We start from the raw sequence: 114,618 nt of genomic DNA on the forward strand, positions 1-114,618 counted from the left end.
AGGCCCAGGTGGGTAGGGCGGCGTGCCCCCAGCCTCTGCCGTGGGCTGCGGGTTCCTGAGCTGGGGGAGCCGGCGGCTGCAGGCAGCCAGCCAGTGGCACCCCCTAGTCTCTCTTTTCAGTGGGGCTGAGAGGCCATTTTAAAACAGAGCTGTCCCTGCTCACAGGTTTGTGTCTTCAACTCACTCCCCGGATGCCCGGGGCGGCATTTGAAGGGTGCTTACAGCACGTGGGTCTCCAGAGTGTGGTTGACTGTGTTGAGGTGCATGAAGAGCATGCCTCTCATCAGTTGAAGTTCGTGTGAAAAGTCCTAGAGCAGAAGGTGAAAGGTTGATGCCCTCGCAAACCAGAGCCATCACCACAGCCTTACATGTAGGCAGCATGGCTGATTGCTCATCTGGAAACCTGCTTTGCTCCACCAAAGGCAACCCTTTGTATACTGATACAAATTCCTGTACCTAATTCCTGAGCTAGGACTCCTATCCAAAAGTAACAGGTGAGGAAAAGATGTGTTAAGGATTGTTTGAAGCCCACTTGGCTTTCCCAGTGATTACTTGGTACTGTGAGGTAGCCTTGTAATGCTTTTGTTCCTCAAATCAGTTATGCCTAAGAAGTTCTGACTTTGTTAAACATGTACTAAACCTCTGGCTGGAGATGGGAGCTTTTCCCAGTGCTTTGGGGTGAACATGGTTGAGTTTGATTTGTGACATTATCACTGCTAGCCTAACTTACTGGGCAGTCAAAGGATCAAGTCATGGGGGCCTCTTCAGTCAGTGGAACTGACTCAGTAGCCACTCGGCCAAAGTCAGTAACTCCCCAAAGGTACTTAATATTTTATGTATTTTCCTAATTTTAATTATTGGAACCTGATTGGAAAGCCAGTATTATTCATCTATCTAATCTCTCCTTCAGCTCAAATTGAAGAGGGTATTTTCTACTTCTGAATGTGTGTGGAGTATTTTGTTAACTGCTGTGAGATACATTGCCGCACTTGAGACGTATCTGCATTTGCAGTTACATAATCAATAAACATGGGGGTTTGTCCCATGAATCCAGAATCAAAATCTGAGCTGTGTTAAATCGGTATGCCTCCACAAATTTAATGCCTGCCAGAAGATGTATACCAGCTAAAATTTTAGACTCTGCATTTAAAAAGCTGCTTTGGATTCATATGATGAAAAGCGTCATAGTAACTTCATTTATTTCAATCTTACGTTCCCGAAAACTCAGTGCACAATAAAACACCATCAGATACTTTGCTGTAGAATAACAAATGTAAGATTATAAGTTAGATGGGTCAGTGTAATCCTTTATGTATTCGTTTTATGAGGTTCTTGTGTTTGTGCTGATAGTTCAGCATGACTCACCTACAGTACATATCACTGCCACAGCTGTTGTAAACCTTCTTCTGAGTCAGAGAATGACTTTATGACCCAGAATTCTGGCAGTGAGTACTATCCTAGTGATTTTCCCAATTAAGAGAGAATTGCAAGTTGGTATCAGTGCAGGGTGAGTCAGAGTTTGATGTAAGAGGCAAAACTGGACTTGTCAGTTACTACTGGACTAGCTCAGTATTACCATCCCTTCAGAAGTCAGTGGCATGAAAACCTGGAATGAGTCTGTGACAGGAACTCCTCATAGAGTTCAGAAGGTCTGCTGTGGACCAGGGATTGTGTTTCCTCAGTCCTAAATGTTGCTTGCTGCTACTGTACCAGCTATCTGCTGCTTGTTGCTGTGGGGTGCACAGTGGCAGGGGGATAGGGCAGCAGCTAAATCACTGCGAGGCAGCAGAGCTTCTTGACTTTGTTTTGAGAAACCATTTCCCTGGTGAAGGGTACTGAGGGGAAATCACTGGGGAACACAGAAATCACTCGCCTGCAAAAGTGAAGATGACTTGAAGTGCGAGACTGGGGTGAAGTTAACATCAGACATGAGGATGAGGGTGAAGATGAGAGATTCAGTGACCACTCAGCTGGGAGTTGCCAGGGAGTTCTGTGTTGAACAGGATAAGAGAAGGCAAAGGGAGAATCATAGTGCTGTCTTCACCTGCTGAATATTGAGTAATAAAGATAGGCTCAGACTCTGCATAGCAAAAGAAGTTGTAGGAAAAAGGTGGTGTAGCAAGAGCTACATTCTGACCAGATGTAGGGAAATGGTGACTGCTCTCACTTTCACAGTAAGCATGTTTAAAAACTGGCACAGGCTGCCCACAGAGAGTACATTCATACTTGGCTGTATTCAGAACTCAGCTGGACAACAGCCTGAGCAACCTCATTTAACTTCCAAGATGGTCCTACTATTAGCATGAACTGGACCAGATGCCTGTTCAACCTGAATTATTCTATGGTTTTAGAGAGAGCCTTTGCAGTTAGTCTTTCACAGTGACTCTATCCTGCTTTCCAAAGAGTAAGCAGGAAGAACTGTATGAAACAGTGGGGTAGAAAAAGGCAGGTAGTAGGTACTAAAAAGGGGCTACGATAGAAACTTTATGGCCAGAAGCTTTAGGAAGAGCCTATGCAGTGGATTCTGGTTAGAGGAGGAAGGAAATGTGTGTGAACCATCTGCAATCAGGTTGGTGTGGAAACATTTTGTTAAGCAGGCACAATGCAGGGAGCTTTGTATGAAATGCCTGCTTAGGTGTGGCCCCTTTGCTTTGTAGTACCCTCCATGTCTTCCCATCTGACCACTTATATCTGTATGCACAATATAAACCAACATAGCTTCATTAAAGTGAACAGAGCCACACCATGTTTGTTTTGGTTAAATATGAAATTAAAATTAGAGGGTTGTTTTCATGCAGTAAACTTGGTAGGAGCATAAGGGAGAAATGTGACTTAAAATAGCATTTGGGAAATATATATAGCAAAATGAACAAACAATATGCAGTGAGTCATGTCCAGCGGTTCTTGCAATAACAGAAAGAGGAGCTGCTCTGAGGAAACTAACTGGTGAGAGCTTTTGCTTATGTGAAGCTGGGGCTATCCTCTGGGTAGAGCATTTTGGCCGTGCCTGTTTGCCCTGTGGCAATGGGGTGGTTAGCCCAGGGGCAAGTGGCACTTAGTGTTCACAGCAATTGGTCTGGTGGTAACAGAATCTGAACTAATTTCTGAATTGGGAGCACTCATGAAGGTGAATCGTGCCGGTTGGGTCACAGTATTGTCTGGAGTCATGGTGTCTGCTTCAGCCCTCCTGTCCTGCAACAGGTTGAGTATGAACCATCCCTGCACTTAACTGCCCCCTGGAGGCAGTGGATCTCTGTGCGGGTATAAAGCACTGAGCTCTGCTGAGTGCAGGACTGGGCCGGAGACAGTTGTGCATTGGGGGACCCTGTAGCACAGTTCAGGAAACTTGATTTAAAATCGGCTTTGTCTAGCAAGCAAAGACCAAGATCTGCCATTTTACACATGGCCAAAGGATATAGTGGAGTATATCCTAGGGACATGACAAATACCAGTGTCTTAGGGGAATCTGCTGCAGCACAGTTATCCTCTTACCTGGCTGCTGTGCAGACTTGTCTCATAAGGCAGTGGCACTGCTGCCCTGAAGCAAAACTAACTGTGCTAAGGTGGAAGGGAGCTGCACGGGGCAGCTTTGCTTTTACAGGTTTTGAAACCTGAGTGAAGCAGGGTAGAATTGGCCAGGCTGGGTGGCAGCAGTTTGGCCATTTCTATTAAATATAAAACTCAACACACAGCAGAGAGAAGGGACTCTGATGACACTATTTCAGCTTTGTTCTCATGGTAACCATTATGTCATCAGGATACCATGGTTACTATAATACTCCTTACATTTCAAATGTTAAAAAAGGCAGAAGAAGAAAAAACTTTTTGCAAAGTTGAGAAAGAGATGTGTTGATTCAGAATTAAGCAATCATAAGGAAGGATTAACAGCAGTTGCTAATAATTCATGGAAAAGCCATTTTGAAACCATGAAGAACTGTTTTAATTAGTAATTGCCGCTTCTGCTGCTGTCCCTGTCACCATATGGTGCATGTCCTGGGGTTTCCCCTCTCTCAGCAGCTATTTTGATACACACACACTGCAGAGGGCTAACATGGTCTTGTGCAAAGCTTGGGAATGGTAATTTGTGCTTGAGGTAAAACCTTCAATTTGCACAAAAGTAAAAAAGAAAAATAAAAATCCAGATGTTTGAGGTTGGGACCCTGAGGTTATACCACTTTAAAAGTTCAGGAAAAGCAAAAGAGAAGGTTTGGCTTGGATGCTTTAAAGATGCCAAAGCATATGGCTCAGAGGAAGTCGGAGAGGCAGCTTGCTATTTCGTATTTGAGGACAAAAAAAGTACGTTGAAGGCAGTGTGTTTTCAGGGGATCATGTCTGCAGACCTCTCTACAGCTGCAGCATGAAAGTTACCTTTGCTGAAGGAGAGAACTTGAGCTCTGATACAGTGAGAGTGTGCAGTTTGGAAAGTGGTCTGATGATGGCTGTTTTCATTTGGTCATTACATGGTCTGATAATTACCATTTTTTGAAGTGGAAGAGCTTTAGACCATATTGTGACTGTTTCTGGAGTATGAGAAGGAACAAAAATAAACCAGGCAATACATATATTTTCAAAAGCATCTGGTGGTGTTCCTGGCACCTTCGGTATTAGCAACTGCTCAAACTGGTGGGCATTGTCAGTATCAGGTCCTGGAACATAGTCCACAAATACAGCACATTTCAGCTTCACTTTTGGAACTCTGGTGAGTTCAGGGTTGCTCAGTTAGTGCAGGGCTCAATTGGAAAACAAAAAGATTAATGAAATATTAGTTACTAAGATTTGAAGGGGAAATTCTAAAATCAAAATAACTGTAAGCTTCTGTATATGCTTCACCTTATCAACTGTATGTTCTTCCTCATTTTTCCCCTGATATTTGTTACCACTGATTAAAGTATCTTCTTCCAAATTGGATAGTAAATTCCTGAGGCCAGGAGTGTAGTTTTCTACACCAGCTCCACAGGTCTTCCTCATAAGAAAGCAGGTGAGATTCTTACAAGTAAAAGCGTGAAACTACGTGGGCTGGATTTTAGGTGCTAAAAGACATCTTCCTCTGCAAACAGAAATGCAGTTGAGTGAGAAGTACAGTGTGGCACACACACACACATATATACTCACAGCCCATGCAAGTGTGTTGTACTAGCCAACAAGAAAAAGGACTAGTGCCTGCTAACCTTAAAGAAAGAAGTGAGATGTATACAGTAGATCTAAATGTTGCCTTTTAATCCATGTCAAGCTTCCCAAAGCATTAAAATACTCCCAGACTTCCTAGATTCATTTGACTTCTGCAGGATCCCTTCTGCACGTATCCAGCATTCAAAATACTGTCTCCACATGCTTTCAGCATTCTTGCTGTTGCACGTTTTACATATAAATAGCCAAATCCCAAAAGTTTTGGCAAAATCAACAGCAATCACCAGCCAGACCTCCCTGTATGTAAAAGGTCATAGTCTAGTTTCAGCTGCTATGATTTTAGGGGGAACAAAGTGGGGCAAAAGCACAAATCTGAAAGGAAAGCTGTTTCTACCGTGAATATTGCCTCTGACTACCCAAATATCCATGCCAGGGAACAGCTAGTGGTGTTTTTAATTCCCTCTCTCTAAATTAAAATGTCAGCTGCCCTTTCTTAACGTTCTCTGTAGCCTAGCTGATTTTGTACATCTGTTGTAGTCTTGCAAATATTAGTAAACAAGCATCTCGCAGCAAGCTTTGCTGCTAAGCAGAGTTGATAGATGCTTGAGATGGCTGAAGTTTGTAGGGCTGGGCATGGCTGTAGATCTTTACCTGTTTATCCCTCTGATTTAATAGTCCTCTTGCTCCAGACTGAAAAAAAAATTGATGTAAAAAAATCATCCTTGGGAGCAAAAATGCAAGCTCTGGTAGCAAGAGACCAAATATACATTTAGTCTAAGAGTTCCATTAGAAAATGTTTCCTAGAAAGTACCTTCTTCGGACATGGAATAGTCCTACCAAGGTCAGAAATACTTGAGACCATGAGATTTCAGGTAACTCATTCAGAAAAGAATAATTTCAGTTCCTAAACTATCCATGTGTCTGGAATACATAAATAATTAAATGCCATTTGCAAGTGACGTTCGTTAGTTGTCAGCATACACCAGCAGTGGCTGTACGGAGACATGAATATTTGCATGACTTGTATTTGTAAGGGTGGCAAGCCAAAATAATACAGGGGGAGTCAAACTGTGGATATCTGCTGTTCTACCCCATTTTGGGGCTGTTGGGTGATGAATGGAGGCATTGCTGTATAGCCCATTGCTGTATAGCAACGAGATTCCAGAAATGCAGAGAGCAGAGAATCTCAGAAGTCCTTCATGGCTGTGTTGTAGAATCACTAGCATTAGAGTCTCAGAGTCCCACTTACAGAAGTCTTAGAAGCCCTTAACAGATGAAGCAGCTAACAGAAGTCCCAAGCATATCCCTAGCAGCATCCCTACACCCAAGCCCTAGCCAGAAGAAGCAGCTAACAGAAGCGGAAGTCCCTAGCAGCCCTAAACCCCGCAGCCACTCCTAAGTCCCTACCCAAGGTAACTATTGCTCAGAGTGGCTGTTTGTATATTCTTTGTTATCAGTCACTTAACCAGTAAAATCCAACCACATATATAAGCTAAAATATTTTCCCAATCAGAGGTGCCAGCATGTCAAGGAGGTGGCTTCTTCAGCATGTTCCAATCAAAGGGTGCCAAAGTGAGGATGTTGTTCTTGGCACACATGGAATGTTACTGTTTTGTTCTATGCATTGTGGTAAGGAATTGGTCAGCTAAGGAATTACGCACTCTGGATGCGTCCAGCAGCTGCCCTCAGAACAGTAGTTGCAACAGATATCTTTGGTTTTAATAGTACCTTGATGTCTTTAAAAATGCCTTCACTGTACTGGAAAAAGTAAAGATTTGTCTCTGGTTTAATGAGATTTCAGGGCATATAATCAGCTAAGAATGTTATGTTCTCTGTCATGGCAGGTAACAAAAAGACAAGATACATCTCCCTTTGCTGAAAATAACTTGATTAAGAAACCAAGGACCTGCATATTGTATGTAGTCATCAGAAGTTGGCATATGCTTTGCAAGACTGCTTTGTCTGGCACCTGAAGCTGTTTTCAAGCTTTTTCTTTGAATTCTTCTAGTTGGTATTCGTTCCCAGTCTCGTTGTCACTTCGCGTTACTGAACCGCCAGCAGCGGCGGCGCCCTTTCTTTCTGCCTGTTGTGACAAAGCCTGGTTCATCAGGCAGTGCTCAGAAGTTACTCCAGATTCTGATGTGTGGGAGCTTATGAATTAAGATCTACCCATTTGAAAAATATTAATAATGGAGAATGGCAATAAAAAGAACTGAATAGCAGTAGCCTATGTGAGGTGGAAGTTTTCTGGTGCAACTTTCTTGCAGAGAGAGTCCTTTTGCAGGGGATGCAACTGACTGTTTTTCTAGGATGCTCTTTGCAGAATATGGGAGGAACCCGTTGTTAATGACATCAGGCTTCTTAATGCATACATGCATCTTTAATTCTTAGCCTGTCTTTGTCATTACATAAACTGTTTCTGCACAAATAACCATAATATAGTCTGATTTACTTTTGGCTGGGGAAAAAAATATTAGTGTGTAACTACCCAATTTCAAAAATACTTGATTTGTGTCTCCTTTACTAAAACTAACCAGTTTGGAGTAACTCTTTGAAAAGCCTTATTGCTATTTTTTAACAGTACTGTCTGCCATGTAATTTAGTACCTCTCTGCATGCTGAATATGCATGCTGTTGAAGTTTATATACTGCAAGAAAAACAGGATTTTAATTTTCTGTAATAACCATTTGAGAAAGCAATAAGCAATTGCCATTATTTAGTGCCTGGGTAATGCACACCAGTTGATGTGTACAATGTTCACAGTAGGAGCAACTGACATAGAATCCATATGGCACTCGAGCACAGAATTCAGCAAGAGGATCTGAAAGGTCATCCAGACTTAAAACTGGAGAGATTCATCTTAAGAAAAAGCTCTACTTATCTGTGGCCAGCTGGTCTACCACTATATTGCTATACATACACACTGATATAACATCTATATTGCTACCTTGCATCTATTTCTCTGCACTGTTGTTCTGTCGTCTTAAAAGGAAGCAGAGGGTGGTCTGTCACAGGCCTTCAGAGGAGTTAGGAAAAGGGTAAGAAGGTGGATTTCCCCCCTTCCTCCTTTCTTTCATGTCCTTTACTTCAGCATTCAGTTTGAGCCAGATACAGAGCAAACTGGACTATTGCTCTGTTCCTGAATGGCAAAAGTTGCATTTCATCTTTCCATCTGTTTCCTATATAAAATACTGACATGAGAACAATGCAATAAACAAGCTTGAGAACTGTGACTAGTGCTCATTAACGCCTATTGCAAAGGGCTACTTTGTCAGTTAGGTGGAGCCTGGTTGATTGAAAACGGGCTGTTGAAAACTCTTCTGGTTTTAGCTGGCTTGTTAAGTCCCAACAGACAGCTTGGTACTGCAGGAGGAAAGGGAAGGATTCATCTCAGCATTGTACATCTTAGTTGTAACTTGTGGAGAAAAGTCTTCCTCTGGCTAGAGGTGTTGAAGGGGCAAGCTGCAGATCTAGCAGACTGCCTCTGGAGTTGTAGCTTGACTTCTCCATACTGCTACCAAATCCCTATGAAGGCTTAGACAAATAGCAAAAGGTGCTTAGTGACTCAGTGTGCTCTCTGACTGGGAGCCCTTCTGTCATTCCTCAGGATTGACTACCTGTTTTTTTCCCCTCCACATAAATCAGGTTGTCAGGTAAAGAAGATAGTAGAAAAATATCACCAGTCCAGATAACAACTTTGCTTGGAGCTGGGAGATTGCCCAAGTTTGTATCTGGAGCATGGAGAGGAGGAATGATCTTGAATCTTAATCTCTCATCATATCATTCTTTCATCTATCGAATACTGATGAAGCCTTACCCCAGAAAAGTGCTGCATTGATTAGCTGTTGATGTGAGAGGAATCTTTATGCAGACGTTGTTGCCCTTCAGGAACTGACTGGGAAAGAGGCATTTCCATGGGTCAACACTCATGCTATGACAGAGTTCAAAGGCAGTGTCAAGAAATGTCAGTGTTTTACTGCAGATCTGATGGCATTTGATCCTGTTATGGCTAAACCATAGCCACATTATAAGATTCCTAACTTTTAAAGTAAAAAATAACTTTTTCTTCTGGTCTCAGTCTTAAGGGACTGAAACCTAGGAAGAACAAAAAAGAATTACAGTTCATGATTTAAAATATTTCCTGGTCTGTTTTGGGTTTGTTTGTTTTTCCTGCCATTGTCATGAGTTTGGATTGCATGACTGCAGTGCAATAAGAGACCACAGCAGGTCAGAAAAATAAAATCTCATATGTATCTCTCATCGTATTAGCATACATTGGTCTAACTCTTCTTTAATTGAATGTTTTCAGTCCTGCTAACTTCAGTAGGGTTCCACAGCTATTAAAACCAGCAGCATTTACCTATGGATTCTCTAGTCTGGGTAAGGTATAGTAGCAGAAGCAAGAGGAGGTGTCCTGAGTCTAAATGTATGTGATTTAAAACAGTACCAAAAAGGACAAGGTGACAGCACTTCTTAGGTATTGCTGTATGTTTGTATTGGGTTCTGCAAGACCCAGGTTGATCCTACTCTGACTGAATCTTCACAGATTCTCTTGCCTTTACCTCCTCACAATTTCTTTCCTCCAGAGCTTAGGTTAATGCTTTGGACCATCCAAGAAAGCATTGTGGTCTCACAGCTCCAGCAGCAAGGTGGTAAAGGAATGTGCCTCTGTCCCCTCAGTGAAGTTGCAGAGCTTCTACATGTATTAGGGCAGTGGCTACCTGTGGATGTCAGGGTGTCACAGATGAAAGAAGGCTGGAGGCCTGTGGTGAAACACAGTGTCTAAGGAAGCAGGAGTTCCACTCTAGTGATTGTGCTGAAGTGCTGGATGAGATTTCAGCTTCTAGCAAGGTCAGTTCTCTGTGGAATGGACAGTTTAGGAGGGAAGAAGTTGGCCTCGCAGCCTCAAGAGTGACTTATTCTTGGTTTGGAAGGTCAAGATGGGGTCTTGTGTGATCAGATTTCAGAACTATTTTGTGTATTAGTGTCATTAAAGAATCAAATATATCAGCCATCCTAGCTAAGTAATAGGAAAACCCCTTCTAAATCCAAATGATGGGCCAAAACTATTAAGTACTGGAATTTCTTTCTTGAATTCTACAGAGCTTACTTTACTTTCAACTTTTGTAATTTATTAAGATGATACGGCTGTGGATAAAGCCTGCCTCACAGCCTCTTTAACCTCTTGTCCCCAGGCCTTAACTTCAAAGGTGCTTTCTGAGCTCACACCTACATGTATTTGACTTAATATCTAGAACAAATATGCCCTAAGTTCATGCTCATCCATGGCATAAGCCAAGGCAATTCTTCCAGAAGCTGATACAAGTTCTGTCTGCTTATATCCAGAGTGGACCAAGCCTTACAAGGCCTAAGGCTTGATTTGAGTCTTTCCATGTTCTTCATAGGACTGACTAGAGCTGTTTGAATTCAAGTAGCTGTTGGAACAATTCAACAACTGGAAAACAGAAGAATTAAGAATAAATGTTTATTTGCTGAACTAGCAACTGAAACCTCCCTTCCCAGTTTTCATTGTAATGTGATGCTGAGAAATATGCCTGAAGCAGTACTGAGGCATGACTAGATCCATATTTCAAAGTAAATTCTGAGATCCATTCTGCTTGTTAAATTTGTGGCATTTTAATCCTTTAATTTTAATGTGATTTCTCTGGACGTTAACCCTTTTTTAACCAGGAAAGCAACCAAAGGGTGACCTTCAGTTTCAAGTTAATGCCACCCAGGAATCAAACAATCTAGCATCTCTCTTACTGATTCACTAATCACAGAATCACCAAGGTTGGAAGAGACCTCAAAGATCATCGAGTCCAGCCTGTCACCACAGCCCTCATGACTAAACCGTGGCACCAAGTGCCACGTCCAATCCCCTCCTGAGCACCTCCAGGGACGGTGACTCCACCACCTCCCTGGGCAGCCCATTCCAATGGCGAACAACTCTCTCAGTGAAGAACTTTCTCCTCACCTCGAGCCTAAACTTCCCCTGGCACAGCTTGAGACTGTATCCTCTTGTTCTGGTGCTGGTTGCTTGAGATAAGAGACCAAATAAATTGCATGCACACACAGAAGTAACACAAGAGATGCTCTCGCTTGTGTTATTACTCACTTCCTATTTCTAACTTAAGAATGTGTTAGCAAGAGTGTTACACAAACTGTAGATACAGTTTTAACAAAAAGAAGTCTAGTGCAATGCATCACAGGAGTAGGGAGTGATACAGTGTTCCTGTGTGGGTTGGAGAAAGTATTTTTTCAGTATTTGAATTACACAAACTATATATGATTAGCCTAGCTGTCACCAATTACAGGTGTTCCAACGCCTACCTTCCCCTGTTATATGGTTTTATCATGACTGGCATCACCATTTAATCATTACAGCAGTGGACAAAGGGTGAGAATTCCTGGCTCCTGAGAGTAATTTAGGTGATTTACTGTTGTGGGTTTTTTTTCTGTCCTTGAATCAGTCAGAGTTCAGTCTATTTATGCTTCCATCTTTCCATCTGAAAGCAGAAATAATCTGGAGGTTGATATATTTATGCTTAGCATTCTGTTCCACTCTCTGCAGTAAAAGAGCAAGGAAATGTAAGCATTTTGTCCCACGTGAATTTCTGGTATTTCAGAATTTGTGTTTATCAGGAATTGGGCCAAAGATAACAATATTGATGGATTTTCCTTTTTGTGGGTTGAAAAGTTCCAGACACAACTGGTCAGCCAGTGCAGGCCTCAAATATTTCCGTAATCCCAAAGTGAATTAGTTGTATTATGTTTTCTGAACAGAATAGGGGCATTTTAATTGGAATTTAGTTTGATTTGTCTCTGTGTCACTTAAATAATTTGGGATAATTATGCCAACCAGCTGGGTTTCTCTAAATTGCCTAGAGTCAGGTAAGTCCCAGGGCGCACTGTGTGCTCTGTGAGCCCTACCTTGTGCTCATTCAACATCAACAGGAGAGCTCAGATAGCTAGGACTCAAGGGGAAAGACTCACAAAGCAGCTGAACTGCAGCCCACATGAGGCACCACAGCAGTGGACACAATGCAAATTAACATTGATACATCTTGGAACCATTTCAGTTTGACTCAGCAACCCGGAGTTTACTGACGAGAAGGAACAAAAGCCAGGACATCAGAAGACTGAACAATCCTTTTGGCTAACGTGTCCAGGTAAATGTTAGCAGTGTCAGGATAGAATCCAACATAACACCTGGCAGAACAAATGTTTAAAAATAGGAAAGAACAGTGCTAATACGAGTTTGGAAACCTGGATAGGATGAAACTGTGGTGCCTTGTGAGGGAAAGAATGGTTAACACTAAACTCCAGAAACCTATGATTCTGTTACAGGCTCTGTGGTTCATGAGCCAGGAGAAAGCCATTCAAAACCTAAGCCTTAAAGTACACAGAACCTACAGAAACCAATCTGGACCTCCTAGAAAATGAACACCTAAGGAGTATACAAATGAGGACATGATTTAGAGACTGGATGGGGTGCTTGGTGCCATGGTTTAGTTGATTAGATAGTGTTGGATGATAGGTTTGACTCAATGATCTCAAAGGTCTTTTCCAACCTGGTTAATTTTATTCTATTCTTGAAGAAAATAATAGCATCTTTTCCTGCAGTACAAGGTTCAGTCTTTGGCTGTCAACTCAGCTGCAGGGATAAAAAAAAGAATTACAAGTGGAGTAGCTGGGATTTCACTGGATGTGTTTGAAAATTTGTTCTCAGCTCCTGCCTCCTATCCACGGAGGGTTGTGATTCTGTGTCCTGAGGCACTCTGTGCATGCCCAGCTCTCAGCTACCCTGCTGATTGGGTGTTCCAAACCTGGTTTATTCTGCCTGCATCTAAATGTCACAGCTTCCTCTGAAAAGCCACTTTAGGTACTTCAGGAATACTCTATCAAGGCTGCTGTCACCTCCTGGGAGAAAGCAGCCTCTGGTGAATGGCACAGGAAGATTAGAAAAGCCTCAGAAGCAGAGGGAGGAGGGGAAGAGATGCATCAATGGGGTTTCTTTTGTGACTGTGTGTTGGTGGGTTTTTTTCCCCCCCAGACTGACATTGAAATAAATGGTTGCATCCTGTGTTTGAAAGCTGTTGTACTGGATCAGAACAGAGACTGTGAAGTGGCTTTATTTTAGCTCCGGTACCTTCAGGAGCGTGAGCAAGAGAGAGGAGGCAGAGAGGGTTTTATATACACAGTTGTCAATACTCGTGACCAACCTTGTGCAAATTGCTTGGGCTTTCCAAATTAGAATTTCTGAGAAGCTCTTCAGTGGTCAGGAAAAATGACTGTTTGGTTTTGGGGTTTTTAAACCACATTCTGTACGTTCCAGGGCCACGCTCTGTGATGGTCCTGCTGCGTGACCTGGGTGCTTACACCCTGTCTCTGTGCAGAATTCACCAGTCTGTTGTGATTCAGTCCCAAATTAGAAGTAGGCAAAATCTAGGGCTTTTGGAAACACCACTGTTTCTTAGTGTGTGGTGGTTTTCACCCTGGAGGTCTGAATATTCTTCCTCTTTCATATTGCTCTCAGTTTTGATGTAGGCTTTATGCAAAGGTTGCTGCTGTGCCTGTGGACTGGCTTTGTCTTTCTGTTATGCTGTGCTTTTAAATAATCATCAAGAGTGCCTAGCACACAGGATGGGCACCTTTCCCATCTGGTTTTATGAGCATAAATAAATACTGATAGAAAAGACAGCTGTGGCACTTGCCCCTCTTCTCTGATAGATCTCTCTTCAAAGCTGTGGATCAAAAGAGCACTGCAAATATTCAGCAGCAGGGACCATGACTCTGAGGACTAGCACAGAAGAGTCACACGCAAACTTCTATGTCTGTATAAGTAACCTTCCAAAATGCAGGTTGAGAAAATAATAAACACACTTATCTTGCCAGTAGGGAAAGAAAGTGCCTCCTGTCACTCAGAGCAGCTCTCTGAGGCATTGCAGTCATGTATGGAAGCTGAAGGAAGCCTGTCTGAGGCCCGTTGCCTTCAGAAATGTGACAGAAGTTCAAGTCTGCTTTCACTGAGACATTAGAAATGGCACTGCAGACACTCCAGAGATCTAAATTAAAATTCCAGCTCTGACACAGGCTTTTGGAGTGTATGAGCAAATTGCTGTGTGCCTCAGTTCCTACTGGTTAAAAAAAAGGAAAAAAAGGATGATAATATTTCTTCTCTCTGACTTGTATCAGTGCTATCAGAGCATCAGACTGAGGCCATTGCTCTCTGCATTTGAACCCTGGCCCTCCTGGGGCAGCTAAGCAATAAAAATAGGAGTAAAAATAGTAGCACGTAGGTAAATTAAGTGTTTTCTAACACCCTGGAATTAGTGTGGGGAAGTCCTGGTATTGATTTTTATACACAAAATAAGTAAGATTCATCTGGTTTTGAAGACAGATGAGCTTTTATTGAATGCTATAAAACTTACCTGAGAGACAAGAAGTAAACAGATTTGATTGTAGGCAACTATTTTCTTCATATAAAACCAATGAGGCAAGAGACAATTTTATTACTTCATATGCTCTCAAAAGCAACTCATCCTCTATCCTATCTTTAAGCACACTGGAAAATCAGTAAGGGGAATGATCACAAACTCCCAGATTTCACTGTTGTCCTCCAAATTGTGTTCTTTTTCTTTCCACAGCTCCTTCCAGCGTGACTTTGGATGTCAAAGGTTGATGGGAAGGAGACTTCTGCTGCTGTCCTGAAACTATGTCTCTGGTTGGTAATATTAACTTGGTTTCTTTAAACTTGCTTGCTAAAACTGGTATTTTAGAGTAGAGAGTGTATCCTTGTCCCAGTCAATACTCATTGCACATTTGGACTGAAGATTTAGCCTGGTTCTTCACTGTCTGGATGCCCTTCTACAAAGAGAATGTATTTAAAAACCAGCGATCTGGTTAGGCAGGAGGGTGCAGTTATGTAAAGAATTGTGTGAGGCAGTGCAGGACAACAAATAACCAGACTGATGCTTGACGAGTGGAATCCCACCCAGAGCAAGGGGTGGTTGTTTCTCAGCCTGTATGCCTGAGGAAAGTGAATTGTGAAGCAAGCTGCAGTAACTCCACAGCTCTGTAGATGTCACCAGCCTTTCACTCCAGCCCTTTTTGCCTGGTACCTCTCTCTAGCCCCACGGGGTCTGTTGTTTGGATGATGAAATACTGCGTAGTACAAATAGAGAGCTGCCAGCATTGAGCTGTGCCTGGGCTAGGAGATACAAACTGGAAAATGGTAATACAGTTGTTTCTCAATTACATCTTAAGCAAACATACTTACCAGGAGTTGGAGAACAGCGTGAACTTCTTTTTAGATATTGCTGGCTAAGTTCTGATGGCATTTCCCGAGCTTTGTTTCAAATGATTTATGGAGGTTATTTGCAACATTTTGCCTTCTCCTGGAATTCTCACATAAAAATCCAAACCACATCATTTCCGTTCTCACAACACCCACAGCAGGCATGCACTGTTCTCTCTGAGCTGGGAACTTGTCTGCAAAATGGCAAGGGCAGTTCCAAAAAGAAGAAGAAGAAGAAGAAAACGTGGTCCAGAAGGAAACTGAACCTCTTACATCCTTATAGAGGATGACTTAGGTGCTGACTTCACACAGTGAGACGAAGGCGTGAAGACAGGGCAAGGTGGGGAAGGAACAGAGAACAGCTAGATGGGTTTGCTTGTTGAGGTGAGGTTTTTGGAGCATAACACAGCCTCTGTTAATTACCAACTCAATTTGGATATTCTACAGCAACACCTCAGAGATTCTGAGTTTTTGTCCCAAGTGGAACAGCTGCAGCTGCACTGGGGAGTGTGGCTGTGCATTGGTCATGCCACTGTCTCACCACACATACCTGTAGTTGGTGGTACTGGGGGCCTGTTGCCTCCTGTAATCAGACCCCTGCTCAGACTCTGAGCACAACTGATCACTCTTACATCAGTCAGGAAGAGCTGTAAGTGATTGCTCTTGTGGTCATGGGAAGAAGCAGACAGATTGGGGTCAGGTTTGTACTACAGTATTTGGCCAGAGCAGTTGCTGCCTGGAAGCGTGGGGAGGAGGGGAGGAAGGCACCCCAATGTAGTAATGATTTCAGAGAAACTCTTTTAGTCATTTTATGACAAGTATCTGCAAGGGGCTCTGCCAGCAGAGCTAGAGCTTGGCCATGGCTCCTGGAGGCAAGCCCTGGCTGAAGAGGCTGTGCTCAGAAAACTTACACTCATCAGTCCCAGGAAAGGGTTTCAACACAGGCTTCATTTGGTCCCTACTTGAGGCTTATTTTTGACACTGCCCCAAACAGTGCTGCTTTCCCAGCCTGAAGTTAATGTAAGGGAGTTGGATGGAGAGATCAGAGAAGTTAGGAGGAGGGGCAGGTCATGGCAAGCAGGGCAGTATGGTCTGGTTGCTGGGATCCTCATGATTTGTCCGTGAGATCACACAGTTGATTCTGGAGGAATACAGAGCAGGGCAGTACTTTCCTCTTAGATTTTGAACAATTTTCTCTGTGTAGTGGAGAGGAACACTAAGAAACAATGCATGCTTTCTTCAGGATTTCCATTTTATAAACTCCCATCTTACATATATTTGAAAGCTTTCTTAGTAAATGATCCTCAACGTTTTGAAAATACATATTAGCTCAGTGGTAATGCAGGCACTCTGCTGTCAATCATGGGCACTTTCCATACCGTGCCTTTCACTATTGGATGGAGGGCAGTACCCTTATTTGATACACAAGGGCATATTTCAGTGCAAGACCACCAACTTCAGTGCTGTTGCTGTGAATTTACATTGGTGTGATAGGAAGTAAAATTTGTCCCTAAAAGAGAGGCAGTGAAAAATCAGCATTCCTTGAGTGGTCGATTTTCATGTGGTAGATTTATGCATGTTCATTCAGGATTTGAATCTTAGAGACTGAATCAATTTTAGATCTCCTACCACCTGACCCAAAACAAAGACCAGACAGCTGTGTTTGTTACTTCTTGGTAATATATTTTTCCAGGCAAACACAGCTTAAGCTTGACTCTCCTGAAATAGCTGGCTGTTCTCTGTGCCTTGCAAAGTGCACCATCAATGCAAACAAGTGCCTGCCCACCCCAGGAAAAGTACTGTTGTACTTTGGTGCAGTGCAAGAGTGTGTCAAAGGTGGGTTTGAAACAATGCTTTAAAATCCTGTTCAGTGCAAAGGAGATGCAAAAGTAGGAGAGTACTGTGAGGAAGTGCTTAGCTGAGTTTGATGCAGAACAAAACCCATAATTCAACAAAGGGGGCGACAGCCCAAGAGTCTGTGAAGATGCAGGCAGGATTAGAACAGAAGAGTACATTTTCTGCAGCACTATGTAAAATAGGGACCCAAAAAAAGGCTCATTCACCATACTGACCATGATATGGGACTTAATCCTTGAAAGACACCTGTTATGTAGATTTATGCCTGATCTCAAAATTTGGAAAAGCACCAATACCTTGGCACCCAAAAGTGAGGTTTTTGAAGGACTCAGCTTTACCTGAGCGCCAGGATCGACAGGCTGGGTCCTGTGGTGCCAGGGTTCCATTCCACTGCAGTGAGTCTTTTGGGGATTCAGGCTTTCCTTCCTAGAAGCATCAAAGAAGTTGTCTTTTATGTTGAACTCTGAAGGTAGAAGGCAGCAGAGATCCCAAATATTTTCACTGGCTTTAATAGAGGGCAGAATGGCACAGTGACTGAAAATGGAACTTGTTGATGGACAGCCACAGCTAATTCACTGTGAGGTGTCTTGGGACTTTTCTGGACCACTGGTTTCTGAACAGCATAGTTCCTTTTCTATGTGCAGTGATGCTTGGATATGGAGATGGGGAAGTGTGTGTAGGAAATTCACAAGTTATTCATAGCTATCTACATATTTAAACAGCAGAAGAAAATAACTTTTCATTTCATTTCTCTCAAGAAATAGAGTTCTGGTCTATTCTTTTTATGCAATTTACCAATGAATAAGCGAAAAGACTGAAATACTTTTGTACCTTGTAGGCTGTGATTAAAAAAAAGGGAAGCATTACTTCAATTAGTTACACCAATTGTGAACTATAGCAGAGGTTTAATAGAAGTCAAGGGGAGATCCACGGGAGTATCCACTGCATTAATCAAGATGAGATGGAGTGCAATGAATACTGAATGAATAAAAATGAAACACCAAGAATAAAATGTCACCATTTAGAAATATTACATCTTAACTCTTCCATCTCCTTGACTATCAGATACAATTGATCTGGTGCCAAACTTTAGGGCTGGCGGCACGTTCACTGTTGCTTAAAAGGAATGAAAGCGTGGGCACAATCGAGCCCATTTAGCAAAAGCTGGTTCATCTAGGGCTTGTTACAAAACTCAGCTGTTTATCTGAGTTACAGAGTTTTGCCAGTCACCAGTCAGAGTAGCACAGATCCATCTTTGGATCATGAACACTGTTGTACCACAGTTCATTAGAGGTAAATGTCTGTGTCTGAGGGCACAGAGAGAAACATTTGCGAAGCATATTAATTGTTTGGGGAGAAATAGATGTCTTTCTGATGGAAGAGATTGTGTGCCAATGATTCTTACCTATGACTTACTTATTTTGGAATGCTGAGGTCCCACTTCATTGCTGAGAGAGGCAGATTCTACCTGGATGATTTGTGTCCATATCTTTCAATTTGTCTGCAATCTTAAGTGGGATTAACCAACAGAAATGTTACAGTAAAACCAAAGTGTTGGGCTCACAGATTTTCCCCTGTGAATTGGATATTGGTTCTCCAAAAATCACAGTGCAGAGCAAAGGTAGTCATTCCAAAAAGGAAATTAATTCGTTTGTATTATAAACAGTTGAAATGAGCCAGTGTGAATTTCAAATGATGTGATTACACCAGCAGATGAGTTATAAAAAAACCCCAAATTTTGAAACCTGCACTGAGAGTACTTACACCAGAAGCTTGGTTCATGCCTGCACTTGAGAAACAATGCAAGGCCCAATTCTGGCTTCATTTGTTCTGGCTGTTACAGATTAATGAAATTAAGAGCCAGATTGCATAGTACATTCTCTAATCACAGACTGCTGTCCTCACAGTGATCTCTGTGTGTCTCACTAAAACACAGCCTGCACAAAGCATGCTTCCAGTTTGGGCTCAAAACCCAGAGAATCTGCTGCTTCCCCTGCTAGTCTGTTCCAATGGTTAGTCACTCTCACTCCTAAAAATGTGTTACTTATTTCCCATCTGGCACCCAGATATGGGAATCTATGTCAGAATAGCTCTACTGGCTTTAATGTGCCTCTCCTGATGAGAGGAGAAACAGGCCTGAGGTCTGTCTGCTCCTGATCCTGACTTTGCAGAGCCTGTTAGTGCTACAGGTCAGAGCACTTGGTGCCAACTCTTCCCCTCAGCAAGCTGGGATGTTCATTACTGTCTTATTATTTTCTTCTGTTTGTGCCACTAAGTGAACATTTGTTCACTGAGTCAGCCCTTACATGGCTGTTCTACCCACTCCTTTTTCTCCCTTTTTCCCAGAGGAGAATCATTGCACAGTGTCTGCCATTTCCATGGCCAGGGCAGGAGTTCATTCTGCCCGTTGACAAGTTGTTCCTACTCCTTGAAGCACACTCAAAACCATGAGCAAACCCACTCAGAATCTGTCTTAAATACTCCTGCTGAAAGCTGTCAATTATCCCACACCGAGGTAGCCTTCCTTTTAGTCTTTTAACAGTCATGTCTGTCCTGATCAGCAAGCAAGTGCATGTCAGATCAGGCAGTTGCTAGCAAGTGGTAAAATTGTCGGGTTTGGATCAATAATGATATATGAAAGCGTCTAGATAATGTTTTAAGACTCGTACTACAACTTGACTTTGTGATTTCACTGCTGCTCTCGTAATTACATCGCCACCTGGTGCCTGCCAGCATCATAGACCGCCCTGCACAACAGGCCGGGTTACTATGACAATAGCTGCAGCCGCTGCGCTGGGTTTGATGTGAAATACTGCGCTTGCAAGGTTTCTTGTGAGAGGGGCAAGATGGGCATGGCTGATATCGAAATGCTGGAGCCTGAGGATCAGATGATTTTGGAATGTGCTGGTTGCCACTGTCCTCACTGCTGTTTGTAGAACCAGTATAACCCTCTAGTTTACTGCAGTGATAGGGCTCCTGGGGGACACAGAGGTGGTGCATCCTTTTAGCAGTACAACGTCTGCTGTAGATCTGCACTGGCAGTGCCTCTTCATCCACTTCAGCCAAGTGCCCAAGAAAACTGATTTTTGAATACTCTTTAAATGCAGAAGAGTTTTTGCTTATTTTCCCTTGGTGTTGGAGGGAAATTGAATCACTAATTGAGCTAGTTTCTGTTTCCCTTAAAGCCAATCCGTTCTTGATTGTGGAAGAAGTCCCACAAAGTTTCAGAGCTGGGATTTACCCTTTGCTGCACTCCAAAAATAATGAAGGAAGAAGAGATGAGCCTTCAGGACAGCCAGTAGTAGAGCAGTAGACATGCTAGACAGCCCACACCTACAGATCTGATTTTATTTCATGGTTTAGGATCACCTCCTTGTTGGCTTAATATAGAAGACTCCATTTCCATGCTCTAGTATGCTGTGAAGCCTGCATCCACACCAACCTGATTGAAGGTGTCTGTGCTGCTGTGACAAGCAGCTCTGTTCTCTCTGAGTCAAGAAAGTCCTGGAACAGCCTCTTCCTCACATCCTTTCTGCATATTGAAGGGAATACTTTTGGACAACACCCAGACACAATCCCATGCTGTGCTGTGCTACAGGGTTTCCCTTTCAGTTGACAGCCTGCTGCAGTGTTAAAAAAAGGTAATACTTTTGAAATTAATAAATAATAATCAGTATTATTAATACTATTTCATATATAATAATTCATTATTAATAAGCATGGCAACTGCAGGCTTTGAAAAGCACTGCAGCAGGCTTTTAAAAGGGACATGTTTGGGCAATATTTGGGGCATAATTCTGGGCATATGTGCCCATCAGCAGTGCAGTGCTTTTAAAAGCCTGCTGCAGTGCTTTTAAAAGGGAACTGGGAGCATGGCCATAACCATTTCCTAAACTTCTTACACCGCACTGTGGTTTTCAAGAGTTTTTGTGTCCGAGGCCAAATGGAGGTGCCAGCTCACCCTTCTACCCCAAAATGCATATTTCAGGCAAGAGAAATGTTCCACTGTGTCCTGCTTCCTGCTGTCACCACCAAAAGCATGGGTGGCATGAGGCCATATGATGCTGTGAGAGGGATAAGCAGGGCAATGGACTGGGTTGGTTGCTAGCAGCCAGGAAAAGTGAGGCAGTTAGGAAGCCTGGAAGGGCAAGTCCTCCTCAAGGCCTATGACTCTTTGTCCTGCCAGAAAAGAATGAGTCAAATCAAAATGTCAAAGGAAGAAGGCTGATCAGAGTGGTGGGTGTTGCAGCAGAGGGATTAAGTCGGGGCACATGGCAAGTTCAGTGCTCATTTCAGATTATTTCTTTATGCTTTATCTTGCACAGAGGTCAGTGCTCAGCACTTCCTCATTTCCCGTAGCTTTCATTCCTCAGCACTCTGCAAGCAGCTCTGTCCCCCCTCACAGGGCCTGTGTTTAACCTGAAGTACCTTTCTAGACAGTTAGGGCACCAAGTAAGAATCAGTGGCACTATCTGGGATATTTTAGGGGTACTAAGTACTTGCAGATTTGATTGGCTTTGCTTGGAGCTGCTTCAGCTCAGGAGTTTGGCCACTGGTCTTCTGATGAATTAGGGAATACATCCAGCCAAACCTGAGCCTGCTTTCTTCAGCCAAGTGAAGAGAGTTTGGCACGTTGACACCAGATGAGAATCTGGCCCGAAAATATCTGCTAGGCAAAGAATGGAAAACATGGAAAGCTCTATATATAGTCCAGTTAATGTTTTATAAAGTTTCCTGCTATGTTGCTAGGGGAATTTTAACACATCAATGCATTTAGAATAGATCTCAGTGAGATGTTTGAAACCGGAGCCAATTCTACCACCACCCTGAACTTCCTTATTGTTCCTCTCACTATTTCAGCTCTCTCCTGTTTGGAAAAGACCCTCTTGCTGACCCACTTCCTGCCCCTGTAGCAGCAGTAGGAACTGCACAAGGAATCCTTGTTTCACTGCACTTCAGACGCTGACATTGCATTTTGCAGCCAGCCAGGCTTCATCTGGAGAGTATAGTTCTTGTGTTTCCTGACGTGAGTCAGTTGTGAGGAAAGTGTTTAACCTTTCTGTCAAAGGTTAAACATATAAAAGGGGAATGTGAAGCTCTTGTATTCCTGTTGTTGCTACATTAAAGTGAGCAGCCTTCACGGCTGAGCTACATCTAACTTTGGGGGGGGATAGTTCTTTCCATATCCAATTCAAAGCTGCAGTTTACTGTGCTTGTTAAGGAAAGTGTATGTTGGAACAGAGCTGTATGACAAGGGTCATTCATTGACCCTTCCACTGGGTTTTTTTTCTTTTTCTTAATAGTCCTCTCTACCTCCCAGAATGGATTTGAAGAGGCTGGGACAGGCATTTGTCTTAAATGAGCCAAGCAGAATCTTTCAGAATGAAAAAAATCTTTCTGTAAAATACAAGAACTTCAGAAGAAAATAAATAGCAAGCATTCTTCTGCTTGAGAGCAAAAGATCTTGTCCCCACCTGTTCTTACTGACACCGTATCATTTTAATCCATCTTTCTCCACTGCTTGGCTGAGTACACTATTATCTGTAATTACCAAGACTGATGAGTTAGCTGTGTTACCTACAATGACATGCCTCTTGCCACTGACTAAATCCTTACTGGCATACTCTTGTCATGATCCAAATGTTTCTGCCGGAGAGTTTGTTCCAGTTTTACTGTGTGTGTTGCCTGCTGTCCTTTGTGAGGCATAGGAACAAATCTCTTTCTGTTTGGAGGCAATGGCACAGGTAACCTGCTGGTTGTTCTGAACCAACTGCACCACTGATCATTTTTTGATGTTTTATCTTCATGGCTGAGCCTGAAATACCTGATCATAAGCAGTGGGCAATGGTTATCCAATGGGTCTGTGAACAGTGTCTACAGTGACCACTAACTCTGGATTTGCTCTTGAATCTCTGTCAACAGAGTCTACACTGACCACTAACTCTGGATTTGCTCTTGAATCTCTTACTCAAGGCTTCCATCCCAGCAGGTAATTAGATTGTTCTTCTCTGGTCTGGGTTCTTTTGCATCTCTCTAGGATTGTGTCATAGACAGCTCCATGCAGCAGTTTTTCTGGGCTGGAGAGATATAGTCTTGAAGGGGAAAAAGAGGATAAACAAAAGATAAAGAGTAAAGAAAAATTAGAAATGTCATTCCCAAGGGAGTGTTCCTGACAATCTGTGAACTTTTCATTGGTGTGTTTGTAACCACTTCCAAAGAAATCTCCCAAACCCTTAGCAGAGCAGCATGAACCTCTGCTGATGAATTGAAGGAAATTTGTTCTAAAGAAAACACATCACATGAAGTTAACCCACAGTGCTGGATCAGCCAAGAACAACACCACGGAATGGGAATTCCTTCAATATAACAATACCATAATCTCACTGCAGGCTGAGCAGTAACATTAGAAACTGCACATGTGAAAAACCTCTTCTCCTAGTTAAAATTTGGCAGTGACAAATAACTGTTTGTTTAATTCCTAAACCCACCCTTAACTTCAGCCTGGATGCATTTATTTGACGAAGAGAATTTGTGGAGTAACCACTCATAAAGTCAAATCAATGTGGTGTTAAAATTCCTATGTTTTATTCCAGGCATTTAAGTAACATTTTATTCAAAATACACTGCAGAACAGTTCAGAGCTGACACTGTGAGTACTTCTTTGCATGAGCTGGAGAGGAGTGCTGATCTTCCATGGTTCTGAGATGCGTTTCAGTCACTGGAGTTCTGTCTTCTTCTGCAAGGCAAATTCAGTCTGACTGTGCTTGAAAGGACAAAAGCAACCACTGTGAATCATGCTGCCAAAAACCTAGGCACCACCTTCCCTAGCTCTTTTTTTACATTATGATTGAGTACTTTTTGGTCCAAAACCTAATTTCTTGCAAAACTAGGGTAAAAGAGCTCTGTGTTAGGACCTTCTGGGCTCAGGAACTGGTGGGGATTCAATGTTATTGCAGACATACTACAGAGCAGCTGCATGATCTTCACTGAAGCTCCTGGCCTGCATTTTGTAGCTTTGACCTCCTCTGTGTTCCTGCTTGGAGGAACTTTGAGAAACAAACCTGACTGCAGGTCAGTAAGACAAACACAGACCTGTCTCCCTGGGCACGTGACAGCTCTGGCCATTTGTCTGCTACAGAAGAAATCATCGCACCAATACAGGCAATTCCTGCATATCACTTCTCTGCACCTCCTTTGCTCTGAGGCTTCAATCCAGACATTTACTTGCACTGGGATTTGTTCCATCTAACTGAATGCCTGAGTCAGGAGTGCAGTAACACCAGGCACTGTAGGTTAATGGTTCCAGATGTCACAAAAATCTTCTGCAACATAGATTTTGTGATATTAGCAGATCTTCTGGGCAAGGGATCAATGAAGAACAGGAGCAGGCTGTTTCTCTGAGCAGGAATCTTTTCTGTCTTTGTCCCTCCCTGCTCAAATCTTCTTACTGCCCAAAGAGGTCCTGAAATATTGCCCTCCACCAAAAGTCAGAGTCAATTAAAAAAGGTTCCAAAGGTGTTTTTCTTTGGTAAATCTTAGATTTGTAGAAACCTAGTTTGGGCATTTTGAAGATAGAGGGTTGCTAGAATGACAGTAAGTTGGGATTTATGTTAGAGAAGGGAGGAAAATGATGGCAAACCCAAATCATTATTTCTTCTGGGACAGGAGGCTTTACAGGGAGAGAAATCTGTGTGGAACAAAGTGATTACTTTTGCTGCTATTACTCTGAACAGTGCAGGCTGTAGCAGAGCCTCCACCTTATTTCAGCTCAGATAATATTAGTCTTTCCATTCACAGCATCTGTACATCCTCCTGTGTTTAGCCATAGACCACTAAAACCCTGTGCATGTTAGTCACCAGTATGGACCCTACAGACCTACAGACCCAGGACAGTTTCAGTGCATTTCAGAAGAAAATATGAATTGGAATTGAATTCTAAATGAGAGAATTCAAGCTCATTTTCCAGCTCTGCCATGTACATCTTGCAGTCTTGGGCAAGGCTTAGCTCTCTCTGAACAATTTGGGGAACACTGCTCATCTGCTATGCAGACATGCAGAACTTACACAAGGGGACTCCAGCCACTCAGGAGAAAGCAGTGAGCAGATGGTAAGTTGTCAGTGTGACTAGGTATTCCCACTCTGACAATTTTTGTAGCAAATCTCATCTTTGAAAAACTTCTGCCAACAGGCTAAACCTGGAGGTATCTAAAGGAAAAATTAAATTAAGAAGTCTGTTTTCCTGCCAACAGGCTGAAACTTTAGGTATCTGAAAGAAAAATTAAATGAAGGAGTCCATTTTAAAAGTATCTTTTTTCCCAGCTCTAAAATATGGAAAGCAGGAGATGCTTCCTTACTTTGAGGGTGAGAGACCACTGGAAGCGGCTGCCCAGGGAGGTTGTGGAGCCTCCTTCTCTGGAGACTTTCAAAGCCCACCTGGAAGCGTTCCTGTGTGACCTGCCCTAGGTGTTCCTGCTTTGTTAGGGGATTTGAACAACTAAAATAGGGAAAGCAGGAGATGCTTCTTTACTTTGAGGGTGAGGGACCACTGGAAGCGGCTGCCCAGGGAGGTTGTGGAGCCTCCTTCTCTGGAGACTTTCAAAGCCCACCTGGAAGCGTTCCTGTGCGACCTGCCCTAGGTGATCCTGCTTTGTTAGGGGGTTTGAACAAGATGATCTCCAGAGGTCCTTTCCAACCCCTAACATTCTATGATTCTGTGACTCTATGACTTTCTGCTGAGGAAGCCTAGACACATCGTTTGCTATACTGGCGAAGTCCTGCTAAAGCCACATGCCAGTAAGTGCTATGCTTAGGTGAATCCATGGCAGGCTTGTGCTTTTGACTTCCAGAAATGGAGTAAAGGACTCTTTTGGGCTAGATATTTCCTTCATCTCTCACTTGCATTCACTCAGATGAGCTTTGTCCAGGAGGAGTTCCCCCGTTTGGCAATCCTTCTGCATTGTCACAGGCAGAGATGACAGAGTGGACTGCTCTTACACATAGTCTTTAGCTCATCTGGGTAAAAATAGCGACCCTCAGCTTTAATCTTCAGAACTTGCGTCGCAGTGCAGCTATTCTGATGACAAGGGTGAGCAGTTCTGGCTAAGGCAGGAAGCAGATGTATCCTCTTATTCTTAACATAAATTTTGGGGGTGTATTTTTTGGTTAGCTGTAGTCCTAATCTCACTTCTCATCGAGTGCAGAGGAAAAGGGTAATTAGTGGAGTATTAGTGTTATTATTGTTTCCTGACATTAACTCTCCTGCTACTTGTCCATTCTTTTCTCAGGCCCAGCAAAATGGTGCATGTGCTTACCAGCAGAAGAGTGTTTATTGCTGGTCCCTCTCTTTGCTCTGAAGTCATACTGCAAGCACTCTACTGGGCTAGTGAGAGAAGAAGAAACAACTCCCACTGTGTGTGGCCACAGTTTGGTGGGTGGTAAGTTGCCTTGTAACAGCAGCCTGTGCAGGAAGGGGAATACCTTTTAGTAGCTGAGTTTTTTGTAGTTAAAGAACTGCTTTCCAAACGCACAGTTTTATCTGCAAAGCAGATACAACTATAGTTTATAACAGCTATATTATTGCACAGCAGTAACACATATATAAACAACTAATGTCTGTTAGTGTGACTCTTTGATTTTAAAATTCATTCTTGTCCTTTTTACCATGACTCTGAACGATGCAAACCTGCTGTTTGGCTTAAGCCATCATACAGGTGGTCGAGGCACTGAAAGAGATGAACTGATTTACCAAACATCACAGGCCCTTGTCTGCTGAAGGTGAGACCTACAGCCAAGCACATGAGGTTCTTCCTTCCCATTGCTTTCCAGGAGCAGCATTCCTGACACCTTTTTACTTACCCTATTGCAAGAAGCAAAGGCCTTGTGTCATTAGTTGTGCAGCAGGCTGTACAAGCACATCCTTCCCTCCTAACATCTGGTCTGGACAGATACCCCAGGGACTGTAGGATGCAGAGTGGTGGTTTGTTGTTGTTGTTGGAGTTTTTTTTATCCCTTTCCCTCTTTCCCTTTTTTTTTTTACTATTACATAATAGTTGATTTTTTGGCTGCTGTAGTTATCCCTGATGAAATGTGTTAGTTCCCTAAGCATTTGGACCATATTGCAAACACTTTTGTCATTCTCTTTTTGACAAACCTGCTGTAAGTATATCTCTTTAGTTTCTGTGGCAGTTGTTCATAGAGTCATAGAATCAGTAAGGTTGGAAAAGATCTCAGAGATCATCTAGTCCTACCCATCACCCAACACTTCATGACTAACTAAACCATGGCTCCAAGGGCCACATCCAATCCCCTCTTGAACACCTCCAGGGACAGTGACTGCACCACCTCCCTGGGCAGCACATTCCAATAGCCAGTAACTCTTTCTGTGAAGAACTTTCTCCTAACCTCAAGCCTAAACTTCCCTTGGCACAGCTTGAGACTGTGTCCTCTTCTTCTGGTGCTGGCTGCCTGGGAGAAGAGACCAACCCCCACCTGTCTATAACCTCCCTTCAGGTAGTTGTAGAGAGCAATAAAGTCTCCTCTGAGCCTCCTCTTCACCAGGCTAAAGAACCCCAGCTCCCTTCTTAGTATATTGTAGCTCTACAGCATAAGGTAGTTACAAAACATTACCTCTCCTTTGTACTTCATTCTCTTAAGAAAGAACCAGAAATCCCAGGATATATTTTGAAGGCAAGATTTTTCTGAGACAAACAGACTTATTTAAAGTATCTTTTTACACAAGCAAAGAAGATAATTCAAGAGGCAATCTAGTCCACTTTTGGTCTTTCTTCATCAAATTCAAATTTGTTTTCATTGTGGTCAGCTGCTTTGAATATATTTTGGCACTTAATTTAAAACCTACAATTGCAGGTTAGAATCATTATGGCCACTTGAAGCAAATTCAGTTCTAAGGCAAGTGGGTGAAAATCAGTGCTGTGCCTGCAGCATTTGTGAGTTGTTGCCTCCCAGCATCAGGGCCAGGCACAAGTACCTGCTCTGCTGACAGGCCAGGGGCTCCAGCCTGCATGTGGCAAAGCACAGTGCCCAGCTGTGCAGCTCTCTGTGTGCAGTGCAGCAACAGCCTTCCTCCAGAGGCACTGTAAGTACCAGGGTGTCTTCCACAGGGTAAGTCGGTATTCGTTTCTTTCAGGCATCTGGATGAGGTGTGATGAAAAGTGGAAGCTGAGGAGAGGTAAAAAGTGGAAGCTGAGGAGTAGCTGCAATAGCTACACTCTACAGGATCACTGTCATTCCTTAGGCTCTTGAACAGGAAGGGAAAACGCCCTCTTCCACACTTGCACACAGTTTATGTTCACTGCTCAGAGATGCATTGCAACTCATAATTAATCTTTTCAGGCTCTTCTGTCCCCATGGAAACTTTGGATAGCAGAAAATAACAGCACAATATGCTACAAGTTGCTATATTTGCTAGTGCTGGCCAGCAGGTTAGTTCTATGTATCCTCCCCATTTATCTTCTTCCTCTCCCTTCTTTTCAACAGCAGTATTGAATATGGCAAACAAGGCTGGTTTCAAACAGAAGCATTTAAAGGAAGCTTCTATGCAGGTTGGTGTGTTTAAAAAACAGGTCTAAAATAGTTCTCCACAAAACCTGGTCAATTAATCCAAGCATTTTAGTTTACATTGCTAAACTCAATCCATCTAAACTGATTCAGGGCACCCATCCAGAGGACCACCCTATGGCTGCAGCCACAGTTTTGCAGAGGAACTCTGATCTTTCAGATGAGATACCTCTAAGAGAGGCAGAATTTCTGGGAGCAGACTGTGCTGTTGTGTATTTTATAAGGCTGGAACATTCACAACATGCACAGTATTTTGGGGGTGTGATAACAGGGTGATGCACATTGGAAAGGCCTCATCTTACATCATCTTTAGTGACTGAAAGTAACAATTCTTGAAATGGGTGGAGAAAGAATTGTTACATCTCCCTGCTATCCTGAAATGATAAATTCTTATAAAACTCCCAGAATATTCTTGAAGTGCCTAAAAAGTACATGTTTGTTTTGCACACAAACCTTTTAGATCTGTAAGTAGCTGAATTTGATTATTCTTGTGTTGGTTGCTGTTATCTGACTGGGTATTTCTAGACAGATGGCCTCTTGTAGTGTTAATAAAAACAACTTATGCAGAATGATTGGGCTGTGTAGTAATTGGGGAAATACTGAGGGATTAGGAAAGAGCATAGCCTGCCAAAACCTAGTTTCTGTTTATACACATTTAATTCCTCCTTGTAGCAAATTAGGCTTTTGTCTTCAGGCAAGTTCAGTTACTCAGATCAAGGCTAGAGTTTAGGATACTGAGAATTTGAGGTTTGTAGGTCAGACTCCTCTTCCTGTGACATTTCACTGGTATAAGAAAGAGGAGTGTCATTTTGGGTTGCTTTTAATAGCCAACCCCCCTATACTTCTGAACCTGTGCCAGCAAATCTCTGAACTGCTGCAGACTGCAGATGATGCAGGAAAAGCTGGGAAAGGACTGAGCTGTGAAGAGGGGTGACCAAAAGACAATTGCATTTATGACCTTTGACAGGCTTTTTCCCCACTGTGTATTGTTCCCCCAATCTACCTCTTGCTTTGTGCTGCATCATCTGTAGAACTTGTTTTTTCTTTAAGATCTTCTTAATCACAAGTGTCACCTACTTCCATTTAGTGAAAAATGTAAATAAGGAAAGCTTTAAAACTGTGTTTACAAAATCAGCACAAGTATTTGGCAAACCTTATCAAGATGCAGTGTTTTGAATTGTTGAGAATGTATAGCATGGAAAAAACCCTCTGCTTTGTCAGTAATGCCATCAGATGCTCCTCCTTTTCCTTCTCTTCCCTTAAAAGAAAAATATGACCAGCTTTCTCTGCTTTATGTTTTCAGGCAGCTCTTGAGCAGAGATGCAAAATTTAGCCTCTAAGTATGAGGCATTTTGAAACACACTCCTAGACAAATGAGAGTCAGAAGGGAATAGAGAAGCATCCCCAAACCTCCTGTGGCAAAGACTTCTAGTAGCCTAAAACTCAGATAACTGAAAGTCAGATTCTTCCCTCCTGACCACAGAGATTTGCAAAGTGGGTGTCTACACCTGAGCTATCCTCTACACAGCCTTAAAAATCAACAGTGAGGAAGAGGCACTTTTAGCATGCTGTCTGCCCAGCTGCACTGTGCCAACCAAGGAGCCTTTTATCTCTGTGGGTAGTTAAAGGAGCCTTCAGTGACTAGTTCAGACATAGTTGCCCCCACTGCAGGTACCTCTGCTTGGTTATCCGAATCCCACCCCAGCTTCCTGCTGTTTGATGGCAGTTCTGAATCCCACAGCTCACTTCCCACAGTATACTGATACTTGTGCTGAAGGAGTCACAGCCCCTGGCCTGACTTGTGTTTCTCCTCTTGGCTGTTGATGCCAAGACAGAATGCATCCTGTGATGAAAGGGAAGCATGTACAATGCAGTTCAAAGTAACAAAACTGTTTGCTGAGCTGGCAGGAAATTTAATTTAGCACGTGGGACTTAATGCTGCAAAGATTAAATATTGGTATTCAGATGACAATGAAAGCCTTGTGATTGCCTTATCAACTGAAACATGTGTAGAACTTCCAGTCAGCAGGCCATAAAAGCACTGATAGACTTGGGCACATTACAAAGGTCTTCCTAGCCCTTCCTCTTGCTCCTCTGAAAATGGTTTAGCTAAAACAGGATGACTGACTGCACCACTGGCATAATCCCACCTAGTTTATCAGTTTACCACTGATAGCAATTTATCTCAACAGAGTCAGATGGGTGGGGTGCAAAGGGAATATGAGACCAAGGCAGGCTGGGAAAGTTCTTTCTTTCTTTTTAGTTTATTTTTCCATAAAATTCTGCAGGCTTTCATCAAAGAGGCTGCTATTTATAAGTCTTAAAGAACAAAATATCTGTATTTTGATTCTTCATGGATGGTGTTCTTGCCCATAAAAAGCATCAATGTCAGGACCTAACCATGTAGATGTGCTACAGATTCCTGTAGTGTTACATTCCAGAGCTGCAGGTTGTTGGATGCTGGAGAAAACCTGCTGGAGAGACCCTGAGAAAACACTACTATATGCTGAGCATGCTGTGACTCACTTCTCTCACTCCTTGAGCTCCTGCTGTTGGCTGCTGTCATTTGCAGGACTGTGGGCTAATGGAAGGTTTGATATCATCTGTCAGGTTTCACTTCCTGCATAACATGAGCACCTGCCATGGTAGCAGAGCTGTCACTATTCACCTGGTTGAGTTCCAGTGTGGCCAGTCCTACCAAACTGCTCAAATCCCAAGCAACATGACACCGAGGTGGCACAACGTGGCTTAGCTGCCTTGAGGCTTACATGCACAGAGTCAGCTGGTGGACAGTTTACTCAAGCAAGGTCAGCATGAGGAATGCTCATGAGGCTGAAAAGCAGAAGAGTTGTGCCTTGAACAGAAACAGACCTCCCCCTCGCTGAGTTCCTCTTGGGGTCCTGGGAGAAGTGGTGGTGGTGTCTGTGCTCAGGTGCTCAAAATTCTCTTCCTGACGCTACCAAAGGGTGCTTCTGTAGAAAGGATCTGTGTAATGCTACTTCAATAAAAGCTCTTAGGGGAAGATCATACAGAATGTTCTTAACAGAATATTAATCAGGTAATATTGACAAGAATAGCCATGGAATTTTAAGTTTTTGTAAGAGCTCAAACCTTTCTCAGAGTGCTTTGTGAAGTCAGCCTGGCATCACTTTCCTGGTAGGAAGTTACAGCAGCTTTTGTAGGCAAAATATAGAAAGCTGAGTGCTGTGCATTATAGTTTATAAGATCAGTAGATCCCTTTGTTTTAGGATCCTGATGTTAAAAGAAGAAACTTCTTGTTTGTGTGCTGCCTTGGCCTATTAGCCTTGGGATTTACTTATAAAAGTTCTTTTAGAGGACTCTGAATGATGAGACTCTTGAGCAACTTTCCACAACTAGCAACGAAGTTGGTGAGGGGTTTGGAACACAAGCCCTACGAGGAGAGGCTGAGGGAGCTGGGGTTGCTTAGCCTGGAGAAGAGGAGGCTCAGGGGTGACCTTATTGCTCTCTATAACTGCCTGAAGGGAGGTTGTAGACAGGCAGATGTTGGTCTCATCTCCCAGGCAGCCAGTACCAGAACAAGAGGACACAGTCTCAGGCTGCACCAGGGGAGGTTTAGGCTGGATGTCAGGAAGAAGTTCTATACAGAGAGAGTGATTGCCCATTGGAATGGGCTGCCTGGGGAGGTGGTGGGGTCACCATCATTGGAGGTGTTCAGGAGGAGACTTGATGGGGTACTTGGTGCCATGGGTTAGTTGTTTAGGTGGTGTTGGATTGGTTGATGGGGTTGGTCGCGATGATCTTGAAGGTCTCTTCTAACCTGGTTTATTCTATTCTATTCCATAAAAGCATTGGACTGAAAAAGAATAGGCAAGAAAAAAGCCTCCTGAAGTCTGCCTTTCTGCAAGCAGAGTGTCTCTGAGTATGAATTTCAGAGCGGGTAGCAAACACATTTCTGCTTGGCATGGAAATAGATACAAAATAGCAATTAAAAAGGAAGAAAAAAAAAAGATTCAGGAAATATTCTTAGCTTATCAGTTCCATGGGTGTATTAGCAACTGAGATGAGAATGATTTTTGTGATGAAAAGTTAACTGTGCATGCTTCTGGACTGTTATTGCAAAAGAAGAGGAAGGGGGAAGTTTAATAACTGCTGTTTTGGGCTGGGCTTTTTACTGTGTTTTTACATATCTTTTAACAGCTGTGGGCAGGGGAGCATGGAGAGGACATGTTTCTGTTCTCAGATGGAAAAAGGAAAAAAAGCTGCAGAAATGTTCACTGGACAGCATTCAAAAACTAGGAGCATTTAATTTTTTTCCCCAGGCAAAAGAGGCCGTTTTATGAAAAGGCAAATTGCAGGACCCACCCAAACAGCCCCAAGCTTTCAATGTTGCTTTTCCTAGGTTTATTTGAACATAGTCTTCATTTTCACACCTAACCTGTTGGTGTAGAGAGAAAACACTGCATGTACAACTTTTGGATCATGAGAGAAATCTGTAGTTGGTAAGCCAATATTTTAGAGGAAGGTCTATGTTTTACAGATGTCCACGTCTAGAGTTCTGCTAATGACTGTTGAGGTTTAGCCTCCCCCCCCCAGAGGAATATAGGGCTTTTTCATAGCTTCTGGACATGTGCAGATCCCATTGGAGATGAGAACAGGTGCTCATTTGAAAGTCAAATTACTGTTATAGAAACGTCTGTGCGAATTCTGAGGTACAATTCCCTTCCTACAATGTGCAAAGTCAGTGCTAGCAGAACTCCTGATGCATCCAGGCCTCCTCAAAAGCCTCCCTTGTGGACTCAAACCTTGAACAGTCAAGTTTAGTCTGGTTTACTCCTCCATTGCTTCTGTCTCCCCATCAGTGCTGATACGGACTGGTGGGAAATGTATGGACAAATCTAGCCCAGGCAATGCCAGGGCAGCTCATTCTTGCACTTTTGGGAAGTCCTTTGAGATAGTGCTGTAGCAGAGCATTTAGCTTGTGTGCTACACCTCAAGCCCCGATGCAGCCACATGGCTGTTTAAATGACCGTGTTCAGCCAGATCAGAGGCTGGCTGGCAGAGCAAACAGTCAGCCACCTGCCAACTAAGAGCTTCTCCCTACACAGCAGGACCCTCTGCCCCTGCTTTGTTTCTTTCTTTACCATCCTGTGTCACCCCACCTCTTCAATTTCCAGAGCTCCCCAGGAAAGTATCAAATCTCTTTATTGACTGAGGAGCTGTTTGTTTGCCTTGTGGGCAGAGGTGAAGGACTTTGCAACAAGACAGTGCTGATGTTTCCACAGCCCTCCTGGGAAGTTCTCCTTTCCATTATTTTGGTGCATATAAGGATCCTACATTTTCTAATGGTTACTGTTGGACACTGGATTTCTTGCTAAGTCTTGCTAATTTCAGCTGGTCGAGGCTGACGCCAGCTGTCTGCCTTGCCTGACCTCCTGTAAAGAGGAAGCTAGATGATCTTTAATTTTTTTCCACAACTTTTCTCCAGAGGAGAAATTCCTGATTCCTGCAGTGCTCTGCAATGCAATTCCCTCCTGACACCCCGTTCCCTCCTCTCTTTGCTGTAAATTGCAAGGACTTCACCATTTAGCCTTGAGCCTCCCTTGGCAACTACCTGTACCTCTAGCAGATAGGCAATATTCTCACATAGCTCCTCCAGACCTCTGAGTTTGGCTTTGGAAACTTTGAATGAGCTGAATAGCTGTGGAGGATGGGTAGAGTTGTAAAAACTGCCCAAAGCAAGGAAGTCAGATGTGAGAGAGAGGAGCAGCAGCAGTGCCACAGTGTCAGCACTGGTGAGTCATCTCCCTGTTGGAACTGAGCGTGGCGGTGGCTCTGCCCAGCAGTGACCCAGATGATGAGGCCACTGCCTTTCTTGCAAAGAAGTAGTTTCTTTTCCAACCTCTGTAAGATACAGATAGGTTTTTTTTCTTTAGCTAATGAAAGTGCTCTCTGTTTACTGAGTTCAGTTACATTACAGCAACTGACCTGCATTATATCACAGTTGAGCTCCTTGGTGTTTATACAGTGGGAGAAAATTCAGATGAGTAACCTCATGTTTTATGACTCAGCAGATGTGGCCTCTGTTTCTTGCTGTCACACAATCTCTTTTTGCTACATTGGGCAAAGTACTTAACTGCTTACTGTGCCATCTGTAAAAACCCTCCCCTGTCTCTATCTCCTGTTTTATCCATCACCTTCTTACTGCAAATGTTACCCTACATATTTGTACAGCACTTGTCAGCAAAGGGACTTTACTCCTGGAAATCCTTAGGCATTTAAATAGCAATATCTGAGCAGTCAAACCATGCCAAACCTATAGTTGAATGAGGAAACATGTCTTTAACATGCCTTTAACATGCCTTTAACATGTCTTCTGGATGTCTGCTAAAAATTGCCCAACTAGAAACATAAAGCCCTAATAAGAATGTATCTCCTATCATGTAGTTTGGCTGCAGGTTCCAGAAACAGGGAACTGTCAGTGCTGAAAGACTGAGCACAGATGCCATGCCAGTGGGAAGCAAGGCTGCAAAGGGAGAATTGGAGCCATGAGCTGCCTGGCAGTTATGACAAAGACTGAAATTCTGTTTATTCACCATTACATTCTTTGTCTCATTTTCTTCCTGCCAGAGTACTGTGCATAGGTGGCAGAACCCAGAAAACATGCTTTCTTGCTTCCCTATGTGTGGCATGCTTAGAGTTATTAGGGAATGTCTTTCTCATTTCCTATTGGATTTGCACCTGAGGTTTATTTCCTGTAAGACATCCATCCCCAAGTACAGATCAAGGAAGGGGAAGGTGAAATACTTCCTAGAGAGTTGTCTTTGGAACCTGAGAGGGGTTACAACGTGTGAGGTATCTATAACTATGTCATCAGTAAGCACCCTGCCATGTAATTAAAGTTCAGGGAAATCTGACAAAAGCCATAGTAGTAGGGTCTGAGAAGAAGTAAATGCTGAAGAAGGAACAGAAGAAAGTAAAGGCATACCCACCAACCTTCCTTCTCAGTCAGTTTCAGGTGGGCTCAGTTTTTCCACTTGTAAGCAACTGCGTGGCACTGGTCCCTTTTGGCAGTACCCCAGGGCTTCATGAGTGCTTGTGTGGGAGCAGCTCCCCATTTCTTTGCTCTCACAAACTCACGAAGAATACATTTCTGTATTAAGATTCAGGAGATTCTTCAGCACTGCAGTGTGAAGTAGCTCTCAGCATCACCTTGTATCAGTCTTCTGAGGTATGTGGGATAATTCTGCTTGTGAGCTAGCCCAGGGATTTGTAAAAGAGACAAGAGGATAGCGCAGACTGTCCAGAGTCCAGCTCCAGTTGGAGAGAGCCTTCTGTGGTCTGTTATGAAGTGTGGGATGTTTACATTTCGCTTTTCCTGTAGGAAGAAATAGATCTGGCAAGCAGCCAGCAAGCTATTTCTGGAAAAGTACTTTCCCAGTGACTAAAAGCACCTGGGCAGACTTTCCTTGTCCAAACAGCACTGGCTGGCCAGGCCCTTAGGGTCAGAGATTCTGACTTTATCAGTGGCACCAATGTAGGGATTCAAGGTGCTCTGTCTTACCTTACACATCTTGAATATCCATTTGCAATCAAAGGTAAAGGTGACAAAGGGCTGAATAAAAGTGTGTGAAAAGTTCCTCAAAAGCTGGATTTTCAATCTGGCTCTGCCAGGTGTTCAGGGATTGTGAGATGAATTTGAAAATCATGTGCTCTTGCCCCCTCCGATCCCCCAGCTCCCCAACATGCCTTCTGGATTGTGATTCTTTGGGGAGCTCTTGAATCATGTTTCCAGGCTTACTCCTGCAGTCAGGAGGGATGCAATCATATTTAATCTTAAGGAAAAGCTGGGAGTCCTTCCTGCTTGTGATGCAAATGGAGGTCCTTCTGCAAGGAAAAATTCCACTGTCCTGAGGCTCGCAGTCAAACTGTTAAAGGTGGTGGTGCTGCAGTTAAAGTGAAATTAAAATGGAGAAATTGAGGTGACTGTATTTATACTTGGGTGGAAGCAAGATCAAGCTTTGCATTGCATTTGGGCAGCTCCTACTTTCTTACTAGCTTTGCTAGTCAATTGGTGTCTCTTACAAAATACGCTGTGTCTACCTGATATTGTCTGGGGAGGGAATGGGGACTGGCAGGCCACCCTGAGAGAAAGATTATCTGTTGGATAACAGCTGTCTTCTAGCTTATTCTGCCAAGGCCTTGATGAGGCAGTAAAGATTGTATGGCTAAAGAATGTTCTGTAGCTAGTGGGATACCAGAAGGGAATACAGCCCACATTTGTGGAGGTAAAGGATGATTAGACTGTGAACAGCAGTCTCCTGTGTCCAGAAAGGGAGAGCTGAGAGGAGAGAGTCTGGGGAATCTACCTGGCAACTCCCCTCTAGAAAGAAATAGCAACACCATTGACTGCTAAACAGATGTCCCACCTCTCCTGTTCTTTTCCTATAGCTATTGCTTGTCTTTGGCCTAGGCATGCCTTAACCTCTTCCTCAGCCCATTCTTGTGTACAGTGTTCCAAACTCCAGTAAGGCACACCAGAAAGCTCAGCTCCTGCAAGAAAGGGAGAAAGTACTGCAGCAAACTAAGTAGATTATTCACCTTCCTATCTTAAAGCCTGCAAATAAAAACCTAAATTATCTCTCTTACATATAAGGCTTGTTTAGGAAATCAAAACTTTTAACAAGCATGTAGACAGCAATCAGGATTAATCCTTGTGTCTCTAAAGACCTGAACAAGCTAAAGCCTGAGGACCTCTTCAGAGGGAGAGCAGCCAGTAAAAATGTTGATTGTTAATCAGAATCTCAGTATGTTTATGGCTTTAATTTCGAATCTTGTACCTTTAAACAAAGAATTGTTTGCATCCTGGAGATGCATACTTCCTGCACTATCAGAACTGGCTAACAGACTAGGTAAGATTGATGCTGTGGCAAATCATTAAAAAAAAATTAATTGGGTGTTATTTATCTCACCAAACCATTTATTAATAGTATAGGCAGGATTGAGTTCTGTTGCAGAAAGAATATGCTTTCTAGAAAAGAAATATAATCAGTTTTATTCCCTAGATTAATTAAGTATGCTGGATATAGGAAATGAATTAATTGTGCAAATGCTCCATTATGATTCCCTCTGATAATCACTAAGCACATCCTCCATTATCTCCTGCTTTCCTGAGCTGCAGGGATTAGAAAGCTCTCCAAAGGACATACCACCTTCAAGCTACAAAACCCCCACCTGGATGGGACCCAGGCAAGGCTGGTGAAATCATTTTGATAGATAGCCATGGCAAGTACACCCACGACAATAATTTCCCTCCTGTATCTGTTGTTAAGTCTCCCTCTTAGGAGTGCATTAGAGCAAAGAGGCCAGCAACTGAGAGTGAAGCGCTTAGTCCTAACAGAAGGCCTCAGCACTGTCTGGTTTGTGGAAGATGACAGCACAGTCTGACAGAAACCTCATGCAATGTGTTTATGGCCCCTCTGCAGTGCTTGCAGCCACAGGTTGAGTCCTGCCTCCTGCCTCTGCTTAGGCTGATAGCACAGCAGCAGCAATGCTCTTTCAGCAGGGCAAAAAACCAGTCTGTGTTCCCCTGCTTTTGACTTGCTGTGTTCTTGTTGAGGTTCTGGACCGTTTGATTTGTTCCTGGTCAGCTGCTTCAAATATGTATTTTATTTCTTTGCTTTGGTATCCCCTGGAGGTATGATGATTTTTTTTTTTTGAGAAATAAGGCAGTAATTTTTCTGCCATACCCTTCATATCTGTTTCCCCCTCGCCCTTTTCTCTTCCTGTTTCCTGTCTCCCTGGCCACTGTTAAGTTATTTCTTGCCAAAAAGGAGTGTTTTCACAGTGACACAGTTAATTTGAGTAATGTGCTGCTGTAGAACCATGTATAGCACATACTTGAAAGGAGTTATGTGCTTAATCTCTCTAGCAACAGAGGTGACAGGTACAGCTCCTTAGCCAGACACTCATGGGGGCTAAAAGAGAGAATAAACCCAGGTAACATCGAGTCTGTAGAGCCATTGTCTTCCTGTACTAGCTCACTGTGGAGTTACCCTGTCTGCAGCAATTAGGAAGGAGGACAAGTATAAAAACAACAAATGCTTAGTTGTTTTCATGTCCTGCAAAGCTGCTGCAACATCTGTGTAGATGCACTTTGGGAAGCTGAGGATCTTTAAGAAACTGGAAGTTTTTAATTTGAAAAGCACAGAGACTACTCACACAACATTTGTAAGCTGTAAGCTGTACAGTTAACTTGGCCTGTTGCTGGCGAGTACCTGCTGAAGTGGACTGAATCTAATCCATCAGAAATTAGCTGTCATTTATGTGGTGTCCTTGCCTTTTGGACCCTTGAACAGCATGGTGTTGAACTGAGGAACTGCAGGTGGAAGCATCACACATGGAAATTATTAATCCAAAGAGCAATCTGCTGGTGTATAATTTTTGTTCTCATGCAAGGGCACAGGATTGGAGCACGGGGAACATCAACAGCAATACTTTGCTATTTGATTTGTAGCTTATTATTTCATTTACAAGAGTTTAGTGAGTGTAAGAGCTTTTCCCAGTAGCATCAGGAAGCTGTATAGCACTGACTGTTCAAGTGGTGGATAGCAGGGAGTTTTCTAAAAACAGAAATGAACAACAAAATGTTATCAAAACCCAGAATGTGGCATTTTTGAAAGGGATCTAAGCAAGCTGGGCACTTGGATCTCACCGAGAGTTGAAAGGCCAGCAGAAGGATTTGGCCAGCTAAGCCTCAGCATGTCTTTGAAGGGTGTTGAAAGCTGTGGTGCCACAGTAAATAGCAGGTTGTTGCCAAAACATCATTTCCAGTCAGACAGGACAAGTAAATGAACAAAGATCAGAGTGCTTCATCAGGCATTAGAATTGCAAGTGCAGGGATGCAAATTGGAACCAGGGAGTTCAGCCCTTCTAGCTGGGATGTAAACTAATAATTTTTTGATGTCAGCTTTTGTTTTCTTCCCAGGCAGATGTCTTCCTTTTTGCCATCTTGCTTTTCAAGCTCAATTGGTAGGTGTTACTGCCAAGATGCTTGAAAACATCCCAATTCAACCACAGTGGTTTGAGCACAGTAAATAGGACCTGAGAGCTATCAGGGGGATATACAAAGAGGAATCTGAGGTTATCTGATCTCAGTGTACTGGATACAAAAACTCCAGGGACTTTGTCTCACCTCTTCCTTTTTTTTTCTGCCTGACATTTTTTGCATACCTTTCTAAAAAGCAAAAGATGTTTAGCTAAAAGCAAAAGATGTTTAGCTTAAAGCAGATATTTGTACAGGAGAATATTGGTTCGATGTAAAACAGGCCAGTTGTGCTCCAGCCAGTAATTTTATTGATCACATAACTGCTTCTCTCGCTGTACAGTACTGCCAGATGTAGATTGCTATGAAAATAGTCCATGCTTCAGTACCATGTGTGAAATGAGTCCAGGAAGATGTGTCTACTTCACTTTTAGGGGTAATTTCTGCAGTGGAGCAAGTGTTAAATGGCCCTGAAAACTACTCTCCTAGGATGTCCATAAAAGGCTCTCTCCTGATATCATTGATAAGCATCATGCTTGGAAGACACCTTCAATTTTGCATTATACTTCATTATTTAGATTTCTCAGACAAACAAAAGACATCAAAGTCTAGTGTTCAACGTGTGCCCACCCCTCCATTTACAATGTCAAAAGAAAGGAAAAAGGAGGCTCAGTCCTTTTGTCAAAGGTTTAAACACATTTCTTTTTGAAACCTTTTTAGCTTGTTCCTTATTTAATGGATATCTGCTACTCTGGGATTTGAGCAGTCATCTACATCTCTGGAGATGACAATCCTGTGATGTGAAAATCTTGGTGCTGTTAAAGTATCAGTAGTTTTGCAAGTGGCATCACAGAACCTTGGTTTTGGTGACAGGCTCCTTACGGTTTCAGTTCTTAGAGTTTGTTGTATATTGGACTTTGTGCAGCATAATCTGTCCAGCCACTCCCTTTTATACTGCCCTTGACAGAGGTCCCCAGTCATACACACACCTGCCAGTTTATACTGGACAGGTGGTTTCATCCATTCCCTACTCAGCTATTGTATGTTCTCCAGTACAAATTTAGAAATCAGCTTGGTATTTTTCCACTTGGATTATCTGGTGTCACTCTGGGGTCTTAAATAGTAAATGGAAGTGGTTCCACTGGAGTTTTATATGCTAAAAAGCATCTATGCATGTCTTCAGTCAGCTGGGAGACAAGAACAAAAAAAACCTGGCAGGTGGAGAAAGGGAAAAATCTTTCTGCCAGCTACACAGGCTGCCAGCTTCTGGTATTTCCTAGAATCCTGCCAGTTTCTGCTTCCTCTTGCTCAGTATGCTACCTCAGACCTCTCTCCTGTGTGGGGCAGCTGAGCTATGACTATGCCCTTCACTAATCCCTGCAGAGACTGCCTGTCATGAAGATTGCTTTCCTCCTGCCCTTTCTACAGGTAGAGTAAAACTCTGATGTGTATCTGGTGTGCTAGAGCCCTTTGCAGTCCATGACATCACTGCTGGCTGAAGCCTAGCGATTACATGGGGCCTCATGTTTGTGAGACAAGCTATGGGACCATGACCTCTTCTCAACTCCCATTTGTTGCTGTCTAGAAGGTGACCTGTTTTAAAGGCTGGTGTCTGCCTGAACTTGAGTCACTTAAAAAAAAATGTTCTCTTAAGTTGGAATTAGTTCAGGTGCCACAGATGCTTTGGAGTGTGCTAGTCTGTGGAGTGTTAATGGTTGTTTTTCCTTCAGTTATTATGTAAAAGACATCCTCCTACCCACCTCCCTTCCCACACAGAGGAAACCGGCCACTGAATGAGTGTAATAGATTGAAGGTGTTACCCACCTCCAAAAGTTGCTTTCAGTAGTAACTGAAAGCAGCACCTTAAAGTCTTCGGCCCACAAAGGCTCATTTTCAATTTGTTCTCTTTGCTAGCACCCACCACAACAGCAAAGACTGACTTTGTCCTCCCCTTCAGTCAAAATAAAACCATCCCAACATGGCCTAATCAGAACCAACCAGTTAACATCCCTCTTGTTGTAAAAAGTGACATGTTGTCTCTGAATGTCCAGTCTGCTCATGTTTTACCTCCATCTGACATGGCTCTGCCAGCAGCTCAATACATCTTTAATTCCTTGTGAAGAATGTGAGGGAAAAAAAATGAAGCACTGTTTAAGAGTTACACAGGAGTCCCCAGCCAGTACCTGCTGCAGCTACAGGCTATGGAGAGCTTGTACCAGAAGAAAAGAGCTTAGGGCCACATCCAACCTCTGACACCTTTCTGCATCACTTCTAATGGTAGGACCATCTCTAGATGCAGCATTTAGTTACTTTCTGGTTTTTCACTGAAGTTGCTGCTGAGGCTAGTGCAGTGTTTGCTGTGGATGCTTCAGTTGCTGCCTCCATCTTTCCTAAGGACTGCCCTGCTCCCAAGGAGGATTTCTGATTTAATATCCAGTCTTCATCCTGTCCCTCGTGAGCTCAGGCAAAGAGACCTTTCAACTAAGAACATATGAATCAAAATATACTGGTACCAATTTATTATTCTCTCTTATTGCTACTAGATATGTGAAAAAAAGAATTAAAATCCCTTCTAATATCAAGACTTTTGGTCAGTCTTTTAAAATTCAAGGTTATTTTAAAAGCCACAGAACTGCATTTGCTCCTGGGACAACACTGCACATTATGTTCATGTACAGTTTTGTTTATGCTCTCCTTATTCCTCTGTTATAATGTAAAAGGGACTTGTGGTGCTGCTTTATGAGTTGTTCCCAAGAGACTCATCTTTGAGTTCAGTGGTAAGTAGAAGCCTGAAGGACCTTTTGGCGTCAGGAGTGGTGTAAATAAGAGCCAGAGCAATGTCAATCAGAAAGAGCACTTCGGGCTGTCATAGCTTCAGGGCACTGAGCAAAGATGGACAGGACAGAAGTCCATTTGTTGTGCTGTGTGAGTCACATAGGTTCCATCTTGTCTGAATCTGAGGGCTTGCAATGCCAAGCAAAAACACACAGCACATTTTGTGCCTCAGTGTCAAATTGCATCATAGGGTGCTCCTCTCTCATGAATGACAACAGAAGCATATCCTTTCCTTGCCACTTTACCTGTCTTGCTTACTGAAATGACAGGCTGATGCCAGCAGACTTGTTACTTGGTGTATGCTTATGCAGGACTTTGTACAGGCTCTGGTTTGGATACTGCCTCTGTATGCAGGTAGGAAACTCTGCTGGGTCAGACCACTGATGAATCCATCCAACCTAGTATCCCATCGCCAGCAGTGGCATTAGGAGATTGTTTAGGAAGAGCAAACAAGCTGCTGTCTGAGGTCCATTCCCAGTATCCACAGTCATTGATTAGGGATGTTATGGACTCATCTCTGCCTTTTCTCTATTTGTGAACATGCTGTCCATGAATTTGTCTACCCTCTTTTTTGGAACTGCTCACACTGTTTTCCTTTAAAATCCACTGTGACTATGTATTTCTCAGGTTGATTGCCTGCTGTGGAAGAAAGCACTTTATCTGTTAAATAAATATCTTAGTAGTGTTAGTGATCCTTAGTTCTAGGTAGGATCTAATGAGCATTTTTTCCCATTCATCTTATTTCCAGGTAGCCTTTTCTTCTCTTTTAATTGAAAAGCCTCACTTTTAAAATTTTCCTGGGTAAAACAGCTGGACCACCATCCACAGGGTTTTAACTGCCCTTCTCGGTACCTTCCCCCTGTTCATTGTGTCCCTCTTGCAGTGCTGAGAGCAGTGGCATGTGTCACTCAGGATGTGGAGTGCACCTGGCTTTCACGCCTTGGTAAACGATTCTCACTGCATTGTTCTCAACACCCTTCCTGATGGCGCTCAACGGTTTGATGCCTCTTTTGGCTGACACTGCACACTGAGCTGATGAATGGAGCTGTGAATAACTAATGAGAAGATACTGTTGTGATGAAGGCTGGCTGCAGTGTGCAGTTAAATAGAGCCATACTGATTTGAATTTTTTCTCTCTTTTTAATATATTTAATTGCTGATCTCAGTGAAAGAGAAACATTATCAATTAGGGCAACTGCTCCAATTTGGGCAGCTTTGAGCCACTGTATTTTTGCTGTTTCCTCTCTCTCTCTCTGCCCAGAGCATCAGCAGTATACCTTGCTGTGTGAACTAGAGCACTGTCCATAAAATGCCTGCACATTCTTCCTGGATTTGTGTGCAAGAGCTCAAGGCAGCTTTTAAACATAGGTCTCTTGTTCAAAAACCTGATTAGAAGGATGTGGGAACACATCCTTCTTTCTGACACTTCCTTTCGAAGAGGTTTCATGACTCAGGCGCACAAATTAACTTCTAGATGAAAGTATAGTAGAAGCTTTAGCCCAGGAGCAACACCTACCTGCTTTTATAATCCTGTCACACATAAAGCTTTAATGAAAGCCTGTAGAATAAACAAAACTTACCTATAGAAACAATTAGGCAACAGCACTTGTAATTCAGGGAATTTCCAGCAGATGAGTGACAAGCTCTGAAGAGCCTGTGGCCTGAAATGCAACCTTGAGCCTCTAATACCTAGGAAATTAGTTGTGTTTTGATGGTTATTGCTGCTGAACAATTAACACTTAGAAGAGTTTTTAAAATATAGCTTTTAATTTCTCTTTTCCTTCATCAGCATGTGAAGTCTGCAGTTCTGGCATGACCTCTTCTCTGAGGTCCACATGGCTAGCAGTCAACCAGAGCATGCTATAAAGAGCAGAGGCATGGGTCCAAGGGAGCAATCAGGTGCATGTGTAATTCTTTCTGCACAGAACTCTCCAAATCTAATCAGAAAAGCTTTTTTGGAACATTTCTCACAGAATTTTAAACAATCTGCAGGAGATGAACATTTCATCAGAGTGTGCAGGCAGAGCTACTGCATACTTCTCACACCCAGTAAATGTCTCTGGAAAGGAGTTGGTCCTTTCCTTGAGCTCTGCTAACAGCCAGTCAGAGATGTATCAGTAACAAACCTCCTATGTCCTCTTTGTGCCAGTTTAACCTACTGTGTATAAATCCTGCTGATGACCAGCACTAGTTATGGTTAAAGACAGGCATTAAGGTAATTTTATACTACAGGCCTAGAAATACTCTGCTTAGATACCTCTACTAGCAGATTTAATGCAGTCCTCTACTATTCTGGGTGCTCTGGAAATGAGACTGTCTCCCAGAACTTCGCAGGTCTCCTGATTCAGGTACTTGGCATACGAGTAGTTGTGAGGGCTCAGCCACAAGGGTTATATGAGAAAGTAATTAATCACAGAGGCCATGGAGCTCGTGTGTGAAAAGCCCTACCAGTTATACTGGATCCAGACAGACCTGGTGTGGTGACAGAAGTGCAGCTTCCCGCAGCAGAGATGTAACTGCCCAGTCGCTCTTTGGAGCAAGGAGTTAACACAGCCTAAGAAATACAATGGCCCTTACTTCTGAGCTGGGTTATGTGGCCTGCTAAGGAAAGAAAGAATGAGCTTTCCAGGGACACAGGGAGTCTGAGGATGGCAACATCAGCTTGAAGATACTGACACTTTTGAACCGGTCAGGATCTCACTTCTTGCCTTCTCAGTGCATTTTCTATTTAACTTCCCCCCTCGGGGCTGGCTGCCATTACTGCTTAAATCAGCGGTGAGATTCCCTCTGAATTTCAGGGGTAACTGGATTAGTTATTAGGCTGTTGTACTGGAAAGGCATGCAATTAAAAAAGCCACTCTCTTCTCACCAAGCTGGAGCCAAGGATCACCAAGTATGATTGCTCAAGGGCAGCTGTGCAGCGTAACCCTGCTCTGTCACCATAAAGGTAGCTGCTTGCATTTTTACATACACATGAAACCTGGGCTGGCCAGAAGCTGCACTTTGGGAGCCTACACCCACAGGAGCTCTGCTCAGGCACAGGGAGTTGCAGCAAGGAGTTTCTTTTAAGAGTCAGAGCTGTAATTTCTCAGTGGTTTGGTCTGAGCTGCAGAAATTCTCTCAGAATGACAACTTCACTGCAGCTCATAAGACTTCTGGCAGGTGCATGCTTTAGCAGGAGTCTTCAGCTGGAAAACGATTCTCAGGTGCTTTGCTGTGAATGGAAATGTAGGGAAAGTACTTGTAACAATGGTGTGTGTTTGTGGTTGGTTGTTTTTTTTTAATGGTGTTTGTTTCCTTATTTGAATAGTCCTTGACATTTGTAAGGTACTTTTCTGATGTAATTACCTATTTCCTACAAATTTTATTGACATGAAGGGATGCCCCCACATTTTACCTGACTCTGTCTCAGCTTCCTGAACAGTAAGGTATGCACATGCCCTGATAATGATCACAGATTGGGTTAGAAGAGATCTTTGAAGGTCGTCTAGTCCAACCCTCTTGCAGTGAGCAGGGACATCTTCAACTTGAGCAGTGCCTGATTCAGCTGACCTGAAATTTTTCCAGGGATGGGGCATCTACTGCCTGTTTGGGCAACCTGGGAGAGGGTCTTACTGCCAGTATTGTTGAAAAATTTCTTCCTTCTAGCTGATCTGAATCTTTCTCTTTTAGTTTAAAGGCATCGCTCCTTGTCCTGTCAACAGGCCCTGCTGAAATGTTTGTTCCCATCTTTCTTGTATGCCCCTTTGACTACTGCAAGTCTGCAATAAGGTTTCCCAGGAGCCTTCTCCGAGATGAACAACCCTTATTCTGGTGAGTCTTCCCATGAACTCCTGTGGAAATGGTTGCTTCCATAATGTTATGCATATGTTTCGAGGGCTCGGGAAAGATGGGGAAATTACAAACATGTGAGCTCCAAGCTGTAAAGAGAATGGAGACTGCCAGTGTTTCCAGAGCTAAAGATAGGATCTGAGCTGACCCTGTCTCTCCTTTTCTCTCATCCACACGACTGAAATGGGAAGCAGTACATGAAGCCTGGGAAGTAAGTTAAGGCTATAAAAGCGATTGCGTTTGGTAATGTCATGTCCTTTTTGATGACATGGATAAAACACATCCAAAACAGTGCCTGGGGTGGGACAGGACTTCTGGGGGGTCTGCCCGCCGGTGATGAATGGTGCAATAAGCAGAATCGCTCACTGCGGACAAACCTTTCCGCAGCCCCTTACACCCACCCGGGAGCCATGCGGGACCGCAGCACTCCTCTCCTCTCCCACTGGGTTAACGTCATTTCGCCACCGACCCTCCCGCATACCGCCCGCCCCCGAGCACCGTCCCGGGTCGGGGCACACCCGCGGCGCTGCTTCCTCCGGGGGTGTGCACCGAGACCGGGAAACTTTCTGAGGGAGCCACTTCCTAGCCCGGCGCGGCGGGGGGAGATGTCAGATGCCGGGAGGGAGGAGGAAAGGCGGGGAAGCGCCAGCCGCAGTTCCCCCCCGCCCGCTGCAAGACGGCCATTTAAGCCCTGGGCGAGGGGCTGGCGGGAGCAGAGGCCGACGGACGTAACCGGCCCTCCCCCCTGGCGGCTGGCTGTCCCGCTCGCCCCCTCACTCCGCCCCGCGCAAGGGCTTTCCCCGGCGCGGCGGCCCCCGCCGCCGCCTTTCCAGGCGGGGAGCGCTAGAGGGAGCGGCGGAGGGGTGGGACGCCGGGCGGTGCGGGGCGCGCAGCCCGGCCATGTCTCCGGGGGAGGCGGCGTCGGGCTGAGCGGCCAAGCGCGCAGCGGGGAGCGCTCTCCGCCACCATGAGGCAGCTGCTGCTGCTGCCCCTGCCCTGCCTCCTGCTACTGCCGCCGCTGCTGTTGTTGCCGGCCGAGGTGAGACCGCGGCGGGGGGCACGGGAAGCAAGGGATCTGCCGCTGCCCGCCGCACCTGCCCCCGCCGGGAGCTGCCCGCGATCCACTCCGCGCTGCGGGGAGCCGTATGGTCGGCGGGGCAGGTGTGCGGCCGGGGCTCGGGCTTTGTCCCTCAGCGGTGCCGCCCAGAGAGGGAAGGGGAGGCTGGGGGGAAGGGGCTGCGGCGTGGCCCGGCGGAGGCGGCGCGCACCTGGGGCGGGCAGCTGGCGGGATCCTCAGGGCCGCGGCCTCCCCCGGTGTGCTCCGCCTGCCCTCCGGGGGTCTGAGCCCCGCCCGGCCGGTGGTGCACCAGCGTGGCTTCTCTCCTCATGGGGCTGCCCCGGTTGTTTACCTCGCTGAGGGCTGCCTTAGGTGGAGTAGGGACGGCTTCTGGCTCCCCACCGATACTGCAGCCTGCCCTCCTCGTGTCGCTGCCGGTTAATTAGTAATACGTTATTTGCACATCGCCCGTGCAGGTGGTGTACATCTCCCACGGGGTTACAGCCTGTAGGAGCCGTGCGGAGTTTTAACGTAAAACCCTGCCGCGGTGCGGAGAAAGCAGACCTGGCCGGGTAGGGCCACGGGGGAGCAGGAGGCCTCTGCCTCTGTTCAAACCTGCTTCTTTGCCCGAGTATGTTACAGGATGTCTTTACTAGAACACCTTCCACTGATGTAAATCAAAGTCTTTTGCCAGGTGACCCACTTATCTCATGCTGGCATAGACTTTCACCTTTGCTTCTCTCAGCTAATAGCTTCCTAGCGTTTCAGCAGGAGCGCTGTGTGACTGCTGTGAACTCAAATGCTCAGCTCTTTGCTGAACTTTTGCTCCCGGGTGTACCTGCTTGGCTTCTGCCGTAATGGTTTCTGCTTCAGAAGCATGAAGGTGCCTTGTTGTGGGCCACGGTGCTCAGCTATCTGTTGTGACAGTTCTGCCTGGCCTGTGTGTCAGTCCCACCCCGAGAGCTGCAGAGCAGGACTATGCGACTGCTTTAAACTGTTTTTTCTGTATCTTGCATTGGCACCAGCTTATGATAACAGCCAGAGGCTGTTATAAACCTTTGCTTTCTCCTCTTTTTGTGTCTCATTCAGTTTGGGGTACTTTAGTGTGGTTTTGGTTTTCCATCTCTGTTTGCTGTTGTACCAAGCCTAGGTTTTAAAATTTCTTCTGAATAAGGCTGACCACATACTCCAGCATTTTGGAAGAGCTCAGGGCAGGCCTGGATTGCCCTTGGGTGCAGTCTTTCAGGCTCACCCAGGCAACAGGAACCTTGTGCAGGCATGTGGCTTGTACTGACTTCTGTTCCTTGAAGCAGAGGAGCCTTTATGTAAGAATCTACCAGCCATGACCCTCTACGGTTTGTAGATTTTCTTAAGCAGGGTATGAAATCTTGTGACAGCAGCAGAGCTCCTGTCAGTGTGCTTTAGAGCAGAGGTAAGAGCTACAGGTTTTGGTGTGGCTCTTAAGTTTAGGTGGGAGCTGCCCAGTTCATGGTGTCATCATCTGAAAATTCCAAAGACTGCAGTTTTTGACCATCCTGGTTGTGACTTTAGGTGTCGGTGTGCGTGTGGGGGCTGGTGGAAATCTGCATTCACCAGATCTCTTCACTGGTGCCCGTTAGCACCTTCTGGGATGTTGAACATTAGGAGAGCTTGCTTGGTATACAAAGAGAGGTGGGGGAAAGGCCTCTTGAGAGTATTTTCCTTGCAGGAATGGGATGTAAATTGAGTCCTCACTGATGGTGTGATTTTGCAAATCATTCACTCACTTGAAGTAATTTTATTTCAGTGAGGCATCTTCAGGCAGGTAGGGAGGACAGCTCATGTGAGAGAAGTGTGTAATGTTTATGTAGTCTCTTAATGCCAGCAGTAAGGATGCAGAACAAAGCCTTTCTTGGAGGGAACACACACTCCAAGCACAGTACTTGTTGCCTGTTCCAAGGAAGGTTGAGACAGTATTGCGTTCTAAAAATCAGGATGATCTCTAATAGGGAAAAGTTTTGCTCTTTATGGTGGATTCTTTGCACAGGTTAAGTCAGGTGTTAGAGCTAGCACATGGGGGCATGGCTTGGGACTACTTAGTGAGGTGTTTAGCTGGTACAGGAAGGTGACAGCAGCTGGCAGTGCTGTCAGGCATGTGGCATAAGCTGGACTTTGTGTTGCCAGTAAGAACTGTTGCCCGTTGTCTCCAGGCCAGCTCATGAGAGCAGAGGCAGCGAGTTGTGTGGAAGTGGCTCTCGGCTGGGTCTGGTCTCTGTGCTGCCTTTCAGATGACTCTGGGGTCGGTAAGGGGACAGTGCTCCTAACACAGACAGCATTGTCGGCCCAAACATGCCAGGGCTGGGGAGCATCCCGAGCTGTGGAACAGCTGTGTCATGGCAGCTCCTGGGTGGTGTGACAGGCATATGATCTTTTTATGGCTTCTTTTACTCGGGGATAAGCATCTTCCTTATTTTTAATGAATTTCAACATATTGGGCAAGGTTGGAGTGGATAAAAGACAAACTTTGTTGCATGGTTTTTTTAATGGGAGCCAGTGACTTGAGAATGTCATATCACTAATATGATCAATGTAGCATCTACTACTCAAGATCAGTGAACTTTTAAGCTCCAGTTTTTGTGCTTTTGGTGCCTAGAGTTATAAATGCCTTTTATGTGCACCTAATAATTTATTCTTACAGATAATTCCATGCACAGACTCCTACTGATATTGTACAATTATGACTTAATTACTGATCTGAATTTCCAACTGAGGCATTCAAATGAAGCACCATCATATCTAAAATGTGGGCTTGCCATGTGTGTATCTCACATGTCAGTTCATTTCTGCTATATATTGGTGGTTGTTAATTCTTCTCCTGTACAGCACTCTCAATTTTAATGAATGAAATTATTCTGGGTACCTTTCAGTACGTAAAGTTAATACATTTTGCAAATACTTTCTGACACAGGTCTACATAAACTAATTTAGAGCTTTTAAAAGGAATTAAGCTTGAGAAATATGAAGCTCCCTCGTGACCATTGTAAATACCCTTCTGGAGGAAACCCTTTAATGACCACTATTAAGAGCACAGGTATGGGCATCGCTGATTTGGAGACCTGAGCACGCCTGGACTTAGGCAGCACAGACCAGAAGGGAAAGCCGTGGCTGTGAACTGAGTTGGCTTGTGTCAGAGGAGCTTAGAAATACACCTCTCTTCTGTCAGGACAAGTTACTTTGCTGTGATGATTAACAGTTGATGCTGAAGTGCAAAGGCTTTCATTTTTGTCTAGAGCTGTGACACAGCTTGCTAATGTTCATTTAGGAGGACCCACACAACACCGGCACCTTCTGCAGTCCTCAGTAGATGCTTTGTTTTCAGCGTGGCATGGATGTACGTAGCACTTCCCTAGCTGCATGGGCTGGCTTGCACATCACAGTGCACTCAGATGGTTTCCAGTCCTTGGATTTTAGTCTCCAGTCAGCAACACACAACAAAATATCTTCTTCTGCATGTTTGAGATCAGAATTCAGGCCCACAGTGGAAATGTTGTCTGTGCAAACAGCCACGCTATTATTAGTACTTCCTCAATTATATGAGCTACATGCAAGTCTTTGTTGAGGAATTTCATGGCATCTAAATCTCGTTGGTTGGAGTTTCTAAATACAGGAGAGTGAAATTGCTGCTGTTTTAAAGTCTTTGGGTGTTTATTGTGTAGGGCATAATCTGTATCATTTTAATGTATGCGTTTCCTTCTTCCTACTACAAGTACAGTGGATCAGAGAGTGAGCATTTCGACATGAGGGACTAGGATTTTGATGTTTGTAGATAGGAAGCCTGTCTCAGGTCCTTTGTTTGAGTTTTGGTTGTTGGGGGTTTTTTTGCATGCTGGAGAGATGATAGGAGCAGGGGAGAGAAAAGCTATTAAAACTGTCAGTGGCTGCACATCTGGTTGCTAGCCTGATGTGAATGCTTTTAGACTCCAAAATCTGAATGTAAATAGTACCTTGAACCTCGTGAAAGGTCGCTGGAAGTGTAGGAGGAGCTAGTTGAATTTTCTCTAGCAGAGAGGGCTATGTAGGAAGGGGAGAGTGAAAGAGAACCTTGTCTTAAATGGAGCCATCGGTAGGAAATTGACTTTCAGCAGGAGATGACTGTGCAGCGGAGGATTATAATTGTGGGGGGGAAAAGGACAAGTAAGTGTAGGTGAGCATGTGTTGATAGGAAATGTTGGAAAGCACCGTGTAGGGGGGGAAGGAGTAATCAGGCATGTGCAGGAAGAGCAAAACAGATTCATTGCTCTGGAAGGCTGTACCAAGGCTTCTCTCTTAAGTGCCTTCCAGCTGTTCCCAAATGTATCTGCACATAAACAGGCCTCCTGGGGCTATTAATCTAAAATTCCAGGATGAAATCCAAGATTAAATGGGAAAGGTATTTCTGTGATTCAGCAAAGAATGGACACGTTCATGGGGTCCAACAGAGCTGGATCGATGAACTCGTGGCTTCATTTAGTTACCTTTTGTGCCACTGCTGGGCACTCATTGAAAAAGGCAGGGCAGCACAGAGTAGTGCCCATACACCTCAGTAATGGTGGTGGTATTTGGCACATCACTGAATGTAATTAAGGTTATTTTCATACCATCTCCAGGAAACTGGAAGAATCCCTTGGTATTAGAAACCACATAGTCCATTAGTTGCTTGTTTTCCTCAGAGTCACCTAGGGCTACATAGGAAAGCCTCTTTCTCTACCTGTAGAAACTTAATAGAGTAAAGGAAACTGGTATAACTGCTTCTCAGAATAGAGGAAACTGCACCTACAGCCACAAATGAAGGAAGGAATGATATTGGTGTCTGATGTTGATGTTCCAGACCTGTGGGGTCTGTGACTAATCTTGGCTTTGTGGTGCTTCAGACCTGGTTGGTATGTGTGGGGAAGAGGGCTCGGGCCTGTGTTTGATGCAAGTCCTACTTTGGGAGGAGAAAGGATCACCCTTAAGCTCTCCTAGCCAGTGCCTACAAATCCCTTTCTCTCCAGTGCTGCTCATCTGCTTGGTTTCCTTTTCCTATTCTTCTTGTATGTCCTCTTTGTTTGGTACACTTGGGACTTTTCCCATTGTTTTGTTCAGTTTTAGCCAAACTATATATACAAAAGACACATTTGGTGTGTCATTGATTGGTGCCTAATGCATCCAAAGTTTTTGTTGTGTACTGCATCTGTCTCTAGGATTTATTTTTAAATGTTAGGTTGGGTGTTTTGTTTATTGGGAAGACTTCATGGTCTTTTGGTTAAATGGTCTGGCTGTGTAGTGTGCAGGAGAAGGCCATTTACATAACAGTGCTGTTGTCTGTTCACTGTGTACCATATGGGCCAGGGGGTGACTGTAAGGAATCATTTATGTGAGTTTCACCCCTATTTCCCCTGTTGATGGCAAGAAAGTTCTGCTTCCGAGACTAAAAAATCATCAAGTGAAGACTTGAATATGGATTCACTATAAATTGGAGTCTGTCTGTTGTTGCCTGGCAAGCAGATGCAGTCTCTTAACATATCCGTGTTGGAGGCTGTGGGTGTTAGAGAAAAGGGTGAGGGTGACATCTGGTCCTGGCTCTGTGAGTGGGTTTCTTCTGAGCCTGAGGGTGCTGGAGCCCTCTTTCTCATCACAGCCTAGGTGAAAGGACAGACTTCAGTGCCTGGGAGCTTTTCCTGGTTGGGATTTTATAGTTTGTATGTAAAACACAGCTGGCTCTGTGATTAGGTGCATTCTCAGATTAATTCCTTACTTCCTTTTGGCAATATTTTCTTAGGCTTTGGTGTAGGTTTTTGTTCTTGGTTTTTGTTTGGGGTTTTTTTTTTTGGTGGTTGGTTGGTTGTTGGTTTGGTTTGTTTGTCTGCCTGTGATGCTGTGATTCTTTGGCCCTGCTCTGGCAGGGGGGTTGGACTAGATGATCTCTGGAGGTCCCATCCAACCCCTAGCATCTCTGATCCTGTGAGCTGAATCTAGTCTGAAGGGGAGTGCTCCCCAAAGAGGGGTTACTTGTGCAAACCAGCTTTGTAGAAACCCAGCTTGTCCCTGGGCATTGGGGGGCTGCAGTGTGGCATGTTCTGACAGGTTTCAATGGATATCTAAAACCTCTGCTTCTGCTAGTTCAGTGGATTTACTATTTATTTTTAAATTGTATGAAGATGAATCAGAGGACTTTGCATACCTCCATGAAGACTCCAAGCCACAGTCACGACATTAGGTGTCTTGTTCTGTTTGCTGATGGCTTGTCTCTGGAAGGCTCTGGAGGGTGTTTCTCACAGAAATGCTGGTGACATTTGTTTCTGCATTCCCTGTCATGGTGGGGCTTAGTCTGAGCTTTCTCTCTTCATTTCCTCTTGGACACTTGGGTTCTGTTAAGTTAGAACATTTGTAATAAGCTTCCTTGTTAATTATTCTCTTATATACGCTCATAAACAGGGCACTCTGGCAAGGCTGTTTATAGATCTGCTTTGGAGTCTTCCTGTTCAAATGACAATTTCTACCCAGTCAGTGTCTGGAAATGAGGAGAATGGGCAGAGGTCAGCTGATGATTGGGAGTGCTGCATTGCCTCAGGAGATGGGAGGATGCTGCAAAGGATGGGGCAGCAGGCCTGGGCTAGAGAAAGGTGCAGCTTCATTTTGGGGCAGGCCAGCCTTGCACGCAGCAGCACCAAGGCATGGGACCATCTGTGAAAGCTTCCTGTTGCCTCCCTCTGGGACTTGTGCCTGCCATGGCAATAGTCCCTGCAGAGACATGGGGGTCACTTCTTTTCGCTACATGTTCTTCCTGGGGTTCACTGAGTTAGGTTCTTCTGGCCACTGCCTGTATCAGCTGAAGGACAGATGATGTGTTAGTTACTGTCTGAATTGATAGTAAGAGGGATTGCGTCTTTGTCTTTCTTTGTCTAAACTTGCTCCACTGCTTGTCTTTATGCCAGGTGGCCTATGCATTTTGAAGTGGAAATGGTAGGGAGGATGCTAGAGAGGTCAGTAGTGTCCAGCTGAACACAGAAGAGGCTTCTGCCCCTAGCAACATTTCCATAGGAAGATCAGCCCTGATTGAAAGGGGGCCTGGTTTTCTGTGCTGGCAGGGATTTAGGGCCAATCACCTCTCTAAGACCAAGATGTAGCTTTGGCTGAGAAAGAGAAGGACTTCTGTTGATACCTGCTGGGATGCAGGTGAAAGAAATGTGTGTTAATAGCAGAAAGTACCAATGTGGAACCATCAAAAGAGATTTGACTCAGCCTTGCCAGTGGTTTTGTTGCAGTATTAGACATGCTGAGGTTTCAGTGTACTTTTTCAACATTACAATGTGACTTGTTACAAAAACCGTCGTGAAGGGGAAGAAGTGGGTGTCTGTGGCTGCCAGCAAATTTACATATGCAAGATTAGACAGGACAAATAAGGGATTTTAGGGGTTTCCTCCTTTTGTGCTCATGCTCAGTTGTTTTCCCTGAGTCTGCAGCAACTTTGCGTCCTTACAAATGTCTCAAACCAAGAAGGAAATAAAGCGAACAGTGATAAATTGGTAGGGTTCCTTTTAGGTCATCACACCTAATTCTTTTTCTCCAGTGAAGGCAGATAACAGAAATTCTAGTGTCATCTTGGTGCTGCACATGTTAGAACCACCGATTTATAACTCAAATTGGATTTGGAGAACGGACAGCTCATGGCTCTCCTATGTAAATTATGCTTCTTTCAGTCTCTTTGCAGGATCAGCCACAGTTTCTAACGCTAGGCTCAGAGTTTAATACCACTAAACCCATGATTGTTCTGGTCAGATCCAGTGCCATTTTTTTGCTAGGTAGACTGTGCCTGGTTGACTGAGTTCTTTGATGGTTTCATCTTCTATGGATTTTTACCTTTTCTTTTTTTTTTTTTAACTGTAAAAGAGAAGATACAAGAAGTGTAGCCACAGTTTCCTTCCCACAGCCCTGGTAAATGCATAACTGTAACAAAACTGGGGAGAAAAAAACAAAGGCCAAAAATGTTCTTTCTTTGGGGAAGTTCATTATCTTTGATTCAGTTTGCATAAGGCTTTGAGGGGAATCCACGTCTAGGGTGGCACCAGATGGGCACCAGGAAGAAATAAGCATTCCAGCTTTGAGGTGGGGATCTGGCTTTTTTTAACTGGCTCACAGTGGACACCACAGACACAGGCCTGGGTTTTTAAATTCAGGGTTGCCAACACAACTTGTATCTGACAGCTGAAGGAGACTGAGGTACTCTCACATGAGATAAAAGGGCAGCGTTAACGTCTGCAGAATGAAAATACTTCTCTTTTCAGTACCTCACTGCAGTTTGAAACCTTATTTCTGGATATATTCCTGGTATTTAAAAACTGAGTACAGTTTGGAGAAAGTTGTTTTGCCTATTTTTCAATAGGTGACTAGTAGACTGGCCAGTTATTCTTTCTAATAAGCCATGTACTAATTCTGAAGGCTCTCCTTACAACCAACTGAAAAAGCCACACTCTATCAGCACCATTAAATTGAATGTGCTCACCTGAACGATCAGGGATAAATTAAATGTATTGCTGCATCCACATTAAAATAATTGGAACTCTCTCTAACCCCCTGCAAAGCATGGGTAGATATTGGTATTGTGAATGTGTTAACTGAAATCCAATTTTAAGACATAATTATGGGAAAGGGCAAGGCTGTAAGATCTGGAATTAGATCTGTTGCCCCTTTGTCCTTTAATCTCCATCATAATGTAGGTAATTGTATGTATATAATAAATCTCAACAATGCCCTCCTTTGTCCTTGTTGAAGGAAAGAAAACTTGCCTTTTTCTGTAACTTATCAAGGACTTGCATTTGGAGATGTTAAAAGTTCTGGGAGATAGGGCTTTTTATTTATTGTATTTTACTTCCATTAGCTGGCTAGATGTTTTTATTTGTAACTAGGTGCTGACTCCATTTGGCAACAGGCATCTTTTCCAGCTTTATAGTTACAGATGAAGTAACTGTTGTGAAGTGTTTGTAAGATAAAGCTGTGATGGCCAGCATCCTCCAGCAACATGTCAGTGCATTTTTATCTTCTCATTGTCTCTTCCTCCAGCTGTAAAGATGTTTCATTGCTGCTGAAAGGTAGCTGATCCAGAATATAAATGTCTCAACACAGTGTATTTTTTAATGTGGATTTGAGGTGATGTAATGAAAGTGTAATTGCTTTGGTGCTTTTATTGTGTGTGCCTGATTCCTCTGTGACATTGTAATTTCTGATCTCTACACTTCCAGTAAAAGATAAACATTGAGGAAGCTAATAATTGGCTCTTTATATTCATCAAATTGAAAGCTTAAAATGCTTGGGAAAAAGGAGGCATATCCTTAACTAACTTTATAATTGTAGGACCTGTTTAAAAAAACCAACCAGGCATTATCTGCTTTTCATGATTGAAGCATCTAATTAGTTTATTTTGCTCTGTGTAAAGCTGAATTTCTTTTTCTTTCTTGCCTGGACTATTTAGCAAAGCACTGACACTGCCAGTGAGAGTGCATGTGCTGAGCTCTAGCCAGCAGCAAATATTTGCAGGTGGATGCAATATCTGGAACAGCCTTAGGCAGTGCTCATTTCCCAGTACTACAAGACAGACCTACAGTATGTGGTTTAACTGGTATTTAACTATTGTCTTCTGACTCAGTCTTCATACTTTGAGATGTATCTGTACAACCATTTCCTGGTTCAGCATGGGAAGTACAGTGCTGCAGGAGGAGTCAGCACAAGGCCAGAGCTGCTAATTATTTACTGCACAGCCTGCAACTCTTCTCCACCCCAGTGATCTCCTGGTAATAGAGCCTAGTTCTCTTTATGGTGAAATTGGTTAGGGCTTCATCTGAGTGGTGCAAATAATTATCTTCTAAATTCCTGGAAGTTTGAGCAGCCTACAAAAATCCCTCAACATTTCTCCTTTCCATTCACTTGCACTGTTTTTGAGTTTTTTGACTTGCAGGAAGGCACCGCTGTTTGTCCAGCAGCAGGTCTGGGTGATTGCCAGAGCAGCCCCTGCTCCATCCTAGCAAACCTACTGCCTGCTTGCTGTGCTGTTACCAGACAGAAGGTCATTTCTGATAACATTTGCTGTGCTCTATAGGTTCTGATGATGTACACAATTCTGTGCAGTCCATTTATGATTTGGCTTGTGTTTGCAGTGATTCTTCCTTTGCTCGAGTTTGAGGCTGTTGGCAGCAAAGGGTACACTTGCTGCTTCTCACTTATTTTTCCAGCTCTTCAAGGTAAGAAGAAAATAAGTTGCTCTCACCAACTCTGCCAAAGCCCAGATGCTGCAGAGGCTGTGAGTCCCCTGTGCTCTACTTCCTACAAGCTGGCTACCCTAGTTGCCTCTGCTCTCATCTGAATTAAGGAAAAATGAAGTTGTGAAAAACAGATCTCTCATGTGCAGACATTTATTCAGTCATTGTTACGTGTGGCATTTGTCACTGTTGTCTTCAGATTGCATCAAAGCTGATTCCAGCTGTGTTAATCTGAGCTTTCCAGTGACAACTGCTCAGATAAATGTTTTGTTTTCACCCATAGAAACGTGTGGAAAAGACAGGAGATGATATACTGCCAAATTTCAGTTTCCCTTTTCAGCAAAGACCTCTTTTTGCTCTCCTGAAGTCAGACATCTGCTGCTCCGTCTTCCAGGGAGTCTGTAGGACTTCAGAAATCCTGCTAAAGTTTTGAAGATGGAGTTAATGGCTGAGAGGCTTTAGTTCTTTAGGTTGTGCTGCTGAAATTTGTCTGAGGACGCAGAAGCTGCTCAGCTGCTGCCCCTCATACCTTCTCTTCACACTTTCCTCCCCCTTGTTGCACTGGCTATGTTTTGTGACCTGAAGGTTGTAAACTGTGTTGTGTGTTTGTGCATGTCTAGTACGAAGGGATCTTGGAGTTAGGACCTCTGGCAATGACTTCAGAAAAGAAGTCTTTCTCCGTTGCCAGGTGCATGTAGTAAGTCAGCTTAGTGCCTCACCACATCTGTCTCTGCCAGGATTCACTTCTGCTCAAAAGTGTGTAAAAAATGAGAGCTGGAGGGGGGGAAAAGCTTCCCTCTCACAGCTTCCTGTATTTTGTGAATACAGTATTCCTTTTTGGCCATGAATGGGTTATAAATCAGACAAAAGCTGGGTTGTGAGGTCTTGTCTCTTTCTTCTCTAAGTGAATTGGTTAATTCTTGGCGGGTCTGTAGATAGCAAAGGCATTCCTTACAGCAGGCACAGATGGGGAAGGGTTTCTTGTGCTGCAAGATAGACATTCACCTCTGGACACAGAGCAGCCTGTGGTAAACCACTTGAGTGCTTGGTAAAAGCGGGTAGGAGTATGACTGAGGCAGTACAAAACCTTGGCAGGCATTTAGCAGGACACAAAATTCATCCTGGATGCTTGGTGTGTCATGGAGCAAGTCTGAGTTATGAAACAGCTACTTGGAGCAAGTGGGGGCAGTGAGAGGGATCGGGATGCTAGAGGACAAACTGTACCTCCAAGCCTGTGAAGGGATGGTGCATGGCTCTGCAGATCCTCTTGGGAAATTGGGGCTAAAGATAACACCCACTTAATGAAATGCTGCAAAAATCAGTATGCTAGTAAAATGTCTGCTGTGTAAATGGCTAGGGTCAGGTTGCTCAGGCTTCAGACTGTGTTGTGTGTAACTGAAACAAACCCAGTTGATTGCAGAGCCAGGCCTTCTTTCTGCAGAGGAACAAAACCCCCACTTTGTTTCTGCTTGTCCTGTAGTGCAGAGTGGTCTTGTGGGCAGTCTGTGGTTTGTGTGCACCAGGAGTGTTGGCAGGACTCTCATGTGAGATGTTCTATCTCTGCTTTAATGCAGTGAAGCAACCTGAGCCGTGTGTGGAGGAGGACAGGGAAAGGCAAGCGAATGAGAGGCTAATTGAGTTGAGGGTGTAAGCACTCTTTCATCATGTCCGTGTCTACGAAACCAAAAGCAAAGAGAAGTTTCCAAAGAAAAGGAAGTAGGCTGAGGGGGAGGATGAGTAAACACAGAGTGTACATGAGAAGCAAGACTGCTGCAGCCTACGTAAGTTGCCAGTGTGTATCAGCTGTTGAAGCAGTGCCCAAGTATGTGCTGTTTAATTACACAGAGCTGAACCGTGTTCATCCCTGAAATAACTGACCAGTCCCCCTCCTCCTTTTTAATTAGATCCTCTTGGGATGAGATATCCCTTCCTGAAATGAGAGAAAGGCAAGCCTCACCCCCCCCCGCCTCCCCCTACCCTTTGCACACTTGACATCTGTGATAATATAACACTATCCTCTGTAATTTGGATACTGCTTAAAAGTGATAGAAGGCATTTCTAGACAGCCAGTGTTGAACTTGCAAACTCTTGCTCTATGGGGTTACTAGCTGTCTGCTGCTTACAACGAGGCAGTGATAATTGGTGTCTGCTCATGGTCAAAACCACTGTCACCTGAAAGCTTCAGGAGTGAGCCTATCTCTGCTGTACTACAATAGCGAAGTCTCCAGTCTCTGTGGCTGCTTCACCTGGTTCTTCCCCATCCTTCCTCTTCCCTAGTCTCCCTCTCTGTTAGTCTTTTGTTAGGAAACCCTGAGCAATGTCACATTACACCCTGTGCTGTTACCATCTGGGCTTCTCATTTAGCTGTTGGCCTTGATTTTCAGAGCATGGATGCCTTCCTCCCTTTCACACAAAACTGGTTTTCCTGCTTCTGCCTCTTGTCTTGCTGCAGGCAGTTTGCACAGTGTGCGGGGGCATCCTCAGTGACAGCAGTCACCCAGGTGAAATCTCTGAGCACACGTGAGAGGGGCTGCCCTGGTAGAGTGCTGCCACAGCCCAGTGTCACAACTTAAAGTTGATGAAAGCTCCACCTATGTATAAAATCATTTGAGTTTTCTTTATGCAGGTGTGGATGGTCTGTCTCACAGCAATCGACTCATTTCTAAATCAAATGTATGCAGTTGTCTTAAGTCTTCTCCATATCTTCACAATTGCAGTTTCAGTCAGTCTGATCGCAGACCCTTCCCCAGTGGCCCCATCTTCTATGCAGCTCCTTGTTACCTATGGTTTTAGAAAAGGCTCTTTTCATATTTCAGCATTCTTCTCAAGATGAAACTTCACAGTGTGATTTCTCTTGTTTTTCAAAAAAAGTCTATTTCTGAAATCCATCCATGTTCTTTACACCTTTCTCTCTCCCTCCTTCCTTTTCTGCCCACACTTCAAGTCAAATTTTAGGTTTGTGGGTGGAATGGTTTTTAGCAATGAGAGGGAAATGGGTAGTTGTATGGAGTGATGATGGGGAGAGATAAATGCCTGTGGAGTACAGTGACAAAATAGTGTTTGTTGCAGCAGGTGGATTGTCATTGCACATGGTATATACAGCACAGCTTCCACTCAAATTTGCTGTCACACTTGTCTTCATTTTTGCCTATACATGCCACAGAATAGTTTATTTTAATTTGTATGCATTTGGTTTGCTGAAGAGGAGGAGGGTGTTTTAATTGAAAGCAAGAATTCCTGTAAACCATATGTCTTGCTTTTCAGTCAGCTCTAATTAAATTTCTTTCTCCTCCCTGATTTTGAGTTGTTTCCCCTTTGTGGAAGCGAGAACTTGACGTGGGAGATCCCCATCGTTGGTATGTCATGGTCCTATTTTCTGGTCTCCTGGTTCTCTCTCTGGTGTTCAGGTATGTTACCAAGGGTTGTGATTACAAACAAATTCTTTGTGGAAGGAGATTAGGGCAGGTTAAATATTACTTCTGTTAGTCCTTTGCTCAGTATTTCAGTATGATAATGAAGATCAGTCCCCCAGGAAAACTCTGTTCAGAAGTGTGGAGAGCAAGGCATCAGGATCTGAAGTAGCACAATGAACTGATGATACACAGCTTGGACTCTCTGAATTTCAGTGCTGCTCTCTAATTGCAGGAGAGCTCTACTCTTGTTTTCTCCTTCTGCCAAGGAGTCATGTTTAATGCTAGTCAGCTTTTGTAAAACTCTATGATAACAGGGTACTTATATACTTGAACTGGCTAGTGCTACTATATGTGTGTGTATATATCTATGTGACTGTGTATACACACAAGCACATAGATGCAGAACAGGAGAGTAGAAATGAGCCTTCAGTGAGAAATCATTTATTGTGGTATTTAGTTGTATTTGTTTAGCATCAAGTATTGTTTGAAAGAGGCTAAAGGAAAAGGAACTGTGTTGAGATAAGCAGTAGGAGAAGTAAAAAAAAAAGGCATGTACTTGGCTTAAAAGATGTCCAGACTCACTGTGATATTTTCCAGGCACTGATATTTTCCTTTTTTATGAAGATTATAAACAGTTGAGTTTTGTTGAGTCTACAAAAGAATAAAACCGAGCCGTGATATTAATACACCGAACTGTTCCCAAAATACTGCTCGGAGTGCCTTGTTTTGTTTAGCCTTTGTGTGTCTGAAGAGGAGTCTTGTTACATCAGGTTTTAACTTCCAGGACTGGTGGAGGAGCCATTACCTTGACAAATAACCATGTGATTAATTGCAGGCAAAAAAAAAAAAGTAATTGGTGAATCAAATGGAGAACTACTGGAGTGCTTTCACCTTGCAAGGAATTTTATCAATAGAGCGTGCCTGTGTTAGTTCAGTGACTCTTCTGCTTCTGTCGAATCGATTTGGGCAGGATGGCTTTTTGCAGGCATTTTGTGTACCCACATCTCTGACTGGTGGAAATATCAAAGGCTTCTTCCAGTCCCAGCGTCACTGCTGTTGATGTGGTTGCCTGGTAAACAGGGCTGGGGGTTTTCATGAGAGCATGGTAATGGTGTGTATTTGCAAGTGTGGGTTTGATGTGTGTGCTTATGAGCTCTGCAGTCCCTTGCTGGGCTGGTATGTATCCAGTCTAGATCCATCACAGAATCACCAAGGTTGGAAGAGACCTCAAAAATCACCAAGTCCAGCCTGTCACCACAGACCCCATGACTAAACCATGGCACCTCCAGGGACGGTGACTCCACCACCTCCCTGGGCAGCACATTCCAATGGCTAACAACTCTCTGTGAAGAACTTTTCTCCTCACCTCAAGCCTAAACCTCCCCTGGTGCAGCTTGAGACTGTGTTCTCTTGTTCTGGTGCTGGTTGCCTGGGAGAAGAGACCAACTCCCTCCTGGCTACAACCTCCCTTCAGGTAGTTGTAGACACCAATAAGGTCTCCCCTGAGCCTCCTCTTCTCCAGGCTAAACAGCCCAGCTCCCTCAGCCTCTCCTCATAGGGCTTGTGCTCAAGGCCTCTCACCAGCCTTGTTGACTTATCTTGTAATGATAGAGCTCCAAGAGGTTGGCTGTGAAGTCTGAGTGTCTCCAGATACATAAATAATGCCATTTTATCTTACATGGTCTAGGCATAGGTTGCTTTCAAATGGGAGAAATATGTAATGCTGCTTATTGAAAAATCTCCCCTTTCATACCTTGTGTGCCAGGGAGTGTGCCGGGGAGTAAGTTCAGTTGTAACTGGAGGGGTTCTATTTTCTTTTTATTAGCAGAATTGTTTCTGAATGAGCAATGGAGAGGGTGACCTACAGGCTTTACAAAATGTAGGAATCTGCCTGTCTAGCCAGCATTATAAATAAATGAGAGAGGCTTCTGAGAGATTTTTGTCAGCTGGATACACGTTACTCTGTTTCGGCAAGGCTCCTCTGCTTCACAAACTCCGTTCTGTATCTAGTGCTATTTATAAATTGGGGTGGAGGAAGAGTCCCTGGGAGTGGGTGATTCACAGACACAAAATAGGGTGATAAACAATGTTAACACTGTGGCATAATCTGATAAAATCAGAAACTTGGACAGAGAGTGCAGCGCTGTTCCTCGCTGGGGCTGCTGTGCGGCAACTTTCTTTTCCTTTCCGCTGACCTTCCCTGACTTGCCAAAAATGCCATCTAGTTTTGTTTGCACAGGGGCCTGACATCCAGTTGCCCAGGGTTAACCTGAGATCAGAGCTGTGGTTTGGGCTTCTGCTGGGGCACTCTCCTGCCAGACCCATCTGAAGAGCATGTGTCACCGCCGGTGTTGTGGGATGCGGCAGGGGAGCCTCTGAGGGCTTCACAGTAGCTCAGTGGCTGTCTTCTGCAGCCTGGCCAGGAGCTTGTGTTCACGGCCAAAGATGGGTTAATGTTCACATCACAGGCTGGGAATTGGGGTGATCATTGTAAGTATGTGTTTCCTCCTGCTGTTTGTTTTATGGGCTCTGGTAGAGGAAATGGGGTGGAGGATCTAGCAAAATCTCCTGGAGCTTGCCTGTCACTGTGCGGGGGGACAGTGGGCAGAGCACACAGGAGCTGTTTCAGTGTACTGAAGTGGTATTTTGGTCTGTGTCCTTCCTGTTGAGGTAGTTTAGTTACCTCCAGGAAAAATACATGAGCTTCCTTGTGAGAAATAAACCACTGACAAGTCCAGGATTATTTGCTGAAAGAAGAGAAAACAGAAAAAATTGTGAAGAGAACATAATCACTACTGCTTCTGCCTGGCAGTACTTGGAGCTGCTGAGCTGAACTTTGAGGCACAGCGTATGCTATGGGTACACTGTATGTGCCTGGTGCGTGCATTGCCTTCTAGGCTGTTTCAGTCCATTGAAGAGGAAGCAGTTTCTCAGGTTTAGCCAAGTACTGCCCTACAGAGCTCATCCTGAAACTCAGGACCCATTAGCAGGCCGGCCTGGCTACAGAACCCTGTACATCCCAGTATGTCAGTGAGTCATGCAGGAGATGAGTATGTGGAGAGATGAAGGAAAAAAACCATGGCAGAGGAATTAAAGATGAAATTTGCCTCTGCTGGTGGGTGGGGATCCCAAAGTGCTTCCTCTCAGAAGCCTGTTAGAAGAAAATTCGAATTACACTTCTGAGCCTTCAATCCACAATGGAGATGAACAGCACCCAGAGCTTAAAAAAAGGAAAAAGCAAGCCCAACCAAATAAAAATACAGAGACAGAAGTGTGCACCCATCCCAGGCAGGAAAACCCTATCTTTTGCTTTCTCCTATTCTGGGAGGAGTCATTGTTTCTTTTCCTGGTAAAAGAATCCCTTTTTTAAAATGTCTGTGGGAAAGGAGAATAGTCTGAATTGAGTCTTTGAGATGTTGTATTACAGAGAGTCACAGAAAATGTACTATGCAAATGACTATCTGCCTTATTAGATGCCTCAATAGAGTTCATTGTCTCAATATTGCTATTATTGGAGATGGATGGACACTACATGATTTTTACCATCAAGCTGAAAAACTTCAGTGTTACAGTCACATTGCTGGGGTAATAACAATGCACTGGCTTAAAGGGGAGAATTGAATTAAGGGAAGTGAAAGGTCCATTGCTCTGTCCATTTCAGTTTGTCTTTTGTAGACTGTACATCATTTTAGGGGTCACAGCAGCGGGGGGGTTGTGCTTCATGGTCTTGGTTTTGTGCATCTTTCACTGCTAGTAGAAAGAAAGCCCTTTTCTGGGGCCGAATCATCCAGCACCTGCTGTGACTTTGCTTGATTGCAGTTATAGGGAAGCTGGCATTTTGGGGCAGTGGTGGTGCTGGCATCTTTTTCAGGTGGGTGCTGATCATCTACCAGCTTGGCATCCTTGTGGGGAAGGAGCATGCCCTTCTTTGCTGCCTGGTGTCAGGAGCTCATCACAGTATTGCTCTTCTCTTGCTTCTTACTTGTGGAACTCCTCAGAGACTCTCCCCTGAGCTGCCTCAGGCACACCCTAGGGCAAAATCTAAATTCTGAGAGCTGCTGTAGTAAAAAATCTCTCTAATGTCAAAGGCTATGCATTGGCATAGTCTCTTCTGAATCTGCTGTTGAGGTGTTGCTTTGGATGTGGGGGGTTGCCTTATGAACCAACAGGAACACTTTCATAGATCAGGTGCTTGAGGTTGCAGCAACCTGCTCTTCTGTGGTGTGTGTTGAAGCTTTTGTTTGCATTGGAGTTTTTTTTGGTGTTCCAGCTTCTCAAGCAGATGTGGCAGAAAGTTTGGTTCTGAAGTTGTTAGAATGGATGGTCAGTGATACCTGTTTGGGTTTTTTTATTAAGTTTGGCTACCATACAGGGTGGGAATCTTCAGATAAAAGTTGGGCTTAGGGATTGTTTGCTGTCCCTGTAGCCTGTGTAACAGCAAGGATCCATCATTGAGTTTTCAGTTAGGGTTGGGCTGTATTGCTGATGTCCATGGAAGGGTGCATTTCTTCTGAGCAGTTTTGGTGATGTTGACCCTACTGCTTGCTTCATTTGCTTCTTGGTGAGCAGGGGGAAACAATCCAGTTCCTCTGTCTCTTTTATAGTTTGGTTAATATGTGTGAAAGTTAATGAGTAACTAGAAGCAGCACAGTCAAATTGGAGAACAGTAACCTTACTCAGTGTTTGCTTTTCTTTCTTGACTTTTCAGTTGTGGAGGGGATGGGGAGGACCTAGTCTTCATTAAACAAGAGAAGTTCTCAACAGCCCCCAGCATTTTGCCCCAAATAGCCAGCTGCCTCTCCCTTAGTCCTTGAAGGCAGCACCTCCATGCAGTACTCTCCAGTTTGGATTAATAACCAGGGATTGTGATGAGTGCACACCGTGAGCTCTTGGCATAGCAAATATACAGAAATGCAGTCACCCTGAATGTGGAGGCTTTGTTTTGTGTGCTTGGTTCCTCTCCTAACTGTGACCTCTCCATGTGTCACCCAACACTTACTTACAAGCACAGCCCAGCTGACCTCATGAGACAACCCTTACAGCAAGAAGCCTCTCGCTGAAATCGCAATTCTGTGATGAGAACTTAAACACTGTCCTGTCCTTTGTCCCCTCACCAGTACTGACAGTGAGGGTAATGGCTCTTGCCTCTCCTTCATTTCACCACAGCTCCATGTGTACACTGAACTCTGCAGTTGCAGAATTGGATAAATCTTCTCCTTAATTGTCCTTAAATATTAAGGAAATGTTAAATATGAAGCTATGTGTTCTCCTCACCAACCTCTATGAGGAAAAACCTGATAGGCAGAAAAAGGCTTACTCTGCTCTGTCATTCAAGTCAGGGTATGTACTCCAGTTCTCAGTAACTCAGTGTTGCTTATGAATGTTTAGTAAACTTTCCTCCCTGATAGATATATGAAGCTCTTTATTTCACTTTTTCACTTCAGTATTCCACCCTTCAGATGTTAGTTTAATACAAATGTGTATAGAGAAAAAGAAATGAAGGTATTGGTGCCTGCTGTTAACTCCTGCCTTCCTGTGCTCACAGCTTTGGGTCTATCCCAGAGTGGTTACAGCTTCTAGGGGTTAAAAATAGCTACCTTGCTGCAGTCTGTTGGGAGTTGTTGTGGGAAGGTTTAAGCAGTAACTTAGCCTAAATTCCTCTAGCACCTAATCCAGTAGACATGATGAAGTTGTAAAGCAGTAGCTTTTCTGATTTCATCTTAGTTTTAAAAAATATTTTCATCTTTTAATTTTTCATGATAATTTTCTACTTCTGTGACCCCTAACATGATGATTACTGGAAGTTCTTTAAAAACAAACCCAAGCACTATTGAGAGAGTCCAACGGAGGGCTACAAGGATCATTAAGGGACTGGAGCACTGCCTTATGAGGAAAGACTGAGACCTGTGGCTTCTTCACCTGGAGAGGAGAAGACTGAGAAGGGATCTAGTAAATGTTTATAAGTATCTGAGGGCTGGAGGTGAAGAAGGAAGGGACAGCCTCTTCTCTCTTGTGCCCTGTAATAGGACAAGGGATGATGGATATAAACTACAGCGCAGGAAGTTCCACCTCAACACGAGGAAGAACTTCTTTACTGTAAGTTCACTGAGCACTGGAACAAGCTCCCCAGAGAGATTGTGGAGTCTCCTTCTCTGGAGACTTTCAAGACCTGACTGGATGCATTCCTGTGTGACCTGCACTAGATGCTGTGGTCCTGCTCTGGCAGGGGTTTGGACTTGATCTCCAGAGGTCTCTTCCAACCCATAATATCCTGTGATCCTGCAGATTTTGGCCAAGTCAGTGTCACGTTTGCTCCGTGTATTCACTCATGTTGCATGTGTCAGGCACAAAACAGGGAAGGAAGAAGCACTGTAGGAGGAAACAGATACTTCTGTAAACCCAGAAGGCACTGTAGATCATCAGGAATAACCCTAGCACCTGAAAATATTCTTAACTGCTGAAAAAAATAAACCTAATTAGTAATGCAGCTTTTAAGCTAAAATTCTGTTCATGCTGAGTTCAAGTGACTGGAGGGTTAACTTGTATTTTCCCTCTGTCAATAGAGAGAACTTAAGAATATGCTGGGGAACAAAGATTACAGTAGTATGAGTTGTTTGGCATGTACAGCAGCAGAAATTCTGCCTTTCTTCTGCTCATCAGAAGGGCTCAGTGTACAAGGTAGTGTATTGTTTTGCTCTGAGCTTTCTGTCTAATCTTTAAATGCATATGTGGTATTTTGTGTGGCTCCAATATACTCTGTGATGATACATAATAAGGTTCTATTATATGCCAGAAGCATGCTTAATGCTGGTTCTGCCATTGCATTTGTTTTGAACATTGTGACTTTTATGCAGCTTCTCTCTTTCTTGTGTGACTTCTTTGTATTTTATTTTTTTTTCATTCACTTTATTAAAGTGGTAGGGAAAATACACTCACTATCTCACTTAAGCAAGCAAGTAACCCATTTTTGACTGGCTGTCTGCAGTTCAATTACCATTTCATAAAATGACTCTCAAAGCTGGGAAGAGCTGCAGGGTCATTCTTTCTCCCAGCCTCTTCTTCTGACTCCCTCATTTGGCTCAAAAGGGTCATTTTCTGTGCCCTTTCTCTTAGGATTGAAATTTTTATTTCATAGGATCAACAAGGTTGGAAAAGACCTCAGAAATCATCAAGTCCAACCTATCACCCAGCATCTCATGGCTAACTAAACTGTGGCTTCAAGTGCCAAGTCCAATCATTTTTTTGAACACCTCCAGGGGTGGTGACTCCACCACCTCCCTGGGCAGCACATCCCAATAGCAAACACCTCCTTCTGTGAAGAACTTTCTCCTCACCTTGAGCCTAAACTTCTCCTGGTGCAGCTTGAGACTGTGTCCTCTTGTTCTGGTGCTTGTTGCCTGGGAGAAGAGACCGACCCCCACCTGGCTCCAACTACCTGAAAGGAGGTTGTAGAGAGCAATAAGGTCTCCCTTGAGCCTCCTTTTCTCCAGGCTAAACAACCCCAGCTCCCTCAGCCTCTCCTCATAGGGCTGTGCTCAAGACCTCTCCCCAGCCTCATTGCCATTCTCTGGACACGTTCATTTTTAGCATCACCACCTATCCCAGGTGACTTTTCCTCCTTTTCTAATGGAAGACTGAAGGTTTGGTTGTCTAGTGAAGTGAACCCTCGTGTCTTTTGGTTGTTGATGATGGGAAGTGGAACTGCAGCCCAAGACCACTGACCTGTTCTACCTTGCTTGCCTGTTCTCTTTCTAGGCCAAAGGAAATGAGATTTTTTTGGAGCTGCTACCTTTGCATTTCTGCATTTGACTTAATTTTATCTGTTTACAAAGCTGGGTTTTCTTTAATTCTTCATTTTGGTCTGTAGAATCTTAGCAACTTTAAGTCTCTTCACCTAAAGAAGCTGCAATTTGGAGGTGACTTCTGAACTAGGGAAGGGTAGATACCTCTCTTCGTTATTGCTATGCTTTGGACCTTCCATGTGCACTACCTTTACTGGACCATGAAGTATTTATGTGTGGTGAAGGCTGTGGATTCATCTTTCGAGAAAGACTGGGTCTTAGGAAGAAGTTCTCAAGTATGGGGGGTGGTGGGACTCTGGAATAGGCTGTCCAGGGAGGTTGTGGATGCCCTTTCCCTGGGGGATTTCAAGACCAGATTGGATGAGGCCTTGAGCAGCTGAGTCTAGTTGAGAGCGGTTGCTGCCCGTGGTGGGGAGGTTAGAGTAGATGATCTCTGAGGTCCCTTCCAACCTAAGCCATTTAGTAAAGAATGTACTGTGAGAAATAGAATTAACTTTTTCCTCTGGTGGAAAGGGGGAAATCCTTTACAAATACCAACTACCTGAAAGACCCTGCTGGGTTTCTGCAGTCAGCTTGGAAGGACAACGGGCAGGAGCTGTTTTTGCCAGATGTGAGGATGGCCCTCAGCAGAATAGTGCTGAAGTGTTACTAAAGTGCAGATATTTGCATGGAGAGGCAAAATAAAGGGTGTTAAATTTCCTCCTGCTTTCTTCAAGTTCTGCTATTTTGAGCTGCTGTATGTGTCTTCTCTGCTAATGCTGCTGTGCAGAAGAAGGAGGTAGAGCTTCTTTAAAAACAAGTATTTGATAGCAGCTAACTTGTACAGTATTTATAGCAATCATTTGAAGAACACATGGTACCTTTTCTGTTGTGAAGAAAAGCTTTACTGAGCTCTACTAAGGAGTAGTGTAGGTTATCTAATGAAGTATTTTGCATCATGTGGTTTCTAACTGGTTCATTCATTTCACTGTTGGTGCTGGCTGAAAGATGATTTGTTCCTGCTCTGTGAGAACAATCCCTCTCCAAGTGCCTTGTGCATCTCAGTAATGAGAACCTGGAGCAGTGCTCCTGTCCACAAATCTGCAGTTATGGCCAAAGGCCCTTCATCTGTGGGGCTTTTGAAGAAGTTGCTTTTCCCTCTTGTGGCCTTCAGCTGAGTCATTGAAGAGAAAGGAAGAGAAGTAAGGCAGGCAGCTGGGGAATGAATGGATTGTAGGAGTGATGCTTTTGAGGTCAGTAAAGAACATGCCTTCATTTTGTAGGCAACTCTTGGAGCTTTCCCCAGGCAGAAAGACAGGCAAATTATTCTGTTTACTTCTTTTACCCCACTGAAGTATTTGTCACTATCTGAAATGTCTGTTGCTGGCAGAAGGTGAACATTGTCCTTCCTTGTTCAGCATTGAGATGGATAAACTCTAGATCTTCCCCTTTATGTTTGTGAGAGAGGGAGGCTTTACGAAACAGCTGAGCCAATCTCATGGCCATCTACTTCCCTGCTGTCATCTAGTGACGTGAGCTGCTTGCTTTCACTCTGCTGGCCCATGTCTGACCCCATGTCATGCTGGGGGAGATAGCTAAACTACCAGAAAGCTATTTCCATTATGCTGCCAGAGAGGCTCTCTGCCAAATTCACTGTGCAGTCAGGTGAGTGACTGTGCCTCAGCAAGGGCAGCCTGAGGAGGGGAGGCATTGCTTGCCCCAGGGTTGGGTAGGGTCAGCTGCATTCTGTAACAGTAGTAGTAAAAGTCACATTAGTAATATTTGAGTTTCTTGTGCAGTGTCACATGGTCTAGTTTTGTAAACCAAATGCCAATTTCAGAGCTAAGTGCCTGAACCATTTTAGTAGAGCAAATCAAAGCCCAGCATGATGGTAATGGCAGTGTACTGGTGATCAATGAGTTTGGGTCAGACTTTTCTTCACAGCTACAAAGACTAGGGGCTCTTTCAAGCATGAAGATCTATTTTCCTTTTACAAAATAATTTCTACTCCTGGGAAGGCAGCAGAGAAGTAGAACTACTGTGGTGGTTCTGTTGCACACCTGTGTAGCTGAAGTATCTGCTAAGAAAGCTTAGCAGATTTTTCTGGGAGTTGTCAGCTACTGGCCGTGTGATGCTGAGGGAGGTGTTAGTATATGTTAGTGCCTGACCAAACCTGAGAGTAGTGGCAGAGTTTAGTTTCTTACTTGTTCAGAAATAACCCTCTTTTAATCAAAATATGTAGTGCAGTCTAGCCATTCCAGTTTTAACTTTGAGCTTATTGCAATATCTCTGCCACTTGTAACACCATCCTCTCCCCACTGTCTTGAATTATTGCTTGTTTAACACTGTGTGAGGGCAAAGCACCTTCTAGATTCAAAGAGTGAGGATGGGCTTTGTTAGCTATTTCAGCATGAGCTGGCAGAAACCCACACATTCAAGTACACTCAAATATTTTGAGTATCTGTCTCTCAACACATTTTCTTCTGGGGTAGATACAGTTGATTATGCTAAAACTAATTAAGCTGTGGAGCCATAAACATGGGGATGTGATAGATTCTCCAGTACTTGGCACTTCTAAATGGCTGTGTTTCACTTGAGCTGATAACTTAGCTAACCCCCAAGACATAGGTTTAGTGCAGAAACCTTTGCAGAAAGGGCTTTAAAGCCTGTAAGGGTCTGTGCCTTACATTGCTCCTTTGATAATACCTGCAGTGAAGTATTTTGGTGACTTGCAATGAGGGCTTGAAACTTTGGTGTGTATTTTCATTTGATTGACTCATGCCTTGACTGCTTAGCAGAAGTTGGAAGGACTGGGATCCTTCAGTATCTCCCTATGCGCTTTCCACTCTTGCTGCTGTTAGAAATTGCAGGCTGGTTACTTAGAGTTCATGCAGAGGTCAGAACATAGGAATCTACTGGCAAAATCTTTTTTTCTTCCTCCTCCAGTTTACATTAGGGAATTAATTTTTGTTTCTGTGTTGTTTATTTTACCCAAAGGCTCTTATCTGTTTCCCCAAACACATTTTGTTTCTTTTGAAGCTTAATACTCATGTTCTCTGATATATTTATTATACACTTTAACCAAAAAGGTGATTTTTTTTTTTAGTCTTTTCTTGTAGTCCTGCTGGCAAGAAATTAATTAGATTGAATTTAAAGCCTTTTAGCTTTTACTACGAAGCACACTGAAGTCCTCTCTCCATCCCTGACAGTCTTAAGCTACCGTTGCCAGATGTTCTCACTTGTAAATGTGATGTCCATATGGGTCCACTCCACCTTTCTTTTGTGTGTGTCTGTGCTTAGGAATAAGGTGGATAAAAAATACTGTAAACTTTATTCAGTGCTATTTTTTGTACCCTTGAGTTTCTAACCTACTCTACGGTGCTGGTAACTTTTTGAACAGAGGTGGTAGCACAGAACCCTTCTTGGATTTCTGGGTCTGGTTTGGTAGGAGATGGTTAAGGAGGGATAATAGACGAGGTGAATCTAGGGCTCGTTGCGATTCGGTTTCCTCTCCCAGGCTGTTGTTGCAGGTGGCTTCTGAGCTGAAACTGGTAGCTGGGCTACACTGGTCAGAGGGGCCAGGTAGAAGGGATTCTCCTAAGGATTTGAAAGGTCCTTTGACAAAATTTGCCGTGATAATTTAAGATATTGCCAGCCTTGCCTGGCAGGGGCTCAGTTTATAGCTGGGCTTGGTTAGCATTTCAGATTTCCTCCCTTAAACCCGTCACTTTCTCAGCTTACCCACATCCTGCACCTGGAGCAGTGCAGAGGTTTGCAAGGAGCACCATGTGGGTAGGCAGGAATTTGGAGCTGGCTCATGGAGCACCAGGCTGTCTGCAGTGTCAGAGGCTGTAGGAGTGTTCTGTGTAATCAGGAATGGGAGGCAAGCTTGCCCCTTGACCAGAGGCCTCCTACAGAGCGAGGTGCTTGTTCCCCTCACCCAGAGCAGACCTCAAAATGCAGAGTTTGTCCTTTGAAAAGGACTGAAATAATAAACAGGTTGGAGTGGCAGGAACAAAGCTAAACAGAAGTTATTTTCTCCCAGTGCCACTTGCCACCTCTTCCTGCTCTAAGTGCCCAGCCAAAGTGTGAGTACTGAGCTGATGCAGAGAAGTACTGTATACAGTCACTGATAATATAAGCAGCCGTTGTTGTGTGTAGTTAGATGCAGATTACCTGTTTTCATCTCTTTGAGGTATTGTTGGCAATATTTTAATTACAAGCTTCCACCTGAAGTTAATCAGAGCATATAGTAGTCTTTGGCCCACTTCTTTTTATCCTTGTGAAAGAAAATGTAAAGGAAAAAGCAGCAAAAACCTCTCTCTGAAGTATACACAGACAAAATGTTTTGATACAGGGAAGTTTACACACAAATCTAATGATGAGGATCAGTTAGTCATACCAACGTTTGGATGTTTACCCAAAACCAGGGAAGCAAACAGCAAACACAGCTCCCAGCTCTGCTGCAGCTCTTTCCTTATCAAACTCCTCCTCTTGTTTGCTGTTGCCTTATGGTGCTTTGGGAAGAAAGAGATGGCTTGGCATTCCTCCGTGTGTTTTGTGAATTCTTGTGTTAACTCTACTGGTGTCTCCCTCCTCCCCTCTTTTTTTTTCCTCTCCCTTTCTCCTCTGTCGTTGCTCTTCCTAAATTAAAAATTATTGTGGGAAGTGCTCTGCCGTCTCTGCTCTGCAGCAGAAACAATGAAACGGGGCAGGAAAGCAATAATCCTCGTAAGCAGTTGGTTGGGAAAATAAGTCACATGTCTGTTTTGAGTGCCTGGGTGATTCAGAATGCATATGCAAGTGGAGAAAGTCTGTCAAAACAGTTCTTGCTGACCCCCAGGGTATGCATCAGAACCTGAGCAGCTGACCCGAAAAAATGCTTGGGCGCTACTGTCAGATCTGTTCTTCGGATTCAGTGTCTGCAGGGCAGCAGGAAGGCCCCACAACATGCAGTGGTTTCAACTTGTTCATTAACCTGAAGGGTTTTTTTCTTCAGCATGAAGGTTTTCCCAAAGGCTGTGTGTTCAGGAAAGCTCTGCAAGCTCACTTAATAGTTTTACAGCTGCTGTTTTGCCTGGCTTTATTGCTGAGCTCAGTGATTGTCAAGGGAGGGGGGGAAAAAAAGAAAATACAGAAAGTGCTGCTCCTGATGTCATTAATTTCCATAACTTGTCAAGATTTGAAGGCTTATTGATTGGTGGTTGCTGATTAGGGTGAACAAACAGGTGTTAAATTGTAAGGTCAGGGCAATTAATACACATAGATGTCTCTTCAGAGGGTTTTTCAATATTCATAAAGATAAGAAGATTTGCCCCTTTCTGTTCCAGTAGCAATAAAAATCTTGCTTGAATAAACTGAAATAAAATACAAAGAAGCCTTTAAAAACAAAGGGTGGAAGGAAGGGGCAGCAATTTATTGGCTCATTGTGTTGATGACATGCTAAATACACAAACACAGAGCAACTTGAGTGGGTGTAGCAGCTCATGGTCTAGTTCAAAGTCCTTTCGCGGTGTGTTACAGTGTCCTTAAGGAAAACGAATTCTTGAGTCTAGAGGCTGTCTGAGAGACCTTAGTGCTAAGATCCATGCTTTATCTGGTTAAACACTGTTGAAACTGAAAGCTGTTAAAATAGTACTGGGTGGCTTTAGTGTGATGTTAACTGAAGTTACTTTGCATAAAGATCTCCTGGGCTTCCGTATCTGGCTGTGGTCAGCAGGCCACTTAAATATACTTGTGCTTAACTCATATGCTGCTGTGCTTGTTTTGAGTAATCTCCTCTTCCTGCAATATAACTGTCAGATTTCTTCATGTAAGTTCTTTGCAAGTCATGCTTCTGCAGGCAAGTAGATGAGAAGAAGGGTTCCTAAAAGCAGCTCAGTCGGTGGAACTGTTTGGTGATTTCAAATTGCAGATCTTAAGTAATTAATTAAATCAAACCCAACCAGACAAATAAACCCCACCCCAACATCCCAACCCAAAACCTACCAACCAAAAAGAACACCAAAACACACCCAAATGAACACAAAAGTCTGGTAACTTCTCTTGCAAAGTCACATCCAAATCACCAAGACACCGTGAGGTAAAATCCTGCTGCGCTGTTTGTAGCAGCCCTAGGAGAACTTCACACTCAGGCTCTGTAACACAAACATCATTGTTTGTAGCACTGCAAAATGTTTTCCTTGCCCTGTAAGATTTTACTGCTTTGTGTGCTCTGATACTGTGTTTCTAATAGTGTATGCTCTAAAGCTTAATGTGGGAAATGGCAGGGTTGAAAGGGGGGAAAAAAAACCCAAACCAAAACCTTTTTAGACTTCAAAATTGAAAATGATTTGATTTAGACTGTTGTGGAAAGCCACAAAAGGAGCAGAGCAACTAAAGAGGAAATACTGTTGACAGGTTCCTTTTCCTTACCATAATTATTAGAAATGCTGGCTTGTGAAAAGGCCTGTGAGTAATGGGTATAAAACACAGCAAGAGAACCTTAACAGTGAAAGAAAATCCTGATCTATCCTTTTGGTTGTTATGTGCAGCTGGTCAGGGACTGAATGGAAAACACTTCTGCAGTAAGCCCTAAATTAAGGGGGAATTTGACTTGAGTTGTATTAACAACTACACAGCTTTTTGGGAGGGACAAATGGAAGCAGTAGTCAAGTATGGTTAAATCCAGTGTCCCAAAATTTCAGGCACATTGTCCCCAGTGCTGTCTTCTACATGCAATTGTTTCATTTTTAACTCATTTATTTTTAAGGCTCGAAACATGCCTCACTCTTCCAAATCTCCCTTGCAAAGCCTGCCTGCTGTGCCTGATTCCTTACTTAGTATAACAGAAACGTCACTAATTCCTATCAATTTGCTAAGAAACTGCCTGCCTGTGTGTGTTCAGCACTGCAGCTCATGCCTCCCTCCCCTTGGTTCTTGGGCACCATAAAGAGGATGAAATGTTTCTCATGTGCAGTATTTTCAGCTGTTTTTTAAATGACCATGTTTCCTTGCCCCTTGCTTGGAAGGACAGTTTATGCTTGGGCTCAGTGGCTCAGGGTTGTTTGCAGGCAGGCTGTTACTTGAAGCCAGACTTCTTATTTCTGCTCTCCAAAGCTGTAATGCTTAAATCTACAGGCTGTGTGATACAGGGTTGTTGTACACAGTGAAGATGAGGATTTGAGATGTCCTTTTCAGACAGATTCCAGAGGAGGCCTGTTTGGAGTAGCTCCAGTTCTTACTGGTCCCTAAGGAAATGAAACCTGCATTAAGTGCACCTTTTGTGCCTGTAACAGAAGTGCTGCAGGGAGTTTGAGGGAATTTTCAGTCATTGCTGCAGAAATGTGTACAGAGAACAGTTTGAGTGTCCGGCCCAGGCCTGCTAGAGATGTGAGCTTTTTCATGGGATGATATCTGCAGTACTGGGAGAGATCCAAGTGAGTGTATCCCATATCTTGTTACACTTGTACTTCTGCTCTTCTCGTGAACCTAAATTAGGCTTTAAATCTCCTTTTACTTGTAAAATGCACACTTATCTGCTGAATCCAAGCTTGATTTGGACTTGCTTGTGTCAGAATCCAGGCCCCCAGCTGGCTCCCCAGCCACCCTCCTTGTTGCTGTCTTCAGTTCAGAGGATCTTCTGGCCAGCTTCAAAGAACTCACTTCAAAGGCTTTCAGCAGACACAGAACAGCACAGGCTGAGGTTGTCGTTTCCAGCTTCAGCAGAGCTAGCGATGTCTTGGCTTCTTGGGGAGCCCCGCTCCTTTATCCTTTTACTCATGCAATGCACAGCAAAATGCTGACTGATTTTATGGGGAATGGAGGCTGGCATTCACCCTGTGCTTGAACCATGCAGCAAGAGGGAAAAGGGCCAGGGAAAGGTAGATAGATCCAGCTTCAACAGAACAAAGCAACCTAAAATACAGCTGTGGAGAGAAATTCATGTTAGTTCCCCATCTTCCCTGAACATAGAGATTGTCTTTAGAAGTGAAGTGCAAAGTTTAATCCTGCCCTTAAGGGATTTTTTGGGTTTTGGCAATCTCACTACAACTCTTCTGATTCTTGTTAGTCCCACAAAGATCTGGTTCCTCTTCTTGGCAGCTTCCTGTAACTAAGTGAACTCCACAGAAATAGTGTGCATTGCCTGGAAATCTGCTTTCTTTCTCACTTGGAGATGTGGTACTTTCTGGGTGTGAAGTGCACACTTGCATAAGGGGAGGCTGTGGCTGCTGCTGGCACAATTGCTCTGCAAACCTCAAGCAAGCTGGAGGCTGGGGGGGCCCCATCTCTCCCGGGTTGGAGCAAACCCCTCTGCAGTGGGACAGGACCTTGGTCACGTAAAAGATGTGCTCTCTGCACCTTCCTGCCTTAACATCCTGAAACTGTGGGTTCTTTGGGGGGAATCCTCACTCCCTCAGGGTGCTGTGTCCTGTTGGCCACTGTTCATGTTGAAAAGTTGCTATCACTCCAGAAGGAACGAAACAGGCTGGGAGAGCTGCTTGAGAAGCCTCTGTCCAAGACAAATAAAGTCAGGGCAAGGGGAAAGCATCCAGTACAGCGGTTTTGTGAGAGGTACCTTCATAAGTCAGTACAGAAATACGTCAAGTGGAAGCCTTGCTGCCTTCCTCACAGCCCTGGGGTTTTTAATATTAATAGTTTCCTTTAAAACAGTGGCTCTGAGGTGGGGTGTGGTTTGTCTGCCACACTTGCCAGGCTATTTATATATGTAGATCCTTGCTCATGGTGGGGAAAGGAGCAAGGGGTGAGGGAAACTCTGGCGAAAAAAATGCTTGAAGTTGTCATTTTTTTCTTCCCCTATTATATTAAAGTATGGAGGACCAAGAGATCCCAGTGCCTGCAAAGACCAGAGGTTTGCTGGCTGGGCAGAACATTGGTGCATAATCAATAGCAGAAAAGATCTCTCAAATACTGATTGATTTTCTTAAACCATACAAACATTTCTCATACATAAATAATAAGTCTATGTATATTTCCTTTTTCTTCTTCCCCCCTCCACTTCTTTCTGCAGTAACTGTTCCTTGAGCAGAGACTGGGAGCTAAGTCTCTGCTCCTGACAAGCACTGAGTGTCCTTCCAGTTCTGAGCTGTGAATGTCTGCAGCTCTCCACCCCAGCCTGGCATGTGCCACTGGCAGGGAGTTGTGTGCTGGAAGACATTATCAGACAGGAACTTTTGATTCATTTGTGCACACATACACAAAAAAAAAAGGGGGGGGAAAAAAAGGCAATTTTGGCTGCTGTCATATCACTGAGATCTTTCATTGTCTCGATCTTGTTTTTAGAAGTCTTGACGCTGAGTGGTGATTGAAAAAGCTGTGCTGCAGGGCGGAGGCTTTCCTCTGGCTGGGCTCCTGTGAAAAGCAGTGGCTGATGCCACCCTCTCGGGACTGGGGTCCTGCCAGCTTGGCCAGGTGTCAGAGCAGCAGGGGGGGAATCAGTTCAGACGCTGTTGTATGGGAGAAATGCCAAACTCAGCTCAACCTTAGCAGCTGGATCTTTTTGTGTTTATCTATTTACTTTTCAGTGTCATCAGGGGGTGTAAATTTGCAGAGTGATCATAAAGATGCAAGAGCTGGGCAAGCTCGGGTAATTGGGGCAGCAGCTGCAGCTGATTGCGAGTTCCTGTCCGAAACCATGGAGCTGAAAACATTCAGTCTCTTGAGTAATCACTTAGAGCATCCCTGCTGGTAGGTAATGGGGTATAATGCCTCATGAAAGCTGTGTGGGTACTCAGAGACTAGTTTGGTGTACCAATGGCTGATGTTTGGGTAAGGAACTACACCTGCAGCACCACTTCTTTCCAGTGAAAGTAACACAACAAAAAGAGCCTGATGTGGAGGGCTGGGAATGCTGCCCTTGGCACCTGTATTAGAACACTGATTCCCAAAATACCCCAGGCTGGAGAGTCTTGCTTTGGCTCACCTTTACTGCTGTTAATCAGAGCATTGCATCATGAGCTCCATGCTCTCACTTCACTGTGTTGTCAAGGCCATAACTTTGATAAATTAGAGGATTTTGGGGTCTAACTTATTATTTTATTTCTGTAAACAAACCCCACATTAAATGGTTCAGATCCTGCCCTCCCTAGGATATTCATTTCAGTGAGTGTATTATAGATGTCTCTGATACACAGGCTTGCTGAGTGGCATTTAGTCCCACCCTAGGTAATAGGAAATCATGAATAACATTCTTACCATTGTGCTCCAACTGCTTTTGAATGAGGGGAATGTACCGAGTGGCCTCTGGTAGAGGAACTTGCTGCTGTTGCCCAGATTACTGCTCTTTAGTGGGATTACGCAGACAGCTAAGGAGAAAGGAAAAAGAACAATTTATGCCTGGTGTTTGTACTCTGCTGCCTCCCCACCCCGGCATGCAAACAGATGCCTTTCCCCTGTGCTTCTTTTTAACGTTCCTTTATTGGTTTTGCTGCATTTTCTGCTCCCAAGGTTGTTGCCCTCTGGGTGCTAATAGAATGTGACTGTGTCCCAGACTGGCCCTCTCCTAAGAGCACACAGTTCTGCGGTGGGCAGATTTTTCATCTGTAACATAAAAATCACCAATTTTCCCATTTTCTTTAGTTTTGCATTTGGTGACATAGATATGATAAAGTATTTATTTGTAAATTACTTTTTTCCCTCCAAAAATTTTCAAGGGAAAAATTGTGGCAATTCAGCAAAGCATTGGTGGGGTTAGGGATTGCTGGGGACAGGCTGAAGTGCTGCAGAAACACAGAAAACTCTGATTTGGCTACGTTCAAGTTAATTTGGCTGTTTGGTGTGACCTCATGTTTGAGTGGTTTATCTTGGGCTTCTTGCCTGTGTGGTTTGTGTTGTTAAAACCAAGAGCCACAGGGGAGGGAGCTGGGGGAAGGCAGTGGGAGAGGAGGGCAGCTTGTGTTTTTCCTCTACGGCACATCTCGTGTGCCTTTTGTTGAAGCCCTTTTCCTTCTCTAGGGCTTGCCCTCGGGCGTCTCCTGCAGCAGGAATGTGTAAGGGGAGAGCTTGGTGCTAATGAAAGGCACACGGTGGAGGACAAGTCTAACCTACACCGATGGCTCTTGGAGAGGAAGCTGTCGCCCCAGTCTGCACTTGGGCATTGCTTCGGTGAGGGGGTGGCCCTGCAGCCGGCTCAGCATGCCCCTCTGAAACCTGAACCGGCAGAAAGAAGGATTAGCCTGTCGGCCAAGCAGCGGGGAGACCTCAACCTGAATCTGCTGCCTGCCAGCTGGGTGCTGTAACCATTTGGCTATTGGAGCTGCTTTCACCGTATTATGCCTGAATGTGGCCCTTTGTTGCCTTGGCTTTCATTCCCCGCGCTCAGCTTCTGAATGTTTTTTTTTTTCCTGATCGAAATAGTTCATTTTGATGTCCTGTGCTGGTTTCAATGCAAGTCAGAGGGGGTTGTCCTCAAGTGAACCCTCCTGTAAGTTCAGCCCAAATTCATGAATAGTTTAGTCTTCCCTGAAACTGTGTCTTTTAATGAATAAATGATTCAGCAAGGGAAAAAAAAAAACCAACCCAAAACCCAACAAAAAGTTCCATCCAGAAACAGCAATATTCAAATCTGCCAGGCCAGTTTCTTTATTGTTGTGTAGTCTTTGGGCTTGCCGTGAGCAATGCAGACACAATTCAGCCAGCAAGAGAACTAGACTGCCTCAGACAAATGAGGGCTTTTGTTTGGGGCATTTGTATTTTTAATAAGCCTATGGCTTTAAAGAGAGCTTTGCACCAAAAGCTGCGGTACTGCAGTAGAAGGAACCTAGCTCACATGGTAACACAAACAAGATACCTAAGAGGCAACATAAACTCTCTATAATAACAGAGGAAATGATTAGTCATTTTAAGCTCATCCTTATTCAACACTGTTCTGGCTCTTGGGCATCTGTTCAGTGTTTGAAATAAAGGAGGAAACTTTGGTGCTTTATTGGAAAGGTTGTTTCTGCAGATCAGCTCACTGAGAAGATGAAGGTTTGGTCTATTTTGGGTTGTGTAGCTGTACACTCACCCCGCTTCTGAGGTGACTGAGCCACCATTTACACCCAGCTTTTCTGATAGTCACTACAAATAAACCTGGAGATGTTCTGTTAGTGGAATTACAATCAAAATGTGTACTAATTAATTTAATGAAAGAAACCTCATGGGCTGCATCTTATAGATACTAGAACTTGGTAAATACATAAAGTGTTCATATGATGTCAAAGAGGAACGTGAAAGAACACATCACTGGAACAGGTTGTCCAGGGATGTGATTGAAACCCTGTCCCTGGAGAGATTCAAGATCAGACTCGATGTGGCCCTGAGCAGCCTGATCTAGTTGGAGGTGTCCCTGCTCACTGCAGGGGAATCAGACAAGATCACCTCTGCGGATCCTTTCCAACCTGATGCAATCCATGAATCTGAAATGGGATAAGAGGAGTATGAGGAAAACCAGCAGTCTCTTTCAGAATGAATTTCTAATTAAATCAGGATAAAGAGTAGGAAGAATAAAATAATTATCCACTACAATTGTTTCACTCTACAGCTTCCAGTGTGGGTAGCTTCAATTGAGGGTACAGAGGATGTTATTCAGATGAGACAGCTTCAGTAAACCTGCAGTGTAAATGCTTGGAGTCAGAGTTAACAACACCAGGAGGGCAATTAATTTTCCCCCCACCCCCATTTAAATATGAGGGTTAAATTCCAGTTAGTGATATTGTCTAGCTTTAGTTTTTGAGATACTGGCTAGGAAATATTCAGTGATAGATGTTGGATCAAAAAACCCATGGAAGGTGTTACCGGAGACTTTCCCATTTAATTACTGCCTTTTGTTGTAGTAAATGCGACTTTCAGTGCAGGATTATCCCTGGACTTAATGTCTGACCATGCCATCTCCTTCTGTCAGTTAAAAGGTAATTCTTTTGTATTTGGTTTCATCTGTGCTTGGATTGGCTCTGGTGGTGGTAGATTTCCATCTCCAGAATAGCAGTGTTTGAATGAAAGTAGGTAGCTTCATCTTCTCACAGTCTGTAATGAAAGATGGTTGTTTGAAGTACAGGTAGTGCAAAACCTTTTTCTGGCACCTACAAAATTTACTTCTTGTAGGGTGCTTTAATCATGAAATGTTTTCTATAAACACATCCCTGGTTTTCAAGCTGACCCCTGATAAGACATTCTAGTTGATGCTCTTCTGGGGGAGGGGGTTGGGTGGTTTTGTTTGGGTTTTTATTTAACTATGATCTTGAGAAGTAGGTGATTCTGTGTCATCCCTCTTCTGTGCAATAATGTCTATATGATTAGAGCTCATATTGGCACCCCGAGTCTCTCTTCCATTTTAAACCAAGAAGGAAACCTTTTAGTTAATCCAAATACTTTTCTGTTTGTTTGGCTTACTCATGAGGAATGTGCTTTGGTAAGTGTCTTTGAGAGACAGAGCAGGGGCTGGGCTCTAAATCTTCAAGTCTGGGTTTAAAGCAGGCTCTGAACACAGCCTTCACAACATACAGTTGCTGTTAAAAGCAGCAGAGGGATGCTGTATGGTGCAAGGGAGAAAGTGTTATAACAGTGGATTTTAAAAGGTTATGAGTCATGCAGACAGGATATATCACTAGAAAAGAAAAGGAGAAAATGGCTTTATAAAGATGTTCAGCCCTTAGGGATTGTCTAGACATCTGCCTTCATGCCTTTTGGCATCTGGAAACTCATGTGTCCCGATAGATGGTATTCCCTTGGCAGGAAAAAAAAGTCTGTGGGTACATTTCCATTTTCATAGCTTGAGTCAGGTGATGGATCAGTCATCTTTCTAAAACAGGGCCTTGTCTGCACTGGTGTATTCAAGCTAATGTCTTTCTCAGTCATTTGAAAAGTCTTTTAGTTTTGCAGCAGGCAGTCTGGGTGCAGGGAACAGTGGTCTTTAGTTCAACTTGGCTTGGTCTGCCTTCACTCTCATTTGTATGTGTCTTCCTAGCCGAGTCTTTCATCTTCATAAAACTTCCCAGTCAGTGTCTGCAAGATGCCTCCTCTGCTGATACAGAGGGTGGGGGTTCTGCCACACAAGCAAAGGATCAAACCCTGCTGTGTGTGCTTCAAACCCTGCTGGCACCTCTTGCTGATAAGGTAAATTGGTCCAAAGTGCTTTTTCTGGGTACTTTGTTCCTTGCAGTCGTACTGGTTACTGTAAGCAGTGACAAAGTAGCTTCTTCTAGAGACGATGGGAGGCTGCCATAGCCTGTGCAGGGTGCACTGCTTTGTTCTGGGGTGTAATCACACCTATAGAAGTTATACATTCTTTATTCAGACCTGATGTTCAGGTAGTCACGTTTGTGTCAGTGTTATATGACATTTTGACTACTTCTGTTAGAGACAGGAGAGCTGCAAAGGAATCCAGCTTGTGAATGACTCTTGGTTTAACTCTTACTGAAAGGTGGGGAAAGAGCCAGGAGGGCCACTAAGGGAGCAGTTCAGGGAGGGCAATATGCAAGTCTGCACAACCACATCAATTCAGAGGTACAAGATAAGGAGGTTTTAGCAGGTGGAATGCAATTACCTTCCTCTTCGCTCTTATCTCTCTCCCCTACCTGCCCATTTCGTGTGGGTGAGCGGCCGTGCGGCGGGTGGCAGAGGTCAGTTGTTGATGTCATCTGATACAAGGCTTTGACTTCTGCCTGCACCCTGACTCCTCATGTCATTTTTGTTCATGTGCTACGCTGGAAAGACCAAGGAAGATCCCACCCAGCAGTGTGGTGCAGAGCACTAGAAGTTTGTGTAAACTCCTCATTTTTATTGCTTTGCTGTGGCAAGCAGCAGTTCATAAATAGTTACCAAAATATATGTTGTCCTCCTAATCTGGGGGAAAGCTGAGCAAATACAGTTAAGTGACTTAGCCTCCTGTGAAACACACACAAAACAAGATGCAGGCATGGAGGAATTAGTTTCACCTTTGTCTTAATGCTAGTTTAATGAGACTTGAGTATTTGAGTGGAAAATGAAGGTTTGCCCCAAGTATTCATGGTGAAATGCATCCCAGTAGATTTTCCTCTACCCTTCTCCACAGCTTCTGCTCCAAATGTACAGACATACTTACGTGGGTTTTCTATTCAGAGCTTTGGTACTTGTCAGCCTTGAACATGTAGCTGGGGAAATTCAGAAGTATATTTTTAACAGTTCAATCAAAATCCTATTTGTGGCCTAGGCATGTTTTAATACAATACTTGAACATTATGTTTTGGAGCCTTAACTGTCCTTTACTTTTTAAGCAGGTTGGTTTGTTTTCAGCAAATAATGGCAGCGATTGTGCCTTAGCTGGTTTGGGCTATGACCTTGTTTCCTCCCTGAAAATGATAGAGATGTTAGACTTCAGCTAGTGCAAAGTGTAAAAACATTAAACACTGAATGCCAGCCCAGAAAGAAATGTCTCTGATATAGAAATGTTATAGTACAATTTGTTGCCTTCTTGGTTGAAAATGCTTTGCTACTGTTTTTGTAGGCATTGGTTCATCTTCAATATGTGAAATCCATATAAATCTATATGCATATAAATCATCAAGTTCTTCTAGGCCTCCAGAGGGTTTTGTGGTGGGAGACTTTTCTACAGTTTAACTCAAGGTTAGAAAGCTTTTGAAGAAGTAGTGCTATTTTTCAGTTTCCATGATTGTGGTTTCTTGAGGACATAGCAGCAAAAGAGCATACTTGTAAGGTTTCCGAGACATCAGACATAATCTGAGCAAAATAAATTCAAATCTCTTCCTGTGTCCTTCAGTTTGAGTCAAAGAACAACTGATGGAACTGTTTCAATGTTGTTGAAGATGTAACAAAAATGAAGCAGGAGGATGAGGAGTTGCAATTGATTCTATCCCCCCTCTGTTTCTTTCATCCTGCCATTATGTATCTAAATATTGAGAGGCTTCTCTAAAATACATTGGGGATATCTGGGGGACATCTCCAGACTGGAGTTTCTAACTGTCCCCAATAGGCATTTTAGTCAAACTGTATGTTTTTGTAAATGGGGTAATAACAAAGATAGCCCCTCAGTTTAAAAAGGACATCGAGACACTTGAAGGTGTCCAGAGAAGGGCAACAAGGCTGGGGAGAGGCCTTGAGCACAGCCCTGTGAGGAGAGGCTGAGGGAGCTGGGGTTGCTTAGCCTGCAGAAGAGGAGGCTCAGAGGTGACCTCATTGCTCTCTACAACTACCTGAAGGGAGGTTGTAGCCAGGTCAGGGTTGGTCTCTTCTCCCAGGCAGCCAGCACCAGAACAAGGGGACACAGTCTCAAGCTGCACCAGGGGAAGTTTAGGCTGGAGTGGAGGAGAAAGTTCTTCACCGAGAGTCGTTCGTCATTGGGATGTGCTGCCCAGGGAGGTGGTGGAGTCACCATCCCTGGAGGTGTTCAAGAGGAGATTGGATGTGGCACTTGGTGCCATGGTCTAGTCATGAGGTCTGTGGTGACAGGTTGGACTCGATGATCTTTGAGGTCTCTTCTAACCTTAGTGATACTGTGTGGAAGGAGCAAGGGCTGTGGGAAGCCACATCAGTGGTGTTACTGCTCAAAGTGAGCAATGACCACAATGTTGTGGAAATTGACCCTTTAGTTTTAAAAGCTTCCTCTGTTTCTTCTTTCAAGGCTAAGCAAACACCGCCCAGTGATACAGGATGCCGTTTATTTGAAATGAACGTGTTTTGAGACTCACAACAAATCACGTAAACAAATCTTCCTCTGAAATACAAGAGTCCAAAGTGAGCTGCTGGTGATGTGATCTGTGTCAGAGCTAAGCCGAACATGCAGATCAGCAGGAGGTCCTGTGGGTCTCTTGGAAGGAGAAAGAAGCCATGGGTATTATATTTCTAGAATGAGAAGTTTGCAGCTGGTCAGGCTACAGTGTCAGTTTGATCTCCAGTTTTGACCCTGCATCATCCAGCCTATTTCTACCATAGCCAGTCCTCCCAGATGGCCATGAAGTTGACCTTTGATAGACATGCCTATTGAGTGGGAAGTGAGAGAGAGCCCATGTTGTTGTCAGTGAATAACTTCTCATGCAGCCTCAGTGTATTCATAGAGGCGAGCCTGGTGCTGGGGCGATGGCAGAGCCAATTCTCAGTCCTGTTTCTATTCAGCTTCTGTTCAAAGCGGAGGAAAAGAGAGGCTCTACCAGAGCCCTAGATGAACTTACTGGAGCTGTACAATGAGATCTTTTGTTCCCTCCCAGGAGTACTACTACATGTTTTGAGCGTTTGCAGTCTACTTGTCTTTTGCTACAGTTGAAATTCATTAAAGGATTAAATGGGCTGAAAGTTGCAGGCAAACCTCAAGGGTGTCCCCCAGCCCTATGGTGCTGCATGTGAAAACAGCATATGGAGAAACATTGTTTAATCAGATTGTTTGTGGTTTTGATAATCTGATTCTTGTAGATCAGCCAGATCTGACTGACTTTAGAGTTGGGGAAGGTTTGAAATCACATTTTTTGCTGTATATTTTGGAGCAGTTGATCAAATGCTACTTTGCTTTTATGGCCTGTGGGAAAATGCAGCTTCAATACAAAACAGTGCAGCTGGTGTAGTAGATAAATGCCTTGAAGAAATTCTAAGGTCCATCCAGTAATCTATTGTATGAAATGACTTCTCTCATGACAGGTTTGTGATGCTTCAGATGCAGCGAGCCCGCCTTAGCCAGCTGGGCATGGTGTCACTAGCTCCCATCATCTGCATCTGGAGCCAGCATTTACATCTGCATCCATGCTTTATGCTCTAGCATGGTCATCCTGAGCCTTGTACTTTCCAGAATATGTCAACTTTTATGGGAATTTAGGTGTATTTCGCCGCTGTTAGTCGCTGGGGCTGAAGTTGGATGGTTTTGTTGGGGCCTCTAGTGGTCTCAGGGCTGCATTACCAAAGCGAGGTGCTCTGGGGCTAGTGAGCAAGGATTGCTTTCCTCCCTCCTTTACCCAGCGGTGGGGCAAGGGCAGTGCCATGCAGATAATTTATTCGAATTCCAGTGGAGCATTGCACATGGAGTTAGAACTGAACGTGCTGAAGGAGCATAAATAAATGATAATAAACAGTAACAGAGCGTGAAGGAGGAGATGAAGGTTAGCCTTGAGAGGTCTCCATGTCGGGCAGTGGTCACAGGCTGGTTTCTCCCAGCTGCACACCTCATTGCTTTTTAAATTAGGAGGTTTTCAGGACCCTGGTAAGGGCAAAAAGATTAACTGTTCTGTGGAAAGTATAGAAGTGAGGCAGGAAACAACAAGCCCTTCATGTACCAGCATCACGACTGCCATGTTAAAAAAGGATTTTCTGTCTAGGACAGTTTTGAGCTCTGTGTGAGCAAACTGAAGACTCTCGTGGGCCCCCAGACAGGGTGTCATAGATCAAAAATTCAGTCTTTATTTTCAATACAAAGTATCTTTCTTGATGTATTTGAGGTTTTGTGTAAACTTCAGAATCCCTTTGCAGCTAGTTTTACTTGGGGAAACTCTCAATCCAAACACAACTCAATGTCGTTCTCTTTGGGAAGTGTCTTTTAACACTTTCCTGGGCAAAGACTGTGGAGAGTCTAAATTGTCTGGCTCAGGAAAGTGAAATCTGCTTGTGATAAGAGAAACTTGAGAGCCTCTGTCACTCTCAGCTATGCAGCTCTGACACAGAGCCCTGTCAGGAAGTACTCCTCATTTTCATGACTCTGCTGCAAGGATCGGGCAGCTGCTGGCTCTGGGGTACATTTTCCACGTTGCCTGGGTGGCCAGCCCTGCTGATCTGGGGACAGTTAGCATTGTGGCATTGCCACAGGGGGATTTGGAGGTTTTTCTGCCTTTTTCTTTTTTTTTAATTCCTTTAAATTTTTTTTTTTCACTCTTTTTTATTGTATCCTTCTCTTTCCAGGGTGTGCCCAAGTAATGACTCACAGTGTTAAAAAAAAACCCCAGTGCTGTTAGGCTACAGGCAGGAATGTGCCTTGTCCACATAAAATAAAGATTGATGCTTTCTTAGTTTTGGAAGAAAGAGACTGGCCATGTCCACTGAAAATTCTTACTAAAAGAGGAGGGGTTTGGGGTCAGGCATTGCTTCTTACACACCCAGCTGCAGTTCAGCTGATGTGGGTATGAGGTGCAGCTCAAGCAGGATATCAGTTTGGGGGTTAGTAAGTAGTTGTTTTGAATATTACTCATTGCCATTGTCAAATAAGCACTCTGTTCTCTTTGTAAGCTCCTTCAGCAGGACCACCCCTGAAGAGACATTTCATGTAGGACTTGCTAGGTTATGTGAATAATTTAAACTCATTGAAACTTCTCAGCATTTCTCCAGGACGAAGGGGTTTTTCTGTTTTCTCAGCTGGAAGATTGCAGGGTGCTTGGAGACATGCTGCTGAACTGGGAGGTGGTTTGCAGGACCAGGAGGTCTGGAGGAAACAGAACAGCTACTGGGTTGCCTGGAGAAGCTTTAAATTGTTTGATCTGAAAGCTGTTGGGAAGAAGTCTAATAGTGCTTCCTAGGTGCAATGATGAGAGTTGTGCTGCAGTTGTGTTTGGAGTCTGGGCCTATTGTCAGCCCATTTCCTACCAAGATTTGTATTGCTCTGTCTTAAGTATTTCTGTTGCCTGTTTGTTTTGTATGTATTCAGGTAGTTGAGTTGTTTCCTTGTACCAAACCACAGGAAAACTTAGCCAGGAGATTTGTTCTTGAAAGTAGGACTGGAGAAGGGGAAAATAGATCCAGGAGGTAGAATTGAGTTGAGGTCTTAGGGTTTTTTCTTCTTTCATTTTGGTATGTTGCTCAGAAAACTCCTCCTTCCTAGGCTAGCTGTCTGAGAAGCATTTACAGGTAAAATTGGAAGAAAAGTCAGGAGAAAAAAGAACTTTTTCCTGTATAATTCACCAGAAATTTCCATTTGGTGTTTCACCTTGGCTTTCCTACAATGCTTTGTCTTCCACAACTTTTTTTAGTTCACTGGAGGTGCTGCATAAACCAGAATCTTCTCATCTGTTTTCATAAAAGCCAGTGAAAAAAAAGCTATATTGGGTCCTTCTTTGGAGAAAAACTTGCTTCAGGGGAAGAGAGACTTTAGAAATGTCAGGGGTGAAATATAAATACATGCAAATTGGAAATAGTCTTTCCTCTTTCACATAACTGCAGAATAGCTCAAAATAGCCTGTGCACAGTTGGGTATGGCTGCCAACTGCTTTAGGGTTTTGCATAGCTTCCTAATACAACTTGGTGTCCTGAGAGGGTCCAGCCCTACCCAGTTAATAACAAACATCAGCTTGCATTTGTTTCCACTGGATTCTGCATCTCTGTCTGCTCCCATGCAGTCTCATTAGCAGAGCTGCTCATTCAGGGTTAAAAAACCCCTAAAAGACTCCAAAGATCTTGTAGAAAGGGTGCACTGCTTCTCAAATGAAATCTTTCCCCTGCCCAGGATAAACCAAATGTTCTGTGAAATGGTTTTCTGTGGATAGGCCATGAGTGCCTTCCTAAGATACCAGGGGGGAAACATATAGAGCTGACACTTGCCACAGAGTATTTTCTGTCTTTGGTTGGAAATGAATGTGGCATATTATTGACATCATCTAGAGTTAATTTGAATCAAAAACTCTGTTGTGGCTTACAGTTAAAATAAACTCAGCAGAATAAATATACACTGGGAAGTTCAATAAAACCACAGCCAAACCCTAGCACCAAATCCAGAAAGTAATCAATCTCCAATGAAGCTGTGTAGCATAATTAAATGTTAGCTTCTGACTTAAGCCTCCTGTTGACTGTTTCCTCCTTCAAGTAGTAAGGAGCTGATCCAGGAGGGCTGAGTATTCATAAGCGCCATTGAAGTTGGTGTTTGAACTGCCAGTGTAGCTTGGAGTGAATCTACCAACTTCATCTGCATTGGCTTTTGTCCTTTCTTACAAGGAGCACAAGGGAGAACACTTGTCTTGGCCCGACACAGCTGAGTTTCTGTGCATTTTATGGTAGTGTAACAGCAAAATGGGAAATGCTTTGCAATTGAGGATGGGCCATTTTAGGAAGAAACCAGGAACATAAGGTAAGCTGTGACACTGGTATACTTCAGCTCATTTTCTGGTGTGATCATTTTTTCACTTCAAACCTCCTAAGATGCGAATTCCAGTTCCACACTCCCAGTGCAGTAAGGGTATGTCTCCAGCTAGAACAGCAGTCAGGGCCTCATAGGTCCTCAAAATTCAGCAGGTGTGGGAAAGCTCTGCCAGGCTGCAGATGCAACACCTGGGCAATCCCACTTCTGTTACTGTGGGGCTTCCCAGTGGCATTCCAAGGTTTAATTTATACTTACTTTATGGGACCTTGAATAAAACATTTCATTGAGAATGCTTTGTGAATAGACCTGTGCCAAGTGTGAGGAGATACCAGAGGTGGCAGAGTGGGTTACAAGTGGCGGAGCTACAGCATCTTGACTGGTTAATGTTTGCTGGCTGAGAGGTGGTGGCTGGTGCCTGGAGTCTCCAAACCATCCTGGTGGTTGCAGTGTGGTGTCTTGCCCTAACACCCATAGATTTGGGACAACTAATGGTAGGTGGGCATAGAAGGAAGTGAGAGCAGGGTTACTGGGGCAGTGATTTTGAGTATGCTGTTGCTTTTGTGATAGGGCATTAAGAGAAGAATTTGGAGACCGCTGTGATTGCTTTGTAGTATTTCTGTGGAGTTTCTCCAAATCTAAGAGGATGGGTGGGTGCAGAAGAGATCTGAAGGTGAAAACTTTGGGAGGGGTGTGATTAATTTCCTGGCTTTTTGCATCTGAGTCACAAGGCACACACTGGTGAGCCCACAAGAAATAGCAAGCAGCAGCCTCAAGTAGTGTTCTCAGAAAGGATTTGTGGCTAAGGGGTTTTTTTGGTTTTGGGTTTGCTCACTTTGACTGTTCAGCCAGCCTCATAACCTTGTATTTACATGAACCAAACCACGTTGTTTGTTTTGGAAACTGGAGCAGCCCAGACAGGTGGGCTGCTGTCGACAAGGGTTTTTCCCCTGGGGCAGGAGCCCTAACTCCATTAGCGAGTGCTATCTGGCAGCAGATCCAAGCTGATCTGAAGTCTCCCAGCTAGCAGAAGGGGAAGCACTGATGTCTTCCCCACTGCTGACCAGTTCCTGTGGCTTCCTGCATGTGTAGAGCAGACCTGTTTTAAATCCTGCTTCTGAGAGTGTCTCAGTCTAAATCTTATTATCAGTGGCACTTGGGCTTTTCAGCCACTTAGTGCTTTTGGAGACGTTTTTCTGCAGCACATCTTATTTCTTCCTCAATAAAATCCCTTGTGGGACTAATAATTTCTCAATTAGTATACTTGAGGGAGGAGCTGAATCCCACCTCTATTAGGCACCACCAGCTCCTGCTCAATAATAAACTGCACCTGTACGGAGCTTGGGACTGGCCTTGTGTGATTGCAGATGAATTCTCCAGCTCCTCTGGAGCAGACAGCCTTTGATCAGGCTCCACCTGTGGCTGTGACACGTGAAAAGGTTCATTTGCCATAGCTGATGACAGTGATGAGTTCCTGTATACACATCTCTCCTGTTGTTCAGCTGAAATGTTCAGTGTTTAGCATTTTGCCATCTTTTGTTTCCTTGAGGAGGGATGTTCCACCCCTGCTCTAAGTTTCAGCTCTGTAGATGAATGATACAGATTTGTGCTATCAAAAAGAAAGCAGAGATGGCAGGGCTCCTGGTATATTGGATGCAAATACAAGGAGAATCAGGTGTTTGGCACAAATACCCTCTGAAATAACAACTGTTTTGTATAAATAGCTCCATTAGGTGATAACACAGGACCAGGGAACAGTGCAGTTCATGGCTTGTGTTGAAAGATACAGCATGGAATGACTGAGTCAGCCTGAGGCTTGGGAATGGGATCATTTGTTCTCTGTGGTTTGGGGTTTCTGGAGGAGGTCTGCTGCTGACAGGGGACTATTTTCTGAGTTTGGTTTGCACACAGGGCTCTGGAAGGCCAGAGGGGTATTGCAGGGGGGTACTGCCAAAGTGTGTGGTAAACAAAAGCGAGGGAAGCGATGGGAAGCTGCTCATCAAGTGACAGAACTTTCAGCGTAACTTCCCTTTTGTAGTTTGAGCATCGTTACCAAACCCCACGTGTGACACTGCAGCCAAGCTTCCAGCACCTTGGGGATAACTTGCTGTTGGATCAGATTGCTGTAGCTGGGGGTAAAACAGGAGTCAATATGCTGCTGCTTTGAGATGGCAGGGAGCAGACAGGGAGATGAGAAGCAGAGGGACACAGCAGTGTAGCTGTTTCTATCATATGATATCTGTGGTTCAGGAAGGATGCCATGCCCCTGAGCTCAAACTCTGGAGAGAAGCAGAGGAGAAACTTCTTCGTCTTCAGGCAGTTTCACAGAAGGGAAAGCAACTCTAGGGCAGGTTGTGGGTAATGTCAGGCTTTTGCTGTTTAGTCTGTAGGGCTGCAGAAATCCCTGTGAGTTAGTCCTGTGGTGTTACTTGTTGTTGTCTTTGTTCTTTTTGCAGTTTCCCTTTCTTAATAAGCATAGTGCCTGCCTGGCTTTACTTTCAGATCGCTGTGCTTTCCAGCGAGTCTCACCTCTTGCTCATCACTCAGCAGCTGTTTCCACATGGCTTAGCACTTCCACTCTGAACCCTGCATGGCAGTGTTTTCCTGTCTCAAGAGATGCTTTTTCCTTTGTAGTTTCTTTTTCCTTGGATACTTCTTTGTGAAAGAATACAGAAGGGTTCTTGACCTGGCTGCATGCAATTATTTTCTCACTTCCTAACAGCCTTGCAGTGCGGCTGGGCTCTCAAATGTTCAGTAATGTTGAGGAGGAGCCTCATGCTTGCATGCAGAACTCCTGCATGTTCTTCACATGCTGAGTTTTCAGTACCACTAGAGAAGACCAGGCATTAGTTCTTAAGAGTGTGCCCAGACTCTTCCTGCTGTGGCACTGAAATCATCCCAGGCTGGAAGGGGGTCGCTCCACCTGCAGCTTGCTTCTGCTGCATTTCTCCTGACTGTAAAGCTAGAGGGCTTGCTTATAGTGCTGCTTCTAGCCAGGTGGCTTGCCTCATGTTTGTGGAGAGTGCTTTTTGTAGTCTCTCATATAAAGAATGAGATTTAGTGATATCTTCTGACTACTTTTTGAGGCTGTGCCTGCTATGTTGTCTTGCAGGGGGCTACTGCTGATGGAGCTGCTTGTGACACCAGCAACGTAGAAGCTGTGGGATGAATGATTTGGGCTTCAGGATTTGTATTGGGTTGTTGGGATATAGCTCCTTATTTTGAGTTAGCTTGTGGAATTGCAGAAACAGCTAAGAAACTCTCTAAGAAAAGATGGTGGAAAGAGAAAATGACACAACTTCAAGTGCTTAGATAAGTGTGCCAGCACTCTGCAATCAGCAGGCTTGGTGCTTTGTACGGGTAAAGCTCCAACAGCCATAAAAGTGAGCTGGGTTTTCCAGGAACAGCACAGCATGAGGCCAACCAAAAGATCAGCCCTTCTGCAGGTGATGGTAGAGCTGCTGGGGCCAGGGACTGACTCTGACTGCACCCAGCAGGATGCCAGACCAGACCCAGAGGTTCATGGACACAACCTCCCACAGCTGCAAGCCTCCCTGGCCCAAGGCACTGAGACTTGTGGATCTGCAATACGGTGCTGGGGAGCTGACTGTCTGGGGAACACCGATCTCTGCGTGTCTGGGTTTGCCTTGTCAGGTGTAGCTTTGCAAGGTGAATAGTATTTAATCCTTGGGATAACTGCTGCAGCAGTCTGTTACATGACAAAAGCGGCTGCCACAGTCGGTTGGCAGCGACCAGTCCCAGGAAATCAGGGTTTCCTCTCCAGCGCCTACAGCCTTTCGGTCTCTCCCTCAGCAGCATTTTGTGCTGCCGCCTGCAGGGAGATGAGCAAACTCTTCGACGGGGGCTGGGTTGCACACTAAGGGAGGGGAAAAGGCTTATTAGGAAGTTAAAGCACGAAGTTCAAAGACTCAGAAGCACTTTCAGAGCAAAATTGTGGTGTGTTTGTAAGCAGTGCGAGCAGAGCAGCTGATTCTTCATGGATATGTGCAAATACATCAGCCAGCTCCCCAAGTACAGTCCTGAGTGTTCTGAACATTGACTGCACTGAGGTTTTAGTTCAGAAAATGCAAAATACTCTTTTGTGAGAAGTAATAGAGAGGTTTACAGAGCAAAAGGAGGAGAGCAAAAATTCGTATGCATATAAAAAGACCTAATTCACATCTGCTGTGTTTTGTGGGATGGTGTTGAAGGCATTGACTGAAGTGTCTTGGCTTTTTTTGACTAAGATCTTGGAGGATTGGGGATTTAAATTGATGTGAGCCAAATAATCAGCATGCCTCCTGCAAACTGGTTTGGTGACAAAATAACCTGGTATAGAGAGAAATAAAAAAGAAGCTGGAAACTACCATTTTACCAGGCATGGTTGGTTGGGGTTTTTTTTCCTGTAACACTTTTTTTCCTGTTACTTTTCTGACTGTAAGTTTTCTGGTGTATCTTTTGCAGGTTGAAAAGTGGGATTTTAATTTTTTTTTTTTTTAATTATTTTTTTTTAAACTGATTTCCCCCATCTGTGTGCTAATTAAACCAGTCCTTATTTTACTTGAGCTTCTGATAGTTCTAAAGTTTTAACTCCTGTTCTTCCTTTTTGTCTTCCCAGGTCAGATGTACAACTGCCTGTAAGTATCATTCTGTTGCTCAGTTTTAAAATGCAACTCTCACCAGTGTAATTTCTTTGAAGAAGGAACCCCCAGTTTCCTGAAAAGACTCTTTGGAAATAGGCCAGTTTACAGTTGTCCTAGTTTAGAGCAGGACAGATTGCTGTGTTGCTTCAAAAGGGGCAAAAGAGTAACACACAAATGAAGTGGATAGTAATGGAAAGCTTAAATGGAAAAGCAATTCATATACTACCAAACCCCACAAAGCATAGTGGTGAGCATAGCAAAGTTCCTTTACACCAGACCAAAAAACCCAACACTTCCCTTCTCCCCACAAGGGGTTCACCCAAAACCCCAGGGCTCGCTCTTTCCCCCCTGTTGCTAGGGTGGTTTCAGGCTGGCCAGGCCAGAACTGCCCCACCCGCACCCCCTTTTTACCCTGGCATTAGGCCTAAACAGGCCAGGATTGTGCAGGTGGAAAAAAGGTTACTCAGACCAAAGAGGCCTCTGATATATCCCCCATTATTACCAGTTAAGAGAGTGTCTCTCTCCCATGGGAGCAGAGAGGGGAGAAAGAGAAAGACAATCACTTTGCAGCCAGATTTATAAGGGTGCAGGATTTATGGGCAGAAATAAACTTTTTCCTTTGTCCACCCACTGGGCTGGACACTCTATAGACACTGGAGGTCTCAAGTCTGGGGCTTCTTTTTTTGGAGGCAGCCAGCCTAAACAGCCACAATTTCAGATGCTGTTTCTACTGTAATTCCTGCAGTGCATTCAAGGATATTTAAAGATCAGGGTATTTAAAGCTATCCATGTGCACTCAGTCTTTTTGCTTTTCAGTTTGTAAAGAGTTCTGGTAAAATCATGTGCTTAGAAAGACTGGGAAATATACTTAAAAGGCAAGAGAAAACAAACATACCCCAAAACAAGAAATGAGCCCAAAGTGATGCTTTAAGGATTTTCTGAAGTGAGGATTGTAACTGCTGTACTTGTCGAGATGAGGAGCTGTCATGAGGCAGAAACTCACAGCAGTTAAAAGCGGTAAGCCCAGGAACTGTGAAGTGAAATCTCTGTGGGAGAATGAGCTGAGAATACAGAAGGGACTTGGGGTCTGTGTGTGGTATCTGTAAATGACTGCACTTGTGCAAATGGGAAACCCAGGAGTCTTGTAAAGATGCTTACTGCCTTTGTGTTCTGTCTTTCAGGCACTGAAGATTGCAGCTCAAAAAATGTAACTGCAGAAACAGGAACCAGTAGTAATGATAGTTTAGCAGTAAACTCTCTAAGTGGGATCAAAGCCTCTGGAGGTGGAAGATGGACCAGAGCTCTGTCTGATGGGGCAATAAGTGATCTGGACAACCTAATAGGTAAGTGGTTTGGAATGTGACTGGGACAGTAATCTTCAGGGCATTTTATGCATTTGTACTGCGTTAGCACTTTAAGCCCAAACCCTAGTCCAGAGTGCAAAGAGCATTGCAGGGCTCATGTGAATCCAGCTGCTTTACTGGAGTAGGGAATGAGCTGGGGAGTTGTAACTGCACAGTTCAATGCTGTGGCCTTGAGCATGAGGCCTGTGTGTGGCCGTGACTTTTATCACTGTTGGACTCGAGCTGCCTTCCCTGCTAATTACGGCTTTCCAGGTGACAAGAGTACAGCTGAAGTACTCTGCCCAGTACAGAGGGTTGTACACTTTCACAGTGTTTGCAGTAACAGATGGTGATCAGATAGGACAAAATGCGTCCATACAGCTGTACACAAGTAAGTCACCATTTCTTGTAGCCCTGTACCTGCTGGGTTGTATTTTGCTGTGCAGCACAGAGCTCTGCTACCTACGTGAAGGTTATGCTTCAATACTGTTGCGTATAGCTGTGATACTTCAGTCCTGGAGCCTGATCTGAGCTATTTGCAAACGATGGGATGTTAGTGTGCAGCAGAAACAGCCCTAGTGGCTTTGTTTTGGTTTTAATTATCTTCCATCTCCATGTTCTCCTCCATCCTTGTCTCTTGGAGATTAATCCCACTCACAGTGGGATTTTAGTTCTCTCTTAGCTGCACAGTGATGCAAAAGTCTCCAGGAGCCTCTGGTGATGATGCTGGGGTGCTCCTGGAGTCTCAACAATGACTGATGTGAAGAGTGCAGCAGCGGTGTGCCTGTGTTCCTTCTGTCCATGTGTGTGAGCAGATGCTCTTGCAGGTCGACACACTGTTGTCTTGTCTTTCACAGGGCCCAGCCTGGTCCAGGATCTCAGGGCAGAGTATGTTGGAGACACATCTGTCAACTTAACATGGACAGCGGCTGACCTCAATCCCAGCTCCTACACATACAGGATAGAGGTTGTCAATGGCTCCTTTAACAGGAACCTGACGTTCAGTGCCCCCCCAGCTGAAATCACCGAGTTACTCCCTGGGACATTGTACACTTTCACAGTGTTTGCAGCAGTGAATGACAGCCAGACTGAAGGAGGAGTGTCCATAGACCTGTACACAAGTAAGTCACCATACTTTACAGCCTTCTTCCTGCTGGCCTGTGTTTTGCTGTGCAGCTCAGAGCTCTGCCTACCTGCCCAAGGGTAGAAATACAATATTGTTCTATTTCACTGCCTCTCTGCCATCAGCAATGTTAGTGCTGTAGGGGAACTGTTGCCTTCCTTGTGGATGAGGCCCTCAGGTCTTTATTTTGAAGGGAGTGCATTGTGCCAGGGGAACTTCCCGCTTTAGAGGGCCTGTGGCTGTGGCTGGGTTCTGTGCAGCACTCTAGTGTGTGGCTCTTGGCATGCAAAAGCTTCCAGGAGCCTCTGAGAATGATGCCGGGGTGCTCCTGGAGCCTGAACAATGAGAGATGTGAAGAGAGTAAAGCAGTGGTGTGCCTGTGTTCCTTCTGTCCATGTGTGTGAGCAGATGTTCTTGCAGGTCGACACACTGTTGTCTTGTCTTTCACAGGGCCCAGCCTGGTCCAGGATCTCAGGGCAGAGTATGTTGGAGACACATCTGTCAACTTAACATGGACAGCGGCTGACCTCAATCCCAGCTCCTACACATACAGGATAGAGGTTGTCAATGGCTCCTTTAACAGGAACCTGACGTTCAGTGCCCCCCCAGCTGAAATCACCGAGTTACTCCCTGGGACATTGTACACTTTCACAGTGTTTGCAGCTGTGAATGACAGCCAGACTGAAGGAGAAGGAGTGTCCATAGACCTGTACACAAGTAAGTCGTCATTTTTTACAGCCTTCATCCTGCTGAGCATGGTGGTGATCTATGCTTCTGGTTTGGAGTGTCAAAGGGAAAGGAATCCCACTCACGGTGATGTGTCTTCAGTTCTCTTGTATCTCTCCATTGATGCAGAAGCCTCCAAGAGCCTCTAGTGATCATGCTGGGGTGCTCCTGGAGTCTCAACAGTGAGAAATGTGAAGAGAGTGCAGCAGTGGTGTGCCTGTGTTTCTTCTGTCCATGTGTGTGAGCAGATGTTCTTGCAGGTCGACACACTGTTGTCTTGTCTTTCACAGGGCCCAGCCCGGTCCAGGATCTCAGGGCAGAGTATGTTGGTGAGACTTCTGTCAACTTAACATGGACAGTGACTGACCGCAATCTCAGCTCCTACACATACAGGATAGAGGTTGTCAATGGCTCCTTTAACAGGAACCTGACGTTCAGTGCCCCCCCAGCTGAAATCACCGAGTTACTCCCTGGGACATTGTACACTTTCACAGTGTTTGCAGCAGTGAATGACAGCCAGACTGAAGGTGAAGGAGTGTCCATGGACCTGTATACAAGTAAGTCACCATATTTTACAGCCTTCTTCCTGTTGGCCTGTGTTTTGCTGTGCAGCTCAGAGCTCTGCCTACCTGCCCAAGGGTAGAAATACAATATTGTTCTATTTCACTGCCTCTCTGCCATCAGCAATGTTAGTGCTGTAGGGGAACTGTTGCCTTCCTTGTGGATGAGGCCCTCAGGTCTTTATTTTGAAGGGAGTGCATTGTGCCAGGGGAACTTCCCGCTTTAGAGGGCCTGTGGCTGGGTTCTGTGCAGCACTCTAGTGTGTGGCTCTTGGCATGCAAAAGCTTCCAGGAGCCTCTGGGGATGATGCTGGGGTGCTCCTGGAGTCTCGACAATGAGAGATGTGAAGAGAGTGAAGCAGTGGTGTGCCTGTGTTTCTTCTGTCCGTGTGTGTGAGCAGATGTTCTTGCAGCTCGACACACTGTTGTCTTGTCTTTCACAGGGCCCAGCCCAGTCCAGGATCTCAGGGCAGAGTATGTTGGTGAGACTTCTGTCAACTTAACATGGACAGTGACTGCCAGCAATCCCAGCTCCTACACATACAGGATAGAGGTTGTCAATGGCTCCTTTAACAGGAACCTGATTTTCAGTGCCCCTGAAGCTGAAATCACTGAGTTAGTCCCTGTGACACTGTACACTTTCACGGTGTTTGCAGCTGTGAATGACAGCCAGACTGAAGGAAAAGGAGTGTCCATAGACCTGTACACAAGTAAGTCACCATATTTTACAGCCTTCTTCCTGCTGGCCTATGTTTTGCTGTATTTTGCCTACCTGCCTAAGGATTGAAAATGGAAAGTCTTGCAGGCAGAAGTGCTGTGCTTTGCCTGCCTGCAGAGGTGCTTGTGTGCTAAGACAGCCTTCTTTTTAAAAGTAAAGTAAAACAAGCCCTCTCCAAACCAGCAGTTGTTGAATGTGGTCACCAAAGTCTGTGGTAAAATGAAGGAACTCTTCCCCAGAATCTGCCTTCCTGGCCTAGGATTTATGTGGGCAGTTTTTCTGCCTTTGCTTCATGAAGGATGAGGGCCTCAGACCCTGGTTGAAATGGCTTCCACAGAGAGAAATCGTGATGTTTGCAGGGAACATGTGTGCTTTGGGGCATAGGGCCACCAGTGGGCTACGGTAGAGAGTGAGCCTTAGTCAGCGAGCTTTTTGTCTCAGTGAGTGAGATCAGGGCATGAAGAGTGGCAAAAGAACAGGGTGCCCAGGTCATCACCTCTATTCCTTTTCCAGCGATATTTGATGTTGCTTATGTTTTGCTGTGCACAGATACACCACTGTCTCCTCTCCCCACCTTCCCCTGCAGTTCTCTGTCTTTACTGACAACACTTCTGAATTCCTAAGGGAAGCCATGGAAGAACTGGCATGGTGGTGATCTGTGCTTCTGCTTTGCAGTGTCAAAGGGAAATGAATCCCACTCACAATGATGTGTCTTCAGTTCTCTTGTATCTCCCCATTGATGCAGAAGCCTCCAGGAGCCTCTAGTGATGACACTGCGGTCCTCCTGGAGGCCTGTACAATGAGAGATGTGAAGAGAGTGAAGCAGTGGTGTGCCTGTGTTCCTTCTGTCCTTCTACGTGAGCAGATGTTCTTGCAGGTCGACACACTGTTGTCCTGTCTTTCACAGGGCCCAGCCCGGTCCAGGATCTCAGGGCAGAGTATGTTGGTGAGACTTCTGTCAACTTAACATGGACAGCGGCTGACCGCAATCTCAGCTCCTACACATACAGGATAGAGGTTGTCAATGGCTCCTTTAACAGGAACCTGACGTTCAGTGCCCCCCCAGCTGAAATCACCGAATTACTCCCTGGGACATTGTACACTTTCACAGTGTTTGCAGCAGTGAATGGCATTCAGATTGAAGGAGAAGGAGTGTCCATAGACCTATACACAAGTAAGTCACCACTTCTTGCAGCCTTCTTCCTGCTGGCCTGTGTTTTGCTGTGCAGCTCAGAGCTCTGCCTACCTGCCCAGGGGTAGAAATACAGTATTGTTCTATTTCACTGCCTCTCTGCCATCAGCAATGTTAGTGCTGTAGGGGAACTGTTGCCTTCCTTGTGGATGAGGCCCTCAGGTCTTTATTTTGAAGGGAGTGCATTGTGCCAGGGGAACTTCCCCCTTTAGAGGGCCTGTGGCTGTAGCTGGGTTCCGTGCAGCACTCTAGTGTGTGGCTCTTGGCATGCAAAAGCGTCCAGCAGCCTCTGGGGATGATGCTGGGGTGCTCCTGGAGTCTCAACAATGAGAGATGTGAAGAGAGTAAAGCAGTGGTGTGCCTGTGTTCCTTCTGTCCATGTGTGTGAGCAGATGTTCTTGCAGGTCGACACACTGTTGTCTTGTCTTTCACAGGGCCCAGCCCAGTCCAGGATCTCAGGGCAGAGTATGTTGGTGAGACTTCTGTCAACTTAACATGGACAGTGACTGACCGCAATCCCAGCTCCTACACATACAGGATAGAGGTTGTTAGTGGCTCCTCTCGTGTGAACCAGACATCCAGTGCCCCTGAAGCTGAAATCACTGAGTTAATCCCTGGGACACTGTACACTTTCACAGTGTTTGCAGGGGTGAATGACAGCCAGACTGAAGGTGAAGGAGTGTCCATAGACCTGTACACAAGTAAGTCACTATTTCTTGCAGCCCTGTTGCTGGTGGGCTGTATTTTGCTGCCTACCTGCCCAAGGGTAGAAATACAATATTGTTCTATTTCACTGTCTATCTGCCCTCAGCAATGTTAGTGCTGTAGGGGAACTGTTGCCTTCCTTGTGGATGAGGCCCTCAGGTCTTTTTTGGGAGGGAGTGCATTGTGCCAGGGGAACTTCCCCCTTTAGAGGCCCTGTGGCTGCAGCTGGGTTGTATGCAGCACTGTAGTGTGTGGCTCTTGGCATGCAAAAACTTCCAGGAGCTTCTGGGGATGATGCTGGGGTGCTCCTGGAGTCTCAACAATGAGAGATGTGAAGAGAGTGAAGCAGTGGTGTGCCAGTGTTTCTTCTGTCTGTGTGTGTGAGCAGATGCTCTTGCAGGTCGACACACTGTTGTCTTGTCTTTCACAGGGCCCAGCCCAGTCCAGGATCTCAGGGCAGAGTATGTTGGTGAGACTTCTGTCAACTTAACATGGACAGTGACTGACAGCAATCCCAGCTCCTACACATACAGGGTAGAGGTTGTTAGTGGCTCCTCTCGTGTGAACCAGACATCCAGTGCCCCTGAAGCTGAAATCACTGAGTTAATCCCTGGGACTCTGTACACTTTCACAGTGTTTGCAAGGGTGAATGACAGCCAGACTGAAGGTGAAGGAGTGTCCATGGACCTGTACACAAGTAAGTCACTATTTTTTGCAGCCCTGTTGCTGGTGGGCTGTATTTTGCTGCCTACCTGCCCAAGGGTAGAAATACAATATTGTTCTATTTCACTGTCTATCTGCCCTCAGCAATGTTAGTGCTGTAGGGGAATTGTTGCCTTCCTTGTGGATGAGGCCCTCAGGTCTTTTTTGGGAGGGAGTGCATTGTGCCTGGGGAACTTCCCCCTTTAGAGGCCCTGTGGCTGCACCTGGGTTGTATGCAGCACTGTAGTGTGTGGCTCTTGGCCACACTGCTCTGCTCAGTTCATCAGCAGAGAGGAGAAGGCTCAGGTACTCCTCATGCTAGGCACCATGACCTTTTTTACTCCTTTGCTTTCGATATATGCTGCTGTGTCCTTTCCTTCGTTTTGTCCTGTTTTGCCTGAGTTTGAGCAAAGCTGGCTGCTGCTGTGCATTTACTGCACAGAGCTTATGCTCTTTTTCTTATGTGTTGGCTAATATGACTTTTATGCAGTTATATAGAAATTAGCATCAATTATGTACTGCTCTAAAGATGTGCAGTGTAGGTTGTTCTGTATTTTGAAAACTTTGCTCATCTCAGTGGATACTCCACCAAAGTTTTCTCTGTAATGCTGTCTGCAGGGGACTTACAGAGCACTAAAGGGTCTGTGTGCTAAATGGGGTAGGAAGGCCTTGTAGGCAGTGGTTTCATCTTTTGAAACATGGAAGGAATCCTGTGGTTTTACACAGAACTTAAACAGACCTTTTTTTCCAGTGACCACAGTACTTGATTTCTTACTCCTCTTTTTTTTTCTTATTCTTTTTGTGTGTGTGCAGTTCCTGCCTCAGTGAATTCATTTCAATGTGAACCAGTGGCCAAGCAACCTTCCCTGATGCTGAAGTGGAAATGTCCTTTTGGTAACAATTCTGGCTTCATGATTAAAGTATATGAGGACTCCTTGGTAAAAGAAGAAAATGCTTCGCTCTGCGTGAGCGAAGGCTCAGAGAATAACCTCAGCATCACATCTTTGGCTTATTTCAGCACCTATGATGTTACTATTGTAACTCTTTCAAATGGTCCTGGTGTAAGCCCTGAAGTGCATGCAGTGTGCAATACAAGCATTACTGGTAAGCTTCACAATTTGAGAATGGGAAATATCTGTAGAAGTAAAATATTAACTTCATGATTGCAGAACACCAGATTGATGTACTGTGCATTATCTGCCTACAAATAAAACACTAGGTTCATGAAGGGGGCCTGCAGGAAGGATGGAGAAAAGACTGTTTACATAGGCCTTGTAGTGACAGGATGAGGGGCAATGGCTTCACACTAGAGAAGGGCAGACTTAGATTAGGTATCAGGAAGAAGCTCTTCACTATGAGGGTAGTGGAACACTGGAACAGGTTGCCCACGGAGGTGGTTGAAGCTCCTTCCCTGGAGATATTCAAGGCAAGGCTTGATGAGGCCCTGGGCAACCTGGTCTAGTTGAGGATGTCCTTGCTGACTGTGGGGAGGTTGGACTGGATGACCTTTGGAGGACTCTTCCAGCCTGGACTATTCTGTGATTCTATGATTCTATGCAGTGTCTCATGTGGTGCTTAATAAATGTGCATTATATGAACACTACCAGAGCATTTTCTGGTTTGAGAAACTTTTCTTTATCAGTCATTAAGGTACTGAAAACTCTTATTTCTGTTGATAGACCCACCTGCTCCAAAAGAACATCCTGTAGTCAAGGCAGTCAGTCACAACTCCTTGTCTGTTGAATTCTCTGATTTTGAGTCAGTGAATGGACCATTAAAAGCCTATGCAGTCATGATCACAACAGGGCAAGGTAAGAAGTTGTGACACTATTCTTGCAGCCATATGAAACAATTTATCAGACACCATTATGTTTGAAACTCTAAATAAGTGTTAAATTAACAAAGAAAGAGCTGACTCACTATTTTCAATCACCTTTCACAAATCATGAGGCAAACACCTTGCTCCCCTGAGGCAAAGGCTTTTCAGAAAGCCATGGTTTTCACTCAGCCTTTTACAGCCTGGTTTATTCTTGTATGGGTTTCATATCTGTTGCCATTGTGCTGTTGCCATCTCGATTTGCCAGTGATTCCTGCCACAAAATTGTGTAGTGTCCTTTTTCCCCAAAGAATGATTTTCAGAGCTACTAAACTAAGCAGCTTTGGAATAGGGGTTGTTTCTTCCCCTTCCTTCTTTAGCTGGAAGATATCTGCAGTAAGAGCTTAAAAAGAATAATAATAATAATAATAAAAAAGAGGTGTCCTTCTAATTTGGCTTTAAAACTTTATTAACAGAGAGATGGGGTGCAGGTGGAAGGCTTGAAGGGCATGCTCAGTGTTACATGCCATGGGGTGTTGAACACCAGGGAAAGCATCAGAGCAGAGAATTTGTGAATGTCTAGTGATAAGTCATAAAATTAAGGAGCTTATTTCTGCAGTGCAGGTTTGAGTTCTTTTCATTTTTGCCAGAGCACTGGAAGAACAAAGCAGCTGATGTAGTTTCCCTCAAGTGGGATTTGACTTTCGTGTTTATCCTTTGTCTTAACACCAGAAACTTGTCTTGCAGCAGTAGGTCTTTCTTTGCTTTTCTGCACAATAGCCAGGAGGGGGTTGGTCTCTTCTCCCAGGCAACCAGCACCAGAACAAGAGGACACAGTCTCAAGCTGAACCAGGGGAGGTTTAGGCTGGATGTCAGGAAGAAGTTCTTCACAGAAAGAGTGATTGGCCATTGGAATGTGCTGCCCAGGGAGGTGGTGGAGTCACCATCACTGGAGGTGTTTAGGAGGAGACTGGATGGGGTGCTTGGTGCCATGGTTTAGTTGATTAGATGGTGTTGGGTGATAGGTTGGACTCAATGATCTCAAAGGTCTTTTCCAACCTGGTTAATTCTATTCTATATTCTATTCCCAAGAAATACCTGTCTACCTCTCTCTCTCTGTGTAATACACCAGTACAGAAAACTGCTTTTCCCCATTCCTGCTCAGCTGCCCCAGAATTGCAGATCTGAACATCAATCTCTTGCACACAGAATGTGGGTGATGACATCTAGCCTTGTTTCTTTTTTGTCCCCGAAGATTGTGAGTCTTTGGAGTCTAAATTGAGCAACACATACCAAGATTTCAAGAGGAAGACAACAGTTGCCTACGTGGCATGCGTCATCAGTGCCGAGCAGACAAAATCTCCTGCGTTCCATTCCCGGAACGGCACAACCGTGGTTGATGTGGGCAAGGGGAACAGAACATACGGCTATGAGAACGGGCCCTTGATTCCAGTTCATTCATACAGGTAGTTGTTTGGCACCACTGGTTAGTTTTGCTGCACTAAAAGACTATCTCATGAAGAGATAACACACCTTGCCTGAGGCTGTTCAAGCCATGCATTTACCTGTTGTTTGCGTTTCTTTGGTTAATTTCCTTCTCTCTTCTCCACAGGGCAAGTGTTGCAGGTTTCACTAATATAACCTTTACCGAGTCAGGCATCATTGTGGGAGAAGACAGTTATGTGACTTTTTCACCCTGTTCTGAGGCAGTTTTCCTACCACAGGATCCAGGTATAGTAGATGGCACATATAGGCCTGGCAGCTTGGCACATACACAGTGCATGGAGATTTCTCACTTATGCAGGTTCCATGACAGCAAAACACCCCTTGGTTTCTCTGTGATGGGTTGTTTTTCTGACTAGCTTTGCAGTGACACTGATCTCTAAATTCATACCTTGCTACTTCTGGGGGTGACCTCTTTTTCCCCATGTATGACTTCTACCAAAAGCTGTGCTGCTCATGGCATGTTAAAAGGGATTGGATAGCACAACAAGATTTGGGTACAGAAACAAGTAGCAAAAACCACCTGATGTTCTAACAGTTCTGCCAAATTAGAAGTGGGTGTATGGGACTGCAATTAGTGCTCCTTTAATCCCAATGTAGAAGCAGGTGTATTGGAACACAAGCAGTGATCCTTTAATTTCCAATATTAGAAGCAAGTGTATTGGAATGCAAACAGTGCTCCTTTAATCCTAACATTTGTATTAATTTACCATCCTTGGTTTATTATTCTTAATGAGCTTTCAATAGCTCTACTGCCACAGGACACAGTAAAGACAAGATGTTCAGTGGAGCAGTGTGCTCTCTCACTTGCAGGGTTCTCCTTTAGCATGCTAAGCTATACCACAGCCAAAGAGGTAAATAAGTAGTGAGTAGAACTTGTTCTCTTTTACCAGGTGTCGTTGCTGGAGCTGTCATTGGATGCCTTTTAGGTGTATTTGCTGTAGTGGCTATTGGGGGTTTCATATTCTGGAGAAGGAGAAGGTAATGTGTTCATTGTTACCTGTTGTGAAGGGGAACACCAGTACTGCACTTCTGTGTCTTGCTCCTAAAAAAACCCCTCTTTTGCTGTTCTAGACACCTCTGTTATGATGCTTTAAAATATGTTCTATGAAAAGTCTTATTTGTATGTTATGGATTAGAATTGATGTAGCTAATCACTTAGATGGCTTTCTTCCACCTGAAGAGTTAAGATTTAGTTTATTTAGCTCCTCTGAAAAGATGCATGCTGATGAAGTAGCTCAGTCAGAAGTAAGCAAGCATCACAAATTATTGTATGTAATTGTCTTAGATGGGTTTATTTTTCATTATCCAGTAATCACACTTTTTAATTGCTTAATAGCCCACCACATGAAACTTCTATTCTGGAGCTTTCCAGAAAGTGATGAGTTACCTAGGGTTTGAGCTGGTGTCTCAGTTTCCAGGGTTTTCCAAATAGTCTGGGATTTAAGAGTCCACAAAGGCTTTTTCTTGCTTCTGATTGTGTGGTACATCCTTTCTAAAGTAGCTGTAGGGCCCTTAGTCCAGTTGTCTTTGTTCCCTTGATGAACTGCTGCTGTTTTTATCAGGGAGTCCAATAGCTGTGGACAATGATGAAAAGAGCTTCCCCTCAAGCTGGGAACACTTATTTTCATGAACCTACCACTTTCAGTACCACCAATATATCCCTGTTGAACACCTGCTGCAGGGATTCTGGGCTCAGTGGCAGTTCTGAGGTGTTAGCTGGTGATGCAGATCTCCCAGACATTCTTCCACCAAGCTGAGTGCTTTGTGTTCAGACATTACACTCTGCTCCCAACAGCAGCAGTCCCCTTGCACAATATCACAGAATGCAGGATGAGGGATTTTTGTTCCTCCAGGTGTGCAGTTTCCCTCAGGAGGGTTTGTTGCACAGACTGAGATGCTTTAAAAGGAATTTGTTCTGAACAGGCACAGGAAGTAGCTGTCATCAGAAGTCTCACTTGTATTCCATTCTGCTGTGAACCTGTTGTGTTGTTTTCTTTCACCTTATAGGAAAGATAAAAGGAATACTGAAGTGTCCTTTTCTCCAATCAAGTAAGTCTATATCCTTTCACACATTTTCTGAGCTCAAGTGATATTTGCCAAACTTCCTCTGAACCCTGATACTTGTTTTTTGTGCAGTTTTATATAGCATTTCACAGTGTTAATTCCTCATGGAATTGAAATTCTCCAGCCTGCAGACTAAAAATAACCACATTGATCAAGGCTTCTAGAGCTGCTGCAGGGATTTGAGGGCTTGCTTCGTGAATTGCTATTAGACACAGAAATGCTCCATGTGATTTAGAAAACAGGATGGCTGAATGAAATACAGGCTTCTGTGCACATCTAAATTGCTGATAAAGTGCACACAGGCAAAATTCTGCACCAGGGCCTGGATTTTCCAGTACTTTGTGCTGAGCCATTAATTCAGGTAATGTTGAGATTGTTAAAGCTGGCCAATAAATTGGAAGTCACAGGCAGTGCACTTGAATCACCTTCTTTGCTCTTGCACTGATTTCCCTGCTTATGGAAAGGTGTGGCCGGAGCATCCCATGAAATCCCACCTGGGGATGCTTTGATAGTTGACATAAAATACACCAAAGACTGGGGCCTGTCTGGTGGGAGCACATAAGGGGCTGACTGAGACCTTCTGTGATGTTCTCCTCCCAAAGGATGTGCTGTTCTCTCCTTGGTTTAACGAATCAGTTAAATGCTGTACTTGATACCCTTCCCCTGTAAATGCAGTTTTGTGGCTGCTACTAACAGTCATGCTTTCATTCTTGTATTCACATAGTGAAAAATGCAGCTGCATGTGTCTAATCAACCTTTTTTTCTTCCCCTCACCCTCCCCTGAAGAATCAAGAAGTAAGTAAAGCACACTTTCTAACACATTAACTGAATTAATGGGTTATTTACCTAATAAATTACCAACACATGGCTTTTTTCATTTTTAGATCAAAACTGATTAAAGTGGAGAACTTTGAGTCCTACTTTAAGAAGCAGCAAGCTGACTCCAACTGTGGGTTTGCTGAAGAGTATGAGGTATGTGCCCTCAGTGGAGAGAGCTTGATGACAAAGGTTTTGGGGAATGCAAATTAGCTTTCCCATGGAGCATACCTGAGGCTTACTGAAGGGGCGAAGAGAGCTTCATCACAGAGATTATTAAGCCATGTGTAGAGCCTTCCCTGTCCTGATTAAGCCCCAAATTTAGTTGAAATGCATGACAAATACTTCACATTAAGAACTATTTTCTCTACCTGTGAGCATGGCTTGCTGCTCTGAGCTCCCACTAGAGAGAGGATCTCTCGAGTTCCTGCACTACTCACACTACAGAGTTGGCCTAGGGAAAGCTCTGCCCTTTGGTTTTTGTATCTTGGTTTTGGTTTTCTGCATGGCAAGACAGCTCTCTTGCAAATATCACTGATTGCTTCAGGGTGTAGGTGTGATTTGCAAACCATACCTGTGAATAGATTGAAGGAGTAGTCAGAGAGGCAGCAATTATGCTCTGCTTAGGAAATGTGCTAAAGCCCCATTGTTACAAGGTACAAAAGACAGGAACCAAATGTCAGGAAGGGTTCTGTGTTGTCAAGTCTACTGTTTATAGCTTCATCTTCTTGAAGCTATTAATTGACTTTCTTCCTTCCAGATCAAATTCTGTCCCTTTGGTTGTCCTTTGCAGGCTTGTGCTCTACCTTACCTTCCTCTTGGACCTTCAGTCCTTTCATGGTGTATTTACTCCCTCTGCCTGTAGCGTCTGCACAGCTTACACCAAGGAGTCTGCTGCCTTGGGGTGACAATGTCACTGCTCTGTACTTCTGGTACTTAAAGCTCATCTCTAGGATTTAAACGTGCTGTTATGCCTGCATTCTGTGTTAATCCCTTCTCCATCAGGTTTGCCACTGTCACCCTTGCACTCTGTAAAAAGATGATTTTTGTTTCCTCTGTCCCAGTCCAACCTGCTTACTTTTGCAGCAAAGACAAGAGCATCTGAAGTATTTTTCTGTTTCAGTTGTGTTTCTGTACGAATCCTAAACCGAGACTGAGTGCTCACGAGCCCTTCTTTTATTGTAGGAACTCAAGTCTGCTGGTGTTCATCAGCCTAAATTTGCTGCTGAACTTGCTGAGAACAGGGGGAAAAATAGATACAACAATGTCTTGCCATGTGAGTTACTGCTCTGTTTGCTTTTGTGTCTTACACTGGTTCAGTTTTCAGGTGAAAAGCCTTGGGTTTGTCTAATCTCATTTAATTTCAGATGTTTCAGAGAGGGATTACTGTCATCAATTTCCAAATGAATGACTGTCAGCTGCTGCTTTCCCAAACCCATTGTCTAAGCAAACCTAAAGCACTTCCCTCAAGTATGTTCCCTGAAGCTCCCAAACATACCCTCAAGAAAGCTCCTTACAGAACTTTCTCTTAATGAAATAATTTTAATTAAGCATTTATAAGAAACTTGCAATGCAGATTGAAAAAGCAATGGATTAACAGTTAACTATAGAATAGAATAAACCAGGTTGGAAGAGACCTTTGAGACCATCGTGTCCAACCTATCATCCAACATCACCTAATCAACTAAACCATGCAACCAAGCATCCTGTCAAGCCTCGCCCTGAACACCCCCAGCGACGGTGACCCCACCACCTCCTCAGGCAGCCCATTCCAGTGGGCAATCACTCTCTCTGTGTAAAACTTCCTCCTAACCTCCAGCCTAAACCTCCCCTGACGCAGCCTGAGACTGTGTCCTCTTGTTTTGGTACTGGTTGCCTGGGAGAAGAGACCAACTATGGACAGATAGATGTGCAGAGCTAGGAGCAGTATTAAGACCCTGCTAGGCAGCTTTAGAGATGAGCTCAGCCTGGTCAAGCTGTCTGCAGGCACCTCAGTGTAGCAGGCTGTAAGGAGGGACTGGATGGTGAACAGTGATGGGTACTGAGGGATGCTTTGAAGGGAAAACCTGAGCTGCAGTGGCAGCAGGTAACAAATTACCTATTGTTCTCCAGTGATTAAACTATAGCCATTTCATGTTGGGTTCAAAAGAAATAAGCAAAACCAAACCATGTTTTATGAAAACAATCCTCTCTGTTGAATGTTCTGAACCTTGATCCTGGCCACTCACTTTTCTGAAACCTTTTGTTATAAAAATTCTGAGCTTACTGCTATCTGTGGTTCCTAATGTTACATTTGATTCCTAAAATACACTTGGTTCTAGAACACCTTTGAAGTAGAAAACATGCATTCAATCAGCAGGATGTTGTTGGAATGTTCTGGCTATGAAATTAATCATTCCCCACCCCTCCCCCCGGTTTTTTTTCTTTCCACAGATGATATTTCTCGTGTGAAACTTTCAGATCAAGGCCCTGGAAGTGGTGATTATATCAATGCAAACTATATGCCTGTAAGTTGCTCCATCAGTTGGAGGGAGATGCAGTGTGTATTATGATGGTGTGGGTTTAACAGCTCCGAAGGATGCTTGAAATGGATTGGGTTTTATTTGATTTGCCTCATTGATGCAGGTGTGTCTCTGTGTGTATTTATTTGGGGTTTTTTTCCTCCTTAGGGCTACAACTCCAAGAAGGCATTTATTGCTGCACAGGGTCCTTTGCCCAATACAATAGATGACTTCTGGCGCATGGTTTGGGAGAAGAACATCTACTCTATTGTGATGTTGACCAAGTGTGTTGAACAGGCCCGGGTATGTTTGCATTAAAACTGCAGTTGGACCTCTTTCAGTTTGTTGCTACCCTAGAAGGTTAGATGCAGACCACTTTCTTTTGACAACTACCCCCTTAGTGGAAGATTGGTTTTAAATTAAATAAGCCCTTCTCTCTCATTAGCTTTTTCCCACTTTTCTATCTGCTGACTACCCTATCTGACTGAATAGATTGTCACAGGAGCATCATAGAATCTCTAAGGGTGGGTTCTTCTCCCTAAAGAGTAATTTTAGTAGAGCTTTTGCCCTGGAATAGGGCATTGGGACAGGTGTCAGTATCACAGTATCACTAAGGTTGGAAGAGACCTCGAAGATCATCGAGTCCAACCTGTCACCACAGACCTCATGACTAGACCATGGCACCAAGTGCCACATCCAGTCCCCTCTTGAACACCTCAAGGGATGGTGACTCCACCACCTCCCTGGACATGCATCCTGCCCCTGCCTCTGGTGTGGTGCTTTATCTAAAACTCATGGCCAGTTGTTTCACTGCTGTGTGTAACTGTCTAACCTTGTAACTCTCTCCTCAGACAAAATGTGAGCAGTACTGGCCAGACAAAGAGTCCAAGAGCTATGGAGACATTATTGTAACCATGGTCTCAGAGATTGTCCTTCCAGAATGGACGATAAGGGACTTCACTGTAGAAAAGGTGAGTACCCCCTCAGGTATTGGTTGTTGGTGTGGAAACATCTGCAGGAGTGCTTTATCTTACCACTGTCAGTTCACAAGCCAAACAACACTGGAGTGACAGATTGGAAGAATTTCACTAAAACTTAGACTTACAGAGTCATAGAATCAATCCGGTTGGAAGAGATCTTTAAGATCATCAAGTCCCAACCACCATCCCAACATCACCCTGCCCACTAAACCATGACTTGAAGTGCCACATGTCATTGTTTTTAACACCTCCAGGGATGGTGACTCCACCACTTCCCTGGCAGCCTGTTCCAGGGCCTGACCACACTTGTAGTAAAGAAGTCTTTCCTGATTGAATTCAGAGTTAGCTGAGGGGAAAAAGATAAGAGTGGATTGTTTTAGAGTGGATTGTTGTAGTGCTTTGAATATACCAACTGAACATCCATCAGGAGTCCCCACTGTTGCTCCTCTGAAGCCAGTTCTCTTCTATTGTGTGCCTGTTTCTGTAGGCCAACACACCAGAGAGCCACACTGTGCGCCAGTTCCACTTCACCTCCTGGCCAGATCACGGAGTGCCAGAGACAACAGACCTCCTCATCAACTTCAGACATCTCGTTCATGAGTACAGCAGTCAGAATCCAATCGACTCTCCTACGCTGGTGCACTGCAGGTGGGCAGAACATGTGTTGTGTTGGATGCTCTTTGATCTTCTGGCTGGCTTTTAAAAGTCTCTTTTCAATGTAAGCAAAAAACACCACACCCAAGAACCCAAAAGAGGGAAAAACCCAAAACACCAAAAAACCAAACCAAGCCAACAAAAAACCCCAAAACAAAACCCCAAACCATCACCACCAAAACTAGAATAGAATAAAATAGAATTAAGCAGGTTGGAAAAGATCTTTGAGATCATTGAGTCCAACCTATCATCCAACACCATCTAATCAACTAAAGCATGGCACCATAAAAATAAACCAAACAGCAGCAAAAAACAAAAACACACACACAAAAATGATGTGATAGAAAATGTTACTGGACTAGGCCATCTCCCCTAGTCTGGAAAACTGGGATGAAAAAGTTGCTTTTTCAAGTACTTGTTTGTGGTGTTGTGTAAGTGCAAGGCTGGGAGGCTCAAAAGCATGTCTTCCCTCCCTCTTGGTGCTGCAGAGACTTTTCATACCTGTGCCACTGAAATCATAGCAAGCGCCTTAGTAGGCTCGCTGGCCAGCTGTGAGCAGGTGGTTGAGAGCGAGCTGCAAAGAGCTGCTCTGTGTCATTGCAGTGCTGGTGTTGGGAGGACAGGGACGTTCATCGCCATTGACCGCCTGATCCAGCAGATGGAGATGGAGAGCACTGTGGACGTGTACGGGGTGGTGTACGACCTTCGCATGCACCGGCCGCTGATGGTGCAGACTGAGGTAAGGCTCAGTCCGGGAAGTGGGGACTCAAGCTATTAAAGAGCCAACTGAAATTGCTCTTGATTTAACTGCCCTCCTTCCTGCTTCATCTCCTCACCCAGAAGTAGTTGCAGCCAGGAGCTGTAGTATGTCCAAGCAGTCTCTTTACAGACAGCTTTGCAGGACTGGCATTTGCAGCTGGAAAAAGGCAAAGGGGGTTGCAGCTTGTTTTACCCACATGGTTTTATCCTTGCAGCTGTGAGCAAGGCTTATCTTGAGTCAGGTGGTCACAATGTGCATCTTTTCTTTCGTGTTCCTGCTGAAATTGCCACTTTGATCCAAAAGGGTGTGTGGGATACTCAACTGATTTGAAAAAGGCTGTGCAGTCTCCATCATGAAGGTCTTTTCAAAAGGTCTAAGGCATGGCAATAAATTTGATCCTAGTTCTTTATGGGGGGATTGATTCATAAATCATTTTGCTTGGAAGAGACTTTTCAGGTTGAGTCCAACCGTTAACCCTGCACTGCTGGATCACCACTCAGCACTGTGGTCCTCAGCACCACATCTCCGTGGCTTTGAAACCCCTCCAGGAGTGGGCTGCCCTGAGCAGTGTGTTCCAGGCCTTGACAACCCTTTTTGGGAAGAACTTGTTCCTAAAATCCAGCCTAAACCTCCCCTGGGGTAACTTGATCAGATAGAATAGAACTAACCAGGTTGGAAAAGACCTTTGAGATCATTGAGTCCAACCTATCACCCAACACCATCCAATCAATTAAACCATGGCACCAAGATGTCATCATGAGGTACTTTTCCAGCCTTATTTTCTAAAGAACTATGCATGCAACTTCTGAAAAATAACATCATTGTGGTGCATCCCAAACTCAAACCCTGTATTCAGGAGCAGGATTACTTTCTGCATCAGCTATTGTCTAGAAAAGCATTGTCTTCTCTTTCTCCCCCTCAGGACCAGTACGTCTTCCTCAACCAGTGTGTTATGGATATTATTAGATCCCAGAAAGACAAGAAAACTGATCTCATTTACCAAAACATGACAGCAATGGCAATCTATGAGAATTTCACACCTGGGCCAGGCTTTGGGAAGGCCAATGGCTACCACGCATAGCCTGGCGGGAAGGCAGTGTCTCCAGGAGGACCGTGTTACCCGCGCCTAGGGAAGGGAGATGTTCTGCTTGTGTTTTCCGGAACTGTGTGCAGTGTCTCGTGTCTGGCTTCCCCAGCTCTGTCCCCACGTGAAGATGTGACCTGCAGGAGGAAAAAGGCCGTGCTGGCAGGAGCCACAGGTTGCTATTTAACAAAAACCACAGCCAAGCCAAAACTGCTTAACAGAGGAATCTTGCTTTTTCCTTGGGAACTTAACAGTACTGATCGGTGAGACAGCGTTTGCAGTATGAACAGTGACCTAGGATTGAAATATTAAAGTAATAACACAAGCTTTTTCTTACAATTTCCTATGATTTCATTTACAGACACCAGGCTTGTGGGCTGTTTTAATCTATTTAATGATAAGTTTCAGGAACCTATTTTATCTACTGTATCTTAGCTAATAGATCTGTGCCTCTGTGATTTATTTTTTTTTTCTCCTCATTATTTTTATTTCCTCTCCTGTGTTCCTTTTTATTTAAAAAGGAGCACAAACAGCTCCTTGAAATGGACATTTATACTTGGAAATTGTGCCTTTTCTAGTTGCTACTCTAGGGGGGGGAGAAAAAAAGACAAAAACAAACAAAAAAACACCCCCTCCCACCCCATCAGAGATTCTATTTTTG

At 44.2% G+C, this 114,618-nt stretch overlaps 1 protein-coding gene across 1 annotated transcript; it reads left to right on the forward strand.

The window, feature by feature from the left end:
* The first annotated feature begins 47,517 nt into the window (after nt 1–47,517).
* On the forward strand, nt 47,518–114,415 carry PTPRJ (protein tyrosine phosphatase receptor type J). Its single transcript, XM_054171702.1, has 24 exons — nt 47,518–47,589; nt 94,683–94,701; nt 95,889–96,050; nt 96,908–97,171; nt 97,624–97,890; nt 98,190–98,456; nt 98,903–99,169; nt 100,085–100,351; nt 100,804–101,070; nt 101,505–101,771; nt 102,590–102,880; nt 103,456–103,587; nt 104,848–105,058; nt 105,205–105,323; nt 105,989–106,076; nt 107,106–107,147; nt 108,047–108,134; nt 109,164–109,254; nt 110,412–110,485; nt 110,648–110,782; nt 111,331–111,450; nt 111,947–112,107; nt 112,717–112,852; nt 113,796–114,415. The coding sequence occupies exons 1-24, from the start codon at nt 47,518–47,520 to the stop codon at nt 113,952–113,954; spliced, it is 3,966 nt and encodes a 1,321-aa protein (XP_054027677.1). The 3' UTR covers nt 113,955–114,415.
* Nucleotides 114,416–114,618: the final 203 nt, after the last annotated feature.

Source organism: Dryobates pubescens, chromosome 22 (genome assembly GCF_014839835.1).
Source record: "Dryobates pubescens isolate bDryPub1 chromosome 22, bDryPub1.pri, whole genome shotgun sequence".
In the NCBI taxonomy this organism is placed as follows: domain Eukaryota; kingdom Metazoa; phylum Chordata; class Aves; order Piciformes; family Picidae; genus Dryobates; species Dryobates pubescens.

What these genes read in the sequence shown, in the direction of transcription:
- PTPRJ (XM_054171702.1), top strand. Translation starts at nt 47,518, where the DNA reads ATGAGGCAGCTGCTGCTGCTGCCCCTGCCCTGCCTCCTGCTACTGCCG. An exon ending in TGATCTGGACAACCTAATAG is followed by an intron (nt 96,051 to 96,907) that starts GTAAGTGGTTTG and finishes TGTCTTTCACAG; the next exon opens with GGCCCAGCCTGGTCCAGGAT. An exon ending in GGTTTGCTGAAGAGTATGAG is followed by an intron (nt 108,135 to 109,163) that starts GTATGTGCCCTC and finishes CTTTTATTGTAG; the next exon opens with GAACTCAAGTCTGCTGGTGT.